The following is a 144,179-nucleotide window of genomic DNA, read 5'->3' on the forward strand; positions in this document are numbered from 1 at the left end:
TTGTGAAAGAGCTCCTAGCCTTTCCCCAAGAATCAGTCTGAACCACTGGTGCTGGTACAGGTGCCGGCTGTACCTGAGGCTGATTCTGAAGTGCAGCTGTAACCCCAGCCTCTATAGCCCGAGCAACGAGGTCATTGAGGTGAGGAGGAATCTCTGGATCTCTGACCTGGTCCAGAGTCTATTGAACATTCTCCTGTTCCTCCTGAAACTGATCCATGTCATCATGAAACCCAAGCCTTTGCTGCTCTTCCTCCATTTGCTGACGCCGTAGGAGATATTGTTGCCTACGTGCCGTTCTCCTTTCCTTCCTAGTTCCTTGCATGTTCTGTCCATTTCTAGTGTTAACCATCTGTTAACACGAAAAGACAAACGTCAGTACCCTTTCTATACGAACCATAAGGAATACAATGAATCCTAACTTAAGCTCTATTCAAGAGAAAACGCTACGCGGAAGACTTAATACGAAAACATCCTAGAGACACTTGAACCTGGAGTGCTCTGATACCAACTGTGATATCCCTCGGATCCGAGACACGGGTTGATCAGGCCTAGGCCCAAACCTGAGGGAATATCAAACAATTAATATTTTATAATGAACACGGAATACAAAATAAATTAAGAAATGAAATTAAAGCTGGAAGGAACTAAAAATAGAATCCGCAAAATATTATAATTATTAAAATCCATCAAACCCAAACTCCAAAACTCCATCAGTTTACAACTTGGGAATCCATCTCTAGTGGACCCCTATTAAACATCCAAACGAAAGATAGAACAACTGTAATAAACGTCTAGAAATAAAACTATAGAGAGAGCCTTACATCGTCGGAAGAGTGAATAGAGACCTCTGCTCAGCACGAACACGTCTAAGCCTGAAACCGTCGTGTACCTGAAAAATAGAAGTGGGTCAGGCCCACGCACAAATTCTATACTACTACAATCCAAACAGAGGCCCGATACGCATGTACATCTTAAACAATTCAACAATAGCTAATAGTCCGTAAATATATATATAGTCACACTAAAGGACTCTCACTGGACTACAGGCCGGTCTCAACCTGAATAGAGGTAACATGCTAAAACGCACACGAAGTGGGCATATGTACCTATACCTAAATAGGGTACACCTCCAACCATCGTAGCCAGCTACACATCCCGATGCATATACGCTCCCTAGCCATCGGTCCTGAGGCTCAAGCTCATACCGAGGCACCATAACAGTACATATATAAAATCCATCCAAAATCCCTGGTATTACCGCTCAACAAGTAGTTGCCATGACAATACAAATCCACGGGACTTAACTTTTAGTTAATCCCATCCTTATTCCAAGTAGGTGGGTAATGGTATTGTTTTAAAAACCAAACCCATCCTTAGTATGCCACCGTCCCATACCGGTGCCTACTTTCCAATCCTCCAGTAGTCAATAATACCAATAAATCAAGTATATATCAACTAAATTCCAACATCCAACATTTAATGTTAGCAGTGATAAAATAAGCATTGATAAACAGGATCACAACAACAACATATACATGCCCAATTTAAGTTGTTCCCTTTAGTCTGATATAAAGACAGAATTAATTAAACTTCCATTTAACACCTTACAAATGACATACAGATATGTAGGGTATGTATCACAAAATCCTAACCTCCACAGTTGATACTAACTGTGATAATGTAAGCATCAAAACAATATTCACAGTATGTATGTAGACATGCTCAAATTATAGTGTTCCACAAAACCGATCTAGTGTTAAACTCAAATCCTCCTAGTATTTAAGTTCCAACAGTTGCTATTACAGAAGTTAAGATAGCTATCATCTAGACCCATCCTTCCAATAATTTATACTAGCAGTGGTAAGGAAAAACGTAAACCACAGAACCACAATGCATCCACAAACATGCTTAGTCTAGGTTGAACAAGCATACAACACTACTGTAACTACCAATTTCATAGCAAAACAGATATCATTTTAGTTTGGTTTAATCTTCATTAATCCGGGAATCATTTAAGAGTGCAAAGGGTATGAAGCCTAAGGGAAAGAGTAAGGATAGAATCTTGCCTCAGAAACTTTTGTTCAAAGTTTCAACGTCGTCTTCTTAAAAAATCCCGGCGAGTTCCAAAACCCGGTTACTGTTCACGGGTACGAAACACTATTCCCGAACTCAAAATCTGATCTCCACCGTTCAGATTGTGCGACACTAAGTCATGAACCTATCCTCCAAATTTTAACTCGATCGGACCACGGACGAAGCGGGATCGGATGTTTGATGAAATCTGGGCAGAATAGAAAAAACCTGTGCGACCCAATTACTGTTCATGAGTACGAATCACTGTTCCTGAGGTCAAACTTTGATCTTCACCGTTCAGATTGTGCATCACTGAGTTTGGAACCTCTCCTCCAAAATTCAGCTCGATCGGACCACGGACGAAGCGGAATCGGATGTTTGATGAAATCTGGGCAGAATGGAAAAAACCTATGCGGCCCAGTTACTGTTCACGAGTACGAATTACTGTTCCCGAGGTCAAACTCTAATCTTCACCGTTTAGATTGTGCATCATTGAGTCGTGAACCTCTCCTCCAAAATTCACCTCGATCGGACCATGGACGAAGTGGAATCGGAGCTTTGATCAAACCTTGGTAGAATGTGAAAAACTGCATTTTTCCTTCTCCACTTCCACAAAACCTGTACTTTGTTTAAAAAAACCCTACACAGACGTCTACCTTATACTTATAGAGTTTTCCTAAACCCTAGGTTCATTTAAGTCCAACTCATAATCCTAACCGGCCCATCCAATTAACATAGAAACCTACGACGGCTATAATATGAAACCCTAATTTATACTGTAATTAAAACCCTAGTTAGATGTATTTACCTAATTACCCTATTCACCATTAAATACTTAACAAATAATCTAATTGAACAAAATAATAATTAGTAAACCCAATTAAACCAAATAAGACACACATAAAATAAGACACACATAGAATAATTAAACCAATTACACTTAAACCATTTATGCCAATTAAATAATTAAAACATTAACAAGTAATTCCAATCAAATAACTAAAAATAAATATCATTTAAATAAATTAAATCACCACAAAAGAAAATAATTAAGCACCTAATAAAAAAAAATAATGACACATAATCAAATAAAATGCACTTAAATAATAAATTAAATACCATTAAATACCAGGAATATCCTTTTTAAAATTAGGGGTATTACAGGAAATGAGCATGCATCGACCTAGCATTTTACGATTTTATCACCTTAAGGTGAAACATGTTAAAGTGGCTCATGCCACCTAACGTCCATGTCAAGATGAGACTCAGGGAGCATTCTAAGTTACTTTAGAGTGTAATCAACAAGGATCATGATACATATACAAATATGAAACAAATCAAGGTTGGAATAATCCAAGGAACATGATAGGAAGGATACTTGAATATAGATCAACATGAATTGCATTATCAACACAATTAACTAAGGTTTGGAATAATTCATACAACACGACAAGAAGATACTAGAATACAAGGATCGCATTATTAATGCAATTAACATGATTGGAACATTCTAATTAACATGACATGAAGTATACTCAAATATAAGTTAACAAGAATTACATTATCAATGTAATTAACATGATTGGAACATTCCAGTTAACACGATAGGAGTAATACATGAAATCAAGGATAAGGCATAATATCTATGCAATTAACAAGATTGGAGCATTTCACATAACACGATAAGTTTAAATCTTCAACGAATAGCAACTTGAAATTTAAAGAGCGAAATCAACCAATGTGGAAACTCGGATATCGCCCAGATTAAAACTATACTCTTGGGATCACTTTAGGGCTACTAACCCATGGGTACCTTCCCCTAGTGCGCACTATAGTGTAGGGAGCTCTCTATCTCCCGTACTAAAACCAAGTCCTAGCCATGTCAATTCTTAATTGATATCCCAAGTCCCAAAATCAACAAGTTGTGTAAGTCAAGATAGTATCAGCATACAAGTAATACATTAAACCACATTCCATGCACAACCAAGATTTTGGAACACACAAATCATGCCCTAAGTTCTCAACTATGATGGCATGTGAAATGTCAAGAAATCATAGTATGCATCTATATAAATTAGAACCAAGATATATAGCAAATGAAATCTATTGATGTAAATATACCACAAGTATAAGATTAATGATTCAATTATTTACTAAGCGACACATGAGTAATTAAACCATTCTAAGACAATCGTGTATGTTCGTTAAGCACATGAATGAAACCAAGTTACAAGGGGTCATGATGCTTGATAAAAAGATAAAAGTCCTTGAAGTACAAGTCCGATTCACAAGTTTGACAAGAGTTCAATATCCAGGCTTGATTAACTCAATGGAAGCATAAAAGGGAATTTAACCTACTTAGGGGATTAAATTTTCAAGATTTCAAGACAAGTCCAATTGTTCTACGAACAAGATATGTCAGGGACAAGTTCAATGTCAAGTTACAAGTTCATTTCATACGAGATACAATCATATGAATTAAGTTCCATATAAAGGAAATAAATAAATATAAGTCTCAAAACTTATCCGATTATTCTCAATTTGATACATGTGAAGGAACTTGTCAAGAGAATCATGAATACCAAGTTAGAACTTAATCAAGCTTATAGAACTATTGAATGGATTTTAATTAATTCATTTAATTAAAATCTCTAGATTTTGAAGCTCATCCAAATGATCTCAAATTAATATATGTTATATAACATGTCAAGACTTGATTTAAAACATGATACAAGTGAATTCCATGTAAGATACGGCCATGAGTATTAAACTTTAATACTAGAAAATAATTAAATGAAAGGTTTCAAAAGCCAATCAAATATTCTCGATTTAATATATATAAAAGTATATGGCATGCATATCAATAAAATGAAGTCAAAAATCCAATGGAGTGAATAGTGCACTTGGAATAAAATTAATTAATCTAATTAATTAATTATTACTATATTTCAAAACATCTCCGTTTACTCTCAAATTCACATATGTTGAAGAGCATGCTAGGGCCTAACATAATATGACATCACACATTGACTTCAAGTTAATTAAGGCCACATGAATTAAATTTTCATTCTAGAAAAATATTGAATAAAAACTTCAATACTTGTCCAAATGCTCTCATTTTAATATATGTCAATGGACATATCAAGGTGTAATATTCTATTATACCACATGTTTAAACCAAACTATAATCAACTAGGAAAATCTCATACAAGAAAAATAAATAATAAAATTTCTAAATTTGATACCAAAGCATGGAAACAAGTTGTATAAATATCAATAGCATGCAAGACAACAAAAATAATAACCTATAACACCCCCTACCTCAATTTGAGATGGAAATCTCAAATCCCCACCGAAAGAAAAATGCTCCGAATCTGACGATACAGCGGGGTTTTTTCGAGGACAACACGATGATCATTAACCCCAAGGAAGCCCTATGAAAATCACAACTTGACTTTAAACCCAAACTCACAAAAATGGTTAGAAATGAGTTCTAATAAGGGGCAAAGGTAGAGCACTGATCGGTTGGTCAATTAAACATCAACCTTCGCAATAGCACGAATCATTGTAAAATAGGGCTATTGGTCGGGTAAGTCGAACCACTGGGACTGCGCTAGTCTATGGCAACCTAAGTGTCTAGAATTGTTCTTAGAATGATAAGGGGTTTATAGAGGTTTGTTGGATGTCACTTAAGCTAGGAAATTAAAAGTGCATAAAACAATAAATTGCAAGAATTCAAAGGAGTGAAGTACAAGTAAAGAAGGCTAGGGAAATGAATCCACCTCCATCCCTATACACATGCTAGGTTAAGAATAATTTAAGGGAAAAACAACATATATGATAGTCATGATACATAACAAAACTAGGTTGCTATAATATCCTCAAGAAGTTCATTTAAATAGGAAGGCAAGAATAAACCATCAAAGGTTCACATGATCAACTACCTAAACTAAAATGTAGCTTAGAACATACTTACTAAGTCAAGGATTATCAAGCCCTAATTTAAATGGTGAATGCACATAAAGCAAAGAATCAAGTATAGACCATCAAAGGGAAACCCTAAGCCATGAACTATCTAGGCTCTCCAACTCCATGCCATTGAAACCATTCCATGATCTAACTTCCATTGTCACCATGGAAGTGCAAGCAATATGATTACGAAAAGCAACCATCCAAGACAAGATGAATAACTTACAATAATCATTTATAAACATTCAACATTCATTACAACAAAAATGAGGCTCTTGACCATGGAAAGACTATCAAAAATACATTGTAATCCCCAAAAATAAACTATACTAACACATGCTTACAAGGGAGGGGTTTCATCACCTCCCTAGAAGAAGAGTTAGTTACCCATTGGAGCCTTAGAATGAAGAAGAAGCTTGAACTCCATCTCCAATTTTCGAGCTCCCCCTTGTTAGCTTCAAGAACACCTTCCTTTCTTGCTCTCTTCTCTCTCCTCTATCTTGCAAAAATCAAAGATAAAGATGTGTGGCCCTTGGGTAGCTTTTTATGCTCCAACAACACCCTCTCTCTCCTCCAAGGAACACCTCCAACCACTTCATAAAGAAGGAAGATGGCATTGAGGAAACCAATGTGCAAGTGGCTGAAATTGAGCCATTTCCGAGTGCAATCTGCCTGATTTTCGAGCACTCGCAAAGTGATCTCAAGCACTCTAACTTAGTACAATGTGCAACATGCTCCTCTTGCTCAGCGCTGACATATTTTGGTAAAACTGCTATAACTTTGTGCCCCGAACTCCGAATGATGATCTGTTTGAAGATTTGGAGATCTGATTCAGTGCTTTAAAAACTTCATGTTTTGATGAAGACCCAATTCTCAAGTCTGGTTGGTCGAAAATGGGGAGAAAGGCAGTACTTCAGTGCTGCCAGGCAGTTCTGCGCACCTCTGTTACAAAGATCATAACTCTCTTCTCCGAACTCCGAATGATGAACCACTTGAAGATTTGGAAATCTGATTCAGAGATCTAAATCTTTCATGTTATGATAGAAGTCTAGTTCTTGAGTTTACTAGGTCGAAAATGGCGACAAAAGTCAGGATCACTGCTGCCAGAAATTCAGAAATGGCATCCTTTTTGCTCAAAATTCCACAAGGCATCATTTTTGCTTCCTTTTTGCACTTTAACCTGAAAATGCATAAAAACATGCAAATGGAGTTAATCTACATAAAATAATTAATAACTGGACTTTGTTAATATAATTTAGGGCACTTGAATATACAATATTCGGCGCTTATCACACCCCCAAACTTACATTTTGCTAGTCCCTTAGCAAAACTACAATGAAAAACATAATGAAAAGACAACCATGGGCATGCTACTACAAAAATATCATCCATGGTAAAATGAGATAGATACATAGCTCAAATACAACTTGAAACAGACAAAAACTGGAGATGGGGTCATTGGGAAAACTACCTTGCATATATGAAGCATTGATACAAAAAATGGGAAAAACCATTTCAACATGCATGCATCAACATCATAGTCCATATAAATAATTCAATTGTCATCTCTTAAATGGAAATAACTCAAACTCCAGTAAAAGTGAATTGGATTCTCAACATGCGGCTTTTACTTTCTTTTCCAATTCCAAGGCACAAGTTTTCAAATCAATGAATTCCCTTTTACATGAAGTCCCTAAGGCATGATTTTATTTTCAAGACAACTTTTGTTGCTTGTTAACAATTTATTTCAACACATAAGTGAAACATAGAATGGTTGTGCAATGCTAAAGTCCCTTAAGCTTTCTAACCAACCTATGTAGCAAGCGTTAGGCCAACAACTCCCAAACCAGACGGCTTTAGGGTGTGAAGTGTAGAGACACTCCAAAGGACTTAATAGCTCAAGTTGGAAAGGCTACGAACTTCAGCTAACCATGTTTATTACAATTTTTTTTGAATAACCGTGCAATGTTTAAGTCCTTTAAGCTTTCTAACCAACCCTTGTAGCAAGCGTTAGGCCAACAACTCCCAAACCAGACGGCTTTAGGGTGTTAAGTGTAGAGACACTCCAAAGGGCTTAATAGCTCGAGTTGGAAAGGCTACGAACGTCAACTGGTCATTTTTCATTCATTTTTTTTTTTTTTTTTTTTTTTTAAGACTTAAATCATGCCAAAGATATTCATCTATCAGGTCCATCAAATCAGATTAACTAGGCCAAGGTCAAGGTTGATCAGCTGCATGCCTCACAGTTAAGTTTCCAATGTGCATCTGTGCATTGTGAAGCTTATAAGAGTGTAAATCCAGCAAGAATCTAATTGAAACATTTATACAGACTAGTTTGAATCTACATGATCATTTCAACTCAAATTTTTCTTTATTTTCAAAAATTTCAATTGCTTCTATACACAAGGTATTAAACATATGTTTCATCTCCGACAAGTGTCAAGTTATACTATCATTGCTTAGCAAAAATTATGAAACCAAAAATATGCCAAGAATGCTTTGATGCACCCCCAAACTTAAACTACACAGTGTCCTCAATGTGGGACATGGATGCAAGTTAGAGACAAAAATGACAAAGAGTATAAAAGGAACAACAATACCCAGGGGGAGGGAACGGCATTTTCAGACAAAAACCCCCAAACTTGAATTGGACTGCGCAACCTGAAGAGCAACATGAAGAACAAAAAAAAACAACCACAAACAGCATTAATAGCACAAGCATAAATACAGAAAAAGAATGTAGCGAAAGTTAACAGAACAGAAAGAATTTGCATTGCAAAAAGAGTTTACATGATGACAAAAAGAGCTGTACAGGGATCATGTCGACTAGAGCAACCTATACATAGCAAATTCTTACAGTTCAAAAGGAAAACAAAAGATACAAGAGAAACAGTTACATATGAAACAAAAAGATAAGGTCCACACTCGCAACAAGCTACTGTCCAGAAGGTAAACGGGCGAGGATGGAATGGAGGAGAGATTGAGTCTTACGCCGTTCAGCGGAAGCCAAACAACGTTCCTCAGCAGCGACACGGCAGTCTTCAGCAGCGAGACGACGATCTTCTTCAGCACGTGAAGAAGTCTCACACAGAGTCTGAGTGCACGCGGATAAAGAATTCTCAAAACGATCTAGTCGCTCATGAATATCGGCAATGGAAGCCCTGATGAAAGCCTGGTCCTGGTGAGAGTCGACCGGAGGCTCTACCCTTGCAGCGGCTGCGGCGGTGGAGGCATCCTCAGAAGGAGGAGGAGGAGGAGCGTGGATGAACAGGGGAGCAGGAGGCTGAGGGGTACCAGAATGGCTAAGAACATTGATCCACCGGAGCTGGGTAAAAATTTTAATCTTCTCGCCTTTTGGTTCATGGGGAGGAACAACGAAACCCTTGTGCTGAAGGAGCCGAGTGATGAAAAATGGCAAAGGCAATTTCTGATTTTCAACTCGCGGAACCCGTGCATTATGAGCATCATGCCAAAACTTCATAAATGTGGTCCAAATGAGCTCGGGGATGGAGAACCATTGGCCTTGGTCCATGGCATATAAGGCTTGCAGAAGGAGGCCCTGATGCTCGGTGCTATGCACCAAAGGGCAGACATTGTGCTTGAAGACAGTGTCAATGAACCATAGGCGTTCCGGAAGATTGGTTTTGCGGATAAAAGACCGGGGCCTAGTAGGATCGTCAATAGTGCAAATGGCAGCGGCAATCTGCGCCACAGGTAATGTATCCGGCTCCTCATATAAAGGGAGATTCTCACGATTGACAATGTCATCGGGGCACTCAATGGGGCAACCAAAAACCTGAATGATGTCGGTCATAGTGAAAGCATAGGCGGTGCCATCAATGGATGTAGTGAGAGAAATGGGTGGCTCTTCAGGGCATTAGAGATTCTGGTAGAAGAGGCGCACTACACGGGGGTAGGCAACCCTGGCAAGGGGCGCGTAAATGTGCTGCAGACGCCGGTTAGTCAATTCGGCTACAGCCCACGAAGTTGTGGGTAGTATGTCAAAGGCATCCGTGAGCGGAAATGAGAGTTCGTAGTTGAGTTGTTTGCGATCCCAAGGATCACGTGGTCGCTCACGAGTGACAGCACGGGCACCTGAAGAGGGTCTAGGAGGGCGAGAAGGACCGGCACGAGACATTTAGAGAGGTGGACTTGGTTGAGGAATTTCAGCGAACACCTGGCATGCACCACAAAAAGGAGAAGGTGAAAATGAGTGGGGAGGAGGAGGAAACCCAAAATTTTGGACAAACAAACAAGCCCTATTATCAACAAATCAACAACAAAGCATCAACAGAACCAAACTCCAACATGACAAGCCCATCCTCCTTGTAAAACACCATGAATGAACAAAGGAAAAGAAAAACAAATGAAGAGGACACAAACCTGAATTTCAGGGTATCCGAGAGCAAGAAGGAAGGTAGGAAGAGGGAGGTGAGAGGATGGGGTGGTGGGGTATTGAGGTGAGTGAGAAGTGGTGTGGGTGTTGGGTTGAGGATGGTTGCTTGTGAAAGAGAGAGAAGGAAGGTGATGAGGTTGGGAGGGTGTTGGGAGGAGGGCCGATGGTGGAGGGATATTGGAGAGTGAGGTGGGTGGCTTGGTGGATGTTGAGAAGAGAGATGGTTGAGGTTTGGAAGAGAGAGAGAGGAAGGTTGGGTGCCGGGAGGGGGAAGGTGGTGGGGTGGTGTTTGGTTTGTGGTTGGGGGGAGTGGGTTTTAAAAGAGGAGGGGGGTAAGCTTGGTTCGAGCACTCGAAGGTGGACTTCGAGTGCTCTAAAATGGGGCAGAGAGTTGGGAGCCGAGGGGTGAGAGGATTCAATCAGCTGCGAGCACTCGAAGCTTAGGTTCGAGTGCTCGAAAATTTGGCAGAAAGGGTTGGGTGTGGGTTGGTGTGGGTTTTGTAGTTGGTGTGGGTTGCATGGTAGGGTGGTTAAGTGTAGAGGAAGGAAGGTGGTGGTTTTGGGTGCAGACAAGGCTGCATGGTGTGTGCATTGAGGAGGTAGGTTGGTGTGGGTTGGGGTTGAGAGGAGGTTGGTTGCTGGAGGAAGAAAGGTGGTGGATGCATGCATGGGGCTTGCATGCATGCATGCATCTCCATGGTGGCTGAGAGGTGAGGTGGCATGGTGGGGTGAGGTTGGGAGGTTGGTTAGTTGGTTTGTGGGTGCAGATGGTTGGCATGGTGTGGGGGGGCATGGTTGTGACATGCATGGCTGCATGGTGGCTGAGAGTGGAGGTGGCTTGAGGGGGTGAGGTTGGTGGTTGAGTGTGGATGAAGTTTGTTGGGTTTGAGTTGCCGAGAGTGAGGGTGGTGGATGGTGGGTTGGTAAGGATGATGTGGGGATGGGGAGGTGGGGTTGAGGTTGGTGGGTGGTGTTGGTCGAGAGTGGTGAGTCAAGCAAGGTGGTGAGGGTGGGTTTGATGGGTTGAGGTTTGCCGAGAGAGATGAGGAAGGTTGGGGGGTTGATGGTGGTGAGTTATGGGTTGCATGCATGGTGGGATGAGATGAGGGTGGTGAAGTGAGGTTGATGGTGGTTGAATGGTGTGAGGCCGAGAGGGATGTTGGTTGGTTTGGGAGGTGAGATGCGGGTTGAGGATGATGAGGTGATGGGGAGGTGGGGTTGAGGTTGAGTTGGTGGTTTGCAGGTTGCATGGAGGGATGAGGATGGTTCGAGCAATAGGCATGGGGTGGCTGGTTGGGGTTATTTTGCCGAGAGTGGTTGTGTGTTAGGTTTAGGTGGGTTGTGGGTGGCATGCATGCATGGGGTGTGCATGCATGATGTGTGGGGTTACTTGGGTTGAGAGAAATGAGAAAGAAAGTTGGGTTGATGAGAGGGTGGTTTTGGTTGTGGGAGCTTTGGTTGGAGATGAGAGGAATGGAAATTTTCGAGCACTCCACAGGGGATCTAGAGTGCTCGACAATTAGGCAGCGAGCAGGCTAAGCAAATGGTGAAGCTTCGAGCACTCGAAGCTTGGCCTACGAGTGCTCGATTCTGAGGCAGTAGCTGCGGAAGTTGGGCTAAAAAGTTTAGAGCACTCCAAATGGGAGCTAGAGTGCTCTAAATGAAGGCAGTAGGCTCGTGATTTTGGTGTTGAACCTTGAATGCAGCTGCAAGGAATTTCGAGCACTTCACATGGAAATTGGATTGCTCTAAATTAAGGCAGCCAAATTGCAGCCAAATTAAAGTGAAGCTTGAAAACTAAAGCACTCGGCATGGAGCTTGAATGTTGTTGCATGGCCATGCATGAGCTTGCATGGATGGTTCAAGGAATGAGATCATTACTATATGGAAGCATAAAGAATTTGAGCAGTGGGCTCGGATAGGAAGGAATGCATGCATCAGAGAAATGCATGCAACAATGCATGAAATATAGAAATGCATGCAAGCAAGGAACTTTGCGGATCATGAAAAAAATTTTGAGAAGCATGAAATTCCTATGCATGCAATGTTGATGGATTCAAGCCAATGTAGGGGAAAAATTTAAACGGTGCAACATCCTCTCATTCAAATGGATGGAAAATTTAAAAAGAACAATCTCTCTCTCTTTTTTTTTTTCTTTTTTTTTTTTTTTTTTTTTTTTTTCAAACTTTGCAATTTCTAATGCATGGAAAAATTGCCAACTTTCAGAACATCACACAAAGCATGGGTGGATGTAAGAAAATTTTCAAACCTTTGCAACATCACACAATGCATGAATGAAATTTCTGGAGAAAATTTTTAAACTTGCAAATTCATTCCATTCCAATGCATGGGAAATTTTGAAAGTTTTGTTTTGAAACCTTGCAATTTTTCAACTTTTTAAACACCTCAAATGCATGAAGAATTTTGAGAAAATTTTCAAACTTTTTAGTAAAAATGAGAAAATATGCACATGAGTCGCATTTGAAAAATCTAATGAAATTGCTAGAAAGCGATGGAGACTTCCGGGAATGAAAATTAGAGTTGAGAAGGTCTAAGAAAAATCAAATTTTTGGCTTTTCTAAACCGTTTCCCAGAAAAAATTTTTAAGGCACGAGCAATTTCAAAGAGAAGGAAGCTTGGAACATCGAAAGAATTTATTCCCTTGCTTTGCTAAATTTAATGTCGATAGCTAGACCAAGCTAGAGCAGGCACTAATCCTCATAAATTGGATCCGTCAAGAGGACTTCCTCAACTTTTCGGGTTAGAATTGTGCCGTCAATGCAAGGCTTAAGCCTTTGGCCATTTACCTTGAAGAGTGATCCACTTGCAGGATCATGAAGTTCGATTGCTCCATGAGGAAAGACGGTAGTGACAATGTATGGACCATCCCATCTTGACCGGAGTTTACCGGGAAAGAGTTTCAAGGGGGAATTGAAAAGCCAGACCTTTTGTCCCGGGGCAAAAGACTTTTTGACGATGTGTTTGTCATGAAAAGCTTTAGTCTTTGCCTTGTAAATTTTTGTGCTTTCATACGCGTCATTACGTAATTCCTCAAGTTCATTTAATTGCAACGCACGATTAGAGCCGGCTTGTTTGAGATCAAAATTGAACCTTTTTATGGCCCAATAAGCACGGTGCTCTAATTCTACCGGGAGATGACATGCTTTGCCAAAGACAAGTCGATATGGTGACATGCCAATGGGTGTCTTATAAGCTGTCCGGTAAGCCCAAAGTGCATCGTTTAGCCTTAATGACCAATCTTTGCGGTCCGGTCTAACCGTTTTTTCTAAAATGTGCTTAATCTCCCGGTTAGAAATCTCTACTTGACCACTCGTTTGAGGGTGGTAAGGTGTAGCAACCTTATGAATGACTGAATACTTAGCAAGGACGGATTTGAGATAACGATTTCGGAAATGAGATCCGCCATCACTAATGATTGCTCGGGGCGTACCAAAACGACTAAAGATGTGAGATTGAATGAAATGGATCACGACTTTATGATCATCGGTTTTGGTAGCTGCGGCTTCAACCCATTTAGACACATAATCCACCGCTACAAGGATGTACTCATAGCCATAAGAAGATGGAAATGGTCCCATGAAGTCAATCCCCCACACATCAAAAATTTCAACAATTAAAATGTTGGTGAGGGGCATCATGTCTCTTCGGGACATGGATCCAAGTTTTTGACATCGTTCACACGATCTGCAAAAATTGTATGCATCCCGGAACAAGGTAGGCCAAAAGAATCCGCTTTGAAGGACTTTGTTAGCGGTCTTTTTGGCACTGAAATGGCCTCCACAAGCAAGAGTATGGCAAAAATTTAAAATGCTTGTGGCCTCGGTTTCAGGAATACATCGCCGGATGATTTGGTCCGAGCCATACTTGAATAGTTCCGGATCTTCCCAAAAGAAATGCTTGACTTGGGAGAAGAACCGGTCCCTCTCTTGTTTGGACCAATGAGCTGGAATTTTGCCAACCGCAAGATAATTGACAATATCCGCAAACCATGGAAGAGTAGAATGTGAAACTTGAAGAAGTTGCTCATCCGGAAAGGAATCACGGATGGCTGCAAATTCTGAAGATTTCTCAATAAGTAAGCGAGAGAGATGATCGGCGACAACATTGTCGGTCCCTTTTTTGTCCCGGATGTCAATGTCAAACTCTTGAAGTAAGAGGATCCATCGAATTAAGCGGGGTTTTGTCTTTTTTTTCGCTAACAAATGCCTAAGAGCGGCATGATCTGAAAAGACGATGACCTTGGAGCCAAGAAGATAAGAGTGAAATTTATCCAAGGCGTACACCACAGCTAGTAATTCTTTTTCAGTGGTGGTGTAGTTCAATTGGGCATCGCAGAGAGTTTTGCTAGCATAATAAATGGCATGCGAAAGTTTATCCACACGTTGGCCCAAAACCGCCCCTAATGCATAGTCGGATGCATCACACATGATCTCAAATGGAAGAGACCAATTAGGGGGTTTCATGCTCGGGGCAGAGGAGAGGAGAATGCGAAGTTTGATGAAAGCTTCCATGCAAGCGTCATCAAAATTGAACGGAACATCCTTGGCTAAGAGATTACACAAGGGCCGCGAGATTTTGCTAAAATCTTTGATGAAGCGACGATAGAATCCGGCATGGCCAAGAAAAGAACGAATTTGACGGACGGAATTCGGAGGAGGAAGATTAGAGATTAACTCAACTTTTGCCTTGTCTACGTCGATTCCCCGCTTAGAAATGACATGTCCTAAAACAATGCCTTCTTGGACCATAAAGTGGCTTTTCTCCCAACTTAGAATGAGATTCGTCTCTTTGCATCTTTGGAGCACAAGAGATAAATTTTTGAGACACGAGTCAAAGGAGGAGCCAAATACGGAAAAATCATCCATGAAAACTTCCAAGAACCTTTCAACCATATCGGAGAATATGGACATCATGCACCTTTGGAACGTTGCCGGTGCATTGCATAGACCAAAAGGCATGCGTCGATAGGCAAAAGTACCAAAGGGACATGTGAATGTTGTTTTCTCTTGATCTTGGGGGGCGATGGCCACTTGGTTATAGCCGGAATAACCATCAAGAAAACAATAGAAGCTTTGGCCGGCTAACCTTTCTAGGATTTGATCAATAAATGGGAGTGGGAAATGATCCTTCCTAGTTGATGAGTTGAGTTTACGATAGTCAATGCACACACGCCACCCGGTGGTGGTTCGTTGTGGCACGAGCTCGCCCGCTGAATTTTCAACAACGGTGAGCCCGGATTTCTTGGGGACAACTTGTGTGGGGCTCACCCACTTGCTATCAGAGATAGGATAGATGATTCCCGCATCTAGCAATTTGATCACCTCTTTCATGACCACTTCCTTCATGTTTGGATTTAACCGGCGCTGGACCTCTCTAGTAGGCTTTGCGTCATCCTCCATATGAATGCGGTGCATACAAATGGAGGGGTCAATTCCTTTCAAATCTGCCACTGTCCAACCAATAGCTTCTTTATGCTCTTGGAGCACCGCTAAAAGGTTGGTCTCTTGGTCTTTTCGAAAGGTCCGAGGCAATAATGACCGGAAGGGTTTGCTTTGGACCAAGGAACACATACTTGAGATGGGCCGGGAACGGCTTAAGCTCAAGTTGTGGTGGAGATAACAATGATGGGACCGGAGGAGTGGTGGAAAGTTGGGGAAGTGGTTCTTTTGGAATTTTCCAAGGAGGTACATCCATGATAGCATTAATATCAAGCAAGGAATTGACTTCTTGAATGGCTTGATCAACATCAAAGTTTGAGAAGTCAAAATGGGACATGCAAGTTTCAAGGGGATCTTTGCTTAGGATGAAGGGGAGAGATTCTTCGACCACTTCATCGATGACATCCACAAGAAAACAATCATCCTCATTGGAGGGATGTTGAGTTGCATGAAAGATGTGGAGTTTGACTTGCATGTTTCCAAAAGCAATGTCCATCACCCCGGTTCGGCAATTAATTGATGCATTAGCCGTCGCTAAAAATGGCCTACCAAGGATCACGGGAATGTGCTTTTTTGGGTCATGGACCGGTTCCGTATCAAGAACCACAAAATCTACCGGGAAGTAGAATTTGTCCACTTTGATGATAACGTCCTCAAGAATACCTCGTGGATGCTTGACCGATCTATCGGCAAGTTGCAAAACCACGGAAGTCGGCTTAAGATCTCCCAAACCAAGTTGTAGGTAGACCGAGTATGGAATTAAATTCACACTAGCTCCTAAGTCAAGGAGGGCCCTCTCGATTTTGCTGTCACCAATGACGCACGAGATTGTGGGGGCACCCGGATCCTTATACTTCGAGGGAGTGCTGTGCTGAATGATAGCACTAATATTTTCAGTCAACCTCACTTTTTTTGGCAAATGATTTCTAGAAGTGCGCTTTTGAGTGCACAAATCTTTGAGAAATTTTGCATAGGGAGGGATTTGCTTGATAGCATCCAAGAGGGGCAAGTTAATCTTCACTTGCTTGAAAACTTCCCACATGTCTTGAATTTTACAATTCTTGTTCCCAAAATGTGTCGACTCTTGAAGACGTTGAGGAAACGGAGCTTTTGGCTCATAAGTAGTTTCCACATTTGGGGAGACATGTGTGGGATTTCCGTGAATGGTATTTGGACAAGAATTTGGATTAGAAGAGCTTGAATTTGGATTTTTCAAAGGAGAAACTTCCTCACTTTTGTCTCCATCGACCTTGTTGTCAACCACTCTACCACTCCGAAGGGTGGTGATAGCTTGAACTTGTTCATGAGTCGGCCCACTCGGAGGAGGGGTTTCGTCAATCACATACATTCCTCTAGGATTTTCAAAAGGTTGAGAGGGAAGCTTGCCCTTGTCCTTTTGAAGCAATTGATTCACCGAGTTAGCTATTTGACCCACTTGATTTTCGAGATTAGCTATGGATTGAGTATGAGAGTGAACCATTTGGAGAGTAGGCTGCAAGGATGTCAAGAGTTGCTTGTTGGCATCCATTATTTGCTTATTTAATGATTCCATCATTTGCTTGTTTGCAGCTACTATCTCGTCAGTTGGACACACAGGAGGTTGATTGGAGACATTTGGATTGTAAGGAGGATGGTAGCTTGAAGAGGCTTGGAAAGGTCTACCTTGATATTGAGAAGAGGGCTGATTTTGCCGCCCTTGGTTTTGGAATTGGGAATTCTGTGGGGCTTGTTGCCGCCACGAGAAATTCGGATGATCTCGCCAACCCGGATTGTAGGTGTTGGAATATGGATTGTTCCCGGGCCGCGAGAACATGGCATTAGCTTGCTCTTGGTTGGGACTAGGAAATTGCTCCGGTGTGGGGCAATCTTCCGAGAGATGGAATGGACTAGTACATGAAGCACAAACTGAACTTGCCGAATTTTGAGACAATGAAGGAGGAAGATGTGGTGCCATCAATTGGTAGAATTTATGAGCGATGGCATCCACTTGAGATGATTCCTCCCTTATTGACTTTGGTTGACAAGGGTTGGTGTTGTTTGGAGTGGTTGCGGTCGGAGCCCTACGAGAATTGTGTTGAAGTGAATTTTCACTCAAATTCTCGAGTAAGGTCCAAGCCTCATCCGCATTCTTGGACATGAACATCCCACCACAAGAAGAATCAACCATGAATCTATGGGTTTCGGTCAAGCCAGCATAGAAAGCTTGCACTAATTGCCATTTTGGGATTAAATGATGAGGGCATTTTCGAAGAAGATCTTGTAGCCTTTCCCAAGTCTCGTGGAGTTGTTCTCCATCAACTTGAGAAAAACTTAGAATGGAACGCCTCATTTGGTTGGTTTTACTCACCGGATAGTACTTCTTAAGAAATTCTTGTTGTAATTGAGCCCAAGAAGTAATAGAGTTGGGAGCGAGGGAGTTCAACCAATATTTTGCCCTATCCTTTAGGGAGAATGGGAAAAGATGGAGAAGAAGTGCATTGTCCGGAAAACCTCTCAACCGGATGGTCGAACAGATTTCAAGGAACTCATCAAGATGCTTATATGGATCTTCATTATCAAAGCCATGAAATGATGGAAGCATTTGAATGGTACTAGACTTGATCTCATATTGAGCTGCATCGATGTTTGGCATCACTATACAAGAAGGAGAAGCATAGGTGGTAGGAATGAAATGATCTCTAAGAGTTATTGGTTCTACATTAGGAATTTCAGCCCTTTCATTTCCCGGATTTCCTACGTTATCCCCCATTATATTGAATTCAGTTTCAAGGTCCCTTGTAAGAGTGGGTTCCCTAAGGTTCCGTCTAAGAGTTCTTTCAAGTGAATTTATATCAATAGGCGAGTCAAGTGTGGGAAGAGAGAGTGACCTACGGCCAAACATCAATAATTCACAACAACAGCATCACAACAAATCTTTATCATCAACTCCACATACGATGTTCCCTTTCTCCTCAATTATCAAGACAGAAAATAAATGGCCACGACAAGGACCGATGCTTGGAATTGAAAATACCCAATTGAAATAGCCTCGACAAGGGCTTAAAATTTATCTACTTCTAAGCTTAACACATGCACGATATTCACAATTCGAAACTAGAAGTCACGAGACTTACCTGGGGTCCTCTAGACTTACAATTTGCTAGCTATCCCACGGCGAGCTTCGAGTCCCTAGAATCTTACAACACTTAAAACACAAAGATGGTCAAAACACACAAGGAATATTCACAAGACACAATATTCACAATCAAACTAAAATTAACCCTAGAACCTTGGTCGCTAAACCGTATGCAAGTCCCCGGCAACGGCGCCAAAAATTGATCGGTTGGTCAATTAAACATCAACCTTCGCAATAGCACGAATCATTGTAAAATAGGGCTATTGGTCGGGTAAGTCGAACCACTGGGACTGCGCTAGTCTATGGCAACCTAAGTGTCTAGAATTGTTCTTAGAATGATAAGGGGTTTATAGAGGTTTGTTGGATGTCACTTAAGCTAGGAAATTAAAAGTGCATAAAACAATAAATTGCAAGAATTCAAAGGAGTGAAGTACAAGTAAAGAAGGCTAGGGAAATGAATACACCTCCATCCCTATACACATGCTAGGTTAAGAATAATTTAAGGGAAAAACAACATATATGATAGTCATGATACATAACAAAACTAGGTTGCTATAATATCCTCAAGAAGTTCATTTAAATAGGAAAGCAAGAATAAACCATCAAAGGTTCACATGATCAACTACCTAAACTAAAATGTAGCTTAGAACATGCTTACTAAGTCAAGGATTATCAAGCCCTAATTTAAATGGTGAATGCACATAAAGCAAAGAATCAAGTATAGACCATCAAAGGGAACCCCTAAGCCATGAACTATCTAGGTTCTCCAACTCCATGCCATTGAAACCATTCCATGATCTAACTTCCATTGTCACCATGGAAGTGCAAGCAATATGATTACGAAAAGCAACCATCCAAGACAAGATGAATAACTCACAATAATCATTTATAAACATTCAACATTCATTACAACAAAAATGAGGCTCTTGACCATGGAAAGACTATCAAAAATACATTGTAATCCCCAAAAATAAACTATACTAACACATGCTTACAAGGGAGGGGTTTCATCACCTCCCTAGAAGAAGAGTTAGTTACCCATTGGAGCCTTAGAATGAAGAAGAAGCTTGAACTCCATCTCCAATTTTCGAGCTCCCCCTTGTTAGCTTCAAGAACACCTTCCTTTCTTGCTCTCTTCTCTCTCCTCTATCTTGCAAAAATCAAAGATAAAGATGTGTGGCCCTTGGGTAGCTTTTTATGCTCCAACAACACCCTCTCTCTCCTCCAAGGAACACCTCCAACCACTTCATAAAGAAGGAAGATGGCATTGAGGAAACCAATGTGCAAGTGGCTGAAATTGAGCCATTTCCGAGTGCAATCTGCCTGATTTTCGAGCACTCGCAAAGTGATCTCGAGCACTCTAACTTAGTGCAATGTGCAACATGCTCCTCTTGCTCAGCGCTGACCTATTTTGGTAAAACTGCTATAACTTTGTACCCCGAACTCTGAATGATAATCTGTTTGAAGATTTGGAGAGCTGATTCAGTGCTTTAAAAACTTTATGTTTTGATGAAGACCCAATTCTCAAGTCTGGTTGGTCGAAAATGGGGAGAAAGGCAGTACTTCAGTGCTGCCAGGCAGTTCTGCGCACCTCTGTTACAAAGATCATAACTCTCTGCTCCGAACTCCGAATGATGAACCACTTGAAGATTTGGAAAGCTGATTCAGAGATCTAAATCTTTCATGTTATGATGGAAGTCTAGTTCTTGAGTTTTCTAGGTCGAAAATGGCGACAAAAGTCAGGATCACTGCTGCCAGAAATTCAGAAATGGCATCCTTTTTGCTCAAAATTCCACAAGGCATCATTTTTGCTTCCTTTTTGCACTTTAACCTGAAAATGCATAAAAACATGCAAATGGAGTTAATCTACATAAAATAATTAATAACTGGACTTTGTTAATGTAATTTAGGGCGCTTGAATATACAATATTCGGCGCTTATCAAGCACGACCATGCCTACGATAAATGTTAAGGCCGAAGACTTTCTACTAAGGAAATCAAGTGGAGGAGAAGAAGAAAAGGTGGTAGCCCAAGGAGCTCCCATGCCTGTCGGCCAAAGAAGGGAGGAAGATGATGGAAAAAGTGACTTTTCACTTTAAGACATTCTATTTATAGGAAAACTCTAAAAGTGCCCCGAAAGGGTCTCGACAGGTCCGGAAAAGTGAAATTTGAGCAGACGCGCTCAAACGGCAAAACTCCATGAATGACAAAGAGCTGAAATGAGAAAATATGAACAACAAAAGAAATAGCGTCTAAAACTGAATCTCGAGCAGAGAGATATGCCCCGAACAAGTTCAGTTACAACTAAGGCCAGAAACCCTAAAACTGAAGAAAAATGACTAGAAGGAAATTCTAAGAGTACATGACTCAACGAAATATGAAAATGAATCCCGTACGAGGATCTAGGCTCAAAACGAGATATTTTGCAATAACTTTCGTTAATTGCACAATGGCCCCTCCAAAAAGGGTTAACTACACTAATGACCCGAAATGAAAATATCTTCCAAAAATATTTTCTTAAAAATCTGAAATAAAATATCTTCAAAAGATATTTATGAAAAATACCCCCAGAAAAGAAAAAGATTTCGAAGAACTGTGCATCCATGCCCCTATGGACACTGAGAGCAACCAAAGTACTTTTCTACAAAAGTAAAGATACGTATTTCATGTAAAGTACTTAGAATGAAGATACGTGAAGTCAAAAACTAACTTCAAGCATGAAAAGTGAGGCTATGCAAAAAAGTGACAAACGGGGAAAAGACGAAATAGGGAAAAGAACGAAAATTGAATAGTGTCAAAAAAATGAAAATGTGAAAATGACTCGGTCCTTAAAGGAAGTTGTCAATCCAAACTTAAGAGTCTCAGAAACCATTTCCAAGCACTCGAGATGATACCCAATGACGAGAAACAAAACTCAAAAAAGAAAATTAAACAGAAAAAAAATTTATCTGTAAAATTTTAGAAAAAGGAAAGGAAGGTAAATGACCGGGTCATTCATGTTTCTAAGGCATGCCCTAAAACAATGTCTCATAAACATGTAAAAATGGATCATACAAATGGCAAGTTCGTAAAATCAAAAGAAATGAATGGAATGCCTCTCAAAAGACACCACGCAGAAAACGTACAACCGAACCTGGATGAATCCAATTTCTCACTATGAGGAAAGGAACCATCCCCCAGAATGAACACTGATAAGTGCTTAAATGTTGCACATTTTAGCACCTAAACTAGGGTATTTTAGTCCTTACATCTATCTTATTTTCATGTTTAAGTTCTAATTTATATTTTTATCAATTTCAGGTCAATAAGGTTCAAACAGACTAATTTTGGTTCACTAAAGCCTTTTTAGAGTCAAGCAAAAACATTCAAAAAAAGTTCAAAAAATGGCAAAAAGAGGTTGTAGCCCATTGCTCGTATAGTGTGTTTATTCTTCAAAAACGGTCAATCTCGGGCCTTTGATGATGTTCCCAAAGATGAATAAGCAAACCAATTAGCCCGGGGCTAAAATGAAGCTAAATAAGGCTTAAAGGAAATTTCCAACTCTGGGGGTTCGATCCCCCACTATTCACAGAACTAAAAATGCCCTTGGGGGATCGATCCCCCAACCCCTGGCAGCATTATGGGATTTTGTCTTTTGGGCTTATTTTTTTTGTAACTTATGGGCTTTAATAGAGTTTGTTACTTAAGGGAAACACGCCCATAATTTTTAGGGTTAGTTTTTCATTAGTTTTGGAGAATATTACTTTTTGATTTAGGTTTTATTTTTCTGTATCATAATATTACACTCTCTCTGAAAAACACAAAAAGGAGGAGAAACGAAGAACGGGCTAGGGTTTGGAAGAGGAAGCTCAGAGATGATGAAGCAGATGATGGAGATTGTTCCATCTTCAAATCTGTTAATCATGAGTGGCTGATTCTTCTACTTAGGGTTGGATAAACCTTAAGAATATAACCTAATCTCTCTCTTTTCACTTTTTGGGGATGAATTTGTGTAATTAGTGTTTAGCCTTGAATGTTTATGAATAAATTCTTCCATTTGATTATCTATGTCAATATCATGTTGTCTTATGTGTGTTTGATTGTTAATCAAGTTCTACACTTGAATTCTTTGTTAATTGATTCTTGTGATGGCTATGCATGGTATTAATTAGTTGTAATCGTGTTCAAATTGATGGAAAATTACTTCTATTTAATGGATGGCACTACTTGTTTAGGTTAATTTATTGTCTAATTAGTTTTAAATTCATGTTTAATTAGTTTAATTTAAGTTTAATTAATTTAATTGCAATTCAATTATTAGGTAAGTAGACCATCCATACTTATGTTTGAATTCCATACTTTTTATCACAATTGCATTATCTTCTAGATTAATGTAAGCTAGAATTGTAACTTGAATTGATGGATCATTCTTTGGATTGGTGAATTGCACTATACTTAGTTTATTTGTCATTAGGTAGGCAATTCAGGCTTGAAATTGATGCTTCATACTTTTCTTTGCAGCTGTTAGTCACATTTAGATTACACATTATTATTTCCCCAATTAGTTGAAAGTGAACGAGTTAGGGAATATACTTAGTGGTAAATCCTACACCCCAAGTCTCTTTCCAATCTTTTAAACTCCATAATTTTATTGCAATCAGTAAGCTTGTAATTAGTCTAATCACAAAACCAAACCTTTTTAGCAATCACATAAGCACTAAAGTAGAATTCAATTCTGGAAAACCTGTAATTGTTTAGATCTCTTAGGACGATCCCTGCTCACCTCATACTCCATAGTATAAGTGTTTAGTGGTTTTATAAATTTTAAAATATGGGACCCACTTAACATTATTTTTAAACCTAAAGTGTTGTGCATTATTTTGTGCACACGCTCAGTCGCATCATAGTTTTGGCGCCGTTGCCAAAACTATCGATCCAAAGTAAAGGGAAAAGGTTTTGCCTAAAATTATCAATCCCCCACTCTAAAGATCAAGCGCCCTGCCTCCATTCACTGCCCTACCTTCAATCCCCAAATACCTTCCTCTTCTCTTTGTTCACTTATCACACCTTCATCCATCCTCACCAATTCTATCTCTTGCCTCAAATCTCTTCACCCAAACTCCACTTCTAATTTTCTTCTTGGCGTTCGAGGTGGAACACGAACCAAAATCTCCCTCTGTTCTCTTGCTTCTTTCAACGGCGATCGCGGCTGGGTTCTTCTCCGGCGTCGCGGCTGGGTTCTTCTCTGGTCGCGGCTGGTTCTTTTTCAGATCGCAGCTGGGTTCTTCTCTGGCGATTTTGGCTTCGTCGTTCTCCTTTGCTTGTATATATAATTAAAAAAAAAAAAAAAGATAAAAATTAAATAATAAAAAAAAACATAACAAAATAAATAAATAAATAAATAATAAAAAAGCAAAATTAAATAACAAAAAAATAATAAAAAATTTAAATAAAACAAAATGCATAACAAAAAAAATTTAAATAATAAAACAAAATTAAATACTAATACAAATAAATAACAATGAAATAAAAAAATTAAAAAAAAATAATTAAAAAAATAACCAATTCAGTAGATTTTGCCGTAGGGTTTTTATTTATTTATTTATTTATTTTAAACAAATAACAAAATAAAAATACAAAAAAATTTCAAAGTAACATTCCGTCATACTACAGACGTTAAACCTAGCCCATTTTTTATTTTGTAGGTTATATATACATGTTCTTTTTCTTTGTTTCTTTAAAAAAAAAAAAAACAAAATAAAATTAAAAAAAAAAAAACAACAAAAACACACAATATATATATATATATATAACAAAAAACAAAAAACAAAATAAACAAAAAACAAAATAAACAAAAAACAAAATAAACAAAATAAAATAAAAAATATATGTTACTGGTATACCCTTATGCTTGGTTATGCATGTTTTAATCTTTTATACAGGGTTTCATCTCATATCTCTTTGCATCGTGTTATATATTGTTTTGGACTGTATGCATTGCTTATCCCATGTGATATTTGATGTGAGTTTGCTAGTATGGTTTTACAGCTAGGTTTTTGCATCCAAGTTTGGGGGAGCCATCTTTCCTACTGGATCATTGCCGAACTTCATAGTCATTGCCATCACGGTATACTCTTTCCATCATTTTTCATTGTTCTCATTGCACATTGAGGACAATGTACAGTTTAAGTTTGGGGGTAAGGTCATCATGATTCACTCTATTTTAAGTTGAGTTTCAAATGCATGATGAGATTTGAGATGTGTTTGGCAATGATTTCGAACTTTTAAAGCATAGTACCTTTGAAAAATAAGTTGTTAGAGTCTAATACTTCTTGTATGCTCTAAGATGCCATTTAGGGGTAAATTTTTAATTTTTGATATCATGTTTGCTCTTGTGGTACACATCATCTTGTTGGTTGAAAATGCTTTGAGAGTTGATTCTAGAATTCTACACTCGCACTTGCGCACACTAGCATTCAATTTGTGGGGTACATGCTTAGTTGATTATTGTCTTGGTTTATCTCAATTGAGTTAGTATGCTTTGAAAGCTTTCATTCTTGATAAAATGACCTTGCAAAGAAAAGAAATAAAAGCACTCACTAAAGGTGAGGAATAAAAATAAAATAAAAAATAAAAAAACTATATTCTTTCAACATGTCAACTGATTAAAAAAGAAGACAAGGAAAGAATGTAAGATGTATGATTAATTTGAGTTCGTAGTCTAGCCATTCTGAGTCATTACGCCCTTATGAGTGTCTTTACACTTAACGCCCTAAGACCATCTGGTTTGAGAGTCGTTGGCTTAACGCTTGTTACGTGGGGTGATTAGAGAGCTTAAGAAACTTGGACATTGCACATGGTCCTACATAATAAAAAATATATATATAAAATGAAATCAATAAAAAATAAATAAATAAATAAATAAAAATAAAAATAAAAAAAAATTGTTTGATTGAATAACAAGGTTTATTCAATGTCTTGAGGATTGGTACTATATCTGTATGCTAGTTTGAGGGTAAGGCTATACCATTACTTTGATTTGCTAGGATAGCAACACATTTTGATGCTGGTTCACTCAAAAAGGATGATAGAATTGATTCAATTTGCATGATTAATTGTTTGATGTGTGGAGGATCATTTTTGCTTATATGATGTTAAAATGTTGAGAATAGCTTAGAAATGGTAGAAATTTGCATACTTGAAGTAGTCTACTTTCAACACTTGTTTGATATGTGTCGTTGCTTCTCAAGTCTCGTTGCTTCTCAAGTAAGAAAGAGCTTTTGATGTTTGTGGGTACTATTTACGGAAACCCTTACGAGACTTCACTCATTCACTAGGGGTAACCTAGGGGTTTAAAAGGCTTGTTGCATATGCTAAATGCAACCATGATCCCTACGAAAGTGGTGTTACCTTTATTTGCTTTATTAGTTCATAATTATATATATGTTTGTTTTATTTTCAAACACTAAGGTTCCTGAAACATCTTGTCCACAAGTCTTCCCAAGACTAGCCCCTACGTAAGGTGGAATCCTAACGCCACACAAAATGAAACAACGACGCAATGGATAGTCACAATACTAGCCATTACGAGACATCAATAGAGAACTCAACTCAAGATGACAACAAGTTCGATAAGAACCGAACAAGATCCTAACGGAACCCTAAAATGAGAAGGGAGAGTAATTAATTGAACCAATGCAATTAATTACACAAAACCGCCCACATCCCAACTATAGCTCGTAAGAGCTGTCTGAGGCAACACCAGAAGGATCCTTGGTCAACGCACCTATCCAAATCCTGAAACCATCGCCCTAAGAAGGTAAGACATGAGAAGCTCGTCCTAAGGCTCACAAGGCAACTTCCCAACTCCCAAGGAAGGATTCGAGTCAATCCCGACTCGTCATCCCATGACACCAGAAATAAGACCTCAATGATGTCATCACATCGAGGTTACCACAAAACCCCAAGAGACGAAACCAACACCCCGGACGCTCCCCAACCATGTCGTGAAGCCACGAAGAAAAAAGGAAATGAAATGGTGCCTCCCTGGCCCGCGTCTCATTCCACCAGACAAAGACTATGGTCTCAAAACAACCAAATCAACAAGAAGGACAAGAAGGTTCCCATCGTGGATTCCTTACAGAATGAATTTCTCCTATCCATAGAAGAAACTTCGCAAAACAAGAATATATCCAAGGGATACGACAGACTCCAAGAATCTCTAGCAATCAAGCTGGAACAACATACAATGTCAAAACAAGACATAAAAAGTAAACAGCTAGCATACAGCATAGCAACATGCTACCTACTCACACAAGTAGTAAAAATCACGTAAGGCATGTCAGTGTATACGGAAGAGAATGTAAAGCATGACGATATACTATATATAATCACGCTAAGATGAACAAACACATATGACACGCTAAAGCAGACAAGCATATACAACATGCTAAACAAACAAGCGTAAATAACATGATAACTCAGACAAGCGCGTACAATGTACTAAAGTCGACAAGCATATACAATATGTTAAGACAGACAAGTACATACAACATGCTGTGATAAACAAGTATATATCATATTCTAAGATATATAAGCATAAATCATATGCTAAAGTGGTTAAGGTAAGCTTCTAAGCAAGTTGCCACATAAGCAAACAGACATGTTATCAATTCAAAACATGTTATCAATTCAAAACATGTTATCAAGAAGCAATTAAACACATAGAGCATGGCAACACAAGCATGATATGCACCCAAAACCAGTCGTCAAATGTATTCGAACCAAGGAGCTCTGATACCACCTGTGTAATGACCTAGTCATTTCCTTCCTTTTCTTTTTCCTCAGAATTTTACGGATGAATTTTTTTTTCGTTGAAATTTCTTTTCAGAGTTCAGTTTCTCATCACTTAGTGTCATCTCGAGTGCTTGAAAATAGTTTCTGAGACTCTTTCTTTTGGATTGACAACTTCCTTTAAGGACTGAGTTATTTTCACATTTTTCATTTTTGGACACTATTCACTTTTCGTCTTTTTCCCGTTTGTCACTTTGTTAGCACAACATCACTTTTCGTATTCGGATTTGATCCCGGTTTTTGCATGCACCCACGATATTTCAATTTCCTACCATGTGTATTTTTACTTTCTTAGAAAAGCATGCTAAGTGTTTACTTTTCTTGTAAAGGGTATGGATGCATAACCTTTTTGTAATATTCTTAACTTGTGGGGTTTTGTGTAATTACTATAAGTAATTATTTTTCGTCTTAGGGACTATTTTGTAATTTAATTCGGAGGATATTTTCAAAAAGGACCTTTTTGTAATTTCTGGATAGTGTGACAAGTGTCACACTCTCATTAGTCCACTTGTTGACATTTGTGTGGAAATACTTTGATACCTTGGATAATGACATGTGGAGGGTGGAGATTCACCCACTTGTTGGCCTAGGATTGGTGCACTTGTTGGCTTAGATGGTTGACAAGTGTAGGCTTGAGATTAAGCCTAGGATGGAGCCTTGGATTGATAAGTGTAAGCTCACAATTTAGTCTTGCAATTATTTTTGAGCCACTTTGGGATTATGGTTTTAAAGAAGGGTTCTTGTGCAATTGACCAAACTTGTGTGTATTGACCTTGGTGTAAGACCACATAGTGAGTGAAGAATTTTTATTTCCTCCACTCACATTCTTTCATACTTGATTTTATTATTTCCCTCTCTTATAAAGAAAACCTAAGCCTCCATAGAAGGAGCTTAAAGCCTTAGGCTTTGATGTTGATTTTTGAGGGCCTTCCATTGATTTCCAAACTTGACTTCATCCTCCTTTTCATAACCCTTGAAGGTTTTCCATTTTGTGTTGATTTGCCTTAGATTCTAGAGAGATTCTTCTCTAGTGAGGTAGGGGGTGTTATAATTTATTTTCCAAGTGGTTTTACTTACTTTTGTATGAAATACAAGTTGTATGCATGTCTCTTGTTGATTTGAGAAATTAATAATGTATCATAGCTTGTATAGAACTCACTTTTGACTAGATATATGGCATGGCCATGACTTGATCTTTGTTGTATATTAAATTGGGATGATTTAAATGAGTTTTCAAATCTAGAGATTAAATGAATTTAAATTGATTTAAATTCTACTAAATTGTACCTTGCTTGTATTCCATTTTTGACTTGATATATGGCATGGCCATTACTTAGTCCTTATTATATGTTTATTTGCGATCATTTGAATAACCTTTGAAAATTAGAGATTTAATTAATTTAAATTAATTAAATTCTACATGATAATGTCTTACTCATTTTGCTCTTTTGATTTGATATATGTAATTAGCATGCTATGTTGTTTAACATATATTAATTTGAGGTTATTTGGAATCGATTAGGAATCTAGAGATTTTTCATGTTAGGTTCATAGTCTCTTGAAATGTAATATGTTTAATTATCTTGTGAGCATGTTACTAACTTGTTGTAGAATTAGTACTTGTGGCCTCTTAAGATGGTAATTTGACTTAGCATGATACGTGATATCATTGTCTTGAATAGCTTGTTTAGATATATCTTGTGTAGGTATATAACTTGTTAGAATATTACGATTGTTTACCTTGGAAGCTAGTTACTAAATTGAGGCTTATTTAGTACTTGTGGCTTAGGATGGTAATGTGGCTCAATTGTTTTAAAATATTTTTGCTTTGTGTATAAATTGCATATTGAGGACATGACTTGTCATGTGCTATTTAGACTTGAATTCCTGTACATGAATTGTGTGGATTCAACCTTACGTGTGCATGGAATGTGTGGTGGCTCAAGTTTTTCAACCCGATGCGTCAGTGATGACCCGAAGTTAACTCGATAACGGATTCGAAATGCAGAAGCAATGATGAAACCATAGTCCTTTGAGATATAAATCATCTATAAGACATCAATGTAACATTCTATGAGGGCACAGAAGTTGAAGAAAAGCGAATAGGCAAACGAGAGTTAAAACGCCTTAGATCCGTCAATTAAGGGCAAAAAAGTCAATTCACAATTGAGAAAGGATAATTAACTCTAAATAAGTCAAACAAGGTGAATACAACCTAATATAATCATTTCATTACATTCCAAGAGATTCTAAGAACTTTGGACAAGAATCCCACAAAATGCCCTTTCCCGGTTTAAGCGAAAACTAACACTACCTCACTAAAACATGAATAACTCCCATTGTGATTGGAATATGAGAATTTCATTGGTACCATTGGAAAGCTGACACAAAATCCTTGAGTTTAGGCTCAAGAATCACCCTATTTGGGTTAGAAATGAAGGAGTTATGGCCTTTTGAAGTTGGACCATCAGTGCTGAAACCTAACTGGAAGCTGTGTGCGAGCTCAAGCTATTTCGGTCGACCGAAATAGAGTTTTGGTCGATCAAACTAGATAGAATGTTTTTGAAAACATGTTTTTAAGTGTTAGTTGGTTCGGTAGACCGAATTGAAGCATCGGTCAACCGAAATAGGCCTAAACAGTGAAAATGTCTACTGGTAATGGGTTTTTACAGTGCAATGAAGTTTCCAATTGCCATCGGTCGACCAAAATAGAGTTTTGGTCGATTGAAACACCTCAAAATGCTGCTGTAAGACCTGCTATATGCCTAAGGTGTTAAGGTTCAACCCATACTTTGAATCCCCACATGAATTGGTTCAAAATGAATGTTTAAAACTGATTTTCAATGAGATTTGAGTGTGTGGACATGTCAACAAGTGTAATATGAATATGTGAATGTAAAACAATGGCTCATGGCCTTTTTCATGTCCTTTATAAGATTTTCACATGCCAAACCTCCAAGTTAGTTAAAAATACATTTTTAAAATAAAAGTTGGTACCAAATGGATACAAGTACTAATATACATATGCTAGGCCCTTGGCCTCCATACATACATGCTTCTGATAGCAAAAGTAAGTACTTAGGTGTCATTACACATTAAGAAAGCTACATTAGCTTTTAAAATACCATACATCCATGGTATGCAAAAATATAACATCCAAAAGTAAAGCATGCTAAACACTTGTATGTCAATATACAAAAATGTTCCAAATTGCTCATTAGCCTCTAAGGATGATGAGCATCCAAGAACATAGTCTCCTTACTTAAAAAACAACCCAAACCACTAGGGTGAGTAATCAAGTTACTCGTAGGAAAAAGCATATGCATATATCCTAAAGTTTCAATATCATTGTAAGATCAATATAGACGAATACAAGGGATCATTCCACTTAACGTCTATATTCAAGGTGTTCTAAGGGATCATCATAAGCTAACTTAAATATCTCTTAGCAACACATATTAATATCAATGTACTTAATAACATCAATTCGCCAATAACAAAAATCACGAGTTACGACTTTGTTCTTCATTTTTGACCCACCATACTTGAGAATTGGACTCCCATTAAAACATGACGTACTTAGATCTTTGAGTTAGCTTTCCAAATCATCAAACATTTGAAATTTGGAGTAGAAAGTTATACGCCTTTTTACCAAAGGTGCGCAGAGCTAAGGACAACCTGCGAGCGCCCGCAAGAAAGCTGCGGGTGCCCTCCAAAATGGACAGTGGGCTCATGAAGCCACGCGCGCCCATCAAGAACCCGCGGGCGCCCACTAAAATGGCAAGCAAGTTCGTGTATGCGCGAGCACCCGCCATTCTGCAAACAACAGCTCGTGGGTTCATTTGTTTCTCCCAATGTTATCCCTTTGTTTGAGGGATAGGGCTACACTCTCTCAAGGATTTTGGGCCACGAATTTGGAGTGGTTGAGAGGTCATTTTGTGTTAAATCGAAAGCTTGAGCGTTGTATAAGAAAAACACACATTTTGTAAGGTTTTAGAGAAAGAAATATTGGGAGCTGAAGGGTTTGTGTGTCTTAAGTCCTCTAGGTGCGAAAATGGAAGGCTTCTTCATCTCTTCTCCTTTCTCCATTGCTCCTATGGGTAACTAACTCCCTTTTTAGGGAGGTGATGAAGCCCTACTTTGTAAGCATGCTCTAGTTTTGATTTTAGTTTAGGGAATGGAATGTATATATGGTAGTTTCATGATTTAGAGCATCTTACTTGATGTAATGGATTTTAATGTCTATAAATGATCATGTTGAATTGATTATCTTGTCTTAGATTGTTTCCTCTCTTGATCATATTGCTTGCATTTTCATAGCTAATGACAATGGAAATGAGATTGTGGAATAGTTTTAATGGCATGTTGTTGGAGAACCTTGATAGTCCATGGCTTAGGTCCTTCCTTTGATGGTCTATGCTTGATTTCTAGCTTCATGTGCTTTTATCATTTGATTAAGGGCTTGATAATCTCTAGCTTAATGAGCATGTCTAAGGCTACACCCTAGTTTAGGTAGTTCAAGCATATGAAACATTGATAGGTTATTCTTGCCTTTTGATTTAACGAATTTCTTGAAGATAATGTAGCAACCATGTGTTGCTACATATCATGACCACTATATATGTTGTTTCCCCATGTTAATCACCATCTAGCATGTTAATAGGGTAGGCAGTGGATTCACTTCCCTAGTCCTCTCTACCTAAGTTTTTCTCCCTTAATTTCCTTGCAATTATTGTTTTATGCATTCTTTAATCCCTATTTCGAACTGACAAACAAAACCAACTCTTATAGCCCCCTTTCATCAAACTAAAAGTGATTTTACAATCTTGGCTACCATAAACTAGCAATCCCAGTGGATCGACTCACCCGTCCTATAGCCCTATTTTGCAATGATTTGTGTTATTGCAAAGGGTTGATTATTATTAATAGTCGATGAGACCGATCAATGGTCACTTAGAAAACGTGATTTTAGAGGGGGTTTCTTCTTCGTATTTTTCCAAAAAATGTCATCTTGGTACCAGAAATCCCTCGCAAAGTTTAGCTTTCAGTTTTGCATTTTGGCAGCTTTTTAACCCTTATGACCTGATTTCATAAAGGGGCATTTTGGGCATTTTATAGCAAGTTTTTTTCATTTTTTCCCGCGCTTCTGGGTAGAAAATTTGATTTCGAGAATGGTTTCTTCTTCGTATTTTTCCAAAAAAATTCGTTTGGTAGCCCATTTCTTATCTCAGATGTGGACAGTTACTGTAGCAGCTTTTTGCCTTCTTGTCCAGTTCTGATCTAGGGACATTTTGGGAATTTCGTAGTGAGTTTTTTTCGTTTCCTTTCACGTAGTCAGGTAGAAAACTCGATTTCAGGGGGGGTATCTTCTTCGTGTTTTTCCATAAAAACTCGTTTCGATCTTCGTTTCAAGCCTCAATTCTGGAAACTCTTTTTTTTTCTTTCTTATTGTCAGCATGTGCATGCCATTGGGCGTCGGTAGGCTTGCGCATGGGCGCTGGGCGCGCCATGGCTTCGTCGGGCTGCCACGACATCTCAACTTCAAACCCTCGTTTCTCCCTCGTCCAGACTCCAAATCGAGTGAATTTTTTTTGAATTTGACTAATTTTTCACGGTCTTTCCAACGGTGTGCTCGGTTGCACCCGGATCCCCCTGGATAATTACCAGTTTACCCTTTTTGCCTTAAGTGCTTGTTTTTCTTCGTCATGCCATTTCTCCTTCGTCCGGACTCCAAATCAAGCAATTTTTGAGTTCATCTTGATTAATTTTCGTTGTCTTCCCAGCAGTGTGTTCTGTGGCACCCGAGTTCATATTTTTAAAAAATTACCATTTTGCCCCTAGGGGTTTATTTGTCATATTTTTCGATCTTTTGTTTCCGCATCAGTTCTCATTGAGTTCCACGACCTCATAGAAGGTCACTTTGACTTCTTAGAGTCTTGTTTTCTGTTTTCGCTTCCGCATTCAGATCTGTTGTCGGGTCAATCTTTGGTTTATCACATGATGCATTGGCTTGAAAAGCCAGGGCCGTCACAAAACCAGCATCCTCTGTTTTATACTTTTTGTCTAGTGACTCCCAAAACTCTTTAGCAGTATTTATTAGACTGTACACACTATACAAAGTGTTGTCTAATCCATTGAGGATGCAGTTCTTGCATAGGAAGTCTCCATGCTTCCATATATCAACAGCTCCTAGCTTGGTAATGTCAGTCTCACCCTCATCTAGCACCGGGGCAGTCTCAATTAGATACTTGCTTAGATTCAGAGTTGTAAGGTAGAATATCTGTTGTCACCTTTTAAGCTCCTCCCCATTGAATTTTTCAAACTTCTCCCCATGATTGACGAGAACATTAGGCATAGTAGTACTCGTATTTGCCATTTGTCTGATATATATTAAATATATAGATCACAATCAAATTTACAGAAATAAAATAACAACAATATTTAAATAATTAAACTATAGTATAAGCGGAATCTGTCTTATGATTGTTGTCCAAAACTTTGGTCTAATTATACTATATACTATAGTATTATTTATTTAAATATTATCTGTAAATATAAAATAATAATGTATAATTATATAATTTCTTATAATATATAGTTTAATATAATCACATAAAACTATAAAATAAATGAACCTGATTAAAAGTCGAGGCTAGAATTTGATTCTATGTCCTTAAGACATATTCACCCCGTTATGGAATTAACAGACTCAGTGGCGTCTATCTCCTGAGATACAACGACTTGTCTTCCTTCGGTAATAACACTGCAAACTAAAGGAATAGGCGAACCGGTTCGGTGTAGTACTCTCTGACTCGAACTCGGAGTCGGAGTGACTGACTAAGGCTTGAACCCAAGTACTAAGGCTCGAACCCACAGACTAAAGAGGAAGGAGGAAGAAGAAAATTCAAAAGAAGAGAAGAATTCTCTGAATTTTGGTGTGTTTTGGAATAAACCCAAGGAGGGGTATTTATAGGCTAGATGGTGCATTTTTCGAATGGGTGCAACCATTGGTTCACAATGTTTCAGGAAAAAATTACTGGTGGTTTATTTTGCAAAAGGGTGCAACTATTGGTTCATAATGGTTCATAAAAACTGTTTTATGGTTTTAATTTAAATTAAATACCAAAACTGTTTTAATCCATTATGAAGCCCAGCAAACAGGCCTAATTCGGCCATCTTAATAAGCCCAGGAATAAAATTAATATCCAATCACACAAGCCCAATTTCGTTTAATAAAAAATTAAACATATTTCACAATTAAGCTCGGGAAATCCCATACTAGGCTTATTTAAACTTAAATTGGTTTTAATAATTTTCCGATATGGGACAAATATTTCTTACATTTTGCAAACCCATTTAGACTTTATCAAACACCTTACCTTATAGTTAATTTCTCATTTACTCTGAAACGGATTTGAGAAAGTAAATATACCACGTTCATCTCCTTGCAGTGAGAAATGCATTTGTCTATAGATCCGCAAAAAATTCTTAACAGAATCTATTCAAAATCTCTTCCAAAATTTATGTTTTTAATGTCCCTGTTTCCAACACAAACCACCCTCTATGTACCCCATAATACTCGTGATGCCATGATGTCCATGCCCCCTCTCAGTTTCAATCTTATCAAAAGTTGAGTCGGGTCAATTTTCCGCGTGTAACCTCCTTCACTAACCATTGCTTTCCATTTATAGTTGAGAATGCCAAATTCTCGCCCAAATACACACACATATATATTGATGTTAATCCACCCCCCATCACCATCACTTAGGGAATACTTGTGCCTTTCAAGAATAAATTCTTAATATATATATATATATATATATATATATATATTTCACTAATAAAATTGAAAGGAGAGGAAAAGGAAACAGTGGAATATGAAACTTGGCGAGTATAAAGCTTAAAGAGCCTATTATTTATCATATCCACAAAGAGAGGTGTATGAAATAGTAATTAATTAATTGCATTTCAATGGAGCAACATGTTGTGACATTTTATAAACAGAAATAAAGTAAGCTAGGAATATGGTAAGAGGACAGAGAACACATGATGTACCATGAAGAAAGGGCCAAAAAAGCCCTTCACATAGTCACCATCAATGAGGTCATAGATCCAACAGCTTCTTTTGAGGATTAGATCTGAATCTAATGTTCAGTTTCAAAGACGAACTAACAACAAAATCAACTACAACAGATTCGGGCTACCATATGTACAGTGTTACAAAAAGTTAAACAAACTTTTTATGTATAACAACATTAACTAATGGTACATACATGAACTGGTACCAATACACGAGAGATTTTTATGCCATTTTAAAGTGGTAAAAGAGAGGAAAAAATTGGGAGCTCAATAAATAAATCATCACTCCCTTCTTCCTTTCAAAGAATTTTTTGGAAAATTGCAGAAGTGAAACACCTACTGCTTGCCCAGCTCAGTGTCCTCTTTTATGCTCATTTCTATCCCTCCAACTGCACTAAAACTTTGATCATCCGCGGCAATGGAGGATGAGGAATCAATCCCAGACCCTGCTTGGATTTCCTTGAAAATTGCCATGACTTGAATCATGGTGGGGCGTCGCCATGGCCGGTCATCCAAGCAAGCACAAGCTACCTTCAAGTGCTGCAGCAGCTCAATCTCTAAGCTGGGGTCTTCCTTCATTAGCTCTAGATCAAAGACATCACTTATTTTCATCTTGGCATGCTGCTTCACCCACCCCACAAGATTATTGTCACCAAAGTCAGCTGAATCCGTTGGCTGTTTCCCGGTTAACAACTCGAGCAAAACTACACCATAACTGTAAACATCACCTTTCGTTGAGCATCTAAAGCTCTGATAGTATTCAGGAGGAACATAACCAGGAGTGCCAGCTAGTGTGCTGACACTCAAGTGCGTGTCCATTGCGCTCATCATCCGTGCCATACCAAAATCAGAAACCCTAGCTTCCAAATTCTCATCGAGCAGTACATTGCTCGATTTCATATCCCTGTGAATTATATGAGGAATGCAATTATGATGAAGGAATGCTAATCCCCTTGCAGCCCCAATCGCAATTTTCCTCCTTGCAGCCCAATTTAATTTGATCCCAATATTCTTCCGGTCATGTAAAACATCTTCAAGGCTCCCATACTTCATGTACTCATAAACCAAAAGCCTTTCTTCTCTCACCTTGCAGTACCCCAAAAGAGGAACGAGGTTTCGATGCTTGATCTTCCCAATGGTTTCCATTTCAGCAGTGAATTCCCGGTCACCCTGGCCACTAATGTGTATTAGTTTCTTGATTGCTACAATGCTACCATCTTTCAATTGGGCTTTGTAGACATCACCAAAGCCACCAGAGCCTATAAGGCTGTCATTGTGGAACCCATTCGTAGCTTCAAGAAGATCAGCAAAAGTGAGCTTCCGGAGGGGCTTTTCAAATGTCGCCAGGTTGATGCTCAATGCCTCCTGAACACTGGTTAGCTTCCATGCGGTATTTGCAGTACCTGAATGGGAATTACCATCAATATAAGCTTCCAGAGAAGCCTCCTTCTTTTTCCTCCTTTTATTGGTTTCCACAGCAACTATTATCAAACCAAAGATGCAGAATAGAGAGAACAACAATCCCATTGCCACGCTCCCTGCAAGAGATGCTTGTCTCCTATGAGACTTCTGATGCTGGCTGTTTCCGGAGTTAGAAGCCCCGCAAGTTGGAAGAGGATAGCCACAAAGGCCTGAATTATTCATGAATCCGGAAACCGGAAGTGTATCAAATGGAGGCACTTGAGGAATAATCCCCGAGAAATTGTTGTTCGACAGATCAATCTCGCTAAGCAATGAAAGGCTAGTCAAGGATTGTGGAATTGACCCATTGAACCTATTATAGGATAGATCAAGAATGGCTACATTATTCAAGCCATCGAGCTCTTCAGGAAGCGGACCAGAGAGATCATTGTGCCCCAAATTCAATACAGAGAGATAGTGCATGGACCCAAGCTCCTTTGGAATACTACCATCCAACATATTGTAAGAAAGATCAAGAAAAATCATTGACCCGTTGTGATTGAAAGTGGGCCGAATAAAGCCATTGTACACTCTAGTAAAGTTGCAGGGATGCCTTGTAGAGATTCTATTCAACTGTTCCGGTCTGATTCCTTCAAACTCAAGCAAGTTCCCAGCTCCATGACACTGCCTACTACCATCATTCTTGATATAAGCATATCGCTTTCCAGTGAGCAATGACACCGAAATATTGCCAGATTGTTTGAACAAAGCAGGAGGAATAGTCCCACTCAACTTATTGGTGCTGAGATCCAACCATAGCAGGCTACGACAATCCCCAAGCTCCGGTGGAATGCTTCCAGAGATCGAGTTGTTTCCAAGCTTGATAATCACAACGTTAGCCAAGCGGCCAAGGCTGGCCGGAATTTCACCACTCAACCGGTTGTTGGACAATGAAATCCAATTCAAATTAGTACAATCGCCCAAACCAGCTGGAATTGTACCCTCCAATTCATTGAAATCAAGAATCAAATTCTCCAGTGTTTGGATGTACATAAGCTCTTTTGGGATCTCCCCATGAAGCTGATTCAACCAAATGATCAAATCTTTCAGCTTCGAGAGCGACCCCAAGCTAGAGGGAATCGTCCCATTGAGGAAATTGAAGCTCAGATCAAGCGAAACCAACTCCGAACAGTTACTCAGACTCTCTGGGATTGGACCATTGAAATTATTGTTCTGAAGATAGAGCACTTTCAAGCTCTTTCCATGGCCTTGACCACAAAGTTCCCATGGAATAGAACCAGAAAGATTATTAGAACTCAAATCCAAAGCCTCCAAATATGGCAATTTGGAGAGTGAATCAGACAACCCACCATCGAAATTGTTGAATGACAACACCAAAGTCCTCAAATTGGTGAGATTGAGAAGGGTATCAATTGGTAGCTCACCAGAGAAGTTGTTATTAGATATGTCAAAAAGTTGCAAAGAAGAGCATGAACTAAAGCTTTCAGGAACAGTACCATACAATTTGTTCTCAGAAATATCCAACTCTACTAAGCTCGAACATAAATCAGTGACATACCATGGTATCTCGCCGTGAAAATCATTGCCGGAGAGGTACAGCATCTCTATGCTCCCACTCGGAATCTTCGGAATCGCACCCGAAAACAAGTTCTTGGTGAGGTTCAAGAATCTAAGGCTCCTGCAGCCGGAGAGGACGGTGCTAATGTCGCCGGAGAATTTGTTCGACGACAAGTCTAGATGCTGCAGAACAGAGCAGTCGCCGAAAGTAGGAAAAGTTGAGCTGAAATTGTTCTGAGAGAGATCGAGATGTTCCAAGGTAGGACACTTGGACATCGGAATAATATTTCCAGCGACTTTGTTCCCCTTCAAGGACAAGTATCGGAGGTTGCCGCAGCCGCCGGATAACAGCCAGGGGAGGACGTTTTCGCCGGAAATCCGATTGTTGGAGAGATCAAGAAACTCTAAATTGAGGTTTAGACCAGTGGAGGCACCAACTGTGAAATCGAGGTTGTTCTTGGAGAGGTTAAGAGTCTTCAAGCTCGAGCAAGATGACAAGCTCGAAAGCTCCGAAATCGGACCGGAGAGGCCATTTTCGGCGAGATCTATGGAGCTGAGAGACTCACTGCATCCTTTAGCAACCCATTTGAGCGAACCAGTGAGGTTTGTGCTCTTCAACCAAAGGGTCTCCAAATTGGGAAGAGTAATGAGATAAGAACAAACAGACCCAAAATTGAGATTCAGATGAACAAAGCTTAGATCTATGGATGATACTCTGAAGTTCCTGCATAATACTCTAGTGAAATTACATGGGTTGTTGTTGGGAAGCCAATTTTGGAGTGCGTTTGAGTTTGGAAGGGAAGCTTTGAAATTGAGAAGTTGCTGTGAATCTTTGGAGAGTCCAGTAATGAAAGCTGATGAAGCTTTCAGAGAGAAAAAGTTGAGAGAGAGAAGTAGTGTGACACATAAGAAGAGATTGTTTGAGGTGAGAGAGTGGTAGTGGTGGTGATAGTGGGGACTATTGAGGGTTTTCATCTTCACTTCTCAGGTGGGGAGGGACTGGGTTTGGTTTTCTTAGGCTTTCATTTCAGCTCTGCCATTACAGAGTCTAGAGAGAGAAAGTGATATTTTGTGTTTTAGAGCGAGAGCGAGAGAGAGAGAGAGAGAGAATCAAAAGATCGGAGTAAGGAGGGTAAGAAGGGTATATATCGGGGAGGGGATGAAGAGGGAGTGGTCACAGCTGTCCATCACATGCCATGTGGCCCACACTCTTTTCTCTCTCTCTCTATCTCTAACTTTCTTTCCATATCTAATTATATATATGTATGTATTTTCTCACTCTAAAACAAGCTGTTTGTCTCTCTAGCTTTCTGCGTACGTGCGATAATGGATGGACCCATCACTGTCCATGTAATTGTCTTTGTTCACAATCACGAGGATTAATTAAGGAAGTGATTAAAGCACTTCAAGTTATATGATTCTTCTTCCACCTTTATCATTCTAGAGTGAGAGAAGAAAAAAAAAATTAATAAATATGTATACACCTAAATTCTTTTGTTTTTTTTTTTTCCTTTTTGTGTGTGTATATATACACAAACAACAGCTTCTTCTTTTTTTTAATGTCTATATATATAGATTGAGATCTATATATACAAATAGTATTTTCCTTTTTTTGTATATATAGAGAGAGATTGAGTATCTATATATACAAAATAAATAAATAAATAAAATAAAATTAATAAATATGTATACACCTATTATTGAGTATGTATATATACTAACAACAGCCTTTTTTTTATATGTGTGTATATATATAGATTGAGTATCTATATATACAAATAGTAATTTTTCTTTTTTTGTATATATAGAGAGAGATTGAGTATATATATATATATATATATACACTATATATGGATTCATAGGCAAAACTTAGATGATATATATATATATATATATATATATATATATATATATATACACACACACACATTCCTTATATAGTTAAAAGACAATTAAAAAAAGAAATAAAAGAATCCATAAAAATAAGATAGAAAAAAAAATAATTATAATCCATAAAGAGAATGTTATTGATATGTATATATATACATATATATATATACACACACATTCCGTATATAGTTAAAAGACAATTAAAAAAAGAAATAAAAGAATCCATAAAAATAAGATAGAAAAAAAATAATTATAATCCATAAAGAGAATGTTATTGATATGTATATATATACACACGTGTTTATATATATATATATATATATATATATATATATATATATACAAACCCTATAAATTTATATTTTAAATGTCTCATAATGGTAGGAACATTTAATTAACTAGCATGAAATTCTAAGAATCCTATCCAATTAGGACTGCGACTGAAATTAGCACTCCTCAAACACCTAAATTTTTTTGGTTTTCTTATTTTCCTTTTTTATTTCTCTCCCCTCACACTATACACCTACTACATGTATATATAGATACTCTATCTATATATATAAACAATAACTTTCCTTTATATATATATATATAAATTAAGTATCAATATATGCCAACAACAACTTTCTTTTATATATATATATATATATATATATATATATTGGGTATCTATATATACAAATAACAACTTTCCTTTTTGTGTGTATATAGAGAGAGAGCTTGAGTATATATACATACAAACATCAGTTTTCTTTTTTGTGTGTGTATCTATAGAGTCATGATTTCTTGCTCTTCGTGAAGTAAGAAAATTAATACAAACTTTTTATATAGATCTAACGGTCATTTTTCAAACATACCTATATCATTTTCTTTTAATATACACACTTTTTATATGGATCTAAAGTCATTTCTCAAACATACCTATATCATTTCCTTTTAATACAAAATCACTCCCACCCTATTATTAGTTTCTCTATTTAATTTTACCATTACAATTACTATAGCTATAAAAGGTAATTACCAAAATAAAAATAGAAAGAAAATAATACATGTATATATTACTAAAATTTTGTTTTTCTTTATCACTAAAATTTTTTGCGGTAAGTAAAATTTTAGTAATAAAGAAAAACAAAAGTTTAGTAATATATATAATACCAGTATATATTACTAAAATTTTTTTTAGATTATTCTTTGAAAGAAATATAGAAATCTTTGAAAGAAAAGTAATACCAATATATATTATTAATTTTTTTTTTCTTTAAATCTTTCTTTGAAAGAATATATTTACGGCTCACTTCACCTCTATATTACTCAAGAATTGACTCTAGAGGGGAAGGGGGTGAATAGAGTCAATGGCTAATTTTCGCAATTTATAGATTTATAATTTCTAATCAAGAACTTAAGCAATTATGCAATAATGAAATTAAACAATTAATAGCATAATTGTAAAAGAGATAAGGGAAGAGAAATTACAAACAATGACTCGACGATTTTAGCGAGGTTCAAAAACTTTTACTCCTCGGCTCAAGACTCCTCTTGAGACTTCTCAAACCACTAGTATACCTCCTTACGGGTGGAGAGTAAACATTTACAAGAAGGAACTCCTTGCTTCACCTTACTAAGAGAACAACCTTTCTTAGTCTTTTTTTGGGTCACACCAACCCTTACAAATTGAAGCTAGCTTACTTCTTCTTCCTTGGGCCACACAAGTCCTTACAAATGAATATAAGATTTGTTACATACAAATATATCTCTTAAAGATTGATATGCAAATCAAGGCTCACAACTAGAGTAGATTTGAATATAAATGAAACTTAATACTCTATAAAAAATATGAATGAGAGAGGATGATATAAGTGAAGAATATAAGCTCTTATAATCTCTCAAGTGCATGATAGAGCACAAACTCTATAAAAATTCAAGCAAGTGCAAAAGCCCTCTGAATGCTTAATTGAATCTTTCAAAATAGTATATGGGTGAATGAGAGAGCTGAAGAGAAGATGTGTGAACAAAAACTCTCTAATGCAATATAATGTCTCTCAAATGGTGTCACTTGAAATGTTCAAACATTCCTCATTCTATTTATAGAGTTTGCAAGCTCAAAAGAACTGTTAGAGATGGATAGCACAAAGCACAAGACAAAAGAGCTGTTGGATTTGAATTTGCCAGAAGGAGCAGGCTCTGTCTTTGAAGGGAGGCGGCTCTCTTTGCTTTGTGAGCCGACTCTCCATCTAATGGAGGCGGCTCCATTCCTTTGTGAGCGGGCTCCCTAAAGTAGGAGGCGACTCCCTTGATGGGAGGGGGACTTTTTCGTGAAAATTCAGTACTGGACAAGAAAGAGTCAGCTCTACATCTAGTGGAGGCGGCTCTACTTGAAAAAATTGTTTCTCGAGTTAGAATTAGCTACTGGACTGAAAGGAGCATGCTCTACCTTGAATGAAGGCGGCTCCATTGTTGTGTAATAACTAAAATGGCTACTGGACTGAAATGAGCATGCTATACCTTGAAAGGAGTATGCTCTACCTTGAATGGAGGCGGCTCCATTGCTGTGTAATAACTAAAATGGCTACTGGACAGAAAGGAGCATGCTCTACTTTGAATGGAGGTTACTCTATTGATGGGCAGAACTTCAAATGGACATAACTCAGTTCATTTAACTCCAAATGAGGTGAAATTTAATTCTAAATTCATTGCCTTGAAGTCAGCTTTCTAATTCCATCGGCCTTACTCAAAAATTTCAACCACAGAAATAGTTATGGCCATTTTAGTGCAACCTGGTCAGAAATTTTGTAGACCAGAAACATGCATCTTGTGATGCTCATATCTCATTCAATTCAAATCATTTTTAGGTGAAATTTGAGTCTAAACTCAAGGTCTCGAAGTCAGTTTTCTAATGCAACTAGCCTTACTTTAAAAAATCCAACTACAAAAATAGTTATAGCAGTTTTAGTACGGGCTGGTCTGAATATTTTATGGGTTAAAAATTACTTCTTATAAGATAGTCATCTTTCTATTATCTAAGACTTTGATGTATGGTTCAATTTAGTTTAAGTCCAGTTTCTAAGGGTCTAGGGATATACAAGGATGATAAATATCAAGTACATTGTGTCCTAGAGTCATTTACCAAATAATGGTAACAAAGGTCTTAAAGATGAAAGATTAAGTTCAAAGCCTTACTTTTACTTTCTAGTGACCAATATAAATCTTATGATTAATGTGCATGGTCCTAGCATTTATAGCTTAAGTTGTAAGTTCTTTCAAAACTTATGAAAGTTTGAACTAACTCATTCTTAGCAAAAAGTTCATATGTCAAATATATGTAATGAAGTTCATAGTCTATTTCTAATGGTCATGATGTAATGATATGCATGGTCCTATAGAGATAAGCTTCAAATGTATTCATAAAGACTTTGACATTGAATCATAAACACTCACCATCCTATTTACCCATTTCTTTATGCTTTATCCATGATCTTTAGGCTTTGAGGTATTCTTGCTTCATTCCTTCCTTTGAGTTGCTTTCTTATTCATTGTAGTCCAAACTATCTTTGGATGGACTTTACATTTGGTTCCTTGCAACTTCATGTCTTCATTGTATCCATTTATTTCCTTGATGTGGTCTTGAATGATGGAATATTTGGAATGACCTTTAGTGTTTCATTGAGGTCATTTTTTGAATGTGAATAATCTATATAACACTCAATGTAAACATTAGTCCTTAAACACCATTAATGGTTTGTTATCATCAAAACACCTAGATTGTCCTTAGATGAAATCCTTAAGGTCAACACTCTATTCTTCATCACCTCTATTCTTCATGTTTCTGTCGAACAAAGAAGAATTACATCAGGCTTTAGATGGTTCACTTGGGGAAGGATAAAGATAGATCATTTGTTTTATATCTTTGAATACAATTGTCTGAAAATTCAATAAGATAATTTGTGCCAAACACAACTCCTCAAAATCTAGTTAAGCTAGTTTAGGAATACCGAGATGTCTTAATTTTTGCAAAAAAAAAAATACCGAGACGTCTTAAAATTGAAATAGAAAGAAATTTTATTCAAACTTTAAATGAAATTTTCTCCAATTTCAATTCCAATTCCAATGTATTAATTCGATATTCAAAAATGCAGCATTATAGTATATTTGTTAGTAAATTTACTTATACTAGTTAGAGAAGTATATTTATTTGAATTTTAGTATATTTGTTGGTAAATACTATTGTCTCTTAGGAAAATGCTTTACTATCATATTTTTATTGCAATGTTGAAAGATACACACAATTTTAGTAATATATACCGGTATTATTTTTCTTTCAATGATTTCTATTTTTCTTTCAAAGAAACATCTAAAGAAAAACAAAATTTTAGTAATATATACACATATCATTTTTGTTTAGTAATTACTTTTTATAACTATAATAATGGTAATGGTAAAATTAAATATAAAAACTAAAAATAAGGTAAGAATGGTTTTGTATTAAAAGGAAAGGATATATGTAGGTTTGAAAAATGTTAAAATGTGTATATTAATTTTCTTGTTGCACAAAGAGCAAGAGATCATGACTCTCTCTCTCTATATATTATATATGGATTTATAATAGAGAGATATTGACTAGTAAAGATTAGATTGTGTGTATATATATATATATATATATATATATAGTAATTATATTTATATACACACTTCGTATATAGCTAAAAGACAATTAAAAAAAGAAATAAAAGAATGCATTAAAAAAAAAAGACAGAAAGAAAATAATTATAATTCATAATGAGAATGTTATTGATATATATATATATATATATATATATATATATATATATATACATACACGAATCAACTTAAGAGAGAAGAAATAATTAAAAGGGCACTTTTGTCTTATAAATTTATATTTTAAATGTCTATAATGGTAGGAACATTTAATTAAGTAGTGTGAAATTTTAGGAATCCTAATCAATTAGGAGTGCCACTGTAATTAGGACTCTTCTTCCGAGTATGCATAGGGTAGGCTGGGCAAGAACACAATTTTCTCATGTAAAATAACCGTATTTTGCTTTCAGTTAGTGAAATATGTTTTACAAAATTTATATATTTTAGTCGCTACATGACGTAAGTATAAGAAAATTTTATTTACACCTGAAACACCGTGCAATAGACGCATTTGGATGGTTCATGTAATACACACATGTGAGCTTCTTTGTGCCCGTTGCATATTGCAATAGGCACATTTGGACTATTCATGTAATACACACACTCGTATGTGAATTACACACGTCGATTATAAACCATTGAATGTATGTTGCACGGTACAATAGGCACAAAGAAAATTTTCTCTCTAACTTAAATTGTGGAAATGGATGGGATACTGCCAGTAAACCTTTTATCTATTCAATTTTGAGGTAATTTTATTACTTGGAAGTAGTACATTTACCAAGATTATAAATTATTTTAGGGCAAAAATTTCTCCTATATTATATTTGAATTTGTAAATAATCTCCCAAACTATATTTTATGTATAAAACCCTCTAAACTATCACATTTTTTGCAAAATACCCCAATACCTATAATATATTTCATTAAATGACCATAATGTCATTTCTTATTGAATTACACTTGATCTATTTTTCTTATTCGAATAAATTATGAAATAAATTCATACTAATTTGATGACATATTCTCCATCCATTAATTTTTTAAATTAATTGTTTAAACAAAAATCTTTAGTAGAAATTTTTTTAAAAAATTAATTAATTTTTTAATTTTTCACGAATATATTACATGAACAAGAATGTATTTTTTATTTAAGTAATTTAGAATTTTTCATCAATATATTATATGAAAAATAAGATATTTTCAACCGTAAAAAGGTTTAAACTGGTTATAAAATTTTTTATTATAAATAATAAAATTTTAGTTATAAGTTCATCATTTTAGAAAATGGTAGTTACAATTTTATTTATCTTTTTTTTTTCATTTTTATGATAAATTGATACTAATAATAAAATTAAGGTAAATAGAATAGTTAATATTTGGATAAGAAAAAAGATAATAAAAATAATTTAATAAGAAATAAAAAATTTAATGAGAAAGAGTAAAATAGTCTTTTGTGATGAGTTTGTCTTAATTGTAACAAATTAATATTTTATGCGGCAATTTTTAGTTCAGGAAATTATTTGCAAAAGGACAATAGTTTAAGGGGATTTTTTTTGCACTTTACCCATAATTTTATAATTTGGTAAGACAGGTAATAAATGAGCTCTAACTTTTTATAAATGCACTTCACTTTGAATTTTAAATTATAAAATATAAAAGGTATTTATGTCATTAATTTAAAAAAAAAAAATTTGAAGTGCATTACAAAAATTGTAGTGTATTTATCATTTCCCTTGGCTAAGTGTATAAAAAATAAAATAAAATAAAAATAGAAAAAACTTGAATTATATTAATGAGATAAATTGTTAAAAAGTATCAGCATTACAACTATTTATAGGAAATAATAAAAATAATGATCTACTGTGAGATAACCTTTCCAAAAATCAATTAGGAATAAGCCTCAAGTCACTTAACTAAAGTACTTGCCAAAAATCAGGCCAATATGGAACCTAGAAAAAAAAAAGAAAAAAAAACTATTAAAATAAGAAAATGCCAAAAAAAAAAAAATAATCAAAGATAAGGGGTATTGACATAAAATTTAATTGAAAAGTCACATGAATTATAGAAAAAAAAAGAAGAAGTGATTTTACTTAACATGCATGTTATTTTTATTTGGGCATGGATATCAAAGAAAAACTAGGTGTTACGTAGAAGGAGGATTTGTCCCATCGGATTTAGATTAGAAAGTGAGATATATATGAGTTAATTGTTTACTTCACCTAATAGCTAAAGTTTTTGGATATGACCGAAACACCAGCTCATCCTCTTCTTCTTTTTAATTATTTGGATTCAATTATATGAATCTATTTCCATCATTCTATTTAATTTGAAATAATTATATCTTTTCATATGGTGCCAATTTTGGTCTACCACTCTTTTTTGTAATATCATAGTGTGAAGTACATAATTCTAGTGCTAGTTATGTTTAATCAATCTTAATTATTTTCATTGGGTCTCGAATGATTATTGTTTTAATAGTTTAACGTTTGTGATCATTTCTAATATTATCTTCTTTTATCTTGTTCCTCTCAATTGTGAGATTCAACTTTACTCACTTTATCAAATTTATAATTTTTTGCGAATAATCAAATCTAATAATAAATTTTCTCAATTTTGTTCTACATTTTGACTTCCCAAAAAACAAAATTATGCTAGTTTTTACATATATTAAAAATATATATATTTGTACGTAGACAAATTTTGTTCCAAAGTTTGATAGCTAGGGTGTCAACAAAATGTCTCAATCATCCCAAACACTTTGCCAAGATTCGTCTTTAAAAATATATTGAGATGGAAGTTACTTCATCATCACTTGTAAAGTTGCTCCATGGTCCTCGATCACTTTTAAGGTAAAGGTAAGAATGACCCTGGAGATCTTAGGTTCTAGGTTTATAATAATGGACATAAGTACTTAGGATTTACTTAGACCGCAAGTTGATACTTAGTGAAATTATTGTGAAAAGGTACTTTTGAAAAGAAAGACAAAAAATTAATAATAATAAAAAATCTAATAACAGTGGTACAATGTACTAATAGAATCAATCTTAATTTGTACCAGTAATAGAGTATTTGTTAAAATAGGAACCTATTTTAACAATAATTTCATTTCATATCATACTCTAACATGAGAATAAATTATTAATTTTTTATTTCATGGTAAGAAACCCACACTCAAACTATGTCTATGAAAAAAAAAATTTATTTTTATGAAGATTTGAACCATCAACTTTTATTTTAAAATGTGAGAAAGTATTATTAAATTATTGTCTTTTGTCATAACTTAAGAATAAGCTTTGACACTATAAATACGATTTTTCTGAGTTATTTTTATGTGAAAATATTGCAAAAAAACCTTGAGAGTATGCTTAGGAATTCAAAATTCCTACTTTTTATAGGGATTTGTGAGCGTTTTTTTTTTCCTTAATTGATACTCACACACCCAATTTGTGAGATTTATTCATTCACAAGTAGGAAACTAAATTACACACCTGTCCCAATTATTTTGTGATTGAGTTGAGAGCAAGGAGTTTCGATGTGTTTGATCAATTTCAACCATATTTCATCTTCAAATTCATTTATTTGCGATTCTACTTTAAAGGATCATTGGATCATTAGGAAGAGGGCCAATTTGCTCGCAGAAATAATTGTATTCGATTTCAATAGCTCGTTTGCAAGATTATAAAAATGAGTCTGAGATTTGTAGATATTGGGCTTGTGTGTGTTCGAGTTGGTAACGAGTAGTAAGTAAGATTGAGACGTTTAGCAACAAGGCTTTGGCAAAGGTAGTACGAGCATATAAGACTAGGTCAAACTTTTTTTGTTGTAGGGGATTGATTTGGTTTGGACTCTAGTTACGTGGTTTTCGGTTCCTCCCTAAATTTTCGTGTAAAACAAGTCCAATTGAGTTGTAATTTTAGTTTAAACTTTGAGTCTCAAGTTCGAAAGCAAAATTAAAGTATTCGAGATCGTGTCAACATACTACGGTTCGATGAGAAGACATATTAGACAAGGTATGTGTGTGAGGACACTTTATTTTTATATTTGGTATGTTTTGGGGTTAGGCACTTAAAAAGATTTTCAAAGTTTAGTTTTACAAAAGTACAAGGCCAAAACAGAACTAGTCGTGTTTTACATAGTCGATCCCAGTACTCGTCTTTCGAAATTCACTTTTGAGAGATTAGACATTGCCAAGGCGGAACTAGTTGTGCTTTTTACAACTAATCGCGCTACCATAGAACCAAATTAGAAATTGTTTTCCTACTCCAATTTGGATTCCTTTTTAATCAAATTTTAGGGGAATGTGTTTACACGAATTTAACTTGGTTTCCAAGAATTTTAGGTTTCTCTAAAATCTATATAAAGTCTCTTTCTCTTCAAATTTTTTAGGGATCGAAGATAAATATTTTTCTAATTGAGAGAATTGTTTGAGAGTATTTAGTACGTTATTCTCTATCTGGTCGGAGTTGGAATAATTGAAGATCCATTGACACCATTCTATAAAAACAGAGTTTTTATTTATCTTTATCAAAATCAGATTTGAAGAAAATGAGAAAGTGATCACACTTTGAAAAGGTCAAAGCATTCGCGGAGTGTTATTTGATCTACCAACAATCCTTCTATGGGGATCAAGGAAGTAAGCCTGAAGTCAAGCACTGTTGAACGAGGGAGTAACAAAGCCGAAGATTGCCAGCAATTGGTTCTTGGTAGAATGAGAGGGTGTGAGCTTGAGTCGAAGTCCATTGTACTTCACTTCAAACATAGTGGATCATTTCGCCCGAAATTCTTGAAAAATATATATGCTTTATATGACTTTTAAGATATAACTAACCTTATACTAATATACCATGAAATAATTAATAATACGCTAAAATAATTTATTAAATATACGACTCAATATTTATTTAAACATTCAAATTAAAGCAATAAAATAATAATTACTAAATAAAGAACCTGGACTGAGGTTAGTATTTGATACTATGTCCTCAAGACAATTTACGCCCCACATGGTGTTGACGGACTCTGTGGTGCTTGTCTTGCAGGATATAACGGTCTACATCCATCAGTAGCAGCACTACAAACTCGTGGATACGGCGAACCTCCTCCATGCAATACTGTAATGACCTGGTCATGTTTATTCCTTTTCTTTTTCTCAGATTTTTACGGATATTTTTTTTCCGTTGGTCTTTCCTTTCTGAGTTCAGTTTCTCGTCGCTTAGTGTCATCTCGAGTGCTTTAGAATGATATTCAAGACTCTTTTCTTTGGATTAACAACTTTTTTTGAAGACCGAGTCAATTCCATATTTTCACTTTTTAGACACTATTCACTTTTCGTCCTTTTCCCTATTTTGTCTTTTCCCTCGTTTGTCACTTTGTTGACATAACCTCACTTCTTGTGTTCGGAGTTGGTTTTTGAATTCACATAACTTCATTCTAAGTGGTTTCCACGAAATACGTATCATTACTTTTGTAAGAAAGTACTCTAGTTGCTCCCGGCGTCCATAGGGACATAGATGCATAGTTTTTCAGAATCTTTTTCTTTTCTTGAGGTATTTTTTTGTAAATATCTTTTGAAGATATTTTATTTTAGAGGTTTTTAAGAAAATATTTTTGGAAGGTATTTTCATTCTGGGCCATTAGTGTAGTTTTCACTTTTTGGAGGGGCCATTGTGCAATCAATGAAAGTTATTGCTAAATGCCTTATTTTGAGCCTGAATCCTCGTACGGGATTCATTTCCACTTTTCGTCGAGTTGCGTACTCTTCGAATTTCCTTCTGGTTGTTTTTCTCCAGTTTTAGGGTTTTCGGCACCGGTTGCCGCCGAACTTGTTTGGGGCATAACTTTCTGCTCGGGACTCAATTTTTGACACCGTTTCTTCTGTTATTCATCTTTTCTCATTTTGAATATTTTTTGTTCATGAAGTTTTGGGTTGTAAGCGTATATGTTCAAATTTCACTTTTCCGGACCCGGCGGGGCCCGTTCGAGGCACTTTTTGAGATTTTCTATAAATAGGGGACTTAAAAAAGAAAAATCAGATTTTTCTCTTTTTCGTCCTCTCTTGGCCGGCAGCCATGAATGCCCATGGAGCTGCCACTTTCTCTCTCCTCCTTTGATCCACTTTTCTTAAGTGAAAAGTCTTCGGCTTTAACATTTGTTATTCCCCTCGTCGTGCTCTATCTTTCACCCTTATTAGAACTCATTTCTGACACATTTTTGAGTTTGGGTTTGAAGTCAAGTTCTGATTTTCATGGGGCTTCTTGTTCATCATGTTATCCTCGACCAAAACCCCAAAGTATTGTCAGGTTCGGAATCGTTTCATTTTGGTGGCTTTTGAGATTTTCATCTCAATTTAAGGTAGGGGATGTTTTAGGATTCTATATGTGTTGTATGGAGTGTTTTCCTTGATTATACAACTTGTATGCATGCTTTTGTTTAAATCTTAGAATTTAATTTAATTAATTTCTATGGTTAGGATTTAATTCTCATGATGATGTATAACTTAGAATTAAATTGTGGCATGCTAGAAAGTTTGGATTTGATATGTTTGTTAACATATATTAAATTGGAATTATTTGAATAAGAATTGGAATTTTTATTTAATAATTATCTTGGGTGAAAGTTTAATTCTCATGGCCGTACCTTGCATAAAATTAACTTATGATATGTTTTTAAATTAAGTCATGGCATGTTGTTAAACATACTTTAATTTGAGAGCATTTGGATGAGTGTGAAATTCTAGAGTTTTAATTAAAAGAATTAATTAAAATCTATTTAATGGGTCCATTGGCTTAAATTGAGTTTTTAACTTGGTATTGTGATGACTAGGACTTGTACACTAGCATATGTTAAATTGGAAACATTCGATGTTGTTTTAGAATCTAGGAATTTAATTCTCATGTTTTAATTAAATTCCATCATATTGTTTTAATGACCTACTTAAGCTTTTCATGTGGTATATGTAATGACCATGCTATGTTATATAACATGTGTTAATTAGGGATCATTAAATCTAGACTTGAAACTTAGAGAAATTAATTAGGTTATGTAATTAATTTCCGTTTCTATTGCGTTGAAGATTTAATCATGTATATAACATTGACAGTATGTTTAAAGCATGATTTTAGACTTGTAATGGATTTATAAGTTATGCTTTCAATATTGAATTATATTGTTATAGCGTGTAACGAATTGGACACTGAAGATTCGACATGTAATGTTATTGTAGCGCGTAACGAATCACGCTCTGAAGATTCGACATTATCATCCTATAGTAGTTGTGGATTTAGAGTATGTATTGTGTGGTTTCAACCTACTTGTACATGGAATGTAGTTTCGTACTGTATATATATATTTCGTATATAAGTTGTTAACTTATTTATTTTGGAGTCTTGGGACATTGTTATTGTGAAATGGCTAGAGTTTGGCTCTAGTGCGGGAGGAATAAGTTCTCTCTATTGAGATAGTATGCACTAGGGTGGTCTTCCCAGCGGGTTAATGCCCGAAATAACCATTTTGTTCTTGGTTTAGTCCGAGACGTGATGTCTAAGTCTTCCACTATTTATTTTTGCATTCAATTCCAAGTTGACAACCAATGTTTAATTGTGACTTGTGGTTTTGGTTATTGATTTAATGTTGTTAAGTACATTTATGCATTATGATTTTGAATGAATCGTAGCATGTTTTTAATGTTTGTTAAGTACATTCATGTTTTATGATTTTTAATGAATCATTGTGAACTTTGATGTTGTTAAGTGCATCTATGCTATATTGCTCAAATGTGACTTAGGAGCGATCCTATAGATTCATTTGGAACATAGACGTTAGGTGGCATGACCCACTTTGGTTGTTTTCGCATCCTGGATTTCAAGTTGATAACCTTGAGAATCTATATCTTGTTGCTTTGTATAGCAAGTTGTTATGTTATTGAAATTGCATGAATGATGTGATTTATGCTATGATTTAGGGTAGCTTAGGATGCTCCCTGAGTCTCACCCTTGACATAGACGTTAGGTGGCATGAGTCCTTTAACATGTTTCACCTTAAGGTGATAAAATTATAAAATGTAGGTCGATGCATGCTCATTTCTTACGAGTAGCTTTATGTTGCTCACCCCAAAGTTACTGGGGCATATTTCAGGTATAGGTTTCAATATCTGGAGGATTGCACTTGCCTTGGGTGATTTGTAGATTTGAGGTTTCTTACAATGCATTTTTGTTCACATGCAAGTGTTAGCATGTTTGAGTTTACCTTAGAAATGTAATTTTTCTAACTTTAGAGGTTTGTGATGTCAAATCTTGTAAATGTGATGTAATGAGACCGTAGGCCATTGTAACATGTTTAAAATACCATTTTACACTTGCGTGCATGTTCACATCATCACACAATAGCATATAATGTAGATTGATCATGCAATGGGGGATTCAAATACGACTTAGGGTCTTTTCTTCATTTTTGGTGCATAGCAGGTTTATTTTCATGATTTTGACTAGTTTCGGTCGCCTGGTGGCCTGTTTCGGTCGACCGAACCCCCTTTTGATTTCATTGTTCAACAAAAACTCCAATTCCAGTAGCCATTTTCACCATCGAGGCTTATTTCGGTCGACCGGTTCTCTACATTGGTCGACCGAAACTCATTTTTTTATCTCGAACCTTAAATCGGTCGACCGGTTTGTCACTTCGGTGGACCGAACTAAGAGCTCTTTACTCTTCTTTTTCTAGGCTTATTTCGGCAGACCGATGCTCCATTTCGGTCGACCGAAATGGAGCTACCTTGTGGACTTTGTTTTGTTGCTGTCTCTTCAGCCTTGTACCAATTGGTTTACTTACACTCAACTTCGTTAATCATGTTTGGGCCATGTAACGACATATGTGGTCTAGTTGAACTAGGTTTTGTTTCCCTTGGTTGTCATTGGTGCCATAGGGTACCATTTGACCTTTCTCCTCTAGTTTTCGCTTCTGGTTATTTCTTTGGGTTTCATGACTTTATGGAAGGTCATTTGGGTGCCTTAGGGATGATGATATCCCTATAGACCTTGTTCTTGGTTTCGCTTCCACATTTTGGATCCGTTATCGGATCAACTTTTGATTCATCACTGACACACCTGGTTGAAAAACTTGGGTCGTCACAGGTGGTATCAGAGCTCCTAGATTTGAATACCTTGGACAACTAGTTTAGGTGCATATAATGCTTATGTTACCATGCTCTATGTGTTTATATGCTTCTTGATAACATGTTGTGGTTTGATAACATGTTTATATGCTTATGTGGTACATATAGTATGTAGTTTGTTTAAGCATGATTTTAATTTCTATGTAAAGAGCATGACATGTGATGTATGCTAGAGTAGAATTGTATATGAATGACTGTGTTGCATATTTGGCATGACACGGGATTGGTTATTAAGGCACGAGTTGGGGTTAATGGTGATTATAGTCACAGTCTCGTGGTGGTACAGGTTGTTATCGACCTAGCATTGGTTTTTGGGGTAGGTGGATGGTCACCTTTTGTTTAGGCTCTCGTGAGGTGATTCATTTGGTGTTGCTGTAGTGTTGGATTTGTTGGTTTTGAGCCATGATGAGGTTATGGGCCTCTTAGGATCCTTGATTGTCTGGGATGATTCCTCTAGGATTGCAATTTTTGTGGGCGGGTACGTTGTGGGAGGGTGCATGGCATTGTCATGCTACCGTACTGGCTAGCTACAAGTGCAGTTCGGATGGAATCAGTGTTGGTTTTGTTTTGATAGGCGTTGTCCTTATCATCGATGATGATGATGGTTGTTTTGGGGGTCAGTCGTAGTGATTGATTCGGTTATTATTGGTATGGCTATTGTTGCCATTTTCCTTGAGTTCTCCTTGCGTGATGACGCTTTTGGGATCAAGTTGATTGATTGATGTTTGGGTAGAGAGAACATTGCACTATTATTGTCACTTATAGTGTCACCTTTAGATTTAGAGATGGATTGTTAGAGTCTTACCATTATGGTAAGGGCTCACGTATGTTTTGAGACAAGTTGTTGTCGCATTGGTTTTTGGAATCAGTTTATGGCTAGGATTGGTCTTTCCTTTTACCTAGACATTCTAGGACACGATATCTATAAAGTTTATTGTTCCATCATTTTTATCTTATGCAGTTTCGTTTACTACCATGTTAGTAATAAGATTTATGCTATTGTGATGCGTGAGTAGAGATACCATGTTGTTACTGTATTTTAGTGACATGATTTTGTGCTTACGTGGAGACGTGCTGCATGTACCATTGATTTTATCTATATGAGTAGATTTACCTTCTTGGTAGTTGCATTTCCTTATTATTTGCATGACTTCCATGTTTAGTTTACCCTTTTGTTTCCTTTGGTCGCACGTAGTGTGCATGCGGGTTTCCACGATGGTTTCGTTGTGAAATTCCTTGTAGAGGAATTATCACATTTGTTTCGTCTTGAGCTATCCACTTCCCTAAGGTGGGAAGAATGCTCCATTTTCTTCTTTGTCGTGTTGACACTTGTGGGGGAATAAGGTTTCTTCTCTTTTTCTTGATTCGTGTTAGGGACTTCACAAGGACTGAGTCTCCTCTCTTCGTTGCGTTGTGCACAGCTTTGGGGTTGGCTGGTCCGTAAGAACCACTATCGTTGTCTTAAGTCCTTGTTGAGGATTTGATGGATTTTGGTTGGTGGCGCTTCGTTGTCGCTACACCACAAGCTTAGGAGTGTGCATTAAGGCATGGGCCAAGTTTTACATTTATAAAAGCCACTACTACCTTCACTAAAAATATAGTTAGGGTGAGTAGGGATCGTCCTAAGGGATTGGAGTCGAATTTGGTTGTGGAATCGCTATTAGGGTTAGTAGGTCGAGTGATCAAACAAATAGTTGGTTGGTTGATTAAATTAAAGAGCAAATTAAACTAAATAATTAAATGCAATAAGGAGTAAGTAAGAGAGAGAGATCTTGGGGTTTAGAGGTCACCACCAAATAATGCTTTTCTACACCCTTAACTAGTGACTAATGAGGTAAATGTGTGTTGCAATATTGATGTGTATGTTTGTTTGGTTGATTCAATTAGCAAGGGTGACCAATTAAGCATACATTGTCTAATTAACATGTCAAAAGCACAATATATCTAGCAATTAAGTATATATTGTTTAAATAGCATATGAAAAGCACAATATATCTAGCAAGTCATTAATCTTTTCATTAAGCTCACTAGCCAAATATACCACAAGGGTAAAGACATATGCTACTTGCATTCAAAAGTATGGAACATCAAACAACAAGCATGGATTGTCATCCAATCTAATAACTATGCTACCACTGCACTAAAATTAAGCTAATGACATTAAATTAAACTAATTAAGTTAAGGGAGAGGCACAATCCATCAAGAAATGAGCATAAATCATCTAGAAAATTACAAGAGCATTCCTTTAAGCACAATGTTTTGACAATCTCTAGATCTATGGCATTAATACACATAGACATGCACCACTAACACAAGAAATAGAGACAAACACATGAACATCTATTCTAGCATACATAGACATATGGGTAGAATGAAATGATTAATTGGAAGCATTAAACCACATAAATCATTGAATAAAAAAGATCTATTTATATAAAAGTGCCAAAACGTGTATTACAACACTAATCCCTCAATAATACACAAAATCAAGATGTAGAAAGCATGCTTGGGGCTAACTCTAACCCCAAGAGGATGTCTAACCACTCATGGTAGTGCTTCTCCAACCCTCAAGGGCTAACTTCATGGTAGAGATTTGCTCTTTCGTTGATGAAGAGTCTCCAATGGTGTCTCTAGCCTCCTCCTCCTCTGAGCTTGCTCTCCAAGAGTTCTTACAAGGTATGATATGATATGATGTGATATGATGTAAAAAGTATTCCTTATCCTTATATAGGTAGGTCAAATGACACCCAAAATGCGCTGGGGTTGTGCAGCAAATATTCCCCAATAATTGGATAAAGGATAACTTTTTGTGAGCTGGAAATTTAACTTTTTGGCACTGGAGGAAGTTCGATCGATCGAACTTTGGACTTGGATCGATCGAACATAGCTGAGATCTATCGAACTGAAGTTGGATCGATCCTCAATGGCGGCGCTTTTTGGATAAAGACAAATCTGAGATATTTTGAAGATATTTTTGGGAAAAGGACAAAAATGGTTGGTAGGGTGGTACAACTAGATAAGATCAATCATTTGGATAAGGATAAGGTAGTTCGATCGATCGAAGAATGATGTTGGATCGATCGAACTTTTGAGATCTCTGAAAATGTCATTATGGCTCTGATCCATCTGAAAGTGCTGAGATTGATCATGTTGGATCGATCAAACTTTGATTTGAGATCGATCGAAGATGTTGATTTCCACCTTTTTTTTCCTTTTGCTTCCACTTGGCTTCTTTCTTTGATTCATCCCAGAATTGCTTCATTTCTGCTCTTATTTTGCTGAGTTAGCTTATTTTTGAGATAAGTGCCTGAAAATGGAAATAATACGAAATCAATCTAAAACGGTAAAGTAAGATAGATAAAGGTACTAGAATGCCTAAGCTTAAGGGGTTTAAATACGCACTTTTCAGCGCTCATCATTGGTCGACTTACTTCCATGTAGGGGGTGAAGTCTTTAGCCTTGTTGTCTTTCATTTCAGAGATGAAGTCGTGGTGTTGTCTTTCTTAGGACTGGCGGTTCCTTTTCTTCGTGTCTTCTCTTGGGGAGTTTTGCCATGGTTGTTAACGAGTTGTGGTACTCAGAGTGAGTGTTTGGTGTAAGATCATTTTACAGGGACTTGTGTCCATTTGATTGAGAATTCGTTTGATTCATTGTGTGAGCTTGCGGTTTAGGGATGTCTTTTGGAGACTTGTTTCAGTTTGGAGACCTTGATGTGGCTGACTCTTAGGGAGAGTTTTGGAGGATCATTATTGGATATGGCATGTTTGTGGAGTTTTCTCGTCCTAGTTATGACTAAGTATTGTTTTAAGGAATCGTAGTTCCAATGGTTGTTTATGGATTGATGGGAATTGAGAAATTTTGATTTAACTTGGTGTTGCCAAGTACAGTTTTGAGGGACTCATTTGGTGATTTTAATTGTCGAGATTTTGATATGTGTGCCATTTAGTGGACTTGTATTTCGAGGATCCATGATAAGCATGTGGATCCAATATTTGATTTTGGTGTAGTCTTGTAGTTGATATGTTTCAAGGAGATGTGTAGGACCTTCTATGAAATGTCTTGTAATGAGGTTCATTTTGATTTCTAGAGGTTTTAATTTTGCTTGTTAGGCTTTGGGTTCTTGATTAACGTTGTTAATGGGAGTATTTCAAGACATTGGAGTTGTTGGTTTTGTTGTATTGAGGATTTGAGGCCTTAAGCATAATGGTGCCTATGACATTGTTGTTAGAGTTTGGGTTTAGGCAAGATGGTCCGGAACATCTTTGGACTATATTCGAACTCTCACGGATGCCTGGTTCCCACATTGCCTTTGGCCATGATCGTTTTGTGACATTGATGTCATTGGTATCGAGAGGTTTCATAGGTAGACCTAGTGGGGGGCAAGTTATGAATTAGTGCCTTATACTTTCATGCTACCGTATAAAGTTGTGTGTTGTGGGCGAGTGCTAATTGTCGTCGATGCTACCTTATTGACGAGTGGCGCTAGGTACTGTCATTGCTACCACACATTTGAGTACGTCGTGGGTGGGTCCTGGTTGCTATTCGTACTGCCATGTCGTCTTTGTTCGGTACCTTGATTTGATACATGGTTTTCTTGGAGTTCTTTTGGTGATTGTTTTTGGATCGGTATGATGATTCATCTAGAGGGATACTTACGGTTATTGTTTTTCGTTCTTTTGTCTGACCTTGGGTTCTGTGTGTGAGTTCTGACTTGTCGTGTGTCTATGTGGTTACTTTTCCTCTGAGAGGTTGTCTTGTCATGAGCACGTGGGTGCAAATGACACTGGCTTGTACGTTGTCTTTCAGTTTTGGGGATTGCTTTTGTAGCGTGTTGTGTGGGATACTTGGAGATGTACTCTGTGGTTATCTTGGTTTTGCTATTTTATTTTGTTGGGGCTGAATTCTGGGGACGAAATCCCTTTAAGGTTGGAAGGCTGTAATGACCAGGTCATTTTCATTCCTTTTCCTTTTCTCAGATTTTTTGGGATATTTTTTTTCCGTTGGTCTTTCCTTTCTGAGTTTAGTTTCTCATCGCTTAGTGTCGTCTCAAGTGCTCTAGAATGATTTCTGAGACTCTTTTCTTTGGATTAACAACTTCCTTTGAGGACCGAGTCATTTTCATATTTTCACTTTTTGGATACTATTCACTTTTCGTCCTTTTCCCTATTTCGTCATTTTCCTTATTTTGTCTTTTCACCGTTTGTCACTTTGTTGGCATAACCTCACTTCTTGTGTTCGGAGTTGGTTTTTGACTTCACATATCTTCATTCTAAGTGGTTTCCACGAAATACGTATCCTTACTTTTGTAAGAAAGTACTCTGGTTGCTCCCGGTGTCCATAGGGGTATGAATGCATAATTTTTCAGAATCTTTTTCTTTTCTTGGGGTGTTTTTTGTAAATATATTTTGAAGATATTTTATTTCACGAGTTTTTAAGAAAATATTTTTGGAAGATATTTTCATTCTGGGCCATTAGTGTAGTTTTCACTTTTTAAAGGGGCCATTGTGCAATTAATGAAAGTTATTGCTAAATGCCTTGTTTTAAGCCTGGATCCTTGTACGGGATTCATTTCCACTTTTTTTTGAGTCGCGTACTCTTTGAATTTCCTTTTGGTTGTTTTTCTCCAGTTTTAGGGTTTCCGGCACCGGTTGCCACCGAACTTGTTTGGGGCATAACTTTCTGCTCAGAACTCGGGTTTTGACACCGTTTCTTCTGCTGTTCATCTTTTTCTCATTTTGAATCTTTTTCATTTATGGAGTTTTGCCGTTTGAGCGCATCTGCTCAAATTTCACTTTTTCGAACCCGGCGGGGCCCGTTCGGGGCACTTTTTGAGATTTTCTATAAATAGGGGACTTAAAGAAGAAAAATAAGATTTTTCACTTCTTCTTCCTCTCTTGGCCGGCAGCCATGGATGCCCATGGAGCTGCCACTTTCTCTCTTCTCCTTTGATCCACTTTTCCTAAGTGAAACGCCTTCGGCCTTAACATTTGTTATTCCCCTCGTCATGCTCTATCTTTCACCCTTATTAGAACTCATTTCTGACCATTTTTTGAGTTTGGGTTTCAAGTCAAGTTGTGATTTTCATGAGGCTTCTTAGGGATTCTTGTTCATCGTGTTGTCCCCGACAAAACCCCAAAGTATTGTCGGATTCGAAGCCGTTTCATTTTGGTGGCTTTTGAGATTTTCATCTCAATTTGAGGTAGGGGATGTATTAGGATTCTATATGTGTTGTATGGAGTGTTTTCCATGATTATACAACTTGTATGCATGCTTTTGTTTAAGTCCTAGAATTTAATTTAAATAATTTCTATGGTTAGGATTTAATTCTCATGATGATGTATAACTTAGAATTAAATTGTTGTATGCTAGAAAGTTTGGATTTCATATGTTTGTTAACATATATTAAATTGAAATTATTTGAATAAGAATTGAAATTTTTATTTAATAATTATCTTTGGTGAAAGTTTAATTCTCATGGCCGTACCTTGCATGAAATTAACTTATGATATATTTTTAAATTAGGCCATGGCATGTTGTTAAACATACTTTAATTTGAGAGCATTTGGATGAGTGTGAAATTCTAGAGTTTTTAATTAAAGAATTAATTAAAATCTATTGAATTTGTCTATTGGCTTAAATTGAGTTTTTAACCTGGTATTGTGATGACTAGGACTTGTACACTAGCATATGTTAAATTGGAACCATTTGATATTGTTTTAGAATCTAGGGATTTGGTTATCATGTTTTAATTAAATTCCATCATATTGTTTTAATGACCTAATTAAGTTTTTCATGTGGTATATGTAATGACCATGCTATGTTGTATAACATGTGTTAATTAGGGATCATTAAATTGAGACTTGAAACTTAGAGAAATTAATTAGGTTATATAATTAATTTACGTTTCTATTGCGTTGAAGATTTAATCATGTATATAACATTGATAGTATGTTTAAAGCATGATTTTAGACTTGTAATGGATTTATAAGTTATGCTTTCAATATTGAATTATATTGTTATAGCGTATAACGAATCGCACACTGAAGATTCAACATGTGATGTAATTGTAGTGCGTAACGAATCGCGCTTTGAAGATTCGACATTGTCATCCTATAGTAGTTGTGGATTTAGAGCATGTATTGTGTGGTTTTAACCAACTTGTGCATGGAATGTAGTTTCGTGTTGTATATATATATTTCGTATATAAGTTGTTAACTTATTTATTTTGGAGTCTTGAGACATTGGTACTGTGATATGGCTAGAGTTTGGCTCTAGTACGGGAGGTATTTGTTCTCCCCGTTGAGATAGTGCGCACTAGGGTGGTCTTCCCAGCGGGTTAATGCCCGGAATAACCATTTTGTTCTTGGTTTAGTCCGAGACGTGATGTCCAAGTCTTCCACTATTTATTTTCATATTCAATTCCAAGTTGACAACTAATGTTTAATTGTGACTTATGGTTTTGGTTATTGATTTAATGTTCTTAAGTACATTTATGCATTATGATTTTAAATGAATCGTAGCATGTTTTTAATGTTGTTAAGTACATTCATGTTTTATGATTTTTAATGAATCATTGTGAACTTTGATGTTGTGAAGTGCATCTATGCTATATTGTTCAAATGTGACTTAGGAACGATCCTATAGATTCATTTGGAATATAGACGTTAAGTGGCAAGACCCACTTTGGTTGTTTTCGCATCTCGGATTTCAAGTTGATAACCTTAAGAATCTATATCTTGTTGCTTTGTATAGCATGTTATTATGTTATGGAAATTACATGAATGATGTGATTTATGCTAGAAATGATTTAGGGTAGCTTAGGATACCCCCTGAGTCTTACTCTTGACATAGACCTTTAACATGTTTCACCTTAAGGTGATAAAATTGTAAAATGTAGGTCGATGCATGCTCATTTCCTACGAGTAGCTTTATGTTGCTCACCCCAAAGTTACTGGGGCATATTTCAGGTACAGGTTTCAAGATCTGGAGGATTGCACTTGCCTTGGGTGATTTGTAGATTTGAGGTTTCTTACAATGCATTTTTGTTCACATGCAAGTGCTAGCATGTTTGAGTTTGCCTTAGAAATGTAATTTTTCTAACTTTTAAGGTTTGTGATGTCAAATCTTGTAAATGTGATGTAATGAGGCCGTAGGCCATTGTAACATGTTTAAAATACCATTTTATACTTGTGTGCATGTTCACATCATCACATAATAGCATATAATGTAGATTGATTTTGCCATGGGGGATTCAAATAAGACTTAGGGTCTTTTCTTCATTTTTGGTGCATAGCAGGTTTATTTTCACGTTTTTGACCAGTTTCGGTCGACCGGTGGCCTGTTTCGGTCGACCGAACCCCCTTTTGATTTCATTGTTCAGCAAAAACTCCAATTCCAGTAGCCATTTTCACCATCGAGGCTTATTTTAGTCGACCGGTTCTCTACATCGGTCGACTGGAACTCATTTTTTTATCTCGAACCTTAAACCGGTCGACCAGTTTGTCACTTTGATCGACCGAACTGAGAGCTCTTTTTTCTTCTTTTTCTTGGCTTATTTCGGCAGACCGATGCTCCATTTCGGTCGACCGAAATGGAGCTACCTTGTTAATTTTGTTTTGTTGTTGTCTCTTCAGCCTTGTACCAATTGGTTTACTTACACTTAACTTCGTTAATCATGTTTGGGCTATGTAACGGCATATGTGGTCTAGTTGAACTAGGTTTTGTTTCCCTTGGTTGTCATTGGTGCCATAAGGTACCATTTGACCTTTCTTCTCTAGTTTTCACTTCTGGTTATTTCTTTGAGTTTCATGACTTCATGGAAGGTCATTTGGGTGTCTTAGGGATAATGATATCCCTATAGACCTTGTTCTTGGTTTCACTTCTGCATTTCGGATCCATTATCGGATCAACTTTCAGTTCATCACTGACACATCGGGTTGAAAAACTTAGGTCGTCCCTGGTGGTATCAGAGCTCCTAGATTTGAATACCTTGGACGACGGGTTTGGGTGCATATAATGCTTATGTTACCATGCTCTATGTGTTTATATGCTTCCTGATAACATGTTGTGGTTTGATAACTTGTTTATATGCTTATGTGGTATATATAGTATGCAGTTTGTTTAAGCATGATTTTAATTCCTATGTAAAGAGCATGGCATGTGATGTATACTAGAGTAGAATTGTATATGCATGACTAAGTTGCATATTTGTCATGACACGGGATTGGTTATTAAGACACGAGTTGGGGTTGATGGTGATTATAGTCACAGTCTCGTGGTTGTATAGGTTGTTGTCGACCTAGCATTGGTTTTTGGGGTTGGAGGATTGTCACCTTTTGTTTAGGCTCTCGTGAGGTGATTTATTTGGCGTTGCCGTAGTGTTGGATTTGTTGGTTTTGAGGCATGAGGAGGTTATGGGCCTCTTAGGATCCTTGATTGTTCGGGATGATTCCTCTGGGATTGCAATTTTTGTGGACGGGTACGTTGTGGGCGGGTGCATGGTACTGTCATGCTACCGTACTGGCTAGCTACAAGTGCAGTTCGGATGGAATCAGTGTTGGTTTTGTTTTGATAGGCATTGTCCTTATAATCGATCATGATGATTGTAGTTTTGGGGGTCAGTTATAGTGATTGATTCGGTTATTGTTGGTATGGCTATAGTTGCCATTTTCCTTAAGTTCTCGTTGTATGATGACGCTTTTGGGATCAAGTTAATTGATTGATGTTTGGGTAGAGAGAACATTGCACTGTTAGTGTCACTTGTAGTGTCATCTTTAGATTTGGAGATGGATTGTTAGAGTCTTACAATTGTGGAAAGGGCTCACGTATGTTTTAAGACAGGTTGTTGTCGCATTGGTTTTTGGAGTCAATTTATGACTAGGATTGGTCTTTCCTTTTACCTAGGCATTCTCGGGCACGATGTCCATAGAGTTCATTGTTGCATCATTTTTATCTTATGCAGTTTCGTTTACTACCATGTTAATAATAAGATTTATGCTATTGTGAAGCGTGAGTAAGTGTATTTTAGTAAGATTTATGCTATCGACATTTGCCTTCTTCCTTATATGCTTAGAGATGCCATGTTGTTACTGTATTTTAGTAACATAATTTTATGCTTACGTGGAGACGTGCTGCATGTACCCTTGATTTTATCTATATGAGTAGATTTACCTTCTTGGTAGGTGCATTTCCTTGTTATTTGCATGACTTCCATGTTCAGTTTTCCCTTTTGTTTCCTTCGGTCGCACGTAGTGTGCACGCGGGTTTCCATGATGGTTTCGTTTTGAAATTCCTTGTAGAGGAATTGTCACATTTGTTTCGTCTTGAGTTATCCACTTCCCTAAGGTGGGAAGAATGCTCCATTTTCTTGTTTGTCAAGTTGACACTTGTGGGGGAATAAGGTTTCTCCTCTTTTTCTTGATTCATGTTAGGAACTTCACAAGGACTGAGTCTTTTCTCTTCGTTGTGTTGTGTATAGCTTTGGGGTTGGCTGATCCGTAAGGACCACTATCGTTGTCTTGAGTCCTTGGTGAGGATTTGATGGATTTTGGTTGGTGGCGCTTCGTCATCGCTACACCATAAGCTTAGGAGTGTGCATTAAGGCAAGGGCCAAGTTTTACATTTATAAAAGCCACTACTACCTTCATTAAAAATATAGTTATGGTGAGTAGGGATCGTCCCAAGGGATTGGAGTCAAATTTGGTTGTGGAATCGCTATTAGGGTTAGTAGGTCGAGTGATCAAACATATAGTTGGTTGGTTGATTAAACTAAAGAGCAAATTAAACTAAATAATTAAATGCAATAAGGAGTAAGTAAGAGAGAGAGATCATGGGGTTTAGAGGTCACCACCAAATAATGCTTTTCTACACCCTTAACTAGTGACTAATGAGGGAAATGTGTGTTGCAATATTGATGTGTGTGTTTGTTTGGTTGATTCAATTAGCAAGGGTGACCAATTAAGTATACATTGTCTAATTAACTTGTGAAAAGCACAATATATCTAGCAATTAAGTATATATTGTCTAAATAGCATGTGAAAAGCACAATATATCTAGCAATTAAGTATATATTGTCTAAATAGCATGTGAAAAGCACAATATATCTAGCAAGTCATTAATCCTTTCATTAAGCTCACAAGCTAAATACACCACAAGGTTAGAGACATATGCTACTTGCATTCAAAAGTATGGAACATCAAACAACAAGCATGGAGTGTCCTCCCATCTAATAACTATGCTACCACTACACTACAATTAAGCTAATGACATGAAATTAAACTAATTAAGCTAAGGGAGAGGCACAATCCATTAAGAAATGAGCATGAACCATCTAGAAACTTACAAGAGCATTACTTTAAGCACAATGTTTTGACAATCTCTAGATCTATGGCATTAATACACGTAGACATGCACCACTAACACAAGAAATAGAGACAAACACATGAACATCTATTTTAGCATACATAGACATATGGATAGAATGAAATGATCAATTGGAAGCATTAAACCACATAAATCATTGAATAAACAAGATCTATTTATACAAAAGTGCCAAAACGTGTATTACAACATTAATCCCTCAATAATACACAAAATGAAGATGTAGAAAGCATGCTTGGGGCTAACTCTAGCCTCAAGAGGATGTCTAGCCACTCATGGTAGTGCTTCTCCAACCCTCAAGGGCTAACTCCATAGTAGAGATTTGCTCTTTGGTTGATGAAAAGTCTCCAATGGTGTCTCTAGCCTCCTCCTCCTCTAAGCTTGCTCTTCAAGAGTTTTTACAAGGTATGATATGATATGATGTGCTATGATGTAAAAAGTAATCCTTATCCTTATATAGGTATGTCAAATGACACCCAAAATGGGCTAGGGTCGTGCAGCAAATATTCCCCAATGATTGGATAAAGGACAACTATTTGTGAGCTAGAAATTTAACTTTTTGGCACTGGAGGAAGTTCGATCGATCGAACCTTGGACTTGGATCGATCGAACATGGCTGAGATCTATCGAACTGAAGTTCGATCGATCCTCAGTGGCGGCGCTTTTTGGATAAAGACAAATCTGAGATATTTTGAAGATATTTTTGGGAAAAGGACAAAAGTGGTTGGTAGGGTGGTATAACTAGATAAGATCAATCATTAGGATAAGGACAAGGTAGTTCGATCGATCGAAGAATGATGTTGGATCGATCGAACTTTTGAGATCTCTGAAAATGTCATTATGGCTCTGATCCATCCTGAAGTGCTGAGATCGATCATGTTGGATCGATCAAACTTTGATTTGAGATCGATCGAAGATGTTGATTTCCACCTTTTTCTTCCTTTTACTTCGACTTGGCTCCTTTCTTTGATTCATCCCAGAATTGCTTCATTTCTGCTCTTATTTGGCTAAGTTAGCTTATTTTTGGGATAAGTGTCTGAAAATGGAAATAATATGAAATCAATCTAAAACGGTAAAGTAAGATAAATAAAGGTATTAGAATGCCTAAGCTTAAGGGGTTTAAATACGCACTTTTCAGCGCTCATCATTGGTCGACTTACTTCCATGTAGGGGGTGATGTCTTTGGCCTTGTTGTCTTTCATTTCAAAGATGAAGTCGTGGTGTTGTCTTTCTTAGGACTGGCGGTTCCTTTTCTTCGTGTCTTCTCTTGGGGAGTTTTGCCGTGGTTGTTAACGGGTTGTGGTACTCAGAGTGAGTGTTTGGTGTTAGATCATTTTACAGGGACTTGTGTCCATTTGATTGAGAATTCGTTTGATTCATTATGTGAGCTTGATGCGGTTTAGGGATGTCTTTTAGAGACTTGTTTCAGTTTGGAGACCTTGATGTGGTTGACTCTTTGGGAGAGTTTTGGAGGATCATTGTTGGATATGGCATGTTTATAGAGTTTTCTCGTCCTAGTTATGACTTAGTATTGTTTTGAGGAATCGTAGTTCTAGTGGTTGTTTATGGATCAATGGGAATTGAGAAATTTTGATTTAACTTGGTGTTGCCATGTACAGTTTTGAGGGACTCATTTGGTGATTTTAATTATCGAGATTTTGTATGTGTTCCATTTAGTGGACTTGTATTTCGAGGATTTAATTATCCATGATAAGGATGTGGATCCAATGTTTTATTTCGGTGTAGTCCTGTAGTTGATATGTTTCAAGGAGATGTGTAGGACCTTCGATGAAATGTCTTGTAATGAGGTTCATTTTGATTTCTGGAGGTTTTAATTTTGTTTGTTAGGCTTTGGGTTCTTGATTAACGTTGTTAATGGGAGTATTTTGAGATATTGGAGTTGTTGGTTTTGTTGTATTGAAGATTTGAGCCCTTAAGCATAATGGTGACTATGACATTGTTGTTAGAGTTTGGGATTAGCCAGGATGGTCTGGAACATCTTTGGACCATATTCGAACTCTCACGGATGCCTGGTTCCCACATTGCCTTTGGCCATGATCGTTTTGCGACATTGATGTCATTGGTATCGAGAGGTTTCATAGGTAGACCTGGTGGGGGGCAAGTTATAAATTAGTGCCTTATACTGTCATGCTACTGTATAAAGTTGTATATTGTGGGCGAGTGTTAGTTGCTGTCGATGCTACTTTACTGACGAGTAAGTGTGGGCGGGCGAGAGGTACTGTCATTGCTACCACACATTTGAGTACATCGTGGGCGGGTCCTGGTCGCTATTCGTATTGCCATGTCGTCTTTTTTCGGTACCTTGATTTGATATATGGTTATCTTGGAGTTCTTTTGGTGATTGTTTTTGGATCGGTATGATGGTTCATCTGGAGGGATGCTTACGGTTTTTGTTTTCCATTCTTTTGTTTGACCTTGGGTTCTGTGTGTAAGTTCTGACTTGTCGTGTGGCCATGTGGTCACTTTTCCTCTGAGAGGTTGTCTTGTCATGAGCACATGGGAGCAAATGACACTGGCTTGTACGTTGTCTTTCAGTTTTGGGGATTGCTTTTGTAGCGTGTTGTGTGGGATACTTGGAGATGTACTCCATGGTTATCTTGGTATCGCCGTTTTATTTTGTTGGGGCTGAATTTTGGGGACGAAATCCCTTTAAGGTGGGAAGGTTGTAATGACCCGGTCATTTTCATTCCTTTTCCTTTTCTCAGATTTTTACGGATATTTTTTTTTCCGTTGGTCTTTCCTTTCTGAGTTTTGTTTCTCGTCGCTTAGTGTCGTCTTGAGTGCTCTGGAATGATTTCTGAGACTCTTTTCTTTGGATTGACAACTTGCTTTGAGGACCGAGTCATTTCCATATTTTTACTTTTTGGACACTATTCACTTTTCTTCCGTTTTCCTATTTCGTCCTTTTCCCTATTTTGTCTTTTCCCCGTTTGTCACTTTGTTGGCATAACCTCACTTCTTGTGTTTGGAGTTGGTTTTTGACATCACATGTCTTCATTCTAAGTGGTTTCCACGAAATACGTATCCTTACTTTTATAAGAAAGTACTCTGGTTGCTCCTAATATCCATAGGGGCATGGATGCATAATTTTTCAGAATCTTTTTCTTTTCTTGGGGTATTTTTTGTAAATATCTTTTGAAACTATTTTATTTCAGGGGTTTTTAAGAAAATATTTTTGGAAGATATTTTCATTCTGGGCCATCAGTGCAGTTTTCACTTTTTGGAGGTGCCATTGCGCAATTAATGAAAGTTAGTGCTAAATGCCTTGTTTTGAGCCTGGATCCTTGTATGTGATTTATTTCCACTTTTCGTCGAGTCACGTACTTTTTGAATTTTCTTCTGGTTGTTTTTCTCCAGTTTCAGGGTTTCCGGCACCGATTGCCGCCGAACTTGTTTAGGGCATAACTTTCTGCTCAGGACTCAGTTTTTGACATCGTTTCTTTTTTTGTTCATCTTTTCTCATTTTAAATCTTTTTCATTCATGGAGTTTTGCCTTTTGAGCGCATCCTCTCAAATTTCACTTTTCCGGACCCGGCGGGGCCCGTTTGGGGCACTTTTTGAGATTTTCTATACATAGGGGACTTAAAGAAGAAAAATCAGATTTTTCTCTTCTTCTACCTCTCTTGGCTAGCAACCATGGATGCCCATGGAGCTGCCACTTTCTCTCTCCTCCTTTGATCCACTTTTCCTAAGCGAAAAGCCTTCGGCCTTAACATTTGTTGTTCCCCTCGTCGTGCTCTATCTTTCACCCTTATTAGAACTCATTTTTGACCATTTTTTGACTTTGGGTTTGAAGTCAAGTTGTGATTTTCATGGGGCTTCTTGGGGATTCTTGTTCATCGTGTTGTCCCTGACAAAACCCGAAGTATTGTCGGATTTGGAGCCGTTTCATTTTGGTGGCTTTTGAGATTTTCATCTCAGTTTGAGGTTGGGGATGTTTTAGGATTCTATATGTGTTATATGGAGTGTTTTTCATGATTATACAACTTGTATGCATGCTTTTGTTTAAGTCCTAGAATTTAATTTAATTAATTTCTATGGTTATGATTTAATTCTTATGATGATGTATGACTTAGAATTAAATTATGGCATGTTAGAAAGTTTGGATTTGATATGTTTGTTAACATGTATTAAATTAAAATTATTTGAATAAGAATTGGAATTTTTATTTAATAATTATCTTTGGTGAAAGTTTAATTTTCATGGCCGTACTTTGCATGAAATTAACTTATGATATATTTTTAAATTAAGTCATGGCATGTTGTTAAACATACTTTAATTTGAGAGCATTTGGATGAGTGTGAAATTCTAGAGTTTTTAGTTAAAAGAATTAATTAAAATCTATTTAAAGGGTGAATTGGCTTAAATTGAGTTTTTAACTTGGTATTGTGATGACTAGGACTTGTACACTAGCATATGTTAAATTGGAACCATTCGATGTTGTTTTAGAATCTAGGGATTTAATTATCATGTTTTAATTAAATTCCATCATATTGTTTTAATGACCTAATTAAGTTTTTCATGTGGTATATGTAATGACCATGCTATGTTGTATAACATGTGTTAATTAGGGATCATTAAATCGAGACTTGAAACTTAGAGAAATTAATTTAGGTTATGTAATTAATTTCCGTTTCTATTGCGTTGAAGATTTAATCATGTATATAACATTGGTAGTATGTTTAAATCATGATTTTAGACTTGTAATAGATTTATAAGTTATGCTTTCAATATTGAATTATATTGTTATAGCATATAACGAATCGCACACTGAAGAATCGACATGTGATGTTATTGTAGTGCGTAACGAATCGCGCTCTGAAGATTCGACATTGTCATCCTATAGTAGTTGTGGATTTAGAGCATGTATTGTGTGGTTTCAACCTACTTGTGCATGCAATGCAGTTTCGTGCTGTATATATATATATTTCATATATAAGTTATTAACTTATTTATTTTGGAGTCTTGAGACATTGTTACTGTGATATGGCTAGAGTTTGGCTCTAGTGCGGGAGGTATGGGTTCTCCCCGTTGAGATAGTGCGCACTAGGGTGGTCTTCCCAGCGGGTTAATGCCCGGAATAACCATTTTGTTCTTGGTTTAGCCTGAGACGTGATGTCCAAGTCTTCCACTATTTATTTTCGCATTCAATTCCAAGTTGACAACCAATGTTTAATTGTGACTTGTGGTTTTGGTTATTGATTTAATTTTGTTAAGTACATTTATGCATTGTGATTTTGAATGAATCGTAGCATGCTTTTAATGTTGTTAAGTACGTTCATGTTTTATGATTTTTAATGAATCATTGTGAACTTTGATGTTGTTAAGTGCATCTATACTATATTGTTTAAATGTGACTTAGGAACGATTCTATAGATTCATTTGGAACATAGACGTTAGGTGGCATGACTCACTTTGGTTGTTTTCGCATCCTGGATTTCAAGTTAATAACCTTAAGAATCTATATCTTGTTGCTTTGTATAGTATGTTGTTATGTTATTGAAATTGCATGAATGATGTGATTTATGCTAGAAATGATTTAGGGTAGCTTAGGATGCTCTTTGAGTCTCACCCTTGACATAGACGTTAGGTGGCATGAATCCTTTAACATGTTTCACCTTAAGGTGATAAAATTGTAAAATGTAGGTCAATGCATGCTCATTTCGTACGAGTAGCTTTATGTTGCTCACCCCAAAGTTACTGGGGCATATTTCAGGTACAGGTTTCAAGATCTAGAGGATTGCACTTGCCTTGGGTGATTTGTAGATTTGAGGTTTCTTATAATGCATTTTTGTTCACATGCAAGTGTTAGCATGTTTGAGTTTGCCTTAGAAATGTAATTTTTCTAACTTTAGAGGTTTGTGATGTCAAATCTTGTAAATGTGATGTAATGAGGCCATAGGCCATTGTAACATGTTTAAAATACCATTTTACACTTGCGTGCATGTTCACATCATCACACAATAGCATATAATGTAGATTGATCATGGCAAGGGGGATTCAAATACGACTTAGGGTCTTTTCTTCATTTTTGGTGCATAGCAGGTTCATTTTCACGTTTTTGACCAGTTTTGGTCAACCTGTGGCCTGTTTCGGTTGACCGAACCCCGTTTTGATTTCATTATTCAGCAAAAACTCCAATTCCAGTAGCCATTTTCACCATCGAGGCTTATTTCGGTCGACCGATTCTCTACATCGGTCGATCGAAACTCATTTTTTTATCACGAACCTTAAACCGGTCGACCGGTTTGTCACTTCGGTCGACTGAACTGAGTGCTCTTTTCTTTTCTTTTTCCAGGCTTATTTAGGCAGATCGATGCTCCATTTCGGTCGACCGAAATGGAGCTGCCTTGTTGATTTTGTTTTGTTGCTGTCTCTTCAGGCTTGTACCATTTGGTTTACTTACACTCAACTTCGTTAATCATGTTTGGGCCATGTAATGGCATATGTGGTCTAGTTGAATTAGGTTTTGTTTCCCTTGGTTGTCATTGGTGTCATATGGTACCATTTGACCTTTCTCCTCTAGTTTCCACTTCTGGTTATTTCTTTGAGTTTCATGACTTCATGGAAGGTCATTTGGGTATCTTAGGGATGATGATATCCCTACTAACCTTGTTCTTGGTTTTGCTTCCGCATTTCGGATCCGTTATTGGATCAACTTTCGGTTCATCACTGACACACCGGGTTGAAAAACTTAGGTCGTCACAAATACTCTCTCTGACTAAAAAAAATGCATCTATAATCTATAAATGCTGAATTGGATGCAATTCGAACCAAATGGTTCAGACCAATCTTAATATAGCTCGATGAAATTGGATTAGGGTCTAAGTGGCTCAGACCACTTAACTTATGGCTTGAACCAATTTAGGTTGGGTTCAAGTCTAGAGAGGGAGAAAGAATAAAATGAATTAAATGAATTGCAAATGGTAGCCCAAAGGGGTATTTATAAAAATAGAAGTGCCTTTTCGGATTGGGTATGTCTCTTCATCATTGGACACAACTATTTATATGTATCTCTTCATCACTGAATACAACCATTTATATGTGTCTCTTTATTACTGGACATAACCATTTATATATGTCTCTTCGTCACTGGACAAAACTATTTATATATCTCTCTTCATCACCTGACACAACCACTTTAATTGGTTGCAATGGTTCACATGGTGTCTATTCACCACTAGACACATCCACTTCAATAGGTTACAATGGTTCATATGGTGTCTATTCACCACTAGATACATCCACTCCAATAGGTTATGTTTGTTCAAATGTACCTTTTCAACCAACACACCCATTCACGCATGTATTGTAATCCAATACATCCTTACAGTTTATTAACTGTTTCTAACCATCCTTAACCACATTATTAAACATTAAGAATACGATAAAGAATCAATAGAGGTTATGTTAAACATGCAACCTTTACACTAAGATATTCACGTTGTAGTTTAACGAGAGACATATAGGCACCCAACTATAAATTAGTTGCAAACAAGTTTAACACTAGTTTTTATAATTAGTTTCCAACAATCCCCCACATGAATGGAATTTGGCTGCTTAAATGCAAAAGATAATTATGCAGACACTAAAGATAATATAGTCAGAAAGTTACTGCATCAGGATATATAGTTTTGGCCTTGAACCTTCCCTAGTGTATTGCTATTGGATTTACTGGATAACCAGTGAACGTGATGTCTTAAACTATTCAGCTGTTTGTGTAAACCAAGAAAATAACAAACATACAGTACCCTTCCTCACAGAGTTGGTTCTCATTGTTGTGTTCATTTTGGCCCTAAACAACTCTTAACATTCATAAGTGCTCTAGAAAACTTAGCTTTTATAGTTCCCATAGAAGTGGCCCCACTTCAAACTCATATAGGTGACTTCTTATTAAGAGTATCCTACTATATCCCACTTGAATTTTCAATGTATAAGAGTCGTTAAAAGCGTAGCTTATCTTAATCCTCGTTGTAGGTAGAATTGTCTCATCATAAAAATGGGCAGAAGATTTATATCTTCCCAGTGCTTCTGGTGAGTCACTCAGAATTTATGTTGTCCTTTGAAACCTAGATCTTGGGATCTCCAATTAGCTAGGTTGGGTTTCCATTAGGTTGACTCATTAGCTTTCGCCTTTAACCACATTCCCCTCAATGAACTGTACAATTGCTCTCCAGTACAATCCTAAATTTTATATATGGCCACATGGTTGTATATAGAAATATTATACTCTGCAGAGATTTCCCCAATTGAGAGCTAATATATACTTTGTGCCCTAAAATTGCTTATTGTTAGCAATATCCTTTTCTTTAGTGGCATAGGTGTAGACTTACTTTGAGGTGAAGTCTATTGACTTTCCTATTTGATTTATTCAAAATTTTTAACTTTGAGTTATATTAAGAACATACAACCATAGTTAGTAAAATACGGTACGAAAAAAATACGGGTACGAAAACATACAAGTATAATTCAATATTTTTTAAAAAAAAAATACGTTTAAAAAATTCGGCAAAAAAAAAAAAAACTGAAACATAAAAATACGAATATGAATACAAATACATACATGTATAATACATTATATGCACTAAAATTCGGGACAAAAAATTCGGCTATACACATCTTATTATTTTCTTATATATCATATATTTGTAAGGACAATAAAAAAATATGTAACAAATAATAAAATAAATATATTACAATTAACACTATCACAATAATCATAAAAGAAATAAACTATCTAAATATAATTAATTAATAAGCATAGGTCCATAACATGATCAATTCATCACAAAATTAATGAAAAAATTCTTATTCAAATAATTAACTATATTGCCTAAACTAAAAATAAAATGCAGCTGATTGAACCTCTTAAGACATTTTTGAACAAATTTCAATATTTCTACCTTTTACCCCATATAAATGTGATTTGATTCTTGAAATACCTCCATCATAGTTAGAGTTACAACATTCCTTCTAATTGTTTAATATGATTCCTACATGAGTCTAATTTTCCCATCTTTTCTTGATAGCCTATATATTTATAATAAATGCATAAGTATATGGTGTGATACTTGTGACTTTATATTCTACTAAAATATCTAATGATTATGGTGACGAGCCCCTTTCTATGTGATAGAAAACGAACTTTTTAATGCGAGAGGTTGCTTCGCAAGGTCAAAATATAATGCAGTTTAGGAAGCCTTTAAAAGTCAAATTTACATTTATAAAACCACTACTACAACTAAAGAAATATAGCGAGTAGGGATCTTTCACAGAGATTATACGTGTTGGAATTTAACTTCAACTCTGGCGTATCAAAAGATTGTAAAGGAGAGATTGGTTGTTTGATTACTCTAAGATGCAATGAAATTAAAATGCAATTAAAGTTAACTATCGAGAGATAGGGATTTAAGAGATATAAAGAGAGGTCTTAGGTGTTGGAATCACCACTACACTCACGTAATTAACCACTTGTTTTCCATTAATAGGGAATACATTGTTGCAATCTAGATGTGGCCACAAATATAAACACAATTTGCATGTAAAAGTGTGAACTATCTAATTCCAGAGTGAATTGTCTAAACCAACAAGTAAACTAAGTGTAGAACAACGCACCAAGATAAAGGCATAATCCATCAATTAATTAACAAATGTATCTAATGAGAGCACATATCAATCTAGAGAATTATGGAATTTGCAATAATAAGTGTGGAGTATTAAACCAAGCATAGATTGCCTACCTACCTATAAACATGAATTAAATTATAGAACAACCTATCAAGTGTAAGCATAATCCGTCAAATTAATTTACAAACCCATTCAATAAAAAATCATGCTTAGTCATCACTAAATCCTTAATTAATCACACACAGACAAGCAACCAACATAGAGAATCTAGTGTAGAGATCAATTCCGAAATAATCACACATAAGATAGCATGTAATTAAAATAGAGAATTACTAGGAAGAATTAAATCAACAATCACAAGGTTAACCACTAATCACAACAATATATATATATATATATATATATATATATATATATATATATATATATATAAATCCCTAAAAATAGAAATACAAGGGTTTAGAATATACAAGACTTAGGGCTCATCCAAGCCCCAAGTGAAGAGCCTAGCCAATCATGGAGGATGTGGATGTGGTCATAAAGCCCTCAAGGGCAAGCTCCAAACATGGCTCTATCTTCTTCTTCCTCTTCTTCTTCTTCTTCTTTGAAGCTCTAGAGAGAGAGAGAGTATGTGGATCAGGAGATGTGTTCTTGAGATGTACCTTCACTTCCCTCTTTTCTTCTAACCATAACCTCTAACTTTCTAGAGAGAGAAACTACAACAATATAGAAATTACAATGTAAAAATATGAATCTCCCTACAAAAATGGTTCAGTCTCTCATATATACAAGGCTTTTAGAGCCCAAAAAGGTGAGAACTCGGCCCTAGGATCTCCCCTTTCAAGCATAGCCCAAGTTGGTTCCAAATGAGCTTTAGATCTATTTTTTTATAACTTCTGTGAACAGTTCAATCAATCCAACTGATAAGTGCTCAAATGTGACGCATTTTAGCACCTAAGCAAGGGTATTTTAGTTTATTCATCTATCTTACTTTCATATCTTAGATACTTATTTGTGTTATTGCCTATTTCAGGTTAATAAAGTTCAAATAGGCTAACAAGAGTCATTTAGCCTAATTTTGGAGCTAAGGAGCAAAGTTGGAAAGAAGCCTAGAAAATGCACCAGAGGAGCTTCGATCGATCGAAGGGAATCCCGATCGATTGAAGAGGTCTACAATTAATTGAGATGAGGCGGTACCAGCTCAGCCAATTAGATAAGGCAAAGAAGATATTTTTTAGCTACGTCAGCTTCGATTGATTGAAGTTAAGTGTTGGATTGATCGAGAATCTTTGATCGATTAAAAATGCTGTTGATAGTGAGCTGTCTAATTCCCGAGCACGTCGATTTCTATCTAATTTGTGTAGTTGCAAATTTCTTCCAATCATAGGCTGTAATTTTGACTTGGTCCTTACTCAAAGGAGTATGTAATTAATTTATTGAACCATATTGTATCATATCATGATATAGAGATATTACCAAATATAGAAAAAATTGTTCCTCTCTCTAGAACTAGGGTTTTGGGAAGAAAGCAATGATGAAGATGATGATGCCAACCTCCAAGCTAGCCCTTGAGGGTTCCATGGCCACTACAATGAGTGGCCAAATCCTTCTCTTGGGGCTAGAGATAGCCCCTAGGCTTGTTTCCTAAACCTAGCTTTTGTGTATTTTTGGGGATTTTAGTTGTAATAGATGTTTTGATCTTGAATTAATATAGATATTGTGGTTTCTACTTGATTTGTATGGATTAATACTTTCAATTGATCATTTATTTCTATCCATATGTCTATGTATGCTAGAATGGATGTTCATGTGCTTTTCTCTAAATTTTATGAAATTAATGCATGTCTATGTGTGTTGATGATGTTAATCTAGCGATGGTCAAAACATAGTGCTTAATTGAATACTCTTGTGATTTATTTGATGGTTCACACTTGTTTTTTGATGGATTATACCACACATTTCATTTAATTAGTTTAATTTGCATGTCTCTAGCTTAGATGTATTGTAATTGCTTTACTTTCTTAGATAGGTGGACAATCCATTCTTATTCCTTGATGTTCCATACTTATGAATGCAAAGAGTACATTTCTCTAGACTTTTCTGTGTGCACTAATTGTGGTTAAATTGAATAGGTTATGGTCTCATTGAATAGGTTGTGTTATTCACTAGATTGACTAGATAATCTACGGTTTGTCAGCTTAGTTTTCAATTAGTGGCACACACACACATTTTACAACTTAAATTTCCCCATTAATTTACAATTGCTAGTGTTTAGTGAAGTGAAGCTAAGTGGTGAACTCTAAGCCCCAAGATCTCTCTCCTATATCTTTTCCCTATTTTCTAGATTGCTATTTACTTGCATTATTTTTAATTTCATTTTAGTTTACTTAATCAATCACCAACCATTTTTGATCACTTGGCCTACGAATCCGTCATTAATTTCCAAGCACAAATACACCTCCTTTCCCTTGGGACGATCCCTACTCACTCTTGCTATATTTTAGTTAGTGGTGGTAGTAATATTTTATAAATTCAAACTTGGCCACACTACACACTTCATTGCAATTTGGATTTGACCACACCAAGTTTTGGAGTCATTGTCAGGGATTGGCACCGTCGTATTTTGGAAATTAATTAGGAATTAGTACTCTTTTGATCTTGTCTTTATTTTTATTTTATTTTGGTTACTTATTGTGTTTGTTCTTGATTGGCTGGTGCATTGAGCCAAGAGAAGTGAAGCAAAGGGAAATTCAAAAGCAAAAGAAGCAAGCCAAGCAAAGTTAAGCAAGAGCATAAAAAGCTCAAAATAAAAAAATAGCGAAGTAAAGCAAGGCAAAGAAAGGAAAAAATTGAAAAACAATTTGAAGTTACTTAAAAACCCTTTTTGAGCTTTTCTAAACTCTTTCTCTAGTTAAATCATCGGTTCGCGTGGAGGCAAGTTTTTATTTTCTTAAATCGATCGTGAGCTCACGTGGAAGCAATTTTATTTTCTTGCATATTGTTCAAAGCATGGGAGTATGGGATCATTGTATGTGGAGGATTGTTGATTGATTTGTTGCGGAGGATAAGTGATTGCTACTTGCTTGTTGCTGGTTATTGTTTTGTTTGTGCATGCATGGTTGTAGGTCATTAAATCTTGTCCCACTTAATTTTCATCTTGAATCGGTTGTTCAAAATCCAAGGGGAAGAGGTAATTCTAGTAACTTTATTTCATCAATAAGTGAGCTAAATGAGGACCATGTGGAGGAACTTGGTAACATCGACCAACAAGGTATCCTCCACCCTAATATGCATCATGACAACATTTAAGTACCATTCGGTATGCCAAGCCCTTTCATTCCTCAACAATAAGGCCAAGTTCCTTTAGGAATGCCTCAGCCAATTTTGGTTCCACCACAACCTCCCATTATTCAAGGCAATTAAGGTGTTCATGTAGCACCACCGGTTGTGAATCCTCCTCTTGCTTTAAGAGATCATTATGTGACAAATGAATATAATGCACCTACATACATTCAACTTCCCCTATTTAGAGCACACCATTATGAAATCAAAACACAAACTACTCAAATGCTTCCCAATTATCATGGACTTCTAAGTGAAGAACCTTACAAGCATTTGATGAGTTTCTTGAAGTGTGTTCCACCATGAAAAACACGGACATGATGAAGAGGTTTTGAAATTAAAACTCTTTCCTTTTACCCTTAAAGATAAGGCAAAATTTTGGTTCAATAATCTTAGGCCCTTTTTCGATAACTTCTTGGGCAGAAATGCAACAAGAGTTCTTAAAAAAGTACTACCCGGTTTCAAAGACCAACGCAATAAGAACTTCAATTAGAGAATTTTCTCAAGGGGAAGGGAAATTGTTTCATGAGGCATGGGAGTGCCTTAATGACTTGCTTAGGAACTGTTCACATCACGACATTCCTAAATGGAAATTGGTGTAATTTTTCTTTGAAAGTTTGTCGGATAATTTTAAAGGAATGGTAGATGCTTCAATGGGTGGTTCATATCTTGATAGGTATGAGGATGATGTATGGCGTCTTTATGAGAGCATGAGTGAGAATTCAATGCATCGATCCTTGTCTTCCAAAACTGGTATAAATCTAAGTGGAAGGAAGAATGTCAGCTTATATCAAGTTGACAATTCCAAAGACATAGCCATCGAAGTCAAGTCTTTATCTCAAAGGTTTGATCAATTTTTTATCAACCAAAATTCGGTGAATCAAGTATCTTCCTCCGCTAGTCATCATCATCATAATTCCAATGAAGTTTGCATCACTTGTTCTAGTGTTTTACATTATACTTCCAATTGTCCCCATGGACATGTGCAAAGTGAGCACCATGAACAAGTGAATGCCGCATTTGTCAACCAAGGGAATAATCCCTATGGCACTCATTACAATGCCGGGTGGAGGAACCATCCAAACTTCTTTTGGAAAAGCCAAGGGAAAAGGTCAAGCCCTCCCCAAAGTGGTTTTCAAGGTAAGTATGTTCCGTCCCCAATGCAAAGCCAAGATTCCCAAGGTTATAGATCAACTTTTCAATCATTACATGGAAATCAATTTTCTAACTCTCATTTTCCTAATCAATCTTCATATTCTCAAGGAAATTCTAGGAGTCACGCTTTTGAGAAAAAAGTGTTGACCGCTTTAGGTACCTTGGAGGCAAACACCCAATTACTTTATTCTCATTCCTAATCCATCCTAAAGCTAGAAACCCAAGTTGGGTAAATAGCTACACATTGAATGCTAGGGAAAAAAGGGAAAATACCTTTGAATCCATCACCAAAGCAACAATTTGTTGTGGAGACTAATTCCTCTTCAGAAGGTCCTACAATTGAACATGTCAATGCGGTGACAACCTTGAGAAGTGGAAAAATCATTGACAATCAAGTTGGTATTCAAAATGAAAAGAGTGAACCGGTGCAACCAAAAGTTAACACCTGTCCCGTCTCACATTCTATTCCTCCTTCATTGCATGTGCATGAACCCTTTGTTGAGAAAGATTTGCAAAATGATTTGAAAAATTCTTGTGTTAAAAATGCTTACAAAAAGGATTTTGAAAAAATTTTTGAGCCAAAGGCTCAATTTCCGTATGCCTTAAAATGGTCCAATTTTCTTGAAAAGCAAAAAATCAAAGCAAATGAAATAATTAATGTGTTTAGGCAAGTGAAAATCAATCTTCCTCTCTTGGATGCAATTAGATAAATTTCGGCTTATGCCAAATTTTTGAAAGATCTTTGCACCCTAAAGAGGAAGAACAAGAGCCAAACACCAAATAAAGTTATTTTGACCGAGCAAGTAAGCTTTATTCTGCAACATAACACTCTTCCAAAATTTAAAGACCTTGATTCACCTACTACTTCTTGCATTATTGGTGATCATGTCATTAACCGGGCTCTTCTTGATTTGGGAGCAAGTGTGAACCTTCTTCCATATTCGGTGTATGTTCAATTGGGCTTAGGAGACTTAAAACTGACGTCGGTAGTTTTGCAACTAGCCGACCAATCCATCAAAAAGCCCCAGGGTATTATTGAGGATGTGTTGATTAAAATTGATAAATTCTTCTTCCTAGTCGATTTCGTTGTCATTGACACGGAACCAGTTCCAAATCCTAAGAGCCAAATTCCCATTATCCTTGGCCGTACTTTCTTGGCAACCGCTAATGCCAACATTAATTGTAGGACGGGGATAATGAAAATTTCATTCAGGCATATGAAGGTGAAGTTGAAAATTTTTAATCCAACCCCGAGTTCAATGGATAACCATGAAGATGTTTGTGTTGTTAAAAAATGCATTGAAAATGAATTTGAGAAAAATGAGTCTTTACGTAGCAATGGAATTCCAAATGTTTTCAAAAGAGAAGTTAAAGAAAAGTGTTTCAAAACCAAGTGTTGAAAGGGTATGGAAGCCCAAGAGTTGTATTGAAAAAGGACTATCAATCTTATTTGAATCAAATCCAACAAGTTCCTTAGGGAACAATTTGTTGGATAGGATTCAAAGTTTCATTCACACCACCAAGGAGGGCATGTACAATAAGATTTTTGATCCGGGTTAAAAGAGCCCAACGTTTTACTAGAAACGTTAAAGACTAGTGCATTCCGTAGGGTTTGACAACCCTATTCCTCCCTCATTTCTGGTTTTTATGTTTTCTACATTGTCTAGATATGAGTTAAATTGAAAAATCCGACTTCCGGACAATTTCTTTCATTTTGTGCACTTCCAGTGACGTTTCGATCAATCGAACTTCATTTTGATTGATCAAAACTCCACTTCGATCGATCGAATCACCTAGGTTGAGGACCTTTCAAATTCCATTTCGATCGATCAAAGTCCAATTCAATCGATCGAAGTCCATTTTGGACTGATCAAAGTTAAGAGTTCAATCGATCGAAAATGCGTCATTTGAATTTCCAGAAAACCCTTTGGCCGTTCAGTTCTTAAACCCTAATTTTTTTTTATTTTCTTTTTCTCTTTCTTTTCTTTCTTCCTCCTCTATTTTTCTTTTCTTTTTCTTTTTCTTTCTTTCTTTTCTCTCTCTCTTCCTCCATCTCTCTTCTCCTTCACGGTTGCCATCTCTCTCTCTCCCTGATTCTCTATTTCCCCTCCCTTCATCTCAATCACTCTCCCTCACCCTCCACAACCACACACCACCACCCACCTCCTTCTTCTCAACTCCGGTGAGAGCACCCCAAGTGGCTGAGCTTCCCGCCGCCGTTCCACCATAAAATCCGGTGAGATTTTTGGCCCAAGACTAAATCCCGGCATTTTCCTCTCTATTCCCTTTAATTCCTTCTCAAAATCATCATCTTCGGCTGATTTAGGCCAAGGAGAGGTCGTTTCAAGCTCCGACAACTCTCTAAATTTTTCGGTGAGACTCCAGCGAGTCTCCAGTCACATTCTCTAATCAATTCCGGTGAGGCTTGAAAACCTCCATTTTCACCCAAATCTCTTCATCTCACTCTCCTCTTCACTTCCTTGGGTCGAGTATGTGCAAAATGTTTTTATTTTTATTTTTTTTTTGTTCACTTTATTTTATTGTTGTTATTTAGTTTTTATCTTTTGCATTTAATTTGTCATAATCTTGTGTACAGAAAAAAAAATTGAAAAGAATTAAAAACAAATAAAAATATTTAAAATGCAAAACCTTGTTAAAAAATAATAATAATAAGAGCACTTACCTTTGGATTGTGGATATTACTATTGGTTGCATGGTGATGGGATTGAATTGAAAAATGGAGATTGGATTGTGATTGTTGATGTAGTTTAGAAGGAGAATGGGGCAAAATTTTCATTGGATTTGTGAATTGTTGTGGGCAGTGACCCTATTTGTTGAATGTGATATATTTTATTTCATATATTGTTGAATGAATGAAATGCATGAATTTCTTTTGTTTAAAAAATATTGTGATGTCCATTTTAAAGGGGAAATCATGCTGGATTTTCGTAAAATTTTTGAACTTTGATTTTAAAATCCAATAAGGCAATTGTTTGGAACTTAAGATGAAACTTGAAATAAATTTTCAAAGTTAAGGGATGAATTTGCATATGCATATGTTTGTGATTTATTACCTTATTGGATTCAATTCCATTTGCATATGCTAAGTGCCTTTGAATTTGTTCGTGATTTAATTCTTGATTCTTGCCAAGCTAGGGCACAAGTTTGATGTCTTTTGACCTTCTTTATCACAATTTTTGATCTTCTCTTGCAAACTAAGTTGAATTGCCATTCCAATCCAACTGTTGAAGTCAATTAATTCCATTGTTGCTTAAATGACTTTGAAACTTGTCAACTATGATCTCTTTTGAACAATTGTGTGCCCTTTGGAATAATTGCAACTTATTACTTGTATATACACCATTTTGCACACACTTATATCACATTAACAGTTTTAAAGATTTTTTGTGCATCTTTTGAGCCTGTTTTCTTGGAATTGATTTCTGACTAAGTTTAGGGGTGTGTTATGGATTCTTGGAGTTTCAAATGCATGATTTAGATGATATGTCTGTTCTTTGGCCTAAGTATCAATTTTAGAGCTTAACTTGAATTCTGAATGCAATTTGAACCAAGTTTGGGACTATGTTTACTAGATTTTGATATTTGCCTATGAATGCCTTTTGCTTGATACCTAATACCTTGTGATCCATTCTTTTGACCGAAGTTCTTTCTAGTCCAAATCTTGATTCCAGATGGTAAGTTTCTTGTATTCTCAGCATTTGACTATTCTCAGCTTCATTTAAGTATTAGAAGGGGTCACGAGCCATGAATGATAGAATGTTGATTTTATTTCAGTGCAGCACAGAATATTTCTTTGTCTGGAGTTTGTGTTGATATATATGCATCATTCTGATATATGCTATCTAGTTGCATACCACATCTAGGATTCATTCTTGATTTTGTCTGTCATAACATGCCTTGGATTGTTGTGTTTTGCAACCGTGCATTCCACTTAGTCTTTATTACATGACATGCATGCTTCTTGAATCCTAGGTTGACATTTAACATGCCTATATGCTCCATGTTATCTTGCTTACTTCATATGATCTTCATTGTTGTACTTGTAGACATTCTTGCTTAGGAATTGATACGATGTCATCCTAGGGTCTACTTATCATGTCTTTCCATCATCTCCTTGAGCGTTAGCTGAGGCATGTTGAATACTAATTCTGAAGCCTTCTTATTCATTTCTTGCACAAGCATGATCCTATTTGTTTATTCTCTATTTCTACTTGATTCAGATGTAGCATAGATGAAAGACTCTAGCTAGAAAGCGAGTACAAAGAGCTCCACAGCCTCCATCTCCAGTTGCAGAGCCTTCTTCTTTATCCTCTTCATCTTCAACATCAGTCCAGTCTGAGCCATTTTCCATGGACGCTGAGCATGCTATTATCCGAGAGGTCCCCGCTAAGTTTTACGCCAGTAAGATACGGGAGCCCAAGTACAGATTTGATAGAGACCTATTCTTTACTTTGGATCAAACCAAGTGGTCCCATGATGAGCTTATGAAGTGGGGTATTGATGCCATCATGACTCCAGTAGACACAGTCGTTGGTTGCTCTATTCTACCAGTACCTCCGGATGGATGAGGATGACAGACTTCTTCTACATACCACTATTGACGGTCAGGATATCGATATTTCTCTCCTGACCATAGCTGTTGCTAGCCGATGCCCCCACACTTCTCTGTTGGTTGATAATTCTTAAGAGCCTCTGTACCCTACACATCCACCTTTTTCCCACTGAGCTGACTATGGTGACTACATTATCTCCATATGCTGCATTTGAGGGGCATACCTTTGCAGACCGGGTTGAGATTACTCCCCGGTATTGGTTCTTTGATTCAGTGCTGCACCTTAATGCATTCCCAACAGGCCATGGAACTCAGCGGTGATAGGGGATCTTTCAAGCCCTATATTGTCTAGACCAGGGGTACTGGATTTCTATTCCTGCACTTATATGGGAGCTTATACACAAGTTCTGGAAGAACCTGCATCACACACACAATACTAGAGCAGAGACTTGGCCCTTATCTTTTGGCCACTTGATTACTCAGCTATTTCTAGACCAGGGCTATCAGGTTGACCCCGAGGAGATTCCAGAGCCTGATGCAGAGAGAGCGAGGAGAGCTTATAATATGACCTAGTGGAATAAGACTTTTAATTCATACGGTAAGAATAAGGCAAATAGGGAAATGAAGAGACTACAGGCACAACAACAGCGCAAGTAGCTATAGCAGATGACGCTGTAGAAGATACAGCAGATAGATCTCCCCCCAGACAGAGACGTCACATTACCACTTCAGGTTCTACCTCCCAGCTAGATGTACCTATTACATCTCAGTAGACTGGCCCTTCACAAGCCCCTCCTACCGAGCCGACAGCACATACCAGCACTAATTCTAGCTACAGATCAGAGGTAACTCAGCTACACACAGAATTTATATCTTTCAAAGCTGATATGACTAGGTGGCATGAGGATGTCACGAGGAGGCATGATGATCTGGTGAGGAGACATGACTACTTGGTGGGGAGACATGATGATTTAGTTCGATGATCTGATGAGCTGAGACCTGAAGTAGCCGAGGTGAGACGTGAGCTTGGAGCTTTGAGGATAGATCTTACCACTTCTCTCACTCGCCACAGCACCGAGATGTCTGCCATGCTCCAGCACATTGCTGACATAATGACCCTAAATCCCACCACCTGATTCTCTCCATTCTTTCTCTCCTACTCATTTTCTATCACTGATATCTGCATTATTATGACTAAGATATTTCTACACCATCTAGACACTTGCACTGATTTTGGATATTATTTTGGATATTTATTGAAATTATTGTTTACATTGCATAGATACTTTGATTTAGTAATATCTGATCTTGCATTTCTTTTCTATATGTGGATTTTTGGATCTTTAATATCAGTTTTGGCTATTCTATGCTTTACATTGCTATATGCCATGATTTTTACCCAGTTTTCAGTTTCACTTCTCATTTATATATCATTGATGCATATGCTTTGACTATTGCTAGTGTGACCATTTTTAGACAGGTTTTTGGAATCTAAGTTTGGGGGTGCGCCTTCCAAAGCTAAGCTTCCGTTGCCGGGTCCGTTTTGCTTCACCCATTTGGTATACTCTTTCCATTATCTGTTGCTTCTTTGCACATTAAGGACAATGCACAGATTAACTTTGGGGGTGTATTTGCATATTTTACATGTCGCACTTACTTTCTATGCATGTGATATGATTTGAGAGTCTTGGGCTATGATTTTGATCTTTTGAAGACCATGATACTTAGAATTTAAAAATTACTTGACTTGAGAGCCCAGTACTCCTTGTATGCTTTATGGATGCCATTTAGGAGTAAATTTTTTGAAGATTGATATCTTACTTACATTTATGGTCCACATCATCTTAATCTTGTGATTATTTTAAGATTCACTCTAGGATTCAACATTAGCACAGACGTACACTAGCATTCATTTATGGGATACATGCTTTGTTGATTATTCATTTGGTTATATTGAAAGCTTTTATCTTGACAAAAGTGAATAACAATCCATTTTCATTGAGTAGCTGGGATTCTAGCCTTATCAAGCATTGAATTTCTCGCGCCGAAAGGTGGAGGGCCCAAACTCTAGGTTAAAAAAAAAAAAAAAGTGAGGACTTCTCCCAAAAGGTGAGAAGTGGGAAATGATTAGATGGAGGTTGTTTTGATTTGTAACCTAGTTGATTTGAGCTTATAAGTCCTTAGGAGTGTTTAAACGCCTAATGCCCTAAATTCGTCCGGTTTGGGAGTCATTGACCAAACGCTCGACCTCATGGATCACTAAAAAGATTAATAGATCACTACATTGCACCATGCTTCCATCTTTGATCCTCTAGGTTAGTAAAAATAAAAAAATAAAAAATAAGCGCACCTAGATGAATAAAGTTTTAATAAAAGGTTCATTCTTTGTTTTGATGATCGATACTAGATTTCTGTGCTAGTTTGAGGGTAAGGATGTAATTATTTCTTTAGTTGGCTTAGATAGCAACATATTTGATGCCGATTCACTTAAAAAGGATTCTAGGGTTGTTTTGATTTGCATGATCATTTTCTTGATGTGTGGAGGACCACACTTGCTTGCTCGATGTTGAGATTTTGGGAGATTGCTTGGAAAGGGTTGAAAAATTACATACTTGAAGTAGTTTTCTCCCAATATTTGTTTTGTATATTGGTGCCTCTCTTGTGAGAAAGAGCTCAATGTTTGTTAGTATCATTTCTAGAAACCCTCATGAGACTTCACTCGTCCACTAGAGGTAACCTAGGGGTTCAAAAGGCTTGTTACATATGCTAAATGCAATCGTGTTCCCAACGAAAGTGGTGTTATCTTTTTATTGCTTTCTAATTCATAGTTATTTAGTTGTTTATTTCTTTCTTTTCTTTGCAGTTCATTGCTAGAGACTAGCAATATCTAAGTTTGGGGGTGTGATAAGTGCTCAAATGTGATGCATTTTAGCACTTAAGGTAGGGTATTTTAGTCCATTCATCTATCTTACTTTCATGTCTTAGATACTTATTTGTGTTATCGCTTATTTCAGGTTAAAGTTCAAACAGGCTGACAAGAGCCATTTAGCCCAATTTTGGAGCTAAGGAGCAAAGTTGGAAAGAAGCCTAAAAATGCACCAAAGGAGCTTCGATCGATCGAAGGGAATCCCGTTCGATCGAAGAGGTCTACAATCGATCGAGATGAGGCAGTGCCAGCTCAGCCAATTGGATAAGGCAAAGAAGATATTTTTGAGCCACGTCAACTTCGATCGATCAAAGTTAAGTGTTATATCGATCGAGAATGTTCGATTGATCAAAAATGCTGCTGGCAGTGAGCTGTCTAATTCCCTAGCGCGCTGATTTCTACCTAACTTGTGTAGCTGCGAATTTCCTCCAATCATAAGCTGTAATTCTAACTTGGTCCGTACTCAAAGGAGTATGTAATTGATTTATTGAACCATATTGTATCATATCATGATATAGAGATATTACCAAATATAGAAAAAAAGTATTCATCTCTCTAGAACTAAGGTTTTGGGAAGAAAGCAAGGATGAAGATAATGATGCCAACCTCCAAGCTAGCCCTTGAAGGTTCCATGACCACTACAATGAGTGGCTAAATCCTTTTCTTGGGGCTAGAGATAGCCCCTAAGCTTGCTTCCTAAACCTAGCTTTTGTGTATTTTTGGAGATTTTAGTTGTAATAGATGTTTTGATCTTAAATTAATATAGATCTTGTTATTTCTACTTGATTTGTATAGATTAATGCTTTCAATTGATCATTTACTTCTATCCATATGTCTATGTATGCTAAAATGGATCTTCATGTGCTTTTCTCTATATTTGATAACATTAATGCATGTCTATGTATGTTGATGATGTTAATCTAGTGATGGCCAAAACATAGTGCTTAATTGAATACTCTTGTGATTTATTAGATGGTTCACACTTGTTTCTTGATAGATTGTACCGCAGCTTTAGTTTAATTTGCATGTCTCTAGCCTAGATGTAGTGTAATTGTTTTAATATCTTAGATAGGTGGACAATCCATTCTTGTTCCTTGATGTTCCATACTTATGAATGCAAAGAGTACATTTCTCTAGAATTTTGTGTGCGCACTAATTGTGATTTAATTGAATAGGTTATGGTCTTATTTGATAGGTTGTGCTATTCACTAGATTGACTAGACAATCTATGCTTATTTGTCATCCATACTTAGTTTTCAATTAGTGGCACACACACACATTTGACAACTTAAATTTCCCCACTAATTTATAATTGCTAGTGTTTAGTGAAGTGAAGCTTAGTGGTGAATTCTAAGCCCCAAGACCTCTCTCTTATATCTTTTCCCTATTTTCTAGATTGCTATTTGCTTGCATTATTTTTAATTGCATTTTCGTTTACTTAATCAATCACCAACCATCTTTGATCACTTGACCCACTAATCCGACTATAATTTCTAAGCACAAATACACCTCCTTTCCCTTGGGATGATCCCTACTCACTCTTGCTATATTTTTAGTTAGTAGTGGTAGTGACATTTTATAAATTCAAACTTGGCTACACTACACATTTCATTGCAATTTGGATTTAACCACACCACCAACCAACAGTGTGATCGTTTAGAGGTATGGTTCGATCGTTTAAAGTTGGTTCGATCTTTCAGAGATATAATCGTTCAGGGTTTGATCATTCAGGGTTCGATCTGTGATACCCTAGGATTTCTGAATGCAGGTTGGTCAGGCCCACGCCCGAATACCCGGGGATATCAAAGCAAATCGATAATAAACGAACACAGAGTACAAAAGAATAAAGAAGAATAAATAAAATGCTGACAAGAAACTAAAATGATAATCCAATAATAAACCTCAAAATATATTTCCATTAATTAATAAACTCTTCTGATATAATTGATCCTTCAAAATACAACTCGGGAATCTATACTGTGTGGACCCCTAGAAAATCCAAACTAAACAAATGACAAGAATAACTGTCTAAATCAGGAAACTGAATCATAAAGGAACTCCTATGTAGATAAACCGGAAGAGTGAAGTAGATTGATCCCTGCTAAGCACGAATAATCTCTACTCCTGACAAACACCTGAAAAATAATGGCGGGTCAGGCTCACAAACAAGTTCTACTCTACTACAGTCCAAGCAAAGATTCGATACACGTATACATCCTAATCAATCCAATAATAACTAGTAGTCCGTATATATACATATATACACACTAAAGGAACCTCACTAAACTATAGGGTTGTCTCAACCTGAATAGTAGGCAACATGCAAAACGCACATATAGTGGGCACGAGTACCTAGACCTACCAGGGTACACAACTATACTATATCTAGCTACATATCCCTGACGATATACGCACCTTAACCACTGATCCTGAGACTCAAGCTCATATTATGGCACCATACTTATATATATATAATCTAGTAACCATCCTATCCAGTATAAATTAATCATCCACAAGTCATTCAACTTGTTCAGCTGACCTGACTTGAATATAAGTAGGGCATAACATTTTAGTTAATCCATTCCCTTATATAATAAATTAATCCTCCACAAGTCATTCAACTTGTTCAGCTGACCTGACTTGAATATAAGTAGGACTTAACATTTTATTTAATCCATTCCCTTATATAAAATAGTAGGACTTAATTGATAAGTTAATCCGTCTCTAGAATGCCACCGTCCCATACCGGTGCATCAAACCACACAATCCAACAATTGATGTAACAATTAATGAAATACATCAAACAATCCAAAAATAATTATGATAATATGATATCAAGTTATCACAAATAGGAATGACTTATTATTTATTTAGGCTTCCTATATCATATGCCCTACACAAACTAAATCTTATACATGATATTTTATTATACCGTCAAATAAGCATTCTCCATATCCAATTCATCCTACACATTTAATTTAAATTACTAAAACATTTTAAAAGATTAAATCCATTCGTTTGTTTAAAACATTTAAATAGTAAGCATTATTATGATTGAGTCTATTTAAATTTATTTAAACCCAAACCTAATCCCTATTTAATGTTCAAGAATCCAAGGCATGTTTCTACGTTCCATCATTCCATAGAAATGAAAAATACATAATTTAAACATATAAAAATTCACACCAGAAATCAAATTAAAATCATGCATTTATCAATTCATAACACAAGAACAGATATGAACCAATTTCATAAAACCTATATTCTAATTCAATTAAACATGTAAAATTATTTAATTTTATGTGTTTAATAAATCTTGGAATTTCCTAGGCATGTACAGAAACACGAATCAAAGGGAAAGAAATAGAAGAAGAACTTGCATTAAACTTTTGGATCGAAAGTTAAACTTCTTCTTCCTAGATCCTCTTCTCTAAAGGGTTTTCTCCTACTTTCTTCCTCTTTTTCCTTCTCTCTCTAACTCTCTCTCTAATATAAAATCACGTACTATATTTTTTTGAAGCCTCCTACAGACTTATACTTATGTATATATAAGCTAAAGAAAATTAACTTTAATCCTAATTTCATTCCAAGTCAACTCAATAAAGAAAAATTAAAATTAAAATATAAAAAAAGGTAACGTAAAATATGTTACGTATATAATTTATGTATATCCTTATTAGATAAATAAATTATATACATCTCATTATTTATTAACAGATTATCTGATAATACTTAAGTTACCATAATATTATAAGGTAACCTAAAACTTGATACGTATATAATTTATGTATATCCTTATTAAATAAATAAATTATATACATTCAATTATTTATTAGTGGATTATCCAATAATACTTAAGTTACCATAATATTATAAAGTAATTTAAAACATAACACGTATCAAATCTATGTATATTTTTATTATTTAAATATAAAACATATACATCAGATTAAATATTATTACCCAAGTTATCATAAAAGTAATTAATAAATTACTCATTATTTATTAATGGATTATCCAATAATACTTAAGTTACCATAATAGTATAAAGTAACTTAAAATATAACACAACAAATCTATGTATATTTTTATTATTTAAATATAAAACATATACATCAGATTAAATATACTACCCAAGTTACTATAAAAGTAATTAATAAATTACTTTCCTTTTTATATATGTATATAATATATATCTATATATATATATATACAAACTATCCATGGTAATAATCCATGCCCATCCAACCTCCTATCCAAATAGTCTATAGGCCCCAATTGGTTAGCTCATTACTACTAACCATAACCATTAAAAAAAAAATTAATAATAAAATAAAAGAAAATATTTAATTTACAATTAATCAAAACACCATTTAAGCACATAATCTAATTAAACAATTAACACATAGACAAATACAAATAACACAGACACATAGTCAAATACTCGAGTAACACTTAATTCAATTAAACCCATAAGCAATTAGTCAAATAATCAATTAAATAATTAAAAATACAATTAAAACAAATAAATAAATACCGAGACTATCCTTTTAAAATTAGGGGTATTACATTCTTCCCCCCCTAACAAAAGGAATTTCGTCCTTGGAATTCGCCCTTACTTTCTTCTATTATATTTGGAAACGGTGAGCAAAAAACATCCTCTTATTCCCAAGTAGACGCAACCTCACTTTGAGGACTCCACTTAACTCCAATATACCAAGTGGTATACAGGGTTCCTATATTTTAAGAACCACAATAATCATACAATGCAAAGGTTTTATCAAATAACAACGTAATCCTCCCATTTCAATAAGGGAATGATCTACATACCTCCAAGTGCCATAAAAAATACGCACAAACTCCTATGCACCCAACACGAATAATTTGGTAACGCTAATCCAGAGGCGACTGCCTCAATTGCAAAACACAATCCTCTAAAGTCAATGTAATAAGTAACATTGACCTTTCTCCAAAAATCGCCTTTCTTCCTACATAGAAAATAGAATGAGCAAACTACTCCCTCATAGAAAACTTGAGCATACGAGTTCAACTATTTACAATATCCCACTGCCGCCTCCCAACCACACGCAGTTTAACACCAAAGGAAAATATTTCTCTCCGATATATTTTTAAATGAAGTCAAGGTCTGATTGTACAACCCTTACTTCCATTTCCAACCAACAAATAAGAGGTATGCATTGTGAAAGATACAAAACCTGCAAAGTTGTCACACTAACATCCTTGTGCCAACAATATCACAGACAAAATTTTGACAAGTGAAGTAAACACTTTCAATTGTCCATGAAAATCTAGGTTATACGCCTCAAACATATCCTTTATGTTCTAATTTAATCTCTCGATTAATTCCTCCGTCTATAGATATGAAGTAGAGCTGCTGCTCCAAAATTTTCATAAAGTTCCTTCGAAATATGTGATACCCCTAGGATCCGAGACACGGGTTGATCAGGCCCAAGCCCAAACCCGAGGGAAATATCAAACAATTATTATGTAATACGAACGCAGATGACAAAATGAATTTGATAAATAAAGTTTAAGCTGGAAGAAAACTAAATATAAAAACCTTTAATATTAAATATACTTAAATCCTAATAATCCAAAACCTCCATAAGTTAACAACTCGGGAATCCATCTCCAGTGGACCCCTAAAAACCAAACTGAATGAAAGTAAACTGAAGATAAAATCCAAATCAAATATCTGGAAAGAAGTCCTACATCGTCGGTAGGTCTGCCCAGCACGAACAAGCTCAAGCCTGGAACTGACGTACACCTGGAAAATAGGAGTGGGTCAGGCCCACGAACAAGTTCTCACCTACTGCAATCCAAGCAGAGACTCGATAAGCATATACACTCTAACCAACTCAACAATAACTATATAAGTCGTGTATATATATATATATATCTATACTAAGGGACATTCACTAGACTACAGTAGGGGTCTCAACCTAAATAGAAGGCAACATGCAAAAACACACCCAAAGGTGGGCATGAGTACCTAGACCTAACAGGGTACACCTCAAACTACTATAGCCAGCTACGCATCCACTGCATATACGCACCCTAACCAATGAGTCTGAGACTCAAGCTCCTCTCGTGGTACCATAAACATATATTTAAAATCCGTTCATAACAATCCATAATAAATCTAGTAAGTCGTTTAGCTTATTCAACTGCACAGACTTAACATAGATAACCAGTAATCCAGCTAGTCATTCAGCTTGTGCAGCTTCTTTGACTTAGCCTAAATATAAGTAGGATTTATTTTTAATCCATTCCCTTATTCCGTATAGGTAGGATATAGCAATTTTGAGCCAATCCAAACCTAGTATGTCACCGTCCCATACCGGTGCATACAATCCAATCCATCCGGTAGTTAATAGAATAAATAAAAATATAACTATCAACCAATCCATACATTTCACAATAGACAATAAAACATTAAGTACAAATATCAATTGTTCCATATTAAGCATGATAAAATAATTGTCAATTAACAAGCTTAATCCATATTACTCTGAAATGTCCACTAATTGATATTACAGGTTATACATGTAAACCAATTAATTCTAATCAACCATAACAAATATAAATGTTCACAGGTTTGTTTTTAGTAATTCTGGAACATGACTAACTGCAAATCATCACTAAGAATTTTAATACCAAAGCTTAAACATCTTGCAGTTCCTCCCATCCAAATTGTAAACCAACTTAGGGCCAAATAAGCATACTAAACCATTTAAATCCACACGCTTATTTTATAACATTGGGATAGGTTTAATTGAGAATTTTATTGCTAAGAACTGCTATTTTAAGTGTTAAGCAATTCTGCATCCTTTCACAACAAAAATACAGTAAACTGATTAATTAAGCATTGTCCACTGTCGCACTAAAACAAAGTTGTTTTATTTTGCATAATCTTCTCTCAAGGATTTTAATCAAGCTTAGACCACCTCTAAACACCTCAGTATAGCTTCCAATAGAAACTGAAAATTCCAAAATCCAAGTTCTGTAGCCCACACAGTCGCAGAAAAATTAAAAAACGCACACCCGAGGGAAGAGCCTGCTCCACCAAAAGAAGAGCCTGCTCTTCCCATCTTGGAGCCGGCTCTACTTAAAAGTAGAGCCTGCTCCAAGACCCCTGGAGCAGGCTCTACTTAAATTAAAATCCTTGAGAGAAGATTTATGCAAAATAAAACAACTTTGTTTTAGTGCGACAGTGGACAATGCTTAATTAATAAGTTTACTGTGTTTTTGTTGTGAAAGGATGTAGAATTGCTTAACACTTAAAATAGCAGTTCTTAGCAATAAAATTCTCAATTAAACCTATCCCAATGTTATAAAATAAGCGTGGGGATTTAAATGGTTTAGTATGCTTATTTGGCCCTAAGTTGGTTTACAGTTTGGATGGGAGGAACTGCAAGATGTTTAAGCTTTGGTATTAAAATTCTTAGTGATGATTTGCAGTTAGTCATGTTCTAGAATTACTAAAAACAAACCTGTGAACATTTATATTCTGTTATGGTTGATTAGAATTAATTGGTTTACATGTATAACCTATAATATCAATTAGTGGACATTTCAGAGTAGTATGGATTAAGCTTGTTAATTGACAATTATTTTATCATGCTTAATATGGAACAATTGATATTTGTACTTAATGTTTTATTGTCAATTGTGGAATGTATGGATTGGTTGATAGTTATATTTTTATTTATTCTATTAACTGCCGGATGGATTGGATTGTATGCACCGGTATGGGACGGTGACATACTAGGTTTGGATTGGCTCAAAATTGCTATATCCTACCTATACGGAATAAGGGAATGGATTAAAAATAAATCCTACTTATATTTAGGCTAAGTCAAAGAAGCTGCACAAGCTGAATGACTAGCTGGATTACTGGTTATCTATCTTAAGTCTGTGCAGTTGAATAAGCTGAATGACTTACTAGATTTATTATGGATTGTTATGAATGGATTTTAAATATATGTTTATGGTACCACGAGAGGAGCTTGAGTCTCAGACTCGTTGGTTAGGGTGCGTATATGCAGTGGATACGTAGCTAGCTATAGTAGTTTGAGGTGTACCCTGTTAGGTCCAGGTACTCATGCCCACCTTTGGGTGCGTTTTCGCATGTTGCCTTCTATTCAAGTTGAGACCCCTACTGTAGTTGAGTGAATGTCCCTTAGTATGGATATATATATATATATACACGACTTATATAGTTATTGTTGAGTTGGTTAGAGTGTATATGCGTATCGAGTCTTTGCTTGGATTGTAGTAGGTTAGAACTTGTTCGTGGGCCTGACCCACTCCTATTTTCCAGGTGTACGTCAGTTCCAGGCTTGAGCTTGTTCGTGCTGGGCAGAGAAGATCTTCCATTCTATCGACGATGTAGGACTTCTTTCCAGATATTTGATTTGGATTTTATCTTCAGTTTACTTTCATTCTGTTTAGTTTTTAGGGGTCCACTGGAGATGGATTCCCGAGTTGTTAACTTATGGAGGTTTTGGATTATTGGGTTTTAAGTATATTTAAAATTAAAGGTTTTTATATTTAGTTTTCTTCCAGCTTAAACTTTATTTATCAAATTCATTTTGTCATCTGTGTTTGTATTACATATTAATTGTTTGATATTTCCCTCAGGTTTGGGCTTAGGCCTGATCAACCTGTGTCTCGGATCCGAGGAGTATCACAGTTGGTATCAGAGCACTCCAGGTTCAAGTGTCTCTAGGGTGTTTCATATTAAGTCTTCCGCGTAGCGTTTTCTCTTGTTTAGAGCTTAAATGTTGGATTCGTTGAATTCCTTTATGGTCCATTTAGAAATCGTATTGATGTCTTTCTTTCCATGTCAACAGATGGTTAACGGTAAGAGAGAAGGACAGAACGGCAGGCAAAGGAGAGCGGCACGTAGGCAACAACAGTTTCTCCTATGACGTCAGCAGTTTGGGGAAGAGCAGCAAATGCCTGCATTTCAGAATGGTGAGGGTCAGTTGCATATCGAGTAGGAGAATGTACAGCTGACTCAAGAGTCTTAGGATTGGGGCTACAATCAAGACAGGAAACCAGAGTTTTCTCCTCAGTTAGTTTACACCATTGTTCAAGCTGTAGCAGAGGGCATAACAACTCCACTTCAGATTCAGCTACCCGTTCAGCAGACACTAGAAGCAGTACCGGTGGTGCAGAATGTGTTTAAAGGACATTGTTATACCTACGGAGATTATGGGCATACAGCCAGACAATGTCCTAGGTTCGCTCAGCGACAGCGTAATGAGGGACCACAGGCAGGATGGGATCAGTCAGAGGCTAACCAGCAGAGGAGACCGTTCAATACTTTTAGGGGTATTTGCTATACTTGTGGGGAGATTGGCCACACTTTCAAGCAGTGTCCTAAACGTAGGAATACCGGGCTGTCCAAGCAGGAGAGTACCGAATCACATGGAGGATGGTACTTTCAAGAGTAATATTAATTACTAATAGTACTGGAGGGAGTAGTAAAAGTGTAGTACGAATTTAATCGCATACATTAGTAGTTTTTAAAGAATATTTTATGATTATTCTTTTGGAAGTTTACGATTTAAAAGAAGTTTTTAATAAAGTAAACTATCAGTTTTGGCCATCTCTTTTGTGGTTTATGATGGTATTATTGGATTTATACATATATGTTTTTAAACTATAATGGAATGTGTATGTTACAATAATAGATGACTATCACAGTAAAGTGTTTAGCTTGGATAAGAACTTGTGTACATTAATACAACAAGTTTGATAGTAAAGAAAGAATTCTCAGGATAGAGTAATGTTCTAACTATGAGTTGACTTCAGAGTACTTTGTGTACCTTCTGTGATTTGCTCTACGAAGTATTTAGCATTTTGGTTTGGATAGTTTAGTTAGGACACTAGATATTTGCAGGCTCAGATTCCTAGCCAATTTAGTAGTTCAGGACAGGTACACTTATACGGTGTTACTTGTGATGGATTGGTTATCATACTACCATGCTCAAGTTAATGGTTGTGATCGGTTTGTTGCTTTCACCATACCTGGTCAGGTTATGTATGTTGTCGCTATGCCACGGTCTAACGTGGTCATTAGCACTTATTTGTTCCATGTGGAGGAGGAAATGGAGGAGGAGGTTACTGTATCTTTGGATCGTATACCAATTGTACAAGAATTTTTTCGGATGTTTTTTTAGGAGATTCCAGGGTTGCCGCCTAGTCGCGAGATTGACTTCGTGATTGACTTAGATCTAGGCACTATGCCTATTGCTAGAGCACTGTATAGGATGGCACCAGTGGAGATGCGAGGGCTGAGGGATCAGATTTAGTAATTACTTAGCTAGGGGTTTTATTGGTAGGAGTACTTCACCCTGGGGAGCATCAGTTCTATTTGTGAAGAAGAAGGATGGTTTACTTGGGCTGTGTATAGATTTCAGGGAATTGAACAAGGTTACTATTCGTAACAAGTATCCGTTACCCAGGATTGATGATCTTTTTGATCAGTTGAAGGGAACTACATACTTCTCTAAGATTGATCTGCGGTCTGGGTATCATCAACTTCGGGTTCGGGAGCCGGATGTTCCGAGAACAACGTTTCTCACTAGATATGGATCTTATGAGTTTCGTGTGATGTCGTTCGGGTTGACTAACGCACCAACAGTGTTCATGGACTTAATGAACAGAGTTTTCAGGGCTTATTGGGATCAGTTTGTTATTATCTTTATTGATGATATCTTGATCCATTCTCGGTCGGAGGACGATCATGCGAGACATCTTCGTATATTATTGCAGACGCTATGTGAACATTAGTTATTTGTCAAGTTCGAGAAGTGTGAATTTTGGAAGCGGGAAGTGAAGTTTTTGGGTCACGTGGTGTCCGAAAGGGGGATAACAGTAGTTCCAGCTAAAGCTTTAGTCGTGGTTGAGTGGGGACAACCTACTTCACCTACCGAGATTCAGAGTTTCCTCGGGTTGGCGGGATATTAACAGAGGTTCATCCAGGGGTTCTCTAAGATAGGTGGACCACTCACGTACCTAACTAAAAAGGGTGTACAGTTCGTGTGGGATGAACACTGTCAGCGAGCTTTTGATGAGCTGAAGACTACGTTGACTTCTGCACCGATTCTGGCTACTCCACAGAGTGGGATAGAGTATCTAGTCTATACAGATGCTTCTTTGCAGGGTCTTGGATGTGTTTTGATGCAGGAGGAGCGGTCGATTTTATATGGATCTCGAAAGCTTAAGCCTCATAAGCTTAATTATCCAACACATGATTTGGAATTGGCAACTGTGGTCTTCGCCTTATGCATAGGTAGGCATTATCTGTTGGGTGAGTCCTTCAGATTATTCAATGATTATAAGAGTCTGCAGTACTTGTTCACTCAGCGGGAGCTGAATATGAGACAGCGCAGGTGGTTGGAGTTTGTAAAAGACTATCATTTTTCTATACAGTACCATCCAGGGAAAGCGAATGTAGTGGCGGATGCACTGAGTTACCGACCTGTTGGTAGTCTTTCTGCTCTATTCACTACTGAGTGGAATGCTTTGAAGAGTGTAGATGAGTTGTCAGACGCTTTCATGGCTTGCATGGTGGTTACACCTTCTATCATTTGCAAGGTTTTACAAGCACAACTCACCGATCAGCAGTGTGTCGACAAGGTCGCAGAGATAGCTTCCAGAGAGGTCCCATTTTACTATGTTAGGGCTGATGGAGGTTTAAGGTACAAGGGATGGTTAGTGGTACCTTCTGCTGATAATTTGAGGAAGGATGTGATGACTGAGACTCATCACTCTGAGTTCTCTATTCATCCAGGAGGCGATAAGATGTATCAAGATATGAAGCGGCAGTTTTGGTGGGCAGGTATGAAGAGGGACATTGCTCTTTTTGTTTCTCAGTGTAGTACTTGTCAGATGGTTAAGATTGATCATCAGAGGCCGCTAGGAGCTCTACGGCCACTACCAATTCCGGAGTGGAAATGGGAGAGCATATCTACGGATTTTATGGAAGGGTTGCCAAATTCTTTCAAGGGGCATAATTCCATATGGGTCATTGTGGATAGGTTGACCAAGTCAGCTCATTTCTTGCCTATTTGCACTGACTACACTTCGGAGCAGTTAGCAAGGCTTTACATTTCAGAGATTGTGAAGCTACATGGCATTCCATTGTCTATTATATCGGACAGGGATTCGAGCTTTGTATCTGAATTTTGGAAGAGTTTTCAGCAGGCTTTAGGTACGGAATTACACCTTAGTACTGCTTATCATCCTCAGACTGACGGACAGACTGAGAGGGTGAATCAGGTTATGGAAGATATGCTTCGGTCGTGTGTTCTGGATTTCAAGGGCCACTGGGAGGAATATTTGCCACTTGTGGAGTTTGCTTATAACAATAGTTTCCAGAAGACTATTGGGATGGCACCTTTTTGAGGCGTTATACGGTCGACCGTGTCGATCACCTGTTTGTTGGATGGAGGTTGGAGAGAATCGATTCTTAGGTCCTGAATTCATCAAGGATACCTCTGAAAAGATTGCTCTTATTCGAGATCGCATGCGTACTGCTCAAAGTAGGCAGAAGAGCTATGCTGATCGTCGCACTCGTGCTTTGGAGTTTCGGGTTGGGGATCAGGTTCTTCTCAAAGTATCTCCTATGAAGGGTGTTATGCGCTTTGGGAAGAAAGGGAGTTGTCTCCACGATTTGTCGGTCCATTCATGATTACGGATCGACTTGGAGCTGTATTTTATAGGTGTATCAGCATATCGATGTTGGAGAGATTGAGTTACAGTCGGATGCAACTTATTTGGAGTCACCGTGTCGTTTTATCGCCCGTCGGGATCAAATCATTCGTAACAAGGTTATCCCTTTGGTTCGTGTTCAATGGAGTCATCACAATGAGGCTAAGTCTACTTGAGAACAGGAGGATGTCATTCGCTCGCAATTTCCTAAATTTTGGGAAGAAGGTAAGAGCGAATTCCGAGAACGAAATTCCTGTTGTTAGGGGGGAAGAATGTAATACCCCTAATTTAACAATGATAGTTCTAGAATTTATTTAATTATTTAAATTGTGTTTTTATTTATTTAGTTGTGAATTTGTTGATTACGTGTGACTTTATTTATTTAGTTGTGAATTTGTTGATTACGTGTGACTTTATTTGTTTTTATTTATTTCGTGGTGGTTTGTGAATTAATTTATTTGTTTTTATTTATTTCGTGGTGGTTTGTGAATTAATTTATTATTTTTTATTTATTTCGTGGTGGTTTGTAAATTAATTAATTAGTTTTTATTTATTTAGTGGTGGTTTGTGAATTAATTAATTAGTTATTAAATTGTATTTTTTTTTTCTATTTTTCGTTAATTGAAAAGAATGTAATACCCCTAATTTAACAAGGATAGTTATGGAATTTATTTAATTATTTAAATTGTGTTTTTATTTATTTAGTTGTGAATTTGTTGATTACGTGTGACTTTATTTGTTTTTATTTATTTCGTGGTGGTTTGTGAATGAATTTATTTGTTTTTATTTATTTCGTGGTGGTTTGTGAATTAATTAATTAGTTTTTATTTATTTCGTGGTGGTTTGTAAATTAATTAACTAGTTTTTATTTATTTAGTGGTGGTTTGTGAATTAATTAATTAGTTATTAAATTGTAATTTTTTTTTTCAATTAACAAAAAATAGAAAAAAAAATAAAATACAATTTAATAACTAATTAATTAATTCACAAACCACCACTAAATAAATAAAAACTAATTAATTAATTTACAAACCACCACGAAATAAATAAAAACTAATTAATTAATTCACAAACCACCATGAAATAAATAAAAACAAATAAATTAATTCACAAACCACCACGAAATAAATAAAAACAAATAAAGTCACACGTAATCAACAAATTCACAACTAAATAAATAAAAACACAATTTAAAGAATTAAATAAATTCCAGAACTATCCTTGTTAAATTAGGGGTATTACAAAATAGCACTTTACATCCACTAATATGGACATCCACATGCTATAACACCACTATCACTGAACTATAGAACTACTATGAAGTTCTAAAATAAGCATCACTCAAATTTATGTCCTCAAGCGATCTTTCTCAATCCACCACTCGGATTCCATATGGAAAATTGAAATTCCAAATCAATATCGATCCTTCCCACTGACCGTCACTCCTGTTTAGTTCAACTTCCATATTTGTTATAGGAAGTGGCTAAAGATTCCTATGATATCTGATGATCAACTTTCCACCTTTGTAGCAGGTTTTATACTTAGGGCAATTATATACATGTCCCTATCCATACCTGTTCACCAAAACTGACATTTGATGTCGTGATGTACCTTCTAACCGTCTGGGTGTACCAAGAAAAATTATAAATTTCGATCTCAGTCGCCCGACCGTCATATCACTATTCACAGAAACTACTAACTCCTCCTCCAATACCTTAAACTCCATCTGAGTAAGGTAACACCTTCTCTATGGTCAGCTTCGATATTCAAAATTGACCTCCTGAACTACCTTGGTAATAACAAGTGTTATTATTACACTCGCTATATATTCAACTGATAACTTATCAATGAACCAAAAAATTTAAATACCTATCGGTTGTTGAGAGCATCCACTTCCATCTTTGCTTCCGACAGACGAAACTTGATGATTCATACTTTGCATCCATCTAAGCCGTCTCGTGATCTGTTCTATTCGTATAAACTAATATCTTACCAGCTTGATCAAAATAGACAAAATGAAACTGATTTAATTTTATCAGTCAACCAATATCCCATCTAGAATCCTGACCATTGTATCAAATCAACAATCTCTCAACTAAATCCGTGAAAATGCTCTGTCATTTCCACTTCAATATAGAAAATAGCTGCAAGGATCTAGTGATCTCTGATGGTCCATCTCTACTATCTAATAAATATTAAACTTAGAGAAAAATCACTATATCCCTCCTCCTGCCTGTACTCCAAACATCTGCTTCATATTGTGAAGCATCATGTTTATACCAGGGTGAATAAAGAACTAAGAGTTGAGAAACTCAATCTTTGCATCCTCCATCAAATTTGTCTACAGAAAGTATCGTTAGTCTGGTACCACTAGCTTTCGTCTGTACTCATTGTTTAAATTGGAGCATCTTCAAAAACGAATTCTGCAATTAAATCTATCCACCACTGAGCCGTAATAAACTTACTGATATTGAAAGTCCATTGGTAATTCAATTTATCAATAGTCAACTATGATTTTAACTCAACAAAAGTCAACAAACTATAACCTTTCCATACATATCATACACCTCATCTTTATATAGGTGTTTGGTCTCACCATCTTGTCATTGACATACCCTGCTTCTTTAAGACAAGTTAGTGTTAATCCGACTTCTTTGTCTAATCTTGAGAAAGAAAAAAAAAAAAAAAAAAATGGAATCGTTCCATCCTCCAAATAAGTCATAAATGTCTTTGCAATAGCTAATTGTTGCGAATTATGACCTAAAAAAAAAAAATTCATATTATTTATGTAGTGAAGAAACTTTGTTTCCTCTTCTATGCGTAACACCGACAATTCCTCCTAATGACACACCCTTGTGAATAAATTCTTGATTAAGAATTAACTGATGAAGATTTATTCAGCCAACTATCCTCAATCGGTGTCATTCCAATCAGTACCTAAACCAGTACTAAATCCTCCTTTCGACTTGGTAACAACTTCTGAAATTTCCAAGAAGATGTTCAACAAATCCGGCACCTCTGATAAATCATCGTGGCATTACAGTGATCTTTATTTACCACCACTTCATGCATACTGAAACATTAACAACCACCAATATCATGGCGTTGTAACATGATACGAATCCATACCTAGCGTCAAATATCAAACTAATCGTACTAGATTATTTAACTCGTAGTGATGGTTTAACAATCCCATCCCAAATAACATACCATAATTACACATGCCGAGGTCCGATAGATTAGCTAAATTTATATGTATCTACCAAATCATACGATCGCATGCTCACAAATCTAGCGTAAATAGCGTTATTACTCCATGTTATTAAAAAAATAATTGGCTGATCACAAACTTGAGTCTCCAACTAAACCACATACCATTATGTATGTGATATAAAATCATTGCTTCATTCAGATAAGAACTCCATCCGATCCCTAAACTCCTAAAGAGTACCTCTTATATATCTCCTTTAGAGGATGACAAGAAAGTTTAACTATTTGTAGATTGATCAACCCCAATTCTATTAATATCATTTTCTATATTACCAACAAATTAGATCACCCTCAAGCGATCATCTATCTTCAAGATTTAGTACCCTCTGTCTTGGATAAGCTGAAATCTCCTCCATTAGGATCCTCTTCGGACTCCTACTCCTCGCTTGTCTCCTTTTTTAAGACCAACTGAAGTTATGTTGGCCCCGATATGCAGTGACCTATTATGTACACCTAAATCCTTCATTGGCTTATAATTTTAAAGTAACGCCAAACGAACCTAAACCATCGATCCCTAACTCTGCCTTTTGGCAACGAAATCGATAACGTACTCCTTTACTCCTTTGGGTCTTTATCACTTTCGTCTTGGACCCCATCCTCTTCCTAGTGCCAACCATTCTGTAACTACAGAATATAATTGACACCAGCTCCACCTAACGAACCATAAATAGAGTACAACGAATCTTAATATGGGCTCTAAGTTTTAAGAGACGCAACGCGGAAGTCACATAACGAAAGACACTCTTGAGGACACTTGAACCTGGAGTGCTCTGATACCAACAGTGATACCCATGAATTTCCGAATGCGGGTTGGTTAGGCCCACGCCCTAATACCCGAGGATATCAAAGTAAATCGATAATAAATGAACACAGAGTACAAAAGAATAAAGAAGAATAAATAAAATGCTGACAAGAAACTAAAATGATAATCCAATAATAAACCTCAGAATATATTTCCATTAATTAATAAACTCTTCTGATATAACAGATCCTCCAAAATATAACTCGGGAATCCATACTGTGTGAACCCCTAGAAAATCCAAACTAAACAAATGATAGGAATAACTGTCTAAATCAGGAAACTGAATCATAAAGGAACTCCTATGTAGATAAACCGGAAGAGTGAAGTAGATTGATCCCTGCTCAGCATGAATAATCTCTACTCCTGACGAACACCTGAAAAATAATGGTGGGTCAGGCCCATAAACAAGTTCTATTATACTATAGTCCAAGCAAAGATTCGATACACGTATATATCCTAATAAATCCAACAATAACTAGTAGTCTGTATATATATATATATATATATATATATATATATATATATATATATACACACATACTAAAGGAACCTCATTAGACTATAGGGTTGTCTCAACCTGAATAGTAGGCAACATACAAAATGCACATATAGTGGGCATGAGTACCTAGACCTACTAGGGTACACAACTACACTATATCTAGCTACACATCCCTGGCGATATACGCACCCTAACTACTGATCCTGAGACTCAAGCTCATATCATGGCACCATACTTATATATATATATATATATAATCTAGTAACCATCTTATCCAGTATAAATTAATCATCCACAAGTCATTCAACTTGTTAAGCTGACCTGACTTGAATATAAGTAGGACTTAACATTTTAGTTAATCCATTCCCTTATATAACAAATTAATCCTCCACAAGTCATTCAACTTGTTCAGCTGACCTGACTTGAATATAAGCAGGACTTAACATTTTAATTAATCCATTCCCTTCTATAAAATAGGTAGGACTTAACTGATAAAATAGTTAAGTTAATCCGTCCCTAGAATGCCGTTGTTCCATACCGGTGCATTAAACCACACAATCCAACAATTGATGTAACAATTAATAAAATACATCAAATAATCCAAAAATAACTATAATAATATGATATCAACTTATCACAAAATAGGAATGACTTATTATTTATTTAAGCTTCCTATATCATATGTCCTACAAAAACTGAATCTTATACATGATATTTTATTATACCATTAAATAAGCATTCTCCATATCTAATTCATCCTACACCGTTCCATACTTGTTCTCCATTTTAAAAGATTAAATCCATTGTTTGTTTAAAACATTCAAATAGCAAGCATCATTATGATTGAGTCTATTTAAATTTATTTAAACCCAAACCTAGTCCCTATTTAATGTTTAGGAATCCTAGGCATGTTTCTACATTCCATCATTCCACAGAAATGAAAAATACATAATTTAAACAAGTAAAAATTCACACCAGAAATCAAATCAAAATCATGCATTTATCAATTCATAACACAAGAATAGATATGAACCAATTTCATAAAACCTATGTTCTAATTCAATTAAACATATTTATTTATTTATTTTTAATTGATTTCTTTTTCTTTTTTTTTTCTTTCACCTTTGGTGAATGCTTTTTTTAAAAAAAAATTATTTTTCTTTTTATTTTTGTTCCTCACCTTTGGTAAGTGCTTTTTCTCACCTTTAGTGAGTGCTTTTATTATTATTATTTTTTTGCAAGGTCATTTTATCAAGAATGAAAGCTTTTAAAGCATACTAGCTCAATTAGGATAAACCAAGACAATAATCAACCAAACATGTACCCCACAAATTGAATGTTAGTGTGCACAAGTGCATGTGTAGGATTCTAGAACTAACTTCCAAAGCATTTTCAACCAACAAGATGATGTGTACCATAAAAGCAAACATGATGTCAAAAATTGAAATTTACCCCTAAATGGCATCCTAGAGCATACAAGAAGTATTAGACTCTAACACTTGCTATTCAAAGGCAATATGCTTCAAAAGTTCAAAATCATTGCCAAATATATCTCAAATCTCAATCACACATTAAAAGCTCAACTTAAAGTAAAATGAAGCATGATGACCTTACCCCCAAACTTAAACTGTACATTGTCCTCAATGTGCAATGAGAACAATAATAAATGATGGAAAGAGGATACAGTGATAGTAAAGACGATAAAGTTCGAGAATGATCCAGTAGGAAAGATGTCTCCCCCAAACTTGGATGCAAAAACCTACTGAAAAGCCACACTAGCAACTCACATCAAATATCAAATGGGATAAGAAATGTATATAGTTCAAAACAATATATAACACGATGAACAAAGATTTTAGACGATTTTTTTTTTTTTTTTTTTTTTTTTTTTTTTTTTTTTAACGTCTTTAGCAAGATAGAATGCAACTTTGAAATTTGTTTTTTATTTTTTTATGTTTTACTTATGTATTTTTTTTTTTTTTTTTTTTGAAACAGCATGTATATATATATATATATATATACAATCAAATAAAAAAAATAAAATAAAAGAAAATAAAATGAAACATGAAATAAAGGAGGAACTTGATACAACTAGTGTTTAACATCGCTAGAAAGACATGGAATGCTCTCAATCTTCAAGGTAAATGGGATCCACCAAGAGAGCACATTCCACATTTCTTTTAAGAGCTTGGCCATAAATGTATGGTTTAAGCCTTTGACCATTAACTTTGAAGGTCCCTTCATCTTTTAGATTTTGAAGTTCAACCGCCCCATGAGGTAAGACAGAGATGATTAGATAAATGCCTTCCCATTTGGTTCGAAGCTTTCCAGGGAAGAATTTGAGCCTAGAGTTAAATAACCAAGCCTTTTGCCCGGCCTCAAAGGACATTTTCATAATATATTTATCATGAAATGCTTTAGTCCTTACCTTGTAGATTTTTGAACTATCATAGGCATCATTTCTCAATTTCTCTAGCTCATTGAGTTGTAGCAAACGGTTCTTTCCAGCCTTATCAAGATCAAAGTTGAGCCTTTTTATTGCCCAAAGTGCTTTGTGTTCTAGCTCAATCAGAAGGTGACAAGGCTTCTCATAAACAAGTCTATATGGAGACATGCCTATTGGAGTCTTGTAAGTTGTCCGTTAAGCCTACAAAGCATCATTCAGTTTCCTTAACCAATCTTTTCGGGTTGGATTAACAGTTTTTTCAAGAATATGCTTTATTTCCCTATTACATACTTTGACTTGCCCACTTGTTTGGGGATGGTAGGGAGTGGCCACTTTATGTGTGACAGAGTATTTCGAAAAGAGTTGCTTCAAGAATTGATTGCAAAAATATTTTCCTCCATCACTTATCATAGCCTTTTGCATACCAAAACGAGCAAAGATATTTGATTTGACAAATACAATTACCACGGAATGGTCATTCATTTTGGTAGCACAAGCCTCAACCCACTTTGAAACATAATCAACGGTAACGAGAATGTATTGAAAGTCATAAGACATTGGGAATGGTTCCATAAAATCTATGCCCCATACATCGAAGATTTCAACTATGAAGACTGAAGTTAAGGGCATCATGTCTCTCTTTGACATTGATCCCAACTTTTAGCACCGAACACACACCTTGCAAAAGTTATAGGCATCTCGGTGGATAGTAAACCAGAAGAGCCCACTTTGAAGAACCTTCAAAGCAGTCTTTTTACCACTAAAATGCCCACCACAAGCAAGTGTGTGACAAAACACAAAGACGCTCGGAACTTCACTTTCCGGCACACATCTCCTTATGATTTGATCTGAGCAATAACGAAACATAATGGGATTTTCTCAATAGTATTTTCGGATGTTTGCAAAGAATCGGTCCTTTTCTTATTTTGACCAATGAATAAGAAGTTTGCCGGTTGCAAAATAGTTAACAATGTCGGCAAACCAAGGTAACGTCCCATTTGAAATTTGAAAGAGTTGTTCATTCGGAAATGATTCATAAATTGGAAGATTTTTAGAAGATTCAACCAGTAATCTTGAAAGATGATCAGCAACGACATTGACGGAGCCCTTTTTGTCCTTGATTTCAAAGTCAAATTCTTGAAGAAGTATGATCCATCTTATCAAGTGAGGTTTGGTTTCCTTTTTCATTAAAAGGTGCCTAAGAGCGGCATAATCGGAAAACACAATGACCTTAGATCTTAAGAGATATAACCAAAATTTATCAAGGGCATATACTACGGCAAGTAATTCTTTCTCGGTGGTAAAATAGTTCAATTGGGCACCTGAGAAAGTCTTACTTGCATAGTATATAGCACATGGTAGCTTACTTACCCTTTACCCCAAAACAACACCCATTACGAAATCGGAAGCATCACATATAATCTCAAATGGTAATGACCAATTTGGAGGTTGTATGATGGGAACAGATGATAGAAGAGTGCGAAGTTTATGAAAAGCATTTAGGCATGCTTCATCAAAGACAAATGGTGTCTCCTTAGCAAGAAGATTGCACAAGGGTCTAGCAATTTTGCTAAAGTCTTTGATGAATCGGCGATAGAAACAGGCATGACCTAGAAAGAAGCGGATTTCTCTCACCGTTGTAGGTGGAGACAATTCGGAGATTAGCTCAACTTTTGCTTTATCAACTTCTATTCCTCTTTTAAAGATGACATGTCCAAACACGATTCCTTCTTGAACCATAAAGTGACTATTTTCCTAACTTAACATGAGATTAGTCTCACGACATCTTTGAAGCACTTTTAAGAGATTTTGGAGACACGAATCAAAGGATGACCCAAAAATTGAGAAGTCATCCATGAAGACTTCTAAATATTTCTCCACCATGTCCGAAAAAATTAACTTCCTACACCTTTGAAAAGTGGCAGGAGCATTGCACAATCCAAAAGGCATCCATTGATAAGCAAATGTACCGAAAGGACATGTGAATGTGGTCTTTTCTTGATCCAATGGATTTAGGGCCACTTGATTGTTCCCCAAGTAACCATCTAGGAAGCAATAATATTATTGCCCGACCAATCTTTCCAAGATTTGATTTATGAAAGGCAATGGAAAATGGTCCTTCCCAGTGGCAGAATTCAGCTTTCGGTAATTAATGCAAACACGCCACAAAGTGGCGGTGCGTTTCGAAATGAGATCACCCTTAACATTTTCAACGATTGTGATTCCCGACTTTTTGGGAACCACTTGAGTTGGACTAACCCACTTGGAATCAGAGATAGGATAAATGATTCCCGTATCTAGAAGTTCCACAACCTTCTTCTTGACAACTTCCTTCATGTTTGGGTTCAATCTTCTTTGAGCATCCCTAAATGGCCTTTCATCCTCTTCTATGAGTATGCGATGCATACAAATAGAAGGGTCAATGCCTTTTAGGTCAGCCACACTCCATCGAATGGTTTCTTTGTTAGCATTAAGCACTTCTAGAAGATCATTCTCTTGGTCATTTTCAAGATTGAAGCAATAATGACCGAAAGAGTCTCTTTTAGGCCTAAAAAGGCATATTTAAGATTGGAGGGAAGAGGCTTAAGCTCAAGAGTAGAAGGAGAGATGAGAGAAGGAACTGGTGGAATACTAGAGAGTGAAGGAAGAGGTTCTTTCTTGTTTTTCCAAAGTGGGAAATCCAAAGTGGCCACAGAGTCCATTAAAGCATTCACCTCACTTATAGATCCTTCTGTGTCAAAACCACAACTATCAAACATTTCACAAAGGCACGCCTCAAGAGGGTCCTTAAAGAGAATAGAGGGAAGAGTCTCCTCTATGATTTCATCCAAGACATCCACTAGGAAACACTCGTCTTCATCTGTGGGATGTTGACTCGCATTGAATACATTAAGCTTAACCATCATGTTACCAAAAGAGATGTCCATAATGCCTGATCTACAATTAATGGTGGCATTGGCAGTGGTAAGGAATGGTCTTCCTAGGATGACTGGAATGTGATTGGTAAGATTAGAGACTGGTTCAATATCAAGTACCATAAAATCAACTGGGAAATAAAATTTATCAACCTTAATTAGAAAGTCCTCAACAATTCCCCTCGGTTTCTTAATTGATCTATCGGCTAGTTGGATTACTACCGATGTTGGCTTCAAGTCCCCCAATCCTAATTGCAAGTAAATAGAGTATGGAATGAGATTAATACTTGCACCTAAATCGAGAAGAGCTCTACAAACCTCTTAGTTTCCAATGACACAAGAAATGGTCGGAGTACCCGGATCCTTGAACTTTGGAGGAATATTAGAAAGAATGATGGAACTCATTTGTTCCGTTAAAAGTACTTTCTTAAGGTTATTTCCTTTGCTCTTCCTCTTTTGAGTGCACAAGTCCTTCAAGAACTTTGTATATGGTGGAATTTGCCTAATTGCATCTAGAAGAGGAAGATTAATTTTCACTTGTTTAAAAACTTTCATCATGTCGTGAATTTTTCCTAATTGTCTCCCAAATGATGCAGCCTCTTTCAAAGCTTGAGGAAATGGAGCTTTTGGCTTATAAGGCTCCTCTAATTGGGGAGATGATGAGGAACATCATGGAATGTCCTTTTTGGAACCACTAGCATCCAATGAAGTAAGAATAGGATTTAGAATGGGATGGATGCAACCACTTAGTTGTTTTAGTTCACTATCCTCCTTAGGTACCTCTACCTTATTGTCCACTTTCCTACCACTCCTTAAGATAGTAATTGCTTGTACTTGCTCATTTCCAATAAATCCCAATGAAGGACTTGCTTGTGCCATAGGATTGGTCTCAGTTTGACTAGGCAACTTACATTTCTCTCTCATATTTAAAGAATTAGCTAACTGCCCAATTTGAGCTTTAAGCTTTGTAATTGATTGAGATTGAGAATGAAACAATTGATTATCTTTCCTAAGATCACCCAAGGCTTCCAAGACCTTGTCTTCAAAAGTAGGACTCTTAGGAGGCGCTTGATTTGGATTAGAGTAAGATTGAGAATTTGATGCTTGAGGATGAGAATATTGATTCACATTTTGAGGATAGAATGAAGGACGGTAACCTAGAGAATTCTGATTTTGATTTTGGAGATGTGGGGGAACATACTTTGCTTGGTAACCTTGAGTTTGAGGAGGGTTTGCACCATCTCCTTGATTTTTCCATGCAAAATTTGGATGATTCTTACACCTCGGATTGTAAGTATTGGAATAAGGGTTGTTCCCTTGATGAATGAAAGTGGCATTTGCTTGTTCTTGAGACTTACTTGGGATGATTTGTCTGAGAGGACAATTTGAAGTATGGTGAGTGTAACTAGAACAAGTCATGTACATTTCATTGGAAGGATGGGGATAAGATTGAATTGTCGAACCTTGATTCAAAAGGAATTTATCAAACCTTTGAGTAAGATTTTTGACCTCGGCGGCAATTGCCATGGAAGAGTCTATTTGATTTAGAGCTTTCTTCCCTCCCACATTTGCTAGGCGACCACCCCTAGAAGATGAAGATCTATGCATTGAGTTTTCACTCATTTTTTCAAAAAGATGCCAAATTTCATCCTCATTTCTTTCTATGTAACTACTTCCACATGAAGCATCAACAATGTCCTTATTGGCATCGGATAAGCTTGAAAAGAAACATTGAACTAATTGCCACTTGAGAATGTCATGATGTGGACACTTCTGTAGCAAGTCATTCAAACATTCCCAAGCTTCATGAAGGGGTTCTCCTTCTTCTTGTGCAAATTCACGAACGAAAGTTCTCATAGACTCAGTTCAACTTATGGGGTAATACTTCTTTAGGAACTCTTATTACAATTGTTCCTAAGAGGTGATTGAATTTGGCCCCAATTTGTTAAACCAATATTTAGTTTTATCCTGAAGAATGAAAGGGAAAAGCTTCATTTTAAGGACTTCTTCCAGTACATCGTGATTTTCACGGTGGAACAAACTTCCAAGAACTCATCTAAATGTTTATAAGGCTCTTCATTGCTCAACCCATAGAAAAAGGTGCACATGTTAATGGTGAAAGCCTTAATCTAATAATGATGAGCACGAAAGTTTGGCAATTGAATGCAAGTGGGTGCATTTTATTGATTTAGAGTGTAACGATCCCTAAGGACCATTGAGAGGATTGAGAGAATTGAGGGGAGGGTATGTTATTTAACCTTGATGAGGGTATGCCATTTGACCCTGAGGTGGGTATTGAACATATTGATATTGTTGCTCACCAATTGGGGGAACAACATATGGCCTTGGCATCCCTAGATTAGATGTTGTACAACATAATTAATTGGTTGTGGCATTCCCAAGGGTGGATGCACACCTTAAGGATCCACAATATGAACTTGTGGTGGGTGGTGCACACCGTTATGATCCACATAACTAAGATCTTCAATGGGATCTTCAATTAGATCTATTAGGTCTTCCATTAAAGGTAATAGAAGATCAAAATTTAAAAGATTAGGATGACTATCCCTAGTACTACCTTTTAAACGCCGAAAGGAAACTTCGAGATTTTGATTTACAGGAGCAAAAGGATGACTAAGTGATCTATGGCCATGCATGCACTAGAATAAGTCAACACACCAACACTTCAATTTTTCAACCTCCACATACGATGTTCCCAAACTCCTCAATAATATCAATGCACAAACAATTAAAAGCGTCCACACAGGCCGATGCCTTCTACAAGAAGGTATGCTTGGACTTAAAAATAAAACAATTCAATTTAAGCCTCCACTTGGGATGTCCAAAGCATGCAAGATAATAGACAATTAAATTCAAGAATTCAAAGAAAAACTCACAAGTGGTCCTTAAGCACTTTAAATTTATTTATTTATTTATTTATTATTATTATTATTATTTTAAGGTCCTGCTTTTGCTCCACTTTGCTTCAAGTACCTAATTGACAATTATCAAGTGAGAAAATAAAAAAATAAATAAAAGGAATTTAAAGTAAACAATCAACAAAGCACAAATGTCTAATTTAATTCTTAAAACCGTTAGATCCCCGGCAACGGTGCCAAAACTGTGATGCTCCTTGAGGTGTGTGCACAAAATAATGTAACACTTTTTGATTTTAGAAAATACTTAGTGCAAAGTGGGCATCATAGTTTACATTTATAAACCACTAAACACTTATACTATAGAGTATGAAGTGAACAGGGATCGTCCCAATAGATCTAAACAATTATAGGTTTTCAGAATTTAATTCTACTATAGTGCTTATGTGATTGGTAAAAATGTTTTGTTTTGTGATTAAACTAATTTTAAGCTAAATGATTGTAATAAAATAATAGAATTTAAAGATTAGAAAAGAGACTTAGGGTGTAGAATTCACCACTAAACACATTCCATAACTCATTAACTTTTAACTAATTAAGGAATAAAAATGTGTACTCTAGAATATGGCTAATGATTGCAATAAAAAGTATAAACCATCAATTTCAAGCATGAATCAACTACCAAATGACAATTAAACTAAGTGTAGTGTAATTTACCAATTTAAAGCATGATTCATCAATTCAAGTTATAGAGGGTAATGCAATTGTGACAATAAGTATGGATTTCAAACACTAGTATAGATTGTCTACTTACCTAGGAATTAAATTGCAATTAAACTAATTAACCTTAAATAAAACTAACTAAGCCTGAAATTAAACTATTTAGACAAGACATTAACCTAATTTTTGTAGTACAACCCATCTAATAGAAGTAATTTTCATCAAATCAAAACACAATTACATCTAATTAATACAATGTATAGCCATCACAAGATTCAATTCACTAAGAAATCAAGTGTAGAAATTGATTATCATTCAAAAACATATAAATTACACAAATTAATCCCCAAAAGTCCAAAGTTAAGAATTATGTTACATGCTTAGGGTTTATCCAACCCTAAGTTGAAGAATCAGCCACTCATAATTGATGGATGCAAGATGTCAACAAGCTCCATCCTTTGATTCATCTGACTCTTCCTCTTCTTCTCTCAACTTTTATCAAGAGCCTAACTTTTCTCCTCTTTTGCGTGTTTTCCAGAGAGTGATAAATTGATTACAGAATAAAACTTAATAATAAAATAATAAAATCTAATAATGAAAATAATGAAAAACTAACCCTAAAAATAATGGGCTTGTTTCCTTTAAGTCCAAAACCCTATTGGAGCCCATAGGTTACAAAAATTAGCCCAAAAGACCAAATCCCGTAGCCATCGAAACAGGTCAAACCCGTAACTTAAATTGCTGCCAGAAGCTTGGCATCCAGACGCAGAGGATGGTGTCTGAATGCAGTGTGCTAGAGACTCGCGTCGAAACGCCAAAAGTTGCGTCCGGATGCAATGTATTCTTGTTGCATTTCTTTGCTATCTTCTGGAATTTTGTCCTGATGTTTTTGCTTGACTCCAAAATTGCGATAATAGACCAATTTAAACCCGTTTGAACTTTATTACCCTAAAATACATATAAACATAAATTATGACTAAAACATAAAAATAAGATAAATGCAAAAACTAAAGTACCCTACCTTAGTTGCTAAAATGTACAACATTTAAGCACTTATCAGATATAACCAAATCAATAATCAACAAAGCATGTACCCCACAAATGAATACTAGTGTGCGCCTGTGCTAGTGTAGAATCTTAGAGTGAATATCAAAACAATCACAAAATCAAGATGATTTGGACCACAAAAATAAGCATGATATCAATCTTTTGAGATATTTACTCCTAAATGGCGTCCACAAGGTATACAAGGAGTATTGGACTCTCAAGTCAAGTAATTTTTAAATTCTAAGCAATATGGTCCTCAAAAGATAAAAATCATAGCTAACATGGATCTCCAATCTCAATTACGTATTTAAAACTCAACTTTAAGTAAAATGCAACAAAGACACCTCACCCCCAAACTTAAACCGCACATTGTCCTCAATGTGTAATAAGAATAATGGCAAAAAAATGGAAAGAGTATATCGTGGTGGTGAAAGCATGAAGCCTGGCAATGATCCACTATGAAAAGGGTTTCTCTCAAACTTGGAATCAACAACCTATTTGAATAACCACACTAGCAAACTCACATCAAATATCAAATGGGATAAGAATAATCAAATCATGCATTCTAAGGCAATATAACACAAGATGAAAGAGAGATATGAGATCAATCCCTAACTAAAGCATGGAAGTATGCATTATTACACATAAGGGCACAATGGCGAAAAGTTTTTATATATATATTTTTTATGAAAGTATGTACAATGAAACAAAATGCAAAAAATATGCACAATGATTGCTAAGTTTAACATCTCTAGCAAAATGGAATGCCATTTTGAAAGATTATTTTTTTCTTTATTATTATTATTATTATTTAGACATAACAAATATGTACCCAAAAAAAAAAAAAAAAAATGCAAGAAGTAAAAATGTAAGGAAATAAAGAATGCAATTAAATAATTTTTTTTTTGGAAAGAAATAACTAAATAAAATAAAAGAAAATGACAAAAGTAAAAGAAAATGAAAAATAAAATAAAATAAAAATAGAAAGAGGAAAAATCAAAAAGTCAAAGGGGCAAAGCTGTGATCGATCCTGACTTGGATCGATCATACCATGATCGATCTCTATGCTCGCACGATGAGAGAGAGGCATGAAATTTGCAGAGCTTCGAAAATTTTTCTAAGCATGGAAGTGAGATCAATTACAGGGACAACCGGATCGATCGAAGTGCACTTGGAACAATCGACCAGAAAGTTCGAACGATAGACAGAGGCCTGAAAATCTGTAGAGAATCTTGAACGATGGGACAGAGACATGAAAATCTGCAGAGAATTGTCTGCAGAGATGTTCGATAGGTCAAAGGTACACTTGTGATCGATCGAACTGGCACTAAATGCCTTATTTTGAGATGAAAGTGCAAAAAATGCTATGCTAAGCCCCAATGATGGTAACAATAATAGAGATTGAAAATGGATGGAAAAAATATACACAAGAATGAAAAATAAAAAAAAAATGAGGGAGGAATAGAGTTTTAAAACTCTACGAAAAACTAGTATTTAACGTCTCTAGCAAGACGTTGAGACAACTCACTAATCAAAATAATCAAAAACCGGATATGAAACATCCTTATTGATCATTTTTTCTATTTTCTCATTTGATGCCTTACTTACAACAATGAAATCATCCTCCAAAAGAATGACTTGAAAAGAAATGAAAGAGATGATATTATTCATTTCATCCACGGTCTTGAAAACAAAATCAATAGTGGTTGCCTTTGCATCATTTTTGTGCTCTTGAAGTGTATTCAAAGAATCATTTTCTTTTTGAATTGGCAAGGTAATGTCTTTTAAAGACTTATTTGGAATATCAAGAAACATCTTCTCTTCATCCCTCTTCTCTTCCTCAAAAATAACCATCTCTTCACCCTTTAAGATAGCCACGAAGTCTATTAGAGAGTTGACTTCATTTCTGGAGCTTTCAAGGTCAAAACCATAATTTTTATACATTTCAAAAAGACATGTCTTAAGAGGGTCCTTGGAGAGAATAGAATGAAGGTTTTCTTCAAGTTTTCGCTCCTCATCTCCTACCTCTGTAGTACTCACCATCTCTTCACTCTCTAAAGTAGCAATGGTCAGGATAAAATCATAATCAAAATACGGAAAGTCCTCATTAATCATGTTATGCTCTATTGGATTAGCCATTGATGGACTTATCAACTCCTCAAATTACTCACTTGCTACTTCTTCTTTCTCACTCTCCTCATCCTCATCAATGAAAATTTGAGTGCGAGTCATTTGTTCATTTGCCTCTTCCTCCCCCTTTTGACGAGAAAGAGTACTTGCAATTTGCTCAACTTGAGCTTCTAACTTGGCTAAAGTTTGAGAATGAGAATTAATAAGTTGAGTTTGTGAAATATGCACATCAAGTAAAGCTAACACTTTTTCATGAAATTCGAGTGAATACCTAGAAGGTGGTGGATTTGGTTCTTCATAAAATAGTGGGTGGGTAGGTGGGTGGGGGGGGGGGGTAATAGTCATAAGAAGGATCAAAAGAGTGATCAAGTCCATAATAAGATGATGTATGTTAAACATTGGACTCAATCTCATATGGATTAAAATATAATGGAGGAGCATAAGGTGACGGTATATAATTTTCCCCCAAACTTGGATCAAATAATGGCTCCATTCACATTAAAAATCCAAATGCAAGAAAAAAAAAATGGCCTCCACACGGGCCGATGCTTGGACAAAGATAAAGCAATTAATGAGCCTCAACAAGGGCTATCACAAGCATGCAAAGAAGTGAAACAATTAAACTACGAGATTTTCAAGAAATGCTCACAAAGGTCCTTAAGCAACTTCAATGTCTAATGATAGCTTTAAGCTCCAATGATTCCTTTAAGATCCAATGTTTGCCTTCCTTATAGTACCTAATTGAACAAATAATATCAAGAATGAGAAACGAATATACATTGGAAAATAAAATAAAAGTAGAAGCAATCAAATAAACACTATTGTCTAGTCTAATTCCAACAAAACTGTTAATCCCCGGCAACGGCGCCAAAATTTGACAAGCCCTTTTCTATGTGATAGAAAACAAACTTTTTTTAAAGCGAGAGGTCGCTTCGCAAGGTCAAAATATGATGTGGTTTAGGAAGCCTTTAAAATTCAAATTTACATCTATAAAACCACTACCACAACTAATGAAGTATAGCGAGCAGGGATCATTCGCATAGATTATACGTGTTGGAATTTAACTTCGACTCTAGCGTATCAAAAGATTGCAAAGGAGAGATTGGTTGTTTGATTACTCTAAGATGCAATGAAATTGAAATGCAATTAAAGTAAACTAGTGAGAGATGGGGATTTAAGAGATATAAAGAGAGGTCTTAGGGTGTTGGAATCACCACTAAGCTCATGTAATTAACTACTTGCTTTCCATTAATGGGGAATACATTGTTGCAATCTAGATGTAGCCACAAACATAAACGCAATTTGCATGTAAAAGTGTGAACTATCTAATGCCAGAGTGAATTGTCTGCCTAACCAACAAGTAAACTAAATGTAGAATAACCCACCAAGACAAAGGCATAATCCATCAATTAATTAACAAATGTATCTAATGAGAGCACACATCAATATAGAGAATCATGGAATTTACAATAATAAGTGTGGAGTATCAAACCAAGCATAGATTGCCTACCTACCTACAAACATGAATTAAATTGTAGAAAAACCCATCAAGTGTAAGCATAATCCATTAAATTAATTTACAAATCCATTCAATGAAAACCATATTTAGCCATCACTAAATTCTTAATTAATTAAACATAGGCATGAAACCAACATAGAGAATCTAGTGTAAAAATCAATTCCCAAATAATCACACATAAGACAATATGTAATTAAAATAGAAAATCACTAGGAAGAATTAAACCAACAATCACAAGGTTAACCACTAATCACAACAATATATATAAATCCCCAAAAATAGAAATGCAAGGGTTTAGATTACACAAGACTTAGGGCTCATCTAAGCCCTAAGTGAAGAGCCTAGCCAATCATGGAGGAGGTGGATGTGGTTATGAAGCCCTCAAGGGCAAGCTCCAAACATGGCTCCTTCTTCTTCTTCCTCTTCTTCTTCTTCTTCTTTGAAGCTCTAGAGAGAGAGAAAGTATGTGGATCTAGAGATGTATTCTTAAGATGTGCCTCCACTTCCCTCTTTTCTTTTAACCCTAACCTCTAACTTTCTAGAAAGAGAAACTACAATAATATAGAAATTACAATGTAAAAATATAAATCTCCCTACAAAAATTGTTCAATCTCTCATATATACAAGGCTTTTAGAGCCTAAAAATGTGAGAACTGGCCCTTGGATCTCCTTTTTCAAGCACAGCTCGAGTTGGTTCCAAATGAGCTTTAGATCTACTTTTTTATAACTTCTGTGAACAGTTCGATCGATCCAACCAACAGTGTGATCGTTCAGAGGTATGGTGTGATCGTTCAGAGGTATAGTTCGATCATTCAGAGTTTGTCCGATCGTTTAGAGATATGATCATTCAGGGTTCGATCGTTCACACGATCGTTCCAACTAGGCAATTTTCAGCATCAGCCTCCTTTTACTCCAGCTTCTCACCAAGACTTAGTTTGACTCCAAAAAGGCTTTAATGGACCGAAATTAGCCCGTTTGAACCTTATTGACCTAAAAATAGACAAAAACATAAATTAGTACTAAAATGAGAAAATAAGATAGAATGAGGTCCTAGAACATTCAAGATTAAAGGGTTTAAATGCGCACTTTTCAACGCTTATTATGTGATGATCTAGAAACTTCCAAATAATAATAATAATAATAATAATAAAGATATTAACAAAATTTAAAAGATTTAAAACAAAACAAAAAATTTATAAATATCTACAAACATAAAAAAAAAAAATCTATGATTCTTCAAAATTCTAGTGTTCCACAAGGTAATATATGTTACATTACTTTGATTTAAGATCAAACATTTGATTAACAATAATAAGAAATTAAAAAATAGAGTGATAGTAGAACAACTGAGTGGTCAGCCTTCCCCGAGATTACACAACAAATGGTATTATTTTGATGGTGTGAAAAAGAATGAATATACCAAACAAAATAAGGTAGTTTGTGTTAATAATGTGTGTTTGAGAAAAATACACCATTAGAAACGTGTACGAAAAGAAAAAAACAATTAGGTTACTCTAAAGTACAAACACGAAGTAAACGACGACCAAAACCATTAAACAATTAAACGCGTTACATACGGGGTGATAGAAAAGAAAAAAAAAATGCGTATTTTACCCTTTTTTTCAACTCTGAACGGCAAACGGGAGTATTTTTCCAAAATTCGTACGTACGCGTTTAATTCGTGTATCATAAGCGAATTTACTAACTAGGTATACAACTACACCTTTAATATTAAAGACATATCCACTCTTGAATTTGAAGTCTTTAATATCCCACATCCAGATTCCATCACTGTTACACCTCCAATTTAGCTAGATAACTTGATCTATGCAATATTCGACTTATGGTGTATCTCAACTACCCAATTTTTTTCTTTTTAGTGATCATATCCTGGATTGAAAGTGTGAAATTAATCACAGTTATTAAGATGCCTTACAATCTTAATCAGTGATATATTTTGACTAGTATTTTATATTTTAGATTTACATCTACAAAAGTTAACTAGACTTTTGTTATCATAATTAGTATTATATCAATCTCACTCTATTGAGAATATACTATGTTATCAGATGTTAAATCTTTCATATCAAATATACTAATTAGTATATTATTTATTTTTTAAGGCATACAATGACTTATGCATCACATTTATGTCATTGTCTCGATACTAACTTTAATCCATTTAAGGACTTATAAGCAGGGGCAGAGGACCGTGTACCTCCCCTAAAAAAACAAAAATTAGTACTATTATGTGTATTTTTTTTTTTTTTTTAAAGTTCAAATATGTCCCCCCCCTCAAAAAAAACATTTAATGATATATTGAGGGTGATTCAGTCATTTTTCCTATCAAAATATTCAGCCATTTGATCTGCACGGCTGTACTAACTATTTTATACTATAATTGCATCAGCTTTAAGACAAATAAATAAATAAATAAATAATAAAATAAAAAATAGAAAATACACTTTAACTCCACTCACAGCCTCCATAGTCCAGGTCTCCATTCTCTTACTCACTAATTTGGTTTATAGCTTTATGCTCTAATTGAATCACCAGAGATATAATCAGTCAGAACTCAGAAGAAGAGATTGAAAGAATTAACCCTTTGCGCTGATTCACCAATAAAATTTGTTTTTTATTTTATTTATTTATACAATTAAGAATCAGAAACTCTAGGTTTTTTTTTTTTTTTTTAAGAATTTCAAATGATTCACATTTATTTTAGTCTTTATCTTACTTTAATTATAAATAAATAAATATATATATATATATATATATATATATATATATATAAATTACAATTTGTAAGATATTGTATGTATATCAGTTGTGCAGATTTTTTGTGTTGTGTATGTCAACATTTTGGGTTTGAATTTCAAAATCTATGATTCCAATTTGTGAATGATTATTTTGGTACTCAATGGAAATATTATCAAAATCTATATTTGGTTCTTATATTTGCCAAGTATTTTAATTGTCCTTTTCATTTCAACAAATCAATATTGGCATTGAATGATTTTTTTGTTTGCCTTTTGATTTGAAATATATATATATATATATATATATATATATATATATATATTCTGATGGTAGTTAGATTTTTTTTATTTTTCGTCAAATACACTACGGCCCCCCTTCCCCCCCCCCCCCCCCCCGGCGGGTAAAATTCAATCATGGCTCTGCCCCTGCTTATAAGCTTGTACAGTTAACCCTTAAGCTAGAACAATGAACTCCTCTAATTGTCCTATTAAATATTTTTCTTCATAGGAAACAACATGCACTACTATTATAATACTATACATGATTTTTGGTTCTATTCTAAATCTCTTTGGACTTGGAACCCCCCACATTTATAAGTATTTCTCTTAAGATGAGGTGACTCGTAGAAAATTTCATCTATGGATAATATCCTCCTACAACTTTGGAATAATCCTGAAATTTTATATATGATATATTTCTTATGGTCTCTTAAAATACCATATATTAAATATTTTACCTCATATACATTTCTAAGGTTCTATATTCGCTTCTCGACAAGCATGTATAACAGTCTCTAGTGCATATGTATTCATTTTATCTGTAGCTTGTTCTTATAACAGTCACAAACATTATTGTGAATTAATGCTAGAGAAATTAATTACAATGGGCTCTAATTAATTTTTGCTTCTACATCTCTTGTATTTATGAATCGAGTTATTCATGTTTAGGTTTATGTTAAGTCAGTCGTATTAACATGTCATAACCTTTCATATGTCACACATCATATAACTCAATCATTTAAGAAAATAATTCTCTTATTATTTAAGTTTTGAATATATCACCGCATAGTGAACACTCATTTCTCATCTATCATTACGATTTAAAAATGAGTTCTTAACTACTATTACTAGCGTAGATTAAGCACACTCTTCTTATATCTCACTACTAGGTTATGATGAGCACCCACTTCTCAGCTATTACCACTATATTGATGTTAAGTTTGCTCAGCTATCAATTCTAGTAGTTCATAACTCTAGTACACACTTATCTAAGAATTCTACCTTGGTAATAGAGGAATTTGTTTTAAAGAATATTTTGTAAAAAAATACTACTTTACAAGTAATATTCTTCCCTCCTATAGGAGCAGATATAATGTATAACTTAAATAGCATATAGCTAAAATGGCTACTCATCATCCTCGTGTTTTTTAAACCAAGTTGATAGTTAGAACCAGCTAACAGATTTTCATTTTCCTCTTATGTTATGTGCACCTCATTAATCATTTTAGCTTATAGCTAAGCTAACTAGTTTGCACCTCAGTAATATTTTTGTGACAATCCTAATTTTTAGGCCAGCGTGTCCTGTGATGAACCGTAAGGATGATTCGATAACGGATCCGAAATGCAGAAGCGAAAACAGAAAACAAGACTCTAAAAAGTCAAAGTGACCTTCCATGAGGTCGTGGAACTCAATGAGAACTGATGTGGAAGCAAAAGATCAAAAATATGACAAATAAGCCCCCAGGGGAAAAATAGTCATTTTTGAAAAATATGGATTCGGGTGCCACTGAGCACACTGCTGGAAAGGCAACAAAAAAATAATCAGGATGGACTCAAGAATCGCACGATTCGGAGTCCGGACGAAGGAGAAAATGCCTGACGAAGAAAAACGAGCACTTAAGGCTAAAATGGTCAACTGGTAATTATCCAGGAAGATCCGGGTGCAACCGAGCACACTGTTGGAAAGACAGTGAAAAATTAGTCAAGGTCAAAAACAAGTTCACTCGATTTGGAGTCCGAACGAGGGAGAAATGAGGGCTTGAAATTGAGACGTCGCAGCGGCCCGACGAAGGCCATGGAGCACGCGGCGCCCATGCACGAGCCCACCGGCGCCAATGCCGGTGCCCAATGGCATGCACAAGCTGACAGCAAGAAAAAAAAAAAAAAATGAGATTCCAGAACTGAGGCTTGAAACGGAGGCCAAGACGAGTTTTTCTGGAAAAACACGAAGAAGAAACCCCCCTAAAATCGAGTTTTCTACCCGACCTCGCGGACGGAATCGAAAAAAACTCACTGTGAAATCCCCAAAATGCCTCTAGATCAGAACTGGACAGGAGGGCAAAAAGCTGCTATAGGATCTGTCTACATCTGAGATAAAAAATGGGCAAAAAGATGAATTTTTTTGGAAAAATACAAAGAAGAAACCCCTCCTCAAAATTGAGTTTTCTATGTGACTTGCGAGAGAATTAAAAAAAAAAAAAAAAAAAACGCAATGTAGAATGCCCAAAATGCCCCTCTAGGAAATCTGGTCATGGAGGTCCAAAAAGCTGCTAAATAAAAAAACAGAAAGCTGAACTTTGCGATGGATTTCTGATACCAAGACGATGTTTTCTGAAAAAATACGAAGAAGAAACCCCCCCTAAAATCACGTTTTCTAAGCGACCATGATGAAAGAAGAAAATAAAACTGATGTGAAAATCTATAACGCCCCTAGAACAGATTATGCAACAAAATTGAAAAATGATTCCATAGGAGGCTCAAATCACAAAGGAAAGGGTTTTTCCTAGAAACGATCATGCACGCAGACATAAATGGTGATTTTGAGTGTGCGGGAATGGTCCGCGGCTCCCGAAAATGGCTGAGTCAAAATCCGACCCCCCAACGGCCAAAAAGACGAAAATGAACTTAAAATGGAAAATATGGAAACCAAAATTAGGAAATGGTTTCAAATGACCATTTGGCCCTTGGCCACACTTCATACAAGATAAATGAGACTTAGTGGAGGTACCCGAACACAATTTGCACCACCCGATTTGAAAATGAACCCTTAAAGGCTCGGATTTTACTATTTAGCCCAAAAATGCAATATGTGAACTTAAATACAAAAATGAAAACTAAATGGTGTTTGGCCCTTGGCCACACCTCACATATGGCAAATGAATGCTAAAGGATGAATTACATACACAATGCACGCACCGGTGTGAAAATGACACAATATCTCATGAATTTTCAATATTTCCATAATGAAGTTTGTAAGTAAAAGTGCATAACATACATAATATATAATATTGGCCTCCGGCCTCATTACATACACATCAAAAGAGTGTCAAAAGGTGCACTTAAGTGCACATTACATGGCTTAAACAATAAGTACAACTTTTGTCAAAATAAACAAAAGTAAACATGATAAGCTACCATGTGCATATTCAATGTCATAAAAAATACTTCAAGACTTCTAGCATGTCTAAGAGTGTTGTGTATCCCACAACAAAGCTTCTTTACTTGCAAAACACCCAGTAATTTCGGGGTAAATAAACAAGTCTAGCAAGTTTATTCGTAGGGGACGAGCATGCATGACTCGATTTCTTTAAGATTTTTAGACAACATGAATCATTTCAAAAAGGGATCATATCACGTAACGTCTATGTCACAGATTAGACTCAGGGATTATCCTAAGCTATCTTAGATCATTTCTAGCATAAATCACATCATCTATGCAATTCAAACAATATGGAAGCACGTTATACAAAGCAACAAGATAAAGGTTCTTAAAGGTATCAACTTGTAATCTAGAATACAGAAACAACTAAAGTGATCATGCCACCTAACATCTATGTTCTAAATAAGTCTTAGGAATCATCCTAGACAATGTTGAACAATCAAAACACAAATTACAATTTCAATGCAATCTAGTCACATAAAAGCTTGTTATACAAGGCAACAAAATACAAATTCTTAAAGCTATCAGCTTAAAATCTAAAGCTCGAAAACAACAGAAGTGGGTCATGCCACCTAACGTCTATGTTCCAATTAAATCTATAGGATCATTTCTAAACTACATTAGAATATCAAAACACAAATCCCAATACATACCATCTAACCAACATTAGAACTTCTAATACAACGCGTAAAGCATGGTTTCTCAAAGTAAACATCCTGAAACTTAAAACGAAAAAACAAGTAAGAAACAACATGTAACGACCCGGTCATTTGCCTTCCTTTCCTTTTTCCTGAAATTTTACGAATGAATTTTTTTCGTTTAATTTTCTTTTCTGAGCTCTGTTTCGTGTCGCTTAGTGTTATCTCGAGTGCTCAGAATTGGTTTCTGAGACTCTTTCATGTGAATTGACAACTTCCTTTGAGGACCGAGTCATTTTCGCATTTTTCATTTTTGGACACTAAGCGTTATTTCGTCCTTTTCCCTATTTCGTCTTTTCCCCATTTGTCACATTGTTGGCATAACCTCACTTCTCATGCTCGGAGTTGGTTTTTGACTTCACGTGCCTTCATCTTGAGTGGTTTTCACGAAATACGTATCTTTACTTTTGCAAGAAAGTACTCTGGTTGCTCCCGGTGTCCATAAGGGCATGGATGCAAAGTTCTTTGAAATTATTTTCTTTTCTTGGGGTTTTTTTCATAAATATCTTTTGAAGATATTTTATTTTAGGGGTTTTTAAGAAAATATTTTTGGAAGATATTTTCATTCTGGGCCATAAGTGCAGTTTTCACTTTTTGGAGGGGCCATTGTGCAATTAATGAAAGTTATTGCAAAATGTCTTGATTTGAGCCTGGATCCTCGAATGGGATTCATTTTCACATTTCGTCGAGTTGTGTACTCTTGGAATTTCCTCCTGGTCAATGTTTTCCAGTTTCAGGGTTTTTGGCCCCGGTTTTCCTCCAAACTTGTTTTGGGCATAACTTTTTACTCGGGACTCAGTTTTTGACGCTGTTTCTTTTGTAGTTCATATTTTATCATTTTGAATCTTTTTTGTTCACAAAGTTTTGCCATTTGAGCGTGTTTGCTCAAATTTTACTTTTTGGGACCCGACGGGGCCCGTTCGGGGCACTTTTTGAGATTTCTATAAAAGGGGGGTGAGATATTTCATTTTTGATCTTCTCCCCTCTTCATGCACGACCTGGAGCTCCCATGGTAGCCCAAGGGATGCTGCCATCTTCTCTCTCCTCTTTTGGTTCACTTTTTCTTGATGGAAAGTCTTCGGCCTTAACGTTTGTTGTTCCCCTCGCCGTACTCTACCTTTCCCCCTTATTAGAATTCACTTTTGACCATTTCTTGAGTTTGGTTTTGAGGTCAAGTTATGATTTTGATGGGGCTTTCATGGGGGTTATGTTCACGGCGTTGTCCCCGACAAAACCTAGTAGTTTCGTTGGATTCGGAGCCGTTCCATTTTGATGGCATTTGAGATTTTCATCTCAAATTGGGGTAGGAGATGTTCTAGGTTTAAATTCTTGTTATATAGCATGCTTGTGATGCTTATACTACTTGTTTGCATGATTAAATATAAAATCTAGAGATTTTATTATTTATTTTTCTTGTACGGGATCTAATTTTTCTGGTTGCTCATGACTTGGTTTAAACATGTAGTATGATTTTATATTGCCCCTTGATATGCTCATTGTCGTGTATTAAAATTGGAACATTTGAATAAGTATTAGAGATTTTATTTAATATTTATCTTAGGTGAAAGATTAATTCACATGGCCTTAACTAGCTTAAAATTAATATGTGTTAGCATATTACATTAGGCCTTAGCATGCTCTTCAACATAGTTGAATTTGAAAGTAATTGGAGGTGTTTTGAAAATTAGTAATTATGAATTAATTTGATTAATTAATTTGCCTCGAGTGCACTATTCACTCCATTCGAATTCCGACTTGATATTCTTGATCTACATGCCATATAGCTTCACATATATTTGATTTAGAATTTTCGGTAAGGTTTTGAAACCTTTCATTTAATTAATTTCCTTGTTTAAGATTTAATCCTCATGGTGATATACAACTTGGAATTGACTTGTGGCATGCTAGAAAATTAAACTTTGATGTGGTTGTTCACATATATTAAATTGGGATTAATTGCATGAGAATTGTAACTTTTAATTTATATTTAACTTTAGTGAAACGTTAAGTCACATGGTCTTAAATTGAATGAAATAAACTTGTAATGTGATATTACATTAGTTTTTGGCATGCTTTCCAACATAGGTTAATTTGAGAGCATTTGGTTATGTTTAAAAATCTAGAGATTTTAATTAAAAGAATTAATTAAAATCTATTTTATGGTCCCATTAGCTTAAGGTTTTAACTTGATGTTTATATTGACCATGACTTGTTTACTAGTATTTATTAATTATGGACCATTTGAAGTTGCTTTAGAACCTTGGTAATTAAATTAGCATGATTTAATTAGAGTTCTACTTTGTTGTTCCAATAACCTAATTGAGTTTTAGAATGGATATAGGTGATGACCTTGCCATGCCCTTTAACATGTATTAAATTGTGGTTAATTGAAATTGAATCGGAAATCTAGAGAATTTAATTGTGTTTATCTATTTAAATTCTATCAATTTGCTCCATGATCTAGTTGTGTTTTAGAAGTGGTTTCTATATTCAAATCATGGACTTAGACTTGTTGTATATTCATTTGATTATGTTTTGAACATTGGATAACATAATTGCTATGTTTATACTCATAAGAATATGCTTTCCTTATTGAATATACTGTTGCCTTGTGTAATGATTTGCACATTTTGTATTTAACATCATTCATGCATAGCGTGTAACGAATCGCACACTAAAGATTCGACATTCATCACATCATATTAGTTGTGGACTTAGAGCATGTACTGTATAGGTTTCCAAATTTGGTTGTACTTGGTAGATAGTTGATTATCTTGCATATTCTTGTTGATATATGCGTTGTTGTACAACTTGTTAATCTTGGAAACTTGGGGATGTCGTTGTTTGACTATGGCTAGGACGTGGTTCTAGTACGGGGGATAGTCCCTCTATATGGTCTAGTGCGCACATAGGGAGGTTACCAATGGGCTAATAACCCTAAAGTAACTATGTTGTCGGTCTGATCCGGCGTGATGTTCGAGTATCCACTTTGTTTGATTTTGCATTTCATTTTCAAGTTGATAACTAGATGATGTTGTAACTTTTTGTTTCTTATTTGTCGTTCCATTTTAAGTTACAGGATGTTAACTTTGCGAAATTATGCTTTATGCGTTGTATTGGAAGTTCCAATGTTGGTTAAATTACATCGATATTGAAAATCGTGTTTTAACGTTCTAATAAAGCTTAGGATTGATCCTATTAATTCATTTATAACATAGACGTTAGGTGGCATGAACCACTACTGTTATTTTGTGCTTTAGATTCTAAGTTGATGGCTTTGAGAACTTAAACCTTGCTGCATTGTATAATATGCTCTTTTGTTGTTGAATTGCATGGATAATGTGATTCTTGTTAACTTGTATTCAAATATGCTTTTGTCATGTTGTATGGATTACTCTAGACCTAGTTCAATTGTATTGAAAATGCAATTCATGTTAATCTATGCTCAAGCATTCTTCTTGTCGTGTTCTTTGGATTATCCGAACCATGATTTGTTTTATACATGTATGTATATCATGATTCTTGTTGCTTAAACTCTAAGGTAGCTTAGGATGCTCCCTGAGTCTCACTTGGACATAGACGTTAGGTGGCATGAGCCCCTTTAACATGTTTCACCTTAAGGTGATAAATTTGTAAAATGCTAGGTCGATGCATGCTCATCTCCTACGAGTAGCTTTATGTTCCTCACCCCTACGATACTGGGGCATATTTCAGGTATGAAGACTTGGTTCGTGAAGCCTAGCATTCCTTGGATGTCGTGTAGCTTTCAAGTTTCCATTTCATGCAAATGTTAGCATGAAATGTCATTTTGTAGACTTATATGTCAAAATATGTATATTTGATTCCATGTATGTAATGTGTACATAAGTGCACTCCTTTCAATGTATTTGACATGTATGAGATGAGACCGGAGGCCAATGACATGTGTATTGTATTCTATACAACTTTTTAACTTCATGAAATATTATGAAAACCTTGAAAAATCGCAAGTCATTGCTTCACCATGGTTGTATCGGGTGTGGGAATTCCATTTTCATTCTTTCATAGGGTCTTATTAATCTTGTATGAAGTGTGGCCAAGGGCCAAACGGTCATTTGACCCCGTTTTGTATTTTTGGATTCCGAGTTTTCATTCCAAGTTTCATTTTTGCCTTTTTGCCCATTAGGGGGTCGGATTTTGTATCGGCTATATTTTTAAGCCATGGACCATTGTAGTGCATCTAAATAGGTAAGTTACCTTTGCGTGCATGGTCGTTTCCGGGCAAAACCTTATCGTTTGTGTTTTAAGCCTCTTGTGAATTCATTTCGCATTTTTTTTGCATATTCTGATCTAGGGGCATTATGGACCTTTCATATCAGTTTTATTTTCTTCTTTTCATATGATTGAATAGAAAACATGATTTTAGGGGGGGTTTCTTCTTCGTGTTTTTCCAGAAAATGTCGTTTTGGTACCAGAAATCACTCGTGAAGTTTCAGCTTCCAGTTTTCATTTAGCAACTTTATGACCCTCTTGTTCAGTTCTGATCTAGGGGCATTTTGGGGATTTCACAATGAGTTTTTTTCGATTCCCTCCGCGTTGTCGGGTAGAAAACTCGATTTTAAGGGGGGTTTCTTCTTCGTATTTTTTCAAAAAAACTCGTCTTAACCTCCGTTTCAAGCCTCAGTTCTGGGCAGATCAAAAAAAATGTAGCAGCAGCCAAGGGCTGCCACCAACCATGTCTTTGGGCATCGGCATGCACGCCGGTGGGCTCGCGCATGGGCGCCGTGTGCGCCATGGCCCCTCGTCGGGCCGTCGCGACGTCAATTCTTCTTTTGGGCGTTTCTCCTTCAACCGGACTCTGATTCAAGTGAATTTTTTTTTGAACTTGACTAATTTTTTGCTCTCTTTCCAACGGTGTGCTCGGTTGCACCCAGTTTTTTTCTAATTAATTACCAGTTTGCCCTTATAGCTTTAAGTGTCCGTTTTTCGTCGTCATGTCGTTTCTCCTTTGTCCGGACTCCAAATCATGCGATTCTTGAGTCCATCTTGATTAGTTTTTCGTAGTCCTTCCAGCGGTGTGCTCGGTGGCACCCGAATCTACAGTTTTTAGAAATGACTATTTTGCCCCTGGGGGCTTATTTGTCCTATTTTCGATCTTTTGCTTCCGCATCAGTTCTTGTTGAGTTCCACGACCTCATGAAAGGTCACTTTGACTTCTTAGAGTCTTGTTTTCTGTTTTTGCTTCCGCATTCGGATCCGTTATTGGATCATCCTTACGGTTCATCACAGGACACGCTGGCCTAAAAACCAGGGTCGTCACACAATAAGTCATAACATCATCTAGTTATCAACTTGAAATGAAATGCGAAATCAAATAAAGTGGATACTTGGACGTCACGCAGGATTAAACCGACAATGTGGTTACTTTAGGGTTACTAGCCCATGGGTAACCTCCCTATGTGCACACTAGACTATATAGAGGGACTATCCCCCGTACTAGAACCACGTCCTAGCCGTAGCCAAATAACGACATCCCCAAGTTTTCAAAATCAACAAGTTGTGCAACAACGTATATATCAGCATGTATATACAAGATAATCAACTATCTACCATGCACAACCAAATTTGGAAAGCTATACAATACATGCTCTAAGTCCACAACTAATATGATATGATGAATGTCGAATTTTCAGTGTGCGATTCGTTACACGCTATGCATAAAAGATGTTAAATACGAAATCTGCAAATCATTACACAACGCAACAATATATTCAATAAGGAAAACATATTTTCATGAGTATAAACATAGCAACTATGTTATCCAATGCTCAAAACATAACCAAATGAATATACAACAAGTCCATGTCCAGGATTTTAATATAGAAACGACTTTCAAACACAATTAAATTCATGGCTCAATTAGATATAATTTAATTAAATAAAAATAATTAAATTCCCTAGATTCTAATTAAATTTCAAATAACCTCAAATTAATACATATTAAAGAACATGGCATGGTCATCACCTATATCCATTCTAAAACTCAATTAAGTAATTGGAACAACAAAGTAGAACTCCAATTAAATCATGCTAATTTAATTACCAAGGTTCTAAAGCAACTTCAAATGATCCACAATTAATATATATTAGTAAACAAGTTATGGCCAATACAAATATCAAGTTAAAATCTTAATTAAGCTAATGGGACCACAAAATAGAATTTAATTAATTTTTTTAATTAAAATCTCTAGGTTTTCAAACTTAACCAAATGCTCTCAATTTAACATATCTTAGAGAACATGTTAAGGACTAATGTAATATCACATTACAAGTTTATTTCATTCAATTTACGACCATGTGAATTAAACTTTCACTAAAGTTAAATATAAAATAAAAATTACAATTCTTATGCAATTAATCCCAATTTAATATATGTGAACAACCATACCAAAGCCTAATTTTCTAACATGCCACAATTCAATTCCAAGTTGTATATCACCATGAGGATGAAATCTTAAACAAGGAAATTAATTAAATGAAAGGTTTCAAAACCTCACCGAATATTCTAAATCAAATATATGTGAAGCTATATGGCATGTAGATCAAGAATATCAAGTCGAAATTCAAATGGAGTGAATAGTGCACTCGGGGCAAATTAATTAATCAAGTTAATTAATAATTACTAATTTTCAAAATACCTCCAATTACTTTAAAATTCAACTATGTTGAAGAACATGCTAAGGCCAAATATAATATGCTATCACACATTGATTTCAAGTTAGTTAAGGCCACATGAATTAATATTTTATTCCAGATAAATATTAAATAAAATCTTCATTTCTTATCCAAATGCTCCAATTTTAATATATGTTAATCTACATATCAAGGTGTAATATAATGTCAAGCCACAAGTTTAAAACATGTTATAACTCACCGGGAAAATTAAATATCATACTAGAAAATAAATAATCAAAAATTCTAGATTTAATATCCAAGTATGCAATTGAGTTGAATAAGCATCACAAGCATATAATAGAGTAAGAAAGTAAATTATAACACCCCATACCTCAATTTGAGATGAAAACCTCAAAGGCCCACCGAAAAAAAAGTGTTCCGAATCCGCCGAAACCGAAGGGTTTTGTCAGGGACAACACGATCTACATGAATCCGAAGGAAGCCCCATGAAAATCACAACTTGACCTCAAACCCAAACTCAAGAAATGGTCAAAAATGAATTCTAATAAAGGGGAATGGTAGAACACGTCGAGGGAAACAAAAAACGTGAAAGCCGAAGACTTTTCACTTCGGAAAAGTAAATCAAAGGAGGAGAGAGAAGGTGACAGCTCCATGGGCATCCATGGCAGCTTCAGGTCGTGCAAGGGGAGTGGGGAAGATGAAGAATGAAATATCTCATCCCCCATTTTTAGAAATATCAAAAAGTGCGTCGAACGGTCCCCGCTAGGTCCGGAAAAGTGGATTTTGAGCAAACGAGCTCAAACGGCAAAACTCCATTAACGAAAAAGATTCAAAATGAGAAAATATGAACAACGGAAGAAACGGTATCAAAAATAAAGTCCCAAGCAGAAAGTTATGCCCCGAACAAGTTCGGCGGTAACCGGATCCAGAAACTCTGAAACTAGAGAAAAACGACCAGAAGGAAATTCTATGAATTTACGAGGCAATGAAAAGTGAAAATGAATCCCGTTCGAGGATCTAGGCTCCAGACTAGATATTTTGCAATAACTTTCGTTAATTGCACAATGGCCCCTACAAAATGGGTCAACTGTGAAACTGCCCCAGAATGAAAATATCTTCCAAAAGATATTTTTTAGATACCCCTGAAATAAAATATCTTCAAAAGATATTTATGAAAAACACCCCATGAAATGAAAAATATTTTGAAGAATTGTGCATCCATGCCCCTATGGGCACCGGGAGCAACCAGAGTACTTTCTTACAAAAGTAAATATACGTATTTCGAGAAAACCACTCAAGATGAAAGCACGTGAAGTCAAAAACCCACTCTGAGCATGAGAAGTGAGGTTGTGCCAACAAAGTGACAAGTGGGGAAAAGACATAATAGGGAAAAAGACGTAATAGTGCATAGTGTCCGAAAAGTGAAAATGCGAAAATGACTCGGTCCTCAAAGGAAGTTGTCAATTCACATGAAAGAGTCTCAGAAACCAATTCCGAGCACTCGAGATGACACTAAGCGACACAAAACATAGCTCAGAAAAGAAAATTAAACGAAAAAAATTCATTCGTAAAATTTCAGGAAAAAGGAAAGGAAGGCAAATGACCAGGTCGTTACAACCTACCCTCCTTAAAGGAATTTCATCCCCGAAATTAGGAACATACTAGAGAGAACAGAATAATGACCAAACAAAAGGTCAAATCAAAGGACAGCTAATAACGCACTGAAGGACAAATCCTGAAGTCTAAAGATTAACTGAAGGAACGCGAAACCATGAACTGAGACAACACCCCATACGAATCGGCACGTTAACTCAACGTCAACTTCTGAGAGAATCCCAAGACAACAAAACGTTGAAACATGATAGAGAAGAGAGTGACAAGGCAGTACGAATAGTGACCAGAACCTGCCCACATTTACTCGTCAGCAAGGTAGCATAACAGTATAAGGCACTAGTTCGTTACATGCCCCAGAAAGAAACTTTTCGATACAAATGACATCAATGTCATAAACGATCATTACCAAAAGCTCTGCGGGAACCAGGCATCTGCGAGAGTTGAGGTAGCTAATCCCAAAACTCTGACAACAATGACACTGGCACCATACGTTTAAGGCCTTAGATCTAAAAGCCACGAAGGAAAAGGAAATGAATCGCAGTCCTCTATGCTCACGTGAGCCTTACTCGCATCGATTGACAGAACAGACAAGAAGGGTCCCGACATGGGTCCTTACAGAATGAATTTCTCCTATCCAAGGAGGAAACTCGTGAAATAAGAATGCATCCAAGGGCTACGACAAATCCTAAGAGTCAATGCCAAAACAAGACATAAAAGTAAACAGCTAGCATGCATCATAGCAATGGACTATCTACTCAAGGTGCCACATAAGCAAATATGTCAAACAAAGATGCTTTTAAACACATAAGCATATAAGTATAGAAAACATGTTATCACACCGAGCATGTTATCAAACGAAGCACGTAAACATGCTATAATACCAAAACATGTTATCATAGGTATATAAATATATCAAGGTACACCAATAAAAGCATGATATGCACCCAAAACCCATCGTCTTAAGGTTTTCGAACCTAGGAGCTCTGATACCACCTGTGACGACCCTGGTTTTTAGGCCAGCGTGTCTTGTGATGACTGTAAGGATGATCCGATAACGGATCCGAAATGAGGAAGCAAAAACAGAAAACAAGACTCTAAGAAGTCAAAGTGACCTTCCATGAGGTCGTGGAACTCAATGAGAACTGATGCGGAAGCAAAAGATCAAAAATATGACAAATAAGCCCCCAGGGGCAAAATAGTCATTTTTAAAAAATGTGGATTCCGGTGCCACCGAGCACACCACTGGAAAGACAACAAAAAAATAATCAGGATGGACTCAAGAATCGCATGATTCGGAGTCCGGACGAAGGAGAAACGACCTGACGAAGAAAAATGAGCACTTAATCCAAGAAGATCCAGGTGCAACCGAGCACACCGTTGGAAAGACAGTGAAAAATTAATCAAGTTCAAAAAAAAGTTCACTTGATTTGGAGTCCGAACAAGGGAGAAACGAGGGTTTGAAGTTGAGACGTCGCGGCGGCCCGACGAGCCCACCGGCGCCCATGCCGGCGCCCATGCACGAGCCCACCGGCGCCCATGCCGGCGCCCAATGGCATGCACAAGCTGACAGCAAGAAAAAAAAAAAAAAAAAAATTGAGATTCCAGAACTGAGGCTTGAAACGGAGGCCAAGACGAGTTTTTCTGGAAAAACACGAAGAAGAAATCCCCCTAAAATTGAGTTTTCCACCCGACCTAGTGGACGGAATCGAAAAAAACTCACTGTGAAATCCCCAAAATGCCCCTAGATCAGAACTAAACAGGAGGGCAAAAAGCTGCTACAGGATCTGTCTACATCTGAGATAAAAAACGGGTAAGAAGATGAATTTTTCTGGAAAAACACAAAGAAAAAACCCCCCTCAAAATTGAGTTTTCTACGTGACACGCGAGAGAATTCAAAAAAAACGCAATGTAGATTGCCCGAAATGCCCCTCCATGAAATCTGGTCATGGAGGTCCAAAAAGCTGCTAAATAAAAAAACAGAAAGCTGAACTTTGCGATGGATTTCCAATACCAAGACGATGTTTTCTGGAAAAATACAAAGAAGAAACCCCCCCCCCCCCCTAAAATCACGTTTTCTAAGCGACCATGTCGAACAAAGAAAATAAAACTGATGTGAAAAGTCTATAATGCCCCTAGAACAGATTATGCAACAAAATTGAAAAATGATTCCATAGGAGGCTCAAATCACAAAGGAAAGGGTTTTTTCTGGAAACGATCATGCACGCAAACATAAATGGTGATTTTGAGCGCGCGGGAATGGTCCGCGGCTCCCGGAAATGGCCGAGTCAAAATCCGACCCCCTAACGGCCAAAAAGGCGAAAATGAACTTAAAATGGAAAATATGAAAACCAAAATTAGGAAATGGTTTTAAATGACCGTTTGGCCCTTGGCCACACTTCATACAAGATAAATGAGACCTAGTAGAGGTGCCCGAACACACTTTACACCACCAGATTTGAAAATGAACCCTTAAAGGCTCGGATTTTACTATTTAGCCCAAAAATGCAATATGTGAACTAAAATGCAAAAATGAAAACTAAATAGTGTTTGGCCCTTGTCCACACCTCACATATGGTAAATGATTGCTAAAGGATGAATTACATACACAATGCACTCACCGGTGCGAAAATGACAATATCTCATGAATTTTCAATATTTCCATAATGAAGTTTGTAAGTAAAAGTGCATAACATACATAATATATGATATTGGCCTCCGGCCTCATTACAAACACATCAAAAGAGTGTCAAAAGGTGCACCTAAGTGCACATTACATGGCATAAACAATAAGTACAGGTTTTGTCAAAATAAACAAAAGTAAACATGATATGCTACCATGTGCATATTCAATGTCATAAAAAATACTTAGCATGTCTAAGAGTGTTGTATATCCCATAACAAAGTTTCTTTACCTGTAAAACACCCAGTAACTTCGGGGTGAATAAACAAGTCTAACAAGTTTATTCGTAGGGGACGGGCATGCATGACTCGATTTCTTTAAGATTTTTAGACAACATGAATCATTTCAAAAAGGGATCATGTCACCTAACGTCTATGTCACAGATTAGACTAAGGGATCATCCTAAGCTATCTTAGATCATTTCTAGCATAAATCACATCATCTATGCAATTCAAACAATATGAAAGCATGGTGCGACCGAGCGTGTGCACAAAATAATGCACAACACTTTAGGTTTAGAAATAATGTCAAGTGGGCACCATATTTTAAAATTTATAAAACCACTAAACACTTATACTATGGAGTATGAAGTGAGTAGGGATCGTCCCAAGAGATCTAAACAATTATAGGTTTTCCAGAATTGAATTCTACTTTAGTGCTTATGTGATTGCCAAAAGGGTTTTGTTTGTGATTAAAACTAATTTTAAACTAAATGATTGCAATAAAGAAATAGAGTTTAAGAGATTGGAAAAAGACTTAGGGTGTAGGATTCACCACTAAGCACATTCCCTAACTCACTCACTTTCAACTAATTGGGGAAATAATACTATGTAATCTATATGTGGCTAACAAGTGCAATGAAAAGTGTAAACCATCAATTTCAAGCATGAATCAACTACCTAATGACAATTAAACTAAGTGTAGTGCAATTCACCCATTTAAAGCATGATTTATCAATCCAAGTTACAAATTTAACACACATTAATCTAGAAGATAATGCAATTGTGACAAAAAGTATGGAATTCAAACATAAGTATGGATGGTCTACTTACCTAATAATTGAATTGCAATTAAATTAATTAAACTTAAATTAAACTAATTAAACATGAATTTAAAACTAATTAGACAACAATTTAACCTAAACATGTAGTACCATCCATCAAATGGAAGCATTTTTCATCAATTTGACACACAATTACAACTAAGCAATACCATGCATAGCCATCACAAGAATCAATTAACAAAGAATTCATGTGTAAAATTTGTTTATCAATCAACCACACATAAGACAATATGAGATTAATACAGATAATCAATTGGAAGAATTTAATTCATAATATTCAAGACTATACACTAATTACATAAATTAATCCCCAAAAAGTATGAAAAGAGAGAGAGAATAGGTTACATGCTTAGGGTTTATCCAACCCTAAGTAGAAGAATCAGCCACTCATGGTTGATGGAGTCGAAGACAGGACAATCCCCATCATCTGCTTCATCTTCTCTGAACTTTTCTTCCAAACCCTAGCCTGTTCTTCCTTTTTCCCTTTCTTCGCGTGTTTTTCCAGAGAGAAAATACGATACTACGATACAGAAAAATAAATAAATTAAAACCTTTTTTTTTTTTTTCTCTAATAATCTTTACCTAAATAAAAACTAAAACTAACCCTAATCTAATGGTTCACTGGGCCTTAAGTAACAATCTCATTAAAGCCCAACAGTTCCCAAAATGAGCCCAAAAATTAAATAAAAACTGTAATGTTGCTAAGTCCTGGGGGATCGATCCCCCACCCTAGGGATCGATCCCCCCAGAGTTGAAAATTTCCTTTAAGCCCTATTTAGCTCCATTTTAGCCCCGAACTCATTAGTTTGCTTCTTCATCTTTGGGAACATCATCAAAAGCCTGAGATTGACCGCTTTTGAAGAATAAACATACTATACGAGCAATGGGCTGCGACCTCCTTTTTGCCATTTTCTGAGCTTTTTCTGAATATCTTTGCTTGACTCTAAAAAGACTTTAATGGACCGTTCTTAGCTCAGTTTAACTTTATTGCCCTGAAATACACATAAACATAAATTAGGACTAAAACATGAAATTAAGATAGCTACAACGACTGAAATACCCTAACTTAGGTGCTAAAATGTGCAACATTTAAGCACTTATCAAAGCACGTTATACAAAGCAACAAGATAAAGGTTCTTAAAGGTATCAACTTTCAATCTAGAATACAGAAACAACTAAAGTGATTATGCCACCTAACGTCTATGTTCTAAATAAGTCTAAGGAATCATCCTAGACCATGTTGAACAATCAAAACACAAATTATAATTTCAATGCAATCTAGCCACATAAAAGCATGTTATACAAGGTAACAAAATACAAATTCTTAAAGCTATCAGCTTGAAATCTAAAGCACGAAAACAACAGAAGTGGGTCATGCCACCTAACGTCTATGTTCCAATTGAATCTATAGAATCATTCCTAAACTACATTAGAACATCAAAACACAAATCACAATATCGATGCCATCTAACCAACATTAGAACTTCTAATACAACGCATAAAGCATGGTTTCTCAAAGTAAACATTCTGAAACTTAAAACGAGAAAACAAGTAAGAAACAACAAGTCATAACATCATCTAGTTATCAACTTGAAATGAAATGCGAAACCAAATAAAGTGGATACTTGGACGTCACGCAGGATCAAACCGACAATGTGGTTACTTTAGGGTTACTATCCCCCGTACTAGACTATATAGAGGGACTATCCCCCGTACTAGAACCACGTCCTAACCGTAACCAAACAACGACATCCCCAAGTTTTCAAAATCAACAAGTTGTGCAACAACGTATATATCAGCATGTATATATGAGATAATCAACTATCTACTATGCACAACCAAATTTGGAAACATATACAATACATTCTCTAAGTCCACAACTAATATGATATGATGAATATCGAATCTTCAGTGTGTGATTCGTTACACGCTATGCATGAAAGATGTTAAATACGAAATGTGCAAATCATTACACAAGGCAACAATATATTCAATAAGGAAAACATATTCTCATGAGTATAAACATAGCAACTATGTTATCCAATGCTCAAAACATAATCAAATGAATATACAACAAGTCCATGTCCAGGATTTTAATATAGAAACGACTTTCAAACACAATTAAATCCATGGCTCAATCAGATAGAATTTAATTAAATAAAAATAATTAAATTCCCTAGATTCTAATTCAATTCCAAATAACCTCAAATTAATACATATTAAAGAACATGGCATAGTCATCACCTATATCCATTTTAAAACTCAATTAAGTTATTGGAACAACAAAGTAGAACTCCAATTAAATCATGCTAATTTAATTACCAAGGTTCTAAAGCAACTTCAAATGGTCCACAATTAATATATATTAGTAAACAAGTCATGGCCAATACAAATATCAAGTTAAAATCTTAATTAAGCTAATGGGACCACAAAATAGAATTTAATTAATTCTTTTAATTAAAATCTCTAGATTTTCAAACTTAACCAAATGCTCTCAATTTAACATATCTTAGAGAACATGCTAAGGACTAATGTAATATCACATTACAAGTTTATTTCATTCAATTTACAACCATGTGACTTAAATTTTCATTAAAGTTAAATATAAAATAAAAGTTGCAATTCTCATGCAATTAATCATAATTTAATATATGCGAACAACCATACCAAAGCCTAATTTTTTAGCATGCCACAATTCAATTCCAAGTTGTATATCACCATGAGTATTAAATCTTAAACAAGGAAATTAATTAAATGAAAGGTTTCAAAACCTCACCGAATATTCTAAATCAAATATATGTGAAGCTATATGGCATGTAGATCAAGAATATCAAGTCAGAATTAACATAGAGTGAATAGTGCACTCGGGGCAAATTAATTAATCAAGTTAATTAATAATTACTAATTTTCAAAACAACTCCAATTACTTTCAAATTCAACTATGTTGAAGAGCATACTAAGGCCAAATATAATATGCTATCACACATTGATTTCAAGTTAGTTAAGGCCACATGAATTAATATTTTATTCAAGATAAATATTAAATAAAATCTTCATTTCTTATCCAAATGCTCCAATTTTAATATATGTTAATTAACATATCAAGGTGTAATATAATGTCAAGCCACAAGTTTAAAACATGCTATAACTCACCGAGAAAATTAAATTTCATACTAGAAAATAAATAATCAAAAATTCTAGATTTAATATCCAAGCATGAAATTGAGTTCAATAAGCATCACAAGCATGTAATAGAGCAAGAAAGTAAATTATAACACTCCCTACTTCAATTTGAGATGAAAACCTCAAAGGCCCACCGAAAAAAAAGTGTTTCAAATCCGCCAAAACCGAAGGGTTTTGTCGGGGACAACACGATTTACATGAATCCGAAGAAAGCCCCATGAAAATCACAACTTGACCTCAAACCCAAACTCAAGAAATGGTCAAAAATGAATTCTAATAAGGGGGAATTGTAAAACACGTCGAGGGAAACAAAAAACGTGAAAGCCAAAAACTTTTCACTTGGGAAAAGTAAATCAAAGGAGGAGAGAGAAGGTGGCAGCTCCATGGGCATCCATGGTTGCTTCAGGTCGTACAAGGGGAGTGGGGAAGATGAAGAATTGAATATCTCATCCCCCTTTTATAGAAATCTCAAAAAGTGCCCCGAACGGGGCCCCGCCAAGTCCAGAAAAGTGGATTTTGAGTAAACGCACTCAAACGGAAAAACTCCATGAATGAAAAAGATTCAAAATGAGAAAATATGAATAACAGAAGAAATGGCGTCGAAAAATGAGTCCCGAGCAGAAAGTTATGCCCCGAACAAGTTCTGCGACAACCGGGTCCAGAAACTCTAAAACTGGAGAAAAACGACCAAAAGGAAATTCTATGAATTTACGAGTCAATGAAAAGTGAAAATGAATCCGGTATGAGGATCCAGGCTCCAGACGAGATATTTTGCAATAACTTTCGTTAATTGCACAATGCCCCTACAAAATGGGTTAACTGTGAAACTGCCCAAAATGAAAATATCTTCCAAAAGATATTTTCTTAGATACCCCTGAAATAAAATATCTTCAAAAGATATTTATGAAAAACACCCTATGAAATGAAAAAGATTCTGAAGCATTGTGCATCCATGCCCCTATGGGCACCGGGAGCAACCAGAGTACTTTCTTGCAAAAGTAAAGATACGTATTTTGAGGAAACCACTTAAGATGAAGGCACGTGAAGTCAAAAACTAACTCCGAGTATAAGAAGTGAGGTTGTGCCAATAATGTGACAAGTGGGGAAAAGACATAATAGGAAAAAGGACGAAATAGTGCATAGTATCCGAAAAGTGAAAATGCGAAAATGACTCGGTTCTCAAAGGAAGTTGTCAATTCACATGAAAGAGTCTCAGAAACCAATTCTGAGCACTCGAGATGACACTAAGCGACACGAAACAGAGCTCAGAAAAGAAAATTAAACGAAAAATATTCATACGTAAAATTTCAGGAAAAAGGAAAGGAAGGTAAATGACCAGGTCGTTACAATTTTAGCTTTTAGCTAAATGGTACATTAGAGCTAACTAGCTTGATTTAGCTTATCTCGGTGTACTTGCTTAGTGTATCCATAACATTTTCCATTAAACTTTTTAGAGTTATCAGAAAATCTTCTCTTATTCAGCCCATTCACAGATAAACGTGTCTTAAACACTAATATAGATATTTTTCCCTTGACTATCGGGAGAATTGACATAGTTAGATTAGTCAATTTTTTTTTTTTTTTTTTGTATTAAATACACAAACCAGTCATGAACTCATATACAAAGTTAATAATATCACACATTAAATAAACTATATTGTAAAATTGAATTACTATACACACTAAGTAATTCAACTACATAGTTTAATATCATATCACATGATTAATTATATCTAGGAAATAATAATATTCAAGAGAATGCTTTATTTACTTAAAGCTTTGTGGATCATTCTCCAATAAACATGCTACAAAATTAGGACCAAAAGATTTAGACGTTCTAGCCCTCTTGCTACATCTAAGCTTATCCGTATTTTTATTGTATGATTTATGCACAAGAAAATTATATGCACTACTGTTATGTTATGAGTATAACCTATCAAAGGTTTTATGTAACAATACATTCCACCACATGGTATGATATTGTTTGCTTTGGACCTGAGCCCGTACGGTTTTGTTCTTGGGTTTTATCCCAAAAGGCCTCATACCAATTTAAGATAACACCACTACCAAATAAAAGCACTTCACATTTCCCTTACCTAAGCGATGTGGGACTGTGCACCTGTAGCTCGCCCAATGTGGTAGCCTGTCAGTGCCTCTTGCACCAGCCTAAGGCACACCAACCCACAAGGTCGCTACATTTTAGGTCCTATTTTAACTTTCTTAAGAGTATGAACTGCAACCTTAGTTAGGCACCCCCACACTTTTAAGAATTTATAGGAATATTTTAGACCTTTCCATAATTCATATGGCTCACATTAGTTTTTTTTTTTTTTAGGTATTTTATTGAGAATATAATTTGCATAAAGCAAAGCTTTCCCTCACAAATTCTAGGTTAAACCAGGACTTATCAACATAGCATTCATCATTTATTTTAAAGTACGGTTTTTGCGTTCAGCAACGCTGTTCCGTTGAGGTGAATAAGGAGCGGTAGTTTGGTGAAAAATATCATGTTCTGAACAAATGTTAATGAATGGTGCTTCGTATTCACTACCTCTATCACTTCTTAATACCTTGATCTTTTTTCCAAATTAATTCTCAACCTCATTTTTGTAATGTTTAAACATTTCTAAGGTTTCATCTTTACTTCGTAGCAAATATACACAACAGTATCTCGTGCAATCATTGATAAAAGTAAAGAAATACCTTTTTTCATCTCTAGTTAACACAAATTTAAGATAATATAATATACTACATAATATCATATTACAAAATTAAAATAATTCAACCAATATTGAATAATTCAATAATCTACTTATATAACATGCTTCAATTTCACATAATATTGAATACATCAATATTTAGCATATTATCATCTAATAATGTATATAACATTATTTTATTATATCTCAATTAAAAATATAATCTCTGCTTGTTTATATCTTAAATAGAAGCATATAATAAAATCTATGCAAGGAATAAATTGTCTTAGGAATATGCCATGAGATAATTAATAGTACATTAAAATAATTAATTAATTATGCGACTCGAAATTTAATTAAACATTCAAATTAAAGTAATAAAATAATAATTACTAAATAAAGAACCTGGGCTGGGACTAGTATTTGATACTATGTCCTTAAGACAATTTACGCCCCGCATAGTGCTGACGGACTATGTGACACTTGTCTCCCAAAATACAGCGGTCTACATCCACCAGTATCAGCACTACAAACTCATGGATACGACAAACCTCCTCCATGTAATACTCTCTAACTAAAAAAAAAATGCATCTATAATATATAAATGTTGAATTGGATGCAATCTGAACCAAATGGTTCGAACCAATCTTAATATGACTCGATGAATTGGATTAAGGTCTAAGTGACTAGAACCACTTGACTTATAATTTGAACCAACTTGGGTTGGGTTCAAGTCTAGAGAGGGAGAAAAAAGAAAATG

General features: G+C 36.0%; 1 protein-coding gene across 1 annotated transcript; it reads right to left on the reverse strand.

Moving 5' to 3' along the window:
- Window positions 1–35,951: 35,951 nt before the first annotated feature.
- On the reverse strand, window positions 35,952–40,016 carry LOC132267276 (systemin receptor SR160-like). The gene has a single exon (XM_059768401.1). It carries the CDS (start codon window positions 39,875–39,877, stop codon window positions 36,260–36,262), a length of 3,618 nt encoding a protein of 1,205 aa, XP_059624384.1. The 5' UTR covers window positions 39,878–40,016; the 3' UTR covers window positions 35,952–36,259.
- Window positions 40,017–144,179: the final 104,163 nt, after the last annotated feature.

The sequence above is a fragment of the Cornus florida genome, unplaced genomic scaffold (genome assembly GCF_030987335.1).
Source record: "Cornus florida cultivar Cherokee Brave unplaced genomic scaffold, ASM3098733v1 CherokeeBrave_3.0.0_Hap2_Chr07, whole genome shotgun sequence".
Lineage (NCBI taxonomy): Eukaryota > Viridiplantae > Streptophyta > Magnoliopsida > Cornales > Cornaceae > Cornus > Cornus florida.

Coding starts and splice junctions, on each gene's coding strand:
- LOC132267276 (XM_059768401.1), bottom strand. CDS start 39,877: ATGAAAACCCTCAATAGTCCCCACTATCACCACCACTACCACTCTCTC.